At 43.8% G+C, this 142,551-nt stretch overlaps 5 protein-coding genes across 7 annotated transcripts; all 5 read left to right on the top strand.

Moving 5' to 3' along the window:
- Nucleotides 1-3,312: 3,312 nt before the first annotated feature.
- On the top strand, nucleotides 3,313-5,847 carry APOA4 (apolipoprotein A4). The gene is made up of 3 exons (XM_037065669.1): nucleotides 3,313-3,502; nucleotides 3,838-3,964; nucleotides 4,742-5,847. The coding sequence occupies exons 1-3, from the start codon at nucleotides 3,454-3,456 to the stop codon at nucleotides 5,700-5,702; spliced, it is 1,137 nt and encodes a 378-aa protein (XP_036921564.1). The 5' UTR covers nucleotides 3,313-3,453; the 3' UTR covers nucleotides 5,703-5,847.
- Nucleotides 5,848-27,926: 22,079 nt separating this feature from the next.
- On the top strand, nucleotides 27,927-31,563 carry EBPL (EBP like). Its single transcript, XM_037065682.1, is given in 6 exon segments — nucleotides 27,927-27,997; nucleotides 30,999-31,174; nucleotides 31,177-31,223; nucleotides 31,225-31,414; nucleotides 31,417-31,478; nucleotides 31,480-31,563. Coding segments are annotated over 6 exon segments (630 nt in total).
- Nucleotides 31,564-34,321: 2,758 nt separating this feature from the next.
- APOA5 (apolipoprotein A5) lies at nucleotides 34,322-36,792 on the top strand. Its single transcript, XM_037065681.1, has 3 exons — nucleotides 34,322-34,394; nucleotides 35,122-35,305; nucleotides 35,826-36,792. The coding sequence occupies exons 1-3, from the start codon at nucleotides 34,322-34,324 to the stop codon at nucleotides 36,790-36,792; spliced, it is 1,224 nt and encodes a 407-aa protein (XP_036921576.1).
- Nucleotides 36,793-38,698: 1,906 nt separating this feature from the next.
- ZPR1 (ZPR1 zinc finger) lies at nucleotides 38,699-48,137 on the top strand. Of its 3 annotated transcripts, none has more exons than XM_037065667.1 (14): nucleotides 38,699-38,921; nucleotides 39,139-39,259; nucleotides 39,659-39,766; nucleotides 40,465-40,535; nucleotides 41,589-41,675; nucleotides 41,821-41,943; nucleotides 42,265-42,312; nucleotides 42,495-42,561; nucleotides 42,966-43,036; nucleotides 43,739-43,828; nucleotides 44,294-44,404; nucleotides 45,063-45,149; nucleotides 46,745-46,810; nucleotides 47,526-48,137. In XM_037065667.1, the coding sequence occupies exons 1-14, from the start codon at nucleotides 38,751-38,753 to the stop codon at nucleotides 47,658-47,660; spliced, it is 1,356 nt and encodes a 451-aa protein (XP_036921562.1). In that variant the 5' UTR covers nucleotides 38,699-38,750; the 3' UTR covers nucleotides 47,661-48,137. The 3 variants fall into 3 exon arrangements, with proteins under 3 accessions (XP_036921562.1, XP_036921563.1, XP_036921561.1); XM_037065666.1 differs by having other exon boundaries at nucleotides 38,700-38,921; nucleotides 39,098-39,259; nucleotides 39,676-39,766; XM_037065668.1 differs by lacking the exon at nucleotides 44,294-44,404 and having other exon boundaries at nucleotides 39,098-39,259; nucleotides 39,676-39,766.
- A 13,360-nt stretch (nucleotides 48,138-61,497) lies between these two features.
- BUD13 (BUD13 spliceosome associated protein) lies at nucleotides 61,498-103,528 on the top strand. Its single transcript, XM_037065665.1, has 10 exons — nucleotides 61,498-61,680; nucleotides 63,599-63,692; nucleotides 73,630-73,714; nucleotides 79,597-80,202; nucleotides 81,629-81,933; nucleotides 85,589-85,694; nucleotides 86,051-86,189; nucleotides 86,503-86,687; nucleotides 86,917-86,998; nucleotides 103,118-103,528. The coding sequence occupies exons 1-10, from the start codon at nucleotides 61,538-61,540 to the stop codon at nucleotides 103,209-103,211; spliced, it is 1,839 nt and encodes a 612-aa protein (XP_036921560.1). The 5' UTR covers nucleotides 61,498-61,537; the 3' UTR covers nucleotides 103,212-103,528.
- The last annotated feature ends 39,023 nt before the right edge of the window (nucleotides 103,529-142,551 follow it).

Genomic DNA, 142,551 nt, shown 5'->3' with positions numbered 1-142,551 from the left:
GACCAGCTGGGACCATTAATGGTCCTCTGGTGTCAGGCTGACTCTCTCTGCTGCCACTTGTGTCTAACTGAGGCTTCGTACATGAGCCTCCGTGATCCTTGCCTCTGCCACTACACTGGACTGGGCAGCCTTGATTCAACGTACCAGCCAGAGGCCCTGGTTCACCAGGCCTCTCCACACTGGAAGTTCTTCCTAGTATCTTACCCAGATTCTTCCTATTACAACAGGAGCTAACCCCCTTGTGTCAACTCTGCCCTGAGACAAGGGCCAATGTGGAGCATATGTGGGGATTCATATTTATGTGACTCTCCTGTCCCTGGCTGGGCTTGGCCCTGGCTGGGCCTGTGTCTGACTGGGCCTGAGCCATCCCCTCCTGACACCTATGTCTGAGCTGACTCCTAGTTTGACCCCAGTGGGTGGACAGGAGGGTCCACCTGGTTAGTGTAGCTAACACGACACTATCAGCCTGATCACCTCCCAACCTGACTGTCTGTCCACTGTACAGACAGAGAGATTGAAGCTCAGAGAGTGTGGGGGTGACTTTCCTCGCAAGTCCCCCCATGTGCCATGGATGAGAGTAAACATGACAGAAACATAATGTGATCTGCTTGGGGAGGAAAAGTAGCCATTTTCCCAGAGGAAAAAGGTCGTGAGCAATGGCCAGTTTCTCAGGGGAAAAAGGCCTCGAGCCCCTTCCTCCAGGGCCTTTTATAGGGTTGTAATACACAGGAATACAGGGCAGCAAGGATCGAACAGTGGATAACATTTCAAAGAAATCTGAGGGCTTAGTATGAGTCAGAGTCTCTCAGGAACAGAGTTTTAGGGTTTCCTGCTCAACCCTTAACCTATGAATGAAAGCACTCTTAGCAGAGCAGATTTCACAGGTTTATCAGGAAGTCTTTGTGATGCCAGATTTTTCCCCAGGACACACTCTATCAAGGCAAAGAGCTGCACCCCTCCCCATCAGGTATTCAGGTTGAAGGGGATTAGAGCCAGGAAGTGCTTCTCCCAGAGGACATGGGGACTTGGACTTTGTCAAGGGGCGGGGGTGGGGGGGGGTGAAGGGGTGGAGTCGAGTTACAATTCCTAAAACAGGCAGAGTGGTCCCCAACAAGAGAGGAATGAGATTCACCTGACATCACACAGGCCCTCTGTGCCCAGCAGGGTGGCCATCCCCTGATTCGTGGGGCCGGGCCCAAAAGAGAACAAGAGGCCCAGCAGAGGCAGACTCTTTCCCCTCCACCAGCACTTGCACCCTCTAAAACTGGACATGGAGCTCTCATTCTGCCCACCCCCAGCACCACTCCAGCCACAGACTGATAAAACCTGCTGACAGACTGCGCAAGACACGTGCATCGCGAATGGCGTCCCAGGAACCCTCCACATGCTAGAGACAGCGCAGCCTGCCATGTCCGTGGGTGCACATGGCAGTCTGTGCCAGTCCCTCTGCTTCTGCCCACAGATAGCTGATCTGTCTGTACACTTACATAAATCTGCGCACGTCCTAGCAGACACTCCCAGGGGGCGTAAACCTGGGCGAGGGAGACAGGTAAACTTTGAACCTATTACAGGCTGATGGCGCCTGCTGCTTGAACTGTAAATCCAGAAGGTCAAACTTCAGCGGAGGTGTCCTGCATGACTCACTGCTGTCCTGGTCTCTGGCCTTGGGGGTGGCAGGGGAATGGGACGGGGACACTGAGCACCAACCCCAAGCTGGACCTTGCCTGACTCAGGAGCAGGACCAGGGCTGATGGTCAGCGTTGCAGGGAGTCAGCCTTTCAAGGCTGACATGTGGCTAATGCTTGATGGGCACTGACCATGCACCAGGCACTGTTCCCAGCATCACACAGATTATCTCATGGAATCCTCACAGCCTAAGAGGCAGCTGAGGCTCAAAGAGGCTAAAAGGCTTGCCGAGGGTCACACAGACAGTGAGTGAGTGGGGAGCCCAGAGGTGCAACCATGGAGTCTGATTCCGGAATCCGAACCCTTAACAACTACTACAAGACAGCATGGGCTGCTTCAGGGAGGAGAAGCTTCCTGACATTGGAGATGACCATGCAGGGACCCCACAGAGGGGGTGTAAGCAACAGAAGGCCTTTTTAGCTGCCTTCATCCCATGGGACATCAAGCCACTTCTAGAATGTGAAAAATGGAGACATGGTAAATCAGGATCAGCACAATGTGGTTTATTCTAATGGCAGGTAACCAGGAGCCACCTACATGCTGGGCCCTGTGCCCATGGAGAACAATACAATGGGTTTCATCTCCTAGTCACTCGAGGTGGCATGATCCCCCTTTTTGTGTTTGTGTACGTGATCTTATTTGGAGAGAATGTTACAAGTCCAAGTAGAAGAACTCCTGGGCACCCACACCATCTTGCTGCCCCCTGGTGGGAGACCCTCTGAGAACCCCAGGTCGCAAGATTCACCTTAAGCTGACCATTCCCATCCAGGGAGTATAGCAAAGGGAGGTGGACAGGAAACAGGCCTTGGGCCCTACCCATCACCCTGTGCCATAGCCCCCCGGCACGCTGCAGATGGCTGAGTCTGACTCTGTCACACTCACTAGAAGAGCGAGCGTTCTACCGTACTCCCTTCTTTGGTCCCAATCAGGAAAACAATGTTTTTAATGACAGCAACACTTTTTTAGTGCCTACTCTGTGTCAGGGACTATACTACTCACTGTACAAGAAACAACCCATTTAATATACCCAACAACCCCATTTTCTCGGGAGAAACAGCTCAGAGCTGGACCAAGCTGAATCACTGGGCCAAGGTGACGTGTTTGCAGCGGTGAGACATGAAGCAAATTTACACTTAATTCTTCAAAACAAAGTCCTGCCCAGAGCCTCACAAGGGCCCTTCCCCATGAGTGCACCTTGACCAGAGCCCTGGAACTTAGCTCACTGCCCCGATCTGTGTCCCTGGTCATTCCAGCCCAGTGTCTGGTGTTCTGAGATGGAGTCAGAATCGGGGGACTTGGGGATGGAGTGCTCTCTCCCCTGGGGTAGAGGTAGACAGAGGAGGTGTAAACTTTGTCCCAAGCCTGGCACAGACCCAGAGCTGCCAGCAGGGCCTCTGGGGTATCAGTTTTGGGCTCAGGCATGACCTGCACCACATTTCTTCTATAGCTCAAAGTTCACTGGACTTCTCTTCTGTACCGGGCAGGGCACAAGTCCCAGTCTACTGTCAGTTTCCACATCGTCATAGGGTCACAAAAGTCCAAGAGGCCTCCTGGGAGTGAATGTGTCACCTTCCAGCGTGGAGTCCCACTGGGAGGGAACATGGGGAGGGCCGCCTGGTGGGGGTTTAAATGTCCGGCTGGCTCTGAGCTTCAGTCAGTTCAAACAGCAGCACAGGTGAGCAGCCTGAGAATCCCCCTTCTGGCTCCCTGATTCCAGAAAGTGTCCTGTGTGTAGCAAGACTCCTCCAGCTCATCAGGGAGCCCAGGATGTCCCTGAAGGCTGTGGTCCTGACCCTGGCCCTGGTGGCTGTCACTGGTAAGTAGGAGCTGTCTTTGGACACTGCATCAAGTGGGGCAGGGGGAAGAGTCTGACGCCCAGGCAAGAGGACACGTAGTTCCAAGTGCCTGTTGGCCACCAGCAGGATGTGAGGGCTGCTCAGGTGCCACCTGGCTCACAGGAGAACTGGCCCATTCACAGCTGTGGGCCCACCAGCAGTGGTGGTATACCAATTCCACACGTCCCTGTAGCCTCCCACCACGCTGAGAGGGAACTTGGCTTCCCCGCCATCATCCAGTCTACAGCACAGGTCTAGTGTGTGAGGACAAGGAAGGAGACTGATTCTCATGACTTGCTCTCTGTTTCCTGCCCAGGTGCTCGGGCTGAGGTCAGTGCCGACCAGGTGGCCACTGTGGTGTGGAACTATTTCAGCCAGCTAAGCAGCAATGCCAAGGAGGCTATGGAACATCTCCAGAAGTCTGAGCTCACCCAGCAGCTCAAGTAAGAGGGGCACAGCTTTCAGGGCAGGGCTACTTAAAGGCCATACAATGTGTTGGTAAGGGCTGAGCTCAGAGGCAGAAGACCTGATGCCCACTGCCCTGTCACTAACTCATTGGGTGACCCTGAAGTCTCTGGAGCTGGTATCCACATATGGAATCAGGAAGGTTGAACTGGATAGTCCCTTAGTTGTCTTCCTGCTTGAACTTTCATAGTGTGACAAATGGCAGCATCTTTGCACAGAGGCTCATGGAAGAAAGGAAGGGGGACCTGTCATGTGGACTGGGTTCTAATGCATTCCAAAAGGACAGACCCCTGGGAAGTCATAGCAAGGGAGATCAGGATATTTGGGAAACTCTGTGGGTGGGCACATGCAAGGAAACCAGCACCCGTGTCACTAGAAGATGTCCAGAACACAGCGTTCTGTTAGAGAATTAAATCTACGGCACAGCACACCTCATCAGGAAAGGTCCTCAAAGTCCACACTTTACAAACAAGGAGAGGGAAGCAATTGGCTCAAGGTCACACTATTCTGTGGTTCAGACTCAGGGGAGATTCAGAGACACAAATGCAATGTAATAACTTGGTCTATCACACCCCGTCTCTCAAATCATGATCCACCATAGGGAAAGCCACAGGGAAAAGATGGGTGAACACGGGACTCCTGAACACCCACCTGACCTAGGCAGGTGTGTATAAGGTGAGTGCTGTATCAGGAAACAAGGTCCTGGTGTATAGTGACAAATGTAACCTTAGCGCACTTGCGCTCTTCTCTGGCAGCTCCCTCTTCCAGGACAAACTTGGGGAAGTGAATGACTACACGTCTGACCTGCAGAAGAAGCTGGTGCCCTTCGTCACAGATCTGCACGAACGCCTGACCGAGAACTCTGAGAAGCTGAAGGAGGAGATTCGGAAGGAGCTGGAGGAGCTGCGGACCCGGCTGCTGCCCCATGCCACCGAAGTGAGCCAGAAGATTGGGGACAACGTCCACGGACTGCAGCTGCGCCTGGGGCCCTATGCAGATGAGCTGCGCACTAAGGTCAACACACAGGCTGAGCACCTGCGGAGCCAGCTGACTCCTTACACGAAGCGAATGGAGATTGTGCTACGTGAGAATGTGGGCGACCTGCCAACCTCGATGATGCCCTTCGTTGATGAGCTCAAGGTCAAGATCGACCAGAACATGGAGGAGCTCAAGGGGCACCTCACGCCCTACGCAGACGAGCTCAAGGTCAAGATCGACCAGAACATGGAGGAGCTGCGCCTCAGCCTGGCTCCCTATGCGCAGGGCGTCCAGGAGAAGCTCAACCACCAGCTGGAGGGCCTGGCCTTTCAGATGAAGAAGAACGTAGAGGGGCTGAAGGCAAAGATGTCGGCGGACGTCGAGGAGCTGCGGCGGAGGCTGGCTCCCGCGGCCGAGGACCTGCGTGGCAAGCTGAGCGGCAACACCGACGGGGTGCATAAGTCACTGGCCCAGCTGAGGGGCAGCCTGGACCGGCAGGTGGAAGAGTTCCGCCGCGCTGTGGGGTCCTATGGGGAGAACTTCAACAAAGCCTTGGTGCAGCAGGTGCAGGAGCTCAAGCAGAAGCTTGGTCCCCAGTCGGGGGACGTGGAAGACCACTTGAGCTTTCTGGAGAAGGATCTGAGGGACAAGGTCAACTCCTTCTTCAGCACCCTCAAGGAGAGAGAGAGCCAGGACAAGCCCCTGGCACTCCCAGAGCAGGAGCCGTCAGAGAGCTGAGCTGCGCCTGGTGCTCACACCCCCCCACTGACACCTGCCCTTGTGTCTGTCTGTCCCAAAGCAATTCTTCTACCAGCTTGAGGATACATGCCCTGTGGCAACTGACCCTGTCTCTTGCTACTCAATAAAACTGCTAAGAAACTAACTCAGTCTGGTCACAGTGTAACTTCTTGGTATTCCTGGGCCTGAGGTGGGGGTGAGACCACTGCTTGGCATTGATCTCAGTTGGGCATACTTTGGAGGGCACCCGGGCTGGGGAGATGAGCCTGTGGAAGGGGGGAGGGCAGGGTGTGGGGAGTGTGCTAAGGGGAAAGTAGAACAAGATGTCCTGCGTTGTCTGAAGATAAAATAGGCAATCCACTTATATTCCCTTAGCCAACAAATATGTATTTAATGCCAGCAATGTGCCAGTCAGTGTTCTAGGCATCCAACAATGAGAAGAACAGCTTTTGTGGAGTGTGAGTCTGACACTGTGCTTCACTCGGAGGCATCCACCTGGGTAAGCAGGACACGGTCCCTGACTTTGGAGAGCTATTGGCACACTGGGTGAGACGGTCCCTCCTTGTATTAGTTCTTCTACGCTCTTAACTTGACTGATTTATGTGCTCTAACCCCACCCCCATTATAAAACAATTTGTGCTTACTTCAGAAATTTCTTTACTGATAAACCCATGGTCTCCAGAGTTGAGAAATGAGGTCTAGAGACATGGATGAATCCTGGGAGGAGGGATGAAGCAGGTGCCCGGGACCTGTGGGCCCTCCTCCCAGGTGCCTCCTGCAGGCTGGGCTGGGCGGGGCTTGCTGGCACTGAAGCAGAGAGCACGGGAAGAGAGGCCTGGTCTGGTCAGGCCCCAGGCAGTCTCCTCAGCACAGCTACTTGTGCGGCCTCTGGAGTGGGCTTTCCCTTGGAGCTTCAGAGAAGAACCAGTCCACACCCATGTCCCAGATGACTTACATCCTGGCTGTTACCTCTGACCCCAGGTCAGCAAGTCCATCCTGACACCCCTTTTCTTCCCAGAGTGGAGTACAGGCCTTTCAGAGCTGTTTCCAAAGACACCCAGAACACACCCTGGGGTCAGTGTCCTGGGGAGAGTTTTCTGGGATCTCCTCTCTCCCTCCTTCCCTCCCAAGGTTCTCTCAGGACAGTGGCCCTACAGTCATGGTCTGGTCCATGCCTATCCTGCTCCAGCCCTAGTGCAGCCTGACTATCTGCCTATTGGGAAACATCCCACTTGAGAACCAGGCAAACCTGATTTTGAATCCTAGCTTTCCCACTGACTGTTGCGTGATTTGAGGCAGATTATCTGGCCTCTTTTGGACAACAGGAATGGTAACGCTCAGCTCACAGTCTTGCTGTGAGGGTTTGATGGCATGGTGCGCATGAAGCCCTCAGTATGATATCAGGCAGAGTAAACATGCAATAATTGTTTCTATGTTGATGCTGTCACTGCTGTAGCACATAGATGTCCAATAAGTGTGATTTCCTCTCCCCACTCACTCCTTAGGCTCCACTGCTGCAGGTCACATGAGGCCACCAGAGCTGGCCAAGGGCAGACCCCAGGCCTTCCTAACTCTGGCTGCTGTCACTCCCACACTTTGGGCCAGTAAGGCTGCTGCTGCCACCTACACACCTGGCCCACTAGGCGGGCGGGAACGTACCTGTGAAAACAACTTGATAAATCACCAGGCACCTGGAAGTTTACTGGCTGGCTTGAGGACTGAACAGAACAAGGCACTGAAAGGAAGCAGGACAGAGGGAAAGCAGGGCTCTGAGTGGGTCTGGATGCTCCAGAGATGTTCTCAGACCTCACTTGGGGGCCATCAGGTTTAGCCCCTCAGTGCCTCCCAGAGCCCGGTCCTTAGTACGAATCTTTGATAGTTTCCCCCACAGTCCCCCAGAGCCCTCTTGCAGGTCTACAAGGGTCCTGCCATGGCCCCGGTCCCACTGGACGAGGACCACCTTCTCTTTCCTACACCAAGATTTTTTCCCTGGCTTCCAGTCTCCTGGGCTTTGACCTGGCAGGTATCCACTGGCAGCTGCATCACTTCTGGCTGTGCAGCCTCTGAGCCTTTCTTGGTTTATTTGTGGAATTTCCCACTTAGGATTCTTGGTGGGTGTCAAAGTCTGCCACCCATGAGAAACACAAAAGTGCCAGCCTCTTGCCTTCCAGCCTCCCTTCCTCTAGACGTGGAAATGGGCCTTCACTCAGCAGATCGGACAGAATGCCCCAGACTCTGCGTGAGGAGCTGGCACAAAGCAACAAAGGGCATGGAGAGTTCTATCTGGGTCGAGCAAAACCGTGGGGCCACAGCAGCTGGTTTGCAGAGGGCCAGAGGCTCAGAACAGGGCTCTCCCGACTCACGGGTGACAGCAGTGCTGTCCCCACAGGTCTAGTTTTGTGGAGTGATTGTGGCCATGCTTCTCCCTTAGCTTCCCCTATTCTTGTCTATTTTCCAAATCAAGTACTCCAAGTTTTCTCAAAATTTCCAAAAATATTTGAATAAATTTTTGGTTTTTTTTTTGTTTGTTTTTTGCTTACAACTTCCAGAATAGGTTTCTGTGACTAGCAGTTCAGAGCCTCAACACACCCTTTTACTCTTGTGGTGGTTTCTCCTGCTGTGGCCCCTGGAAGCTGCACCCCATCCCTGACCTGTTTCAATCAGTCCTGCTGACTGGTCTGATGTATACTAATTAGTCTTCATTGGGGCTGGTTCCGCCCTTCAGGGAAGTCAGTCTTCTCTTTTTTTCTAAGCTACTTGCTGGGCTGTGTCTCCTGTGCCTCAGTCAATGCAGGGGGACATCTCTAGCACCTAAGAAAAATGGGCAGCTGAGATCAGGAAATGGCCATGTCATGGTCAGCTTGGTCAGCCAGCTCTGTTCACCCTTCTCTGAGGTGCTCCAGCAACTGCGCTCAGGTCTCCCCTGAGGACCTGAGTTCAAGAAAAATGTTCTAGTTCCTGGCCTGGGAGCTCAGGTGGTTAGAGTGTCATTCTGATGCACCAAGGTCGGGGGTTCAATCACCAGTCAGGGCACATACAAAAATCAACCATTGAATGCATAGATAAGTGGAACAACAAATTGGTGGTGTCTTTTTTTCTCAATTAAAAAAAATGGGGAGGGGGAATTTTTTTATCGATAAAAAATTTTTTATCATTAAAAAAATAATTGGGGCCCTGGCTAGTATAGCTCAGTGGATTGAGTGCGGGCCTGTGAACCACACGATCTCGGTTAGATTCCCAGTCAGGGCACATGCCTGGGTTGTAGGCCGGTTCCCAGCAGGGGACACATGAGAGGCAACCATACATTGATATTTCTCACCTTCTCTCCCTCCCTTCCCCTCGAAAGATAAATAAATAAAATCTTTAAAAAAAGATTTCACTTCATCACCCTTTAAAAAAATAATTGGGGAATCTATGAGATGTCCAACATATTTCGAGCAATAAAGAAGCAAGGTCCTGAATATTATGCATTTATATAACCCAATTAAGAAACACTCATGCTTATTTGTATGTAAATATTTGGGAGGTGAAAAGTCGGTAGACCCAGAGTTCCACTTGGAGAGAGAAGTGTGCTGGCAGTCCATGCTGGCTACTGAAGTGGAGACCCTGAGGGACTGGCTGACGGAGCCCACGAGATAGAGATGATTGCCACTGCTCTGCGCTTCCCCTGAGTGATAATGCATAGTGGGCACTGAGGGGAGGTCACGGAAGGGCAAAGAAGAAATGAGGGAGGAGGCTTAAGTCCCCCGCCACCAGCCACCAGCCACCACCAAATGATGGCCAGTGAAAAATGTCTAGTAGCAGAGGTTTGCAGAACTTTTAAATGTAGGACAGGCAATAAAGCTGACACTTTATGTTAAGTGCTTTTAAAAACTATGGTATATATACCATATCCTATCATGTAGTCCTCACAACACACTGTGACCTCAAAGATGCAGTAAGTGAGAAAAAGGCAGCTCAGCATGGTGAGCTACATTGTTTAACAAGTAGTGGAACTGAGGTTGGAACCTGGGCCATCCAGTTCCAAATCTGCAACAACCAGGCTGTGGCGCCTCCAGGGTGAGCCCAACTTAATGAGTAGTGCAAGCGGCTTGTTAAGTAGTACCAAGACCCCCTGCAAGAAGGAGGAACACTCACCACAGAAGGGCAGGTGGGTTCTGCTCAATGACATTGGAATCCCAGTATCTTGATTAAATGGATACAGACTTTAAAATAATGTTTTAGTACTACTTTTTACTGTGGGAAAACATATATGACACAAAATTTGCCATTTAAAAATTTTAAAGTGTATTATACAGTGACATTAATTATATTCACAATGTTGTATAACCATTATTACTATCTCCAACATTTCTCACCCCACCAAATAGAAACTAGGTACCCATTGAGTGATATCCCATTACTACTGCTGACTCCAGCCCCCGTTAATCTCTAGTCTACTTTCTGCCTCCATGAGTTTGCCTCTTCTACACAGTTTGGGTAAGTGTCTTTTTGTGTCTGGTTTCTTTTACTCAGCATGTTATTAAGTTTTATGCATGTTTCAGAATTTCCTTCCTTTTAGCAGGGGTGTCTAACCTTTTGGGGTCTCTGTACCATATTGGAAGAAAAGTTGTCCTGGGGCATACATTAAATACACCGCAACACGTAGTCATAAAAAAAAATCTCATCATGTCTTAAGTAAATGTACAATTTTGTGTTGGGCCACATTCATAGCCATCCTGAGTTGCACGTGGCCTGTGGACTGCAGGTTGGACTCCCCCTGTTAAAGGATGAATAATATTCCATTTTGTGTATATACCATATCCTGTTTATTCATTCATCTATTCACAAGCACTTGGGTTGCTTCCACCTTTTGGCTATTATGAAGAATGCTGCTACACATACCAGTGTAGAAATATCTCCTCAGATCCTTGCTTTCCATTTTTTTGTGTAGATACTCAGAAGTGGGATTGCTGGATTGGATGGTGATTCTATGTTTAATTTTTTAAATTTTTTTAGATTTTATTCAGAGAGTTGGCTTACCAGCAGAAAGCTGAATATTATAGAATTTTAAAAAATATTTTATTTATTTATCTTTAGAGCGGAAGGGAAGGAGAGAAGGAGAGAAATATCAATGTACGGTTGCCTCTCATGAGTCCCCTGCTTGGAACTGGCCTGCAACTGAGGCATGTGCCCTGACTGGGAATCGAACCGCGATCGTGTGGTTCACAGGCCTGCGCTCTATGTTTAATTTTTTGAAAAATCACCATATTGTTTTTTACAGCAGCTGTACTATTTTACATTCCCACCAACAGTGCACAGGGCTTCATTTCTCCCCATCCTCTCCAACACCTGTTATTTTCTGGTTTTTTTTCCTCATAAATTTATTTTTTTAAGTGAAATACTTTTTTTTATTTAATTATTTTTCAAGTACAGTTTTCTGTCTATTACTCCCATCCCATCCCACCCCCTTTTCTGGTTTTTTTTTAAATCCTAGGCATTCTAACAGCATTCCTTTAAAAACTAGACATGAATGAATGAACAGCAAATATTCACCAGAGTTTCTCCAAGATCCAGCCCACACCCCTGGCAAGACTGAAGCACCTGCACCCAGGAGAACTGTGCAGTGAGAGTCCTTGGAGAGTGCAAAGGAAGGGCGCTCTCCTGGACTCTGGGGCAGCCCACGTCAGCATCTTCCAACAATTTCCCCAGAGCACAATTTCAGGCCTGAAGCTTCTTGGGTTACCTCTGGTTTCTCAGGTGACCTAGAGATAATGGTCTTCTTGTGGACGTGGGTTAGCGCCCTCAAGCAACTGTCAGCCATCATGGGTGTGGGCCATGCTGAAATGCTAACCACACCCAGCACCCATCCTCAAGGCTGAAGGTCAGAGGCTTCTGAGAACATCAGAAAGTTCATTACCTCTGATATCTGTGGTGTATGAAATGGCCCTGACTAGGGAGAGGAGAGAGCACAACAGGGCAAAAGAAGGATCTGGGGCCCAAGTTCCTCTTGCACCCATGGGGCCTTGCTGCTGTTGGTCCAAGCTGGGTCAAAAGCAGCTCCTGCGCTGGGGCGTTGTGTCCTCCAGATGTTATCACAGGACGCTCTGTGCTTCCAGGAGGTGGAGCCTGGGCAGTGGAATGTCCTGGAGCAAAAAACAAGGGTGGGGTTATCTAAGTACTTCTGTGGCTGAGAGCAGGAAGAGTGGGACCAAGGTCACCTCGCTGTGTGATGACAAGCAGGTAATTATGAAGGAACACAATTAGAGCCCCCAGAATTTCTCACGTCAGAGGAGTGACGATTTGAGCTGCTGATTCTGAGGTAGTAGCTTGGTGATACAGTGACTAATGAGCCAGGGCCTAGAAACACAAAAATCATAGGATATTGGTACTGGAAGGAATCATCTTGTCTCTCAGTCCAATTTTTTTGCCATCATCTCTAATAAATGATCGTAACAGCCTCTTGAGGTCAGGCACTCCATCTGTTCATTCATCATTGTATTTACAGAGTGTGGTAACCAGCATCTGAGACGGCTCTAAGATTGATCCTCACCTTTACTATTCGTACCCTTGTGTGGTCCCTCTCATATCAAAGAAGGCTGACTTACATAGTCAGTAGGCTAATGTGGAAGTCACGGAATGTGACTTACAAGAATGTGTCATAAAGGACATCTTGGCTTTCACTTTGCTTTCTCTTGGATCATTGATGCTGAGGAAAAAACAAGCACCCAGTTGTGAGGACATTCAAGCAGCTCTGTGGAGGGGTCCACACAGGGAGAAACCGCAGCCCCTCCCCCACAGCCAGCACCAAGTTGGCAGTCATGTGAGCGAGCCACCTTGGAAACAGATTCTCCAGCTTTGGCCAAGCTTTCAGATGACTATCTCCCTGGTCAATACTCTGTTTGCAACCTCATGACAGACCTAGAACCAGAATCACATAGCCAAGACACTGACCTATAGAAATTATGAGTGATCACTACATTTTGGGGTGGTTTGTCATGCAGCAATAGCTAACTAATATACAGCCTCTAACACAATGCCTGGCAAATGGTCACCACTCAATTGTTGAGTGAATGAATCTTCCTTAGTGTTGAACACTTCCACTGACAACTTACCATCTCTCCAAATAATTGAATCTATCTTTAGACAATTCTGTTAAAGATTATTAAAATTAAATGGATTCTTTCTCAATACAGCTTTGGTCTTATTTTTACTTCTCTTTTGAACCACAGCATAATTATAATTTCTTTTATATACATTTTGCCTAAAGGAAACATACCCAGAGGCTCCCTGCATGAAACCCCAAACCTCATGGACAAAACTGAGCCCAGGAGGCGTCATACTTGACAGCTGCCACAGATGCAGAATCTAGGTGGTTTGGGAGAGGGCAGAGACCTTTTATACCTTGGTTATTCTTATATCATCAGTACCTAGCATAATGCCTAGAACTTCTTCGGTGCTCAGTAAATATTTGTTTTAAAAAAATGAACCTGACTTTTTTTTTCTTGCTCGGTTGTACAGTAAATGTATGTTCATTCTTTTTCTAAAAATATATTTTATTGATTATGCCATTACAGTTGTTCTATTCCCCCCTTCATTCCCCTCCACCCTGCACACCCCCTCCCCCACCATTCTCCCCTTTAGTTTATGACCACGTGTCTCAAGTTCTTTAGATTCTTTATTTCCCCCACTATTCTTGCCCTCCCCCTATCTATTTTCTACCTACTGTCTATGCTACTTATTTTCTGTACCTTCTCCCCCCTTTTCCTCCTCTCACTCCCCTGTTGCTAACCCTCCATGTGATCTTCATTTCTATGGTTCTGCTCCTGATCTAGTTGTCCTCTTTGTTTGCTTTGGTTTTAGATGTGGTTGTTAATAACTGTTCATATTTTTTTACCTTTTTTCTTAGATAAGTCCCTTTAACATTTCATATAATAAAGGCTTAGTGATGATAACTCCTTGAATTTGATCTTATCTGAGAAGCACTTTATCTGTCCTTCCATTCTAAATGAAGGCTTTGCTTGACAGAGCAATCTGGGATGTAGGTCTTTGGATTTCATGACTTGGAATGACTTCATGAAGTCATTGATTTCATGACTTCTTTCCAGTCCTTTCTTGCCTGTAAGGTCTCTTTTGAGAAATCCGCTGACAGTCTGATGGAAACTCCTTTGTAGGTGACTGTCCCCTTATCTCTTGCTGCTTCTAGAATTCTCTCCTTCATTTTCATCTTGGCTAATGTAATTATGATGTGTCTTGGTGTGTTCCTTCTTGGGTCCACCTTCTTTGGGACTCTCTGAGCTTCCTGGATTTCCTGGAAGTCTATTTCCTTTGCCAGATTGGGGAGTTCTCCTGTATCAAATAAGTTTTCCACTCGTGGCTGTTCCTCTTCCTCTTCTGGCACCCCTATAATTTGGATGTTGGAACATTTAAAGATGTCCTGGAGATTCCTAAGCCTCTCATCATTTTTTTGAATTATTGTTTCTTTATATTTTTCTGTTTGGTCATTTTTTTCTTCCTTCTGGTCCACTCCCTTGATTCAAGTCCCAGTTTCCTTTCCATCACTATTGCTTTCTTGTCCATTTTCCTTTATTTCAATTAGTTTAGCCTTCATTTGTTCCTCTAATTTGTGACTAAAATCAACCAGTTCTGTGAGCATCCTGATCACCAGTGTTTTGAACTTTGCATCTGAGAGGTTGACTATTTCTTGGTTGCTTAGTGTTATCGGCTCTGGGGCTTTGAGTTCTTGAGCCATGTTTTGGTCTGTTCATACCTGTTACATGTGAGGAATGGAGTGCTCGGTGTTCACCAGAACAGGGCAGCTCAGTCTCTGGGTTGTGACGCTGTATGTGGGGGCGGGATCAAAGAGGAGCAATGGCGGTCCCCTCTACTGCTTCCTGCAAGCCGCTTGAGCCTGGGAGGTCTGTGTCACTGCTCGCTCCTTTGCTGGTTTATCTGCGCGTGAATGTGTGACCATGGTCAGCCTGCTGCCTTGCGCCCTCACTGGGTCTGCCCAGTGCTATCCCCAACCTGGGTTCTGTCCATGGCTGCCTGGGCACCTGGGTTGGGGGATCTTTCCTGCCTGATCCTGATCCACTGCTGGCTCCGCCCCTCTTACTAGTCTGGCTGAACTTCTGTATAGTTCATTATTTTGTGTTTTGGTTTCGTTTTTGTTACTAAAACTTTGTTGTCTTTAAACTTGGTTGTGGGAGAAGGCACAGTGTTTCCACCTACACCTCCATCTTGGCGGAAGTCTGTATGTTCATTCTTACCAGGCAATGCTGAATTGTTTCCCAAGATGATTACATAACTTTCTCTTTATCTGTTTCAATAATAGGACCTTCCTGGAAAGGTTTTCTAATTTTCTTATTCTTCTCTCTCATTTCTCTCACCTCTGCAGATGCCTTCACTCTCTATTCAGTATTGTTTTTCTTCCAAAACATGTTTTTAGTTTGCAAGAGCTTTTAACAAATTCTGTGAACATTCTTTTATTGTATCTTGTTCTTATTTCATCAGTGTTACATAGTCTTTTAGTTCTCTGATAATATTAATAGTATTTTTAAATGTTCTTCTATAAAGTCTCAGTTTTCTTTAAGTTCTTTTTAAATGTGTTTGTTGGTTTTGGTCTCTGTCTTGCATGTTAGTATCTTTTCACTAATGACTGGTAACTTTGCTTGTTTGCTTGAATTTCAGGGTGTGGATTTTAAAGCCTATCTTAAGCTCCCAGTACATGAGTAGTAGTTGCTGACTATGAGTTTCACTGTTGGGTGATCCACTGGAATGTTTAGCTGGGAAATGCCCAACTAAAATGTGAAAATATTTAGGTCTCCCCTTTTCAGCCAGTCATGTTTCCCTAGGAAGTTTCTCCCACCCTCCTTCCTGGAGGGTAAAGGCCTAGATACCAGTGTTCTTGGGGCCAAGTAGAAAAAGTAGAATGGGACCTGGCTGGTGTGCCTCAGTGGATTGAGTGCCTGCCTGTGAACCAAAAGGTCACTGGTTTGATTCCCAGTCAGGGCATATGCCTGAGTTGCTGGCCAGGGCATATGCCCTGGTTGGAGGTGTGTGAGAGCCAACTGATCTACGTTTCTCTCTTTTTCTTTCCCCCTTCCCCTCTCTAAAGATAAATAAATAAAATCTTTTTTAAAAAAGCAGGTGGGACTTAGAATTCAGAGGGCAGACTCTGATTTAATTCCACAGTATCTAGTACAGTACAACTGACCTCAACTAGCCTAGTATTTTCCTTTCACAGATCTTTGGTCTTTCCTTTTTCAGAGAATAAACCTCCAGTCTTCTGCCAAGGTGAGAAAGAGTAGCTAAAGGTTTGCCTGTTTTTAAAATAGTTTCAACCAACCATGGTTTTTAGCATCTTCCTCATTCACCTCCACCTTCAGGGGTGCCTGAAACTTCTGGTCAGGGCTCTTGTGTGTGGCTACACAGGCTGCGCAGTGCACAGTTCTGAGGGAATCTTTCTCACCCTGTAGACTTTATGGAATTGCACATTATTTACAACAAACTTCTGGCAGAGGGTTTTGAGGAAGGGGGTGCTAGTTTTTTTAAAAAGATTTAATTTATTTATCTGTAGAGGGGAAGAGAAGGAGAGGGAGAGAAATATCAATGTATGGTTGCCTCTTGTGCATTCCCTGCTGGGAACTGGCCTACAACCCAGGCATGTGCCCTGACTGGGAATTGAACCACGATCCTTTGGTTTGCAGGCCCACACTCAATCCACTGAGCTACACCAGCCAGGGCAAGAGCTAGTTCCAATTCACACACAGGCATGAATGGGCTAGCACCAGATTTACTGCAGTTATTAGCCTTTTGCAAGTTTAGTGCAATAAATCAGATTGGAGCTCATCTTTCCCCACTGCCAACTTGCAATTAGCTTTCTCAGGCCTGCTAAATTAATTGCAACTCATCTCTCTGCTTCCTAGTTTCCAAAATTTACCTGTGGTCTTTATTCCATTTTTCTTATCTCTATATGTCTACATCTATTCAACAAACATCTCTTCATTATAGTTTGAGAAAAGTTTCAGAAAAAAGTTAAATTAGATCTATGCACTCAATTTCTCATACGTACCTGGAAATCCACAAGAGTAGCATAGACTGAAGCCTTTGTGGTGCATTCAGTCCTCTAGGCAGGATGTCAAACTCATTTTCACCCAGGGCCACATCAGCCTCATGGCTGCCTTCCAAGGGCCGAATGTAATTTCAACTCCTTAACAGTTAAGGAGCTGTTACATTTATACAGCCCTAAAATTATTTTGGCCCTTTGAAGGCAACCACAAGGCTGACATGGCCCCCAGTGAAAATGAGTTTGACACCCCTGCAGAGCCTAAGCCACTGGTGCTGACATACCTAGGGGGTCTTCAGTGTAATTGTAAGGGGTTATGAATAGCAATGAACCGGTCTAGAAAATATTCTTTCATTTAAAATTATATGTTAAGTAAATAATTATGGAATGTATACATTTAGCTATAAAGATGTTCATTGCAGTTTTCTTGTAATTTTAAAAATGAAAAGCAAACCAATATTCCCTGACTAGGTAGAGTGTCATCCTGATGCACCAAGGTTGTGGGTTTGATCCCCAATTAGGGTGCATAAAAGAATCAACCAATTAATGCATAAATAAGTGGAGCAACAAATTGATGTTTCTCTCTCTCTCCCCCACTCTCCCTTCCTCTCTCTCTCTAATATCAATTAAAAAATCAAAACAAACGAAACAATGTACAATGAGAGGAGATTGTTAAATTATGGTATGTCCATCCTAGCTGGTGTGGACTGGTGCCAGAGTGCCAACCAAAGAGTTGCTGGTTCAATTCCCAGTCAAGGCACATGCCTGGGTTGTGGAACAGGTCCTCAGTAAGGGGCTCATGAGAGGCAACCACACATTGATGTTTCTCTCCTTCTCTTTCTTCCTCCCTTCCCCTCTCTCTAAAAACAAGTAAATAGACTTCCAGCCAAGATGGAGGCATAGGTAGACATACTGTGCCTCCTCACAGAACCAAAAGAAAAACAACAACAATTTGGAAACAAAATGACAACCAGAACTGACAGAAAATTGAAAAGTATAGAAGTCAGACAACCAAGGAGATAAGATAGACACATTCAAGCAGACCAGTAGGTGGGGCAGAGTCAGGCAGCCGGTTGGAGAGGGGTTGTGGTACAAAAAGCAGTGACACCAGGCATGCAAGGCACCCTAGGCCCGCAAGATGGTAGTGGGCGAAAACTGAGTGTGCAGGTGGCAGCTGGCAGACCCTGGGCACTGGATGGCAATGGGCAGACCCAGCAAGGCGGCGATTGTGAAGTCAGGCACTGTGTACAAGGCAGTTGGCTAACCAGGCAGTCTCACATTCATGCACAGATAAACTAGGCGAAATTGGAGAGAGAGACAGACTGCACAACCCAGGGTCCCAGCGCTGGGAAATAAAGCCTCAAAACACCAATTGAAAACATCTGTGGGGTTTGAGGTGCAGGGAAAGACTCCCAGCCTCACAAGAGAGTTTGTTGGAGAGACCCAAGGGTTTTAGAATGTCCACAAGTCCACTCGTATAAAAATCAGCACCAGAAAGGCCCAGTTTGTTTGGGGGAAGCTGCAGAAGGGACTGAAATCTGACAGAGAGTGGAGCAAGTGCCATTGTTCCCTCTTGGACCCCACCCCCACATACAGCATCACAACCCAGTGACTGATTGGTTGCCCCATCCTGGTGAACACCTAAGGCTCCGCCCCTCATATATAACAGGCGAGACAAGACAAAAAAATGGCCCAAATGGAAGAACAGATCAAAGCTCCACAGCAAATACAACTAAGTGATGAACAGATAGCCAACCTATCAGATGCACAGTTCAAAGCACTGGTGATCAGGATGCTCACAGAATTGGCTGAATTTGTTTACAAATTAGATGAAAAAAGGAAGGCTATGCTAAGTGAAATGAAGGAAAATGCACAGGGAACCAACAGTGATGGGAAGAAAACGGGGACTCAAATCAATGGAGTGGACCAGAAGGAAGAAAGAAACAACCAAACAGAAAAGAAGGAAGAAACAAGAATTCAAAAAAGTGAGGAGAGCCTTAGGAATCTCCAGGATATCTTTAAACATGCCAACATCTGAATTATAGGGGTACCAGAAGGGGAAGAGGGAGAGCAACAAGTGGAAAACTTATTTGAAAAATAATAAAAGAGAACTTCCCCAGTCTGGCAAAGGAAATAGACTTCCAGGAAGTCCAGGAAGCTCAGAGAGTCCCAAAGAAGGTGGACCCAAAGAGGAACACACCAAGGCACATTATAATTACATTAGCCAAGATAAAAATGAAGAAGACAATCCTAGAATAAGCAAGAGATAAAGAGACAGTCACCTACAAAGGACTTCCCATCAGACTGTCAGCTGATTTCTCAAAAGAGACCTTACAGGCAAGAAGGAGCTGGAAAGAAGTATTCCAAGTCATGAAAGCCAAAGACCTACATCCAAGATTGCTCTATCCAGCAAAGCTTTCATTTAGAATGGAAGGGCAGATAAAGTGCTTCTCAGATAAGGTCAAGTTCAAGGAGTTCATCATCACCAAGCCCTTATTATATGAAATGTTAAAGAAACTTAACTAAGAAAAAGAAGATTAAAAAATGTGAACAGTGAAAGGACAGCAAACTCACAGTTATTAACAACCACACCTAAAACAAAAGCAAACTAAGCAAACAAGTAGAACAGGAAGAGAACCACAGAAATAGAGATCACATGGAGGGTTAGCAACATGGGAGTAGGAGGAGGAGAGAGGGGGAAAAGGTACAGGGAATAAGTAGCATAAGTGGTAGGTAGAAAATAGACAGGGGGAGGGCAAGAATAGTATGGAAAATATAGAAGCTAAAGAATTTATGACACATGGACATGAACTAAAGGAGGGGTATGTGGGTGGGAGAAGGAGTGCAGGGTCGAGGGGAATGAAGGGGGGGAATGGGACAACTGTAATAGCATAATCAAGAAAATATATTAAAATAAAGAAATAAAATGTAAAAAAATAAAAAATAAGTATAATCGATAAAAAATAAAATAAATTATGGTATGCCTATATTAATCTCCATTAAAATCATATTGTGAATAAACATTTATTGACACAGATGTATACATATAATGTACTCTTTGAATGATAAATCAGGTTACTACACAAATAGCTTGATCACAATAAAAATAAATTTGTAATCAAATTATGTGAAATTATATAAATATATGCCTACACAAAAATAATGTGAAAGAATATATAAATGCTGCTGGTGGAAAAATTATAAACATATATTTTTTGCTTATCTATATTTTATACCTTTTGTGCATTGTACTCTTTTAAATATTAAGAAAATATAAAGCTGACAGAAAGCTGTTCTTGAACAAGAATTAAATAAAAAAATTATTTTAAAAAACGAAAATATAAAGCTATTTAGCAATGTTAGTTAATATTTTAATAAATAGGACTTCCTACTCAAAATTATTAAGCACTCTTAATTCTATCCACAAATCTTTGCTGGTCCACCAGAAGCTGAGTTATTTGGGCTACCTCACCTTGATCTTAAGCAAAATTGCCATCCTTCAAAGACTTTTAACACAATTTAAAGGCCCTTGTACATAAAGTCTCATAGAGATACTTATTTTGCAATTCAATTTTTGGAAAAGCTTTATTTTCCCTGTGAGTTTGGTGTACTTTTTCTTTCCAATTATGACAATTACATAACACTGAATTTATCTCTTCATGGGCTTCCAGGAAACCAAAGCCAATGTGAAAGTCAATTATTGCAAGTTTATCTTCTCTTATTGCCTCTGTGATTTGTCCTTCAGGTATTGTGCTTTGTCAGGTCATGATTTTCTGTTATTCCTTTAATTTTTGCTGGTCCTGAGGGTCTCTTCCTCTCTCATCATCATCATTATCATCATTATTATTTCAGTTTTCATTGATGGTAGCCTCAAATCTTTAATGATGAAGAATGGCACATGTAAATGAAATCCAAACAAACAAACAATGAAAATCCTTATCTTTGTTGGTACAACATCACTATGTTGACTCAGAATGCACTCTGCACATTTCACAGTATTAGAGTCCACGTCACCGGTCCCACCTAGCTGTTGCACCACCAGCAGATGTTTCTGACACAAACATCTAGCTGTGGGGCATTTCTAAGACACAGTGCATCATTGTGGAGGGTAAACAAGCCACAGTGACCAGGCTAAACACCTAAGGACATGGTGTTCTGGCCGTAGCTTGAGTTGGTTCTACTTCTAAAGGCAACAGGAGAGGAGAATTGAGGGGGTCACATTTAAGTGTGGCATGGAACCAGGAGGGAGTGGTGGACTCCATTCCCCCATATGACTTGGCAGCTGTTCCTGGTTTTGGCTGTTCTTTCCCTGTTTGGCCCCAAGCTACTGCTGTTCCTGTGCCCCGATGCACCCTGGCTTCCCTGCATTTCAACAGCCCCCTTTCTCCCAAATCATAAACTCTTTGGGGTGAGGGGAATAGGGCCTGGCTTTCTACTGAGCACGGTGGGTCCCTGGCTTCTCCCAGTAAGGAGTACAGAGGCTCTGCTTGGTTCTGTCTGATCCCAGGAGCAGGGTTGTCCTATCAGACAAACTCAGGACTAGCCCCAGGCAAGACCATGAGCAAATTACTGAACATCTCTGAGCCTCAGTTTCTCTGTTAGTAAAATGAGGATAACTACCTTGCAATATTAACTATAGCATCAGAAACAACAAAGATAAATACTGGGAACATGGTTGGAGCCCAATAGAGTGGTTATTGTTTTCAAGTCTTTTTAAATCCTTTTGGGTCAGACTCTGAGGGGCAGAGGGATTTGCAGGTAGGTATACCCAGGTACCTCCCCAGGCTGCCCCCTACCACCACACTCTAGCTATTCTCTGCCCCTCAGTGTTTCCCCAATGTGCTATGGATGCATAGCTTCCTGTCTCCACATCTTTTCTCAGGCTGTGCATATTGCTTTTTCCATTTGTCACCCAGAGAACTCTCCTTTTGCTATATAGCACTTGGAATATCCCTGACTCACAGTGTAATAATCTTGCTGGGCATTAAGTGTTGCTGAGTTCATGTCCAGGACCTGGTGGGGTGTCTGGTACACAGTAAGTGGTCACACCCTTCCAGGGCCCAATCATGTTGGTTTCAGCGTCAACTATTGTCTTCATCAAGGCTTTGGATATTTCTGATGCAATGCTAACTTCTCTTTTAAACCTACCATGCTTCACATCTCTGTCGTTCCTGCTCCTAGCCCAAAACATAATGCTCTTTGCCAAGGTGAAATCTCCCAATCAATTTCCTGCATTGTTTTTTTATTATTCTCCCTGACACCTCAAAATTCTATTTTTTACCAATTTTCCCACTGCTCTCTAGAACAGATGCCTCTGTGTCTTCTGCCTTGCCTAGAGCACTCCTTCCACTTCTGGACCTCACTGGAATCTGGCCCTCACTGGAACCTGACCTTGGCTCAGGACGCCTGCTGCCTTGTTTCTCCTGCAGCCCTCCTTTCACAGTGCTGATTAGTCTCAGGCAGGTTGCTCATCCAGACTACCTAGTTTATAAAATCTGGCTAACTCATTACCCTTGTAAGCCTCCTCCCACGGTTTCCACTAGTCAACACCTCTTAGGAATGTAAGAGCCAAGTTAATGAGTGAGGGGAGGAGGGAAAACTGGGAGACAAGTATGTGTGTTGCAAGGTCCAGCACCCCCTTCCTATATGGAGAGTCTCAATGCTGAGACTTAGGTTGATTTACTAAGAAAGATGTCAGCTTCTTAAAATGCCACAAACAGCATTTCAGATTTTTTATAAGACTTTTGGAGTTTATTTATTTACAAAAGGAAATGACATCTCTTTACAGAGAAGAGATCTGGTAGTCGCCACCTACAAAGAGATAAAATTTAGGATCACTAGTGGGGGACAATTGGACATTACATCTCCTAATGTGATGTAATAGGAAGTTCCTGCTTCACCTTTACTTTTGCCAGAAATACTTTAAACATATCCTGAACATAACTGAGCCTTTAGACCTAGATTCCAGTTTATGGGAAATACAGAAGACAAGAACAAAAAGGTAAATGACGTTACCAAGACAGAATCAGATGAATTATGGGACATTGTACAAGACAACTCATTTGACCTTTTTTTTTTTTAAAGATTTTATTTATTTATTTATCTTTAGAGGGGAAGGAGAGGGAGAGAAACATCAATGTATGGTTGCCTTTCCTGCATCCCCTGCTGGGAGTTGGCCTGCAGGGAACCAGCCTGCTACCCAGGCATGTGCCCTGACTGGGAATCAAACCTTGATACTCTGGTTCACAGGCCCGTGCTCAATCCACTGAGCTACACCAGCCAGGGCCCTCATTTGATCTTTTAAAAAAGTTAATGTCTTTTTTAAAAAATGTAAGAGCATTTCAGTAGAATTGAAAAAGTACTTAACAAACTAGGGCAATGCACAGACTTTTACTGGATCTTACAGAAAAAAATGAAACAATAATGAAAAGCTTTTTAAGGGATAAATGGAGAAATCTAAGCATGGACTGTATATATAATTATTGTTGGGACAATAATTCAATAACTTTCCTAGGTATGATAAGAATATTGTACTTTTGTACAAGAGTGTCCTTATTTTTTAGGATATAAAACAAGTTATATAGGGGAAAAGTGCATGCTATCTGCAACTTCCAAATACATAAAACACATATACAGAGAGAAAGGAAGCAAACATGGCAAAATATTAGCAATTACTGAACCTAGATGGTGAACACCAGAGTGATCATGGCACTGGTGTTTCAGCTTTTCTGTGTGTTTAAAAATTTTCAAAGTAAATTAGAAGAAAAAAAGAAGCTGGTGTGAAACCTTGAGTCCATGGGTGATATTAGGGTGGGCCATCTTGACCACAAAGAACCCCTAAACGTGTTTCTTTAGGTCTGCTTTCTTGGATTAGTCAGATTTCTCTGGGAGAATGCTCTAGTCACTTTCCTGAAGAGTAAAGTATAACTTGCCAACATTTTGGCCAAAGGGAAAGATGGTGTGTGGACAGAGGAGTCTTCTAACTTAGTACGTAAGGTTTTACTTAAATCCTCCTTTCCTAAGTACAAGAACCATGGCCCTCAGCAATACCTTGTTTACCCAAGCCCAAAGACCCATTTTTCGTTTGTTATCCTCCCCAGAAAATAAACTTCCATTTTTCTGCTGCTTTGGGGGAAGGACAGTAATCCAGTTGAGTGGAGCTGGAGAGGCCATATGCTTCTCAAACCAATGCTCAAACAATGGACATATTTTTAGCCTCACTGTCAACCACACTTCCAGAAGAATCTGTTGCTGCTGATGTCTGAGCTTTTGGAGACTTCAGGGAGTTCAGTAGTACAAATCAGAGGGTTTATTGCCTTTCTCCATTGTTGCTTCAAAATTCATCTTCTTGGGTGTGTCCAGTTGCTACTACAGAAATCTTTTCAGCTTCCAAAATGTCTCTTGTCTCCTATTCTGTTCTCTTTGTGGGTTTATATTTTTTTAAAATAAAGTGCACTTTAATGTCATTTTATTGGGATTTCAGAAGAGCAGAGGCTAATGCATGTGATCAATCCATCATCCTTTACTAAAAGCCAATCTGTTGTTTAATCTTTTTCTCTCTATTATTAGTTTGCAGGTTATTCATTCTTTGTATTCTTTTAATGGGTTGTCCTTAAAATTGTTAATATTCTTGCTTGGCTTAGCAAAGTCTAAAAATAATCAATATTCCCAGCTTCTTCCTAGATAATGAAAATTCAGTAGAATGCTTTAATTTTAACCTCTCATTTTCTATTTTCCATGCTACTTTGGTTTAATGTCTGAATTCCTCATTGTTTATAACAATTCCTCCAAAGTAGTCTTTTCATCAATATATATATTTTTGAGGCCCCTTACCATGTGACAAGCATTGGAAACAGAGCAGTGAATAAGACAGACTATGTGACATATAAAAATATTTTATGTTGCCCTGGCTGGTGCAGCTCAGTGGATTGAGCACAGGCTGTGAACCAAAGGGTCGTGGTTAGACTCCCAGTCAGGGCACATGCCTGGGTTGCAGGCCCAGTACCCAGTGCGAGCCATGTGAGAGGCAACCACACATTGATGTTTCTCTCCCTCTCTTTCTCCTCCCCTGTCCCTCTCTCTAAAAATAAAAAAAGGAAATAAAATTTAAAAATATATATTTTATGTTAGGTTGACATGTTTGAAATTTAAAGAAGTTTTTAGTTATGAAAATCCAATCTCATATGGTTTAAATATGTATAGGCATATTTTTATAAATACATATAGCATTACCAATGCATTTTCAATTCACCTAAACATTTACTAATTTTATTGTCTGCTGCTTCCAAGTCTATTTGCAACTCACTCCTCTCTGGGTTCTGTTCCCTTTTCAGACCCCTGACAGTCCTTTCAGTGAGTATCTGTTAAAGATACACTCTCTCAGTCTTTCTTTAAAATTAGCTTGTTACTATTGAATAATAGTTTATCCGAATATAATTCTTGGCTTGCCATTAATTTACCTTCAGGCTTTTGAAGATGATATATTGCTGGTAAGTCAGCTATCATTGTAATTATTTTCATTTGTAGATGATTAGCCTTTTCAGTTAAGAACTCTGTCTTGGATGTTCTGCAGATTCATGATGGTGCATCTTCATTTGGATTTGTTTTAACATAGCCTACTCAACCCTCAGGATGCTTCCTGCAACTGAGGATTCAGATCATATCTTTCTTCAGTTTTCAAAATTTCTCAGGCATCATCTTTTGAATATTGCTGTTGCAACATCTCTCTATTCTCTGCTGAAATCTTAGTAGGCATATATTAGACCTTCCCATTCTGTCCTCCATGTCTCTTACCTTTCATTTCATATTTGCCCTCTCTTTATTTCTATGATTCTTTCTGGGTAATTTTTCTAAGATAGACCTTCTAGTTTACTAATTCCCTCTCCAACTATAGCTAAATTAGTTTTTATTTTATTTTAATTATTATACTTTTCACTTCTAGATTTTGATTTAATTATCTTTTTGGACAACTAATGTAAACAGTCTTTCAACATAAACAAAAATTATTACACAGGTTACTACTTAACTTGCTTCACTATTTTAATGCAGTTAAAATAGTGACAGTTACCTACAAAGCAGTTCCTATCAGACTGTCAGCTGATTTCTCAAAAGAGACCTTACAGGCAAGAGGGGGCTGGAAAGAAGTATTCCAGGTCATGAAATCCAAAGACCTACGTCCAAGATTGCTCTATCCAGCAAAGCTTTCATTTAGAATGGAAGGGCAGATAAAGCGCTTCCCTGATAAGGTCAAGTTAAAGGAGTTCATCATCACCAAGCCCTTATTATATGAAACATATAATATATGAAATGTTAAAGGGATTTATACAAGAAAAAGAGGATAAAAATATGAACAGTAAAATGACAGCAAACTTACAGTTATTAACAACCACACCTAAAACAAAAGCAAACAACTAGAACAGGAACAGAAACACAGAAATGGAGATCACATGGAGGATTATCAATAGAGGAGTAGGAGGGGGAGAGAGGAGGAAAAGGTACAGAGAATAAGTAGCATAAATGGTAGGTAGAAAATAGACAGGTGAGGTTAAGAATAGTATAGGAAATGTAGAAGCCAAAAAACTTATATGTATGACCCATGGACATGAACTAAAGGGGGGGAATGTGGGTGGGAGGGGGTGCGCAGGGCAGAGGGGAATAAAGGAGGGGAAATGGGACAACTGTAATAGCATAATCAATAAAATATATTTTATTTTTTATTTTATTTTATTTTTATTTTACTTATTTATCTTTAGAGGGGAAGGAAAGGAGAGAGGGAGAGAAACATCAATGTATGGCTGTCTCTCATGTGTCCTCCGCCGGGGACCGGCCCGCAGCCCAGGCATGTGCCCTGACTGGGAATCGAACTTGTGATCGTGTGGTTTGCAGGCCTGTGCTCAATCCACCAAGCCAAACCAGCCAGGGCAATAAGATATATTTTAAAAAGAAGCATAAACCATCTAGAATAGGTCTGTAATAACCAGTGACTACATTCTACCGATGTTGCTGGTATGTCCTGAGATGGAAGCCGAAACTGCTGCCACACTGAGGGAAGACGGCTGCATCACCATTTACACCAGAGTTATTGGCATGTTAGCCTGAAGGAGAACAATCTGTAAGAAATTGTACTTACTATTTAGAATGAGGAGTCACTAATGTTCCTTTAAAAAAATATTCGCAACAAGAGAAAGACTGCCTGTGAGCCCTTCTCATTTGGTGCATATTGAGTTCTTATTTGAGATCTGTGCACCTGTTTATGTGTTTAAAGCAAAACTACCACTACCCTTTCAATAGAGAGTAAGATACCTTTTATTTTAAAGATTTTATTTATTTATTTTTAGAGGGGAAGGGAAGGAGAGAAGGAGAGAAATATCAATGTATGGTTGCCTCTCGTGAGTCCCCTGCCGGGAACTGGTCTACAACCCAGGCATGTGCCCTGACTGGGAATCGAACCGTGATCGTGTGGTTCACAGGCCCGCACTTAATCCACTGAGCTACACCAGCCAGGGCAGTAAGATACCTTTTAATCTTTACAAATACACATTTTCAAATTCTTTTTACTCTACATCCAGGTTATGTTAGTGATTCTTGGATTTTAAAAAAAAGCCTAAATGGGTAACACTCTTTTAAGCATGCAGCTGTCTGTGAATACTATGATACTAAGCAACAGAGACATAGTGAAGAAAAGGGAAGCGCCAAGAAGTTCATGTGGAAATAATCTGGTCAAAACACTTCACAGATGCTATTGGCCCTTCATATTGCATCCCATCTGGAGGTACAAAATTCAGGTTGCTCCTCTATTTGGTGATTCTAAGTTTTATTTTATTTTTTAAAGATTGTATTTATTTACTTTTAGAGAGAGGAAGGCAGGGAGAGAAACATCTATTGGTTGCCTCTTGCACACCCCAACCAGGAACATGGCCTGCAACCCAGGCATGTGCCCTGATGGGGAATTGAACCAGTGACCCCTCAGTTCACAGGCCAGCACTCAATCCACTGAGCTGCACCAGCCAGGGCTAAGTTTTATTTATGTTTTATTCTCACCTGAGGACATTGCTTTTTTTCATTGCTTTCAGAGAGAGAGGAAGGGAGAGAAACATTGATAAGAGAGAAATGTGGTTTGATTGCCTCCTGTACACGCCCAGACCTTTGTACCTGGACTGAGGATCACCTGCACCCAGATGGGGATCAAACCCGAAACAGGTTTCATCCTGCAACCCTTCAGTTACTGGACAATGCGCCACCAGCGCCAGTGCGCCCCTCCAACCAATTGAACCGCACCAGCCAGGGATGGTCATGCTAAGTGTGATCATTTTAACAACTGATCCACCAGGTTTCTCTGTTGCTTTTTACTCTTGCACAGTTTAGTAACTGGTAAGTATTCTGAAGGGTGATAGTTTGAGGCATCCTTTCCCGATAATTATTCACCTACTGGTTTTAGCATTCATTTGTGATCCTAGAGTAAATCAAATATGACCTGAGGATTGCAAAATAGTGATTTAAAAAAATGTCACTCCATCTACAAGTATATTTCTTCTGTAAATACAAACCTTTACAGATTTTGTTTTCCAGTCCAAATACTTGAGTCAAAAATGTTTATCCTGAATCTAACGATGACAAAACAGTCAAATCCAGAACATTTTATGAGACATTTCCCCTGGACTCTTCAAAAAAAGTCAGTGTCAAGGGTTGGTGAGTACTGTTCTAACTGAAAAGAGAAACAGAGGCATAGCAACCTGATGAAAAATACTGGATACTTAATTTAAGAAGAAAAAACATCTATAAAAGGCATTTGGGGAACACTGGGGCAATTTGAATATGTAATACCCATTAGATAATATTAAAGAATTATCTTGATTTTCATAGGTGTGATAATGGTATTGTGTTTATGTAGAAGTGTCCTTATTCTTAGGAGATACGTGTTGGAGTATTTAGGATGAAATGTCATGCTGTACACAGTTATTTCTAATGGTGCCACACACAAAGCCTGTAACATATACACATATACAAATATTGCCAACCAACTCAAACATTTAAAAAACTAAAACTAGACTGTAGAGTGGGCTTCTGGTCAAGATTGTGGCATAGGTAAATGTGGTATTTGCATCCTCCCACAAACAAAAAATACAACTAAACTACAGAACCCCCATCATTCATAACTGACTGAAATCTGGCTGAAAGAAGTCCTACAACTAAGGATATACAGAAGAAGCCACATTCACACTGTTAGAAGGAGCAGAGACTTGGACAGGCTGGTCCCACATCCAAGTATGACAGATAAAAACCAGGAGGGATATCTTAACTGTGGAGGTTTCCTCTGAGGAACAAGGGGCTCCAATCCCATATCAGGCCACCCAGCCCAGGGTTCCAGTGCTGGGAAGAGAAGTCCCCATAACTTCTGGCTGTAAAAACCAGCAGGGATTGTGGCTGAGGGAGACAGAGGGCTTCTGGAGTCCCAGGCAATTTCTCTTAAAGGGCCTGCACACAGACTTACTCAGACTCATTCCCTCTAAGTTCCAGTGGTGGGGCAGCAGCTCAAAAGTTTCAGGAACATATAGGGAGAAACTGACGTGTCTGGCATCAGGGTGAGAGCTGGAGGGGCAGCTTTCTGCCAGACAAAAATGTAGGTAGAGGCCATTGTTACTTTTCTGAACCCTCCACCCACAGAGCTACAGAACCAGCAGGTGGGAGCCATATCTGAGTCTCCGTCAACCTGGCTTACACTGTTCTCCAGCCCTGGCGACTCCCTGAAACCCCACCCCATCCAACTTGTGAGCCCACCCAAGCTACTTCCAGTGTCTTTCCATAAGAATGGCCTGTTTTGGCCATGCTTCAGGCGTTCCTAAAATCTTTCAAATAAGCAACATCTAACCTCAGCATGCCCCATATCTCTTGCTAAGTGGCCCCAGTGGCCCCAGACCTAATACTAGCAGCAGCCAGCCTTGGTTCACAGCTTGGCCTCTCCTGGGCACTTCCAAGCCCAGAACAAGCAGCAGCCATTTGCAGATCACTCTGTATCTCTGGCTGGGTAGCCCCAGGGAGAACACAAGCAGTGGCTGACCTTGGCCTGCACCTCTCACAAGGCCTCAGAGCTAGCACATCCAGTGGACAGCTTTACATCATATCTAAGGACCACCCAAACACCTCTACAAGCAACACACTCAAGGAGCAGACTCAGCAGCACCAAGCCCCACTGAAGTGAGTCCTGACCCATGGGGTGGGCCCCTGCACAGCTGATGCTCCACCATGGATGTAGCCAGTCCTTGCAGCTGATAGCCCTTGGGGTAAATCCACCCATTGATGTGCCAACAGCAATCAAGGCTCAACTACAATAGGAGAGTGTACACAGTCCATGGTGGTGGGGATTGCAGTGCACCTGGAATGTCTAGCTCAGGTGAATGGAGAGACTGTGTTACTGAACCCTACAGGACACCGACCACATTAAATCACTCTACCAAGCTTGGGAGACATAGTATCTCTGCCTAATACATAGAAACAAACACAGGGAGGCTTTCAAAATGAGGAGATGAAGAAATATGTCCCAAATGAAAGAACGGAACAAATCTCCAGAAAATGAACTAAACAAAATGGAGACAAACAACCTACCAGATGCAGAGTTTAAAACAGTGGTTATAAGGATGCTTAATGAACTTAGGAGAGATAGGTGAACTTAGAGAGAACATCAGCAGCATAAAAAAAGGACATGGGAATCATAAAAAAGAACCAGTCAGAAATGAAGGATACACTAACTGAAATGAAAAATTATTTACAGGGAATCAATAGTAGAGTAAAAAAAGCTCAGAATCAAAACATCAACTTGGAATATAAGAAAGCAAAAAATACCCAATCAGAACAGCAAAAGAAGAAAGAATTAATTTTTTTTAAATGAGAATAGTAGGCCCTGGCTGGTGTAGCTCAGTGGATTGAGCCCGGGCCTGCGAACCACATGATCGCGGTTCGATTCCCAGTCAGGGCACATGCCTGGGTTGCAGGCCAGTTCCCAGCAGGGGACTCATGAGAGGCAATCATACATTGATATTTCTCTCCTTTTCTCCTTCCCTTCCTCTCTAAAGATAAATAAATAAAATCTTTAAAAAATGAGAATAGTATAAGGAACCTCTGGAACAATGTCAAATGTATGAACATTCACATCATGGTGGTGCCGAAAGGAGAAGAGGAAGAGCAAGAACTTAAAAGGCTATTTTTTAAAAAATGATGATGGAGGCAGTATGAGCCTCTGGCATTGGGACAAGGAAGCATAAGTGCAAGGGTGGAGCTGGGGGGACCACAGCAGGTGGCTTGCTGCCACTGTGCACTGCTCAGCTGGGTGTGGGCTGTGGGCTGGGTCTCTGCCAGGGACAGGGATGGGTGGCAGCAGACTGCGGGTTGCTCACCTGGCTCTGCCATGATGCCTTGGTGCACTTCACACTGGGAAAGAATATGGCAAAGCTGATGCAAGATGGCTTAATTTTGACACAATCAATCATTGTGTCTTTGGAAATTCCCACTGTTATCCTAGATGGGTCTCTAGCATTGGTCCTCATTCACACCATAGTCAAAGACAAATATTACTGGTATTTCACACAGATTATTCTCTCGGTATGTGAATTGTATGGTGGGTGGATGACCTCCTTTCTGGACTGGTTTAAGTGAAGCCCCAACTTCAACACTGAAATTGGCTGTACGTTTGGGTCTATTTGGTATTTTTTGATAGTACACAAGCTCTGATACCATGGGGCTGTTAGTGTGCAGTTAAGGGTAGGACTCAAGAAAATGTATCACAAAGGAACCAACTTAGGGAAAAAGTTCCAGCTTTAGGAAAAATATTTTCAAAATCATAAACATTATTTTCTTGCTTTATGAGCCAAAATGGGTCGAACCTTTTTGTTTGGAATATACATTCCATTCTATACTTTCTTGTATATTGTTATTCCTAAACAACCTACTTCAAATTGATTGTAAGGTGGCAAGGTTTTTTTAAAATTTATTTTTCTATATTGCCAGCAATATAGGGAACAGAGAATAAATTTTAACTTGTAACAATCAAATAGCTAATTATAAATTTTTATGGCTAAGATTAATTGTTCTATATTAATATAGTAAATGATCACAATTAATTAATTAAAATAAAACAATAATGACAGAAAACCTCCCTAGCCTGGTAAATAGACATGTGAGTCCAGGAAGTGCAGAGAATCCCAAACAAGATGAACAAGAAAAGGCCCACACCAAGACACAGCATAATTAAAATGCCAAAGGTTAAAATAAAGACAAAGTGAATCTTAAAAGCAACAAGAGAAAAGTAGTTGGGGCTTCCATAAGATTGTCAGCTGATTTCTCAACAGAAACTTTGCAGGCAAGAAGGGATTGGCAAGAAATATTCCAAGTGATGAAAAGCAGGGACCTACAAATAAAATTGCTTTACCCAGCAAAGCTATAATTTAGAATTGAAAGACATATTAAGAGCTTCCCAGACGAGAAAAAAAATTCAAGTTTATCACCGCCAGACCAGGATTACATAAAATGTTAAAGGGTCCTTTTTAAGATGAAGAAGATTAAAAAATATGAACAATAAAGTGGCAAGAAATACATATCTATCAACAATTGAATCTAAAAATGAAAATGAAAAAACAGAACAGAAACAGACTCATAGATACAGAGAACATCTTGACATTTGCCAGGTGGAAAGGGAGTTGGGATGAGTGATAAAGCCGAAGGGATGAAGAAGTACAAATGGGTGGCTACAGACCAGTCATGATGATGTAAAGTACAGCATAGGAAATAGAGTCATATAACTATGTATGGTGTCAGATGAGTATGAGATTTATTGGGATGATCACTTACTAAGTTATATAATGTCTAATCACTGGGGTGTACCCTTGAAACTAACATAATATTGTATGTCAACTAATTGAAAATAAAAATTGATTTAAAAACAAAGAACCCTAAAACTATAAGATGTCATCAGCTATGGAAGCATGAGTGCATATTGCATCTACTTATTGTATTAATCCTGATTCTGTCAGAAAACCAGAAGCTGCTCTATGAACTTCAAGTGTGAAAGGCTTCAAAAGAAAATTAAAGGGTTTCTAAAAAAAACTGTTGGAAGGGCCAGAGGTGTGGCATCTCACCTTGTACTAGAAGGAGTCATTCAAAAGCTCACCTGTAAGCGAATACAAATGGGAAGCTCACATAATTACTGTAGCCCTAGCCTAACCGTAAAGAAGACTGATTAATATGGAATCAGTCTGTGTCCAGAGCAGAGAAGGGTGAAGGCAGTAGAAGGCATTCGGAGGAATATTGGAGATGTGCAGAACAGCCTACTATTGTTCGCCCCATATCCTCTCTCTTCTTCTGGAGTAACACAGCTCTCTTCAAGCTGGGAATATAGTCATCCAGAATAAAGACTACATTTCCCAGCCTCCTTTCCAGCTAAGTGTCGCCATGTGACTACTACATTCTGGACTACGGGATGCCAGTAAAAGTGTTACGAGAAATTTCTGGGATATGCTGTTAAAGGGAGTAAATATGCCCTTCTTTTCCTTCTTTAGGAGTTGATGGCTGGAGCTGGAAAAGCTGAAACTTAGACATGAGCTCTTGTTATAGATGATAGTGCAATAAGACAGAAGGAGCCCTGCTGGCTGGCTCATGTTTACATGAGAAATACAATTCCATTTTGTTTAGGCTATTCTCTCGCACTTACCTCCCCCTTTTTTGTCACTTGTAGCTGAGCCTAATGCTAAGCAATACAAACTAAATCTAAAAAAATTAATAGAAGTTCACCAAGGAATAGAACATTTCACAGAGGAACAGCATGTACAAAGGCTTAGAGTTCTGAAAGAGATGATGTGCTCAAAGAATGTCAAGGGTTTTGTGTGGCGGGACATCAGACGGGAAGTGGGTTGGGATGAGCCACAGCAGAGTCTAGACTCAATAGGCAGGACTGTGAGAGACAGACCCCTCGGAGGCTATGAATGCGATCACAGTGAGAGATTAGTAGGGCTGTAATGTGACTGGTGGTAGAAAGAGGGATAGGGGAGCGACCGAAGATACATTTAGGAGCAAAAATCAGTAGTCTTTCAATGTGTGTGTTTTAGTATATGGAGTGGGCACGTCATCAGAGAAAGATCTGGGCTTTTTGGCTTCCCCTCCTCAGAGGTCCTGTTCAGCCTTTCTCCGTGAGGACGATCCTACTCTTACCCTAATTCTTTGGTCTGGAGACCCTGGTCCAGATTCCTCTCAGCACCTTGTCTTTACCCCATCTGACTTCCTGCTTGTTCTAGGATTAGTTCATAAGGGGATGTGGGAGAGTCTTTTACCCTGTAAATGCTGACTCTCCCATTTTGCCTGAGTAGCCTCTAGTGGAGCTGTCAAGGGCTGCTCAGGGTCAGGCAGGCAGCTGGACACTGTCCCTGACTGGTTGGGGCACAGTGTCTCTGGGCAGTTGAGTAAGAGTGGGGCCCTCAGCAGACAAACAGGCTTGTATCTACTGGTGGGCCAGCTATCAGGTGAGTGTGAAAGTTGAAGGTCATAGGGTTTGGGGTGAACTGGGTGAGGAGTTTAGCCCCACCCCCTAATGGGAAGCCCCTTTCTGCTGAAACAGCCCCCTGATAGGAGGGCACTCATTAACCCCGTGGGTGCCAGGAAAGGTCAGGAGTTGAGCACTAGGAAGCAGCTGAGGTCATTCTTCTTTGAAGCACCATGTGGTATTTACTCAAAGCACTTGTTGCCAGAGGCCCAGGCCCCTGGAGTATAAAGTGGAATGCCTGCTCTCTGTGCCCAGACTGAGCAGGTGAGCTGCTGGGACAGAGGGAGTCATAAGAGCAAGAATGGCAGGGGTCTCAACAGGGAGCTCAGAGCATCCTCATGGAGCATTTTGGCAGAGTTGCTTCTTCCCCCTTGGGGGAACCTCAGTTTTCCCAGCCATGACATGGGAGGCAGGAAGATAGAGGAACAAGGGTTTGCGGGTAGATGAGGCCCAGGGAGCTTTATTGCGGTCTGGGGAGGGTGATGGTGGGGGAACCTTTACAAAGTAGTTTGAGCTCCACACTCCATGTAATGCGACTGAGGTGAAAAAGGAGCCCTCCCCATCCCAGAAAGATGCCGTTTTCTTCACAGCCACACTCACCCAGGTCAGTCCTCTTGAGCCCCAAGAGTGCTGTGCTCCCTATACCCCAATGAAGTGTTCACAGATTCTGAGTAGGTTGTCCCTGGAGCAGAGTCCCCTGGGTCAAGTCTCTCCTTTGCTTCTTCATCTGACCCAGGCCTCCATCCGCCTTCCTTCTCAGAGCAGATGATAGCAGCCATGGCTGCGGTTCTGACCTGGGGTCTGGTGCTCCTCTCAGGTGGGTCTCCAACTCTGACTTCAATGTGGAGGTGAGGGTGGTGGCCGGACTGAGGGGCGGTCTACCGGACCCCAGCCCCTAATCACCCGGTCCCTTTCCACAGCATTCTCGTTGGCCCAGGCACGGAAAGGCTTCTGGGATGCCTACAGCCAGAGCAGTGGGGACAAAGGCAGGGTGGAGCAGGCCCAGCTGCAGAAGCTGGCCTGGGAGCACGTGTGAGTGGCCAGGGCGAGGGGTGTGGGTGAAAAAAGGAGGCACACGTGCTGTGGGGTGTTGCACTGCCTCTGACTCCTCACTCCCCACTGTCTGCACCGGGGCAGAGGAACAAATCTGTGCCGTTTCTGCCGCTTTCCTGGCCTTCCAGGGCCGTGCCGCGCCCTCTGCCGGCAGTATCCCCACAACCTGCTTTGACCTAGCTTCAGCTGTTGGTCCTGAGGAGTGGGATCTGGGAGCAGTGGAGAAGACCCTAAACCCTGTCCCCTAGAATAAAAAGATTGTAGGACACTCCAGGTGCATGTGTCCTTCCTTGGACTGTGTTGGTCTGGACTTGCATGTGCCATGTTTTCCTTACTGTGTGAGGATGTGCAGTTGGGCTGAGGCTAGGACTAGTACCCTCTGGTGTCACCTCCCTACATCTCTGGTTTCCCCAGATAATCAGTGAGTGATATCTTTGGGGGCAAAGCAGATGATGGGGGCTAGCAGTCTGATGGCCTGGATTTCTGACCTCTTCCTCAGAAGTCCGAAAGACAGTCTTGAGCGAGACCTCAACAATACGGACAGGTTCCGGGAAAAGCTAGGTCCTCTGAGTGCGCAGGGGAAGGAGCCTCCCACGGTTCCATCCAACCTGGAGGGAATGCCGCAGCAGCTGCAGGAGGAGCTGGAGAAGGTGAGAGCACGCCTGGAGCCCTACATGGCTGAGGTGCACCAGAGTGTGGGCTGGAATCTAGAGGCTCTTCGGCAGAAGCTGAAGCCCTACACCACAGACCTAATGGAGCAGGTGGCTCTGCGGGTACAGGAGCTGCAGGAGCAGTTGCACACGGTCAGAGAGGATACCAAGGCCCAACTGCTGGGGTGTGTGGATGAGGTGCAGGGCCTGCTTTGGGAACTGCAGAATCGCATAGTGCACCACACTGGCCGCACCAAGGCATTGTTCCACCCATATGCTGAGCGCCTGGTGCCTGGCATCCAGCACCATGTGCAAGAGCTGCAACGCAGCATGGCCCCGCACGCCGCTGGCAGCCCGGCCGCCTCAGCCACTGCGTGCCCCAGCCACTGCGTGCCCATGCTTTCACGCAAGCTCACGCTCAAGGCCAAGGCCCTGCACGCACGTATTCAACATAACTTGGACCATCTGCGTGAAGAGCTCAGCGCCTTTGCTGGTGCTGGAGTGAGCAGCGAGGAGGAAGGGACCAACCTGGATGCCCAGGTGCTGTCCCAGGAGGTGTGCCTGCGACTCCACGCTTTCCGCCACGACACCTTCCACCAGATCGCTGCCTTCACCCGCTCCATTGACCAGGAGACTGAGGAGGTCCAGCAGCAGTTGGCGCCACCCCCACCTGGTCACAGCGCCTTCGCCCCCGAGTTCCTCGAAGTTGACAGCAGCAAGGCCCGGAGCAAGCTGCAGGCCCATCTAGACGACCTATGGGAAGACATAAACTACAGTCTTTGTGACCATGATCTTGGTCATCTAGGGGAACCATGAGGGTCATACAGACCCTCATGGTTCATACAGCCCAGGCCCACTTCCCAGCTCCTTATTTGGAGAGTCCAGGACCTGAGCCCCAAGCATGGTTCAGTTCTTGCTAGTGGCCTATTGGGCAGAGGGTAGAGGGCCCTGCACAGGGTAGGTGAGGCCACTGAAGGGGTTGCTGTCCTGGCATATCTAGCCTCCTGCGACTCCCCAATCTGGGTGCATTACACTCACCAGGATTTGCAAGGCGACTTCCCGTGCTCATTTGGAAATCTTCATGAATTACTCCATTCTGTGAAGGTGGGATTGGGAAGGGAGAAAGGCACACCATGAGTGGGTAATTATGTGCAACCCTGTGCCTCTTCATACCAGGGCTTGACGGTGATCACTTCTGGCCCCCTGGTGGCCACTACTAGAAGGTCCACAGAAAGCTGCTCTCTCTCCAGGGCTGCTGTGACAGCTTCTGTTGGGGGAGAGCAGGGAGAAAGGAAGAAAATGTGATGAGGAGAGCATGTAATTATGTGTATGTATAATCCTGCGGGCCTGAAGCTGAAGGGTACAAATGGTGGGAGTTTTAATGGGAGGGAGCAGAGCCCATATTTCTTACACAGCTCTACATTTAAACGGCCTACCAAGCCCTCCAAACTGTGGAGGCTTCTTAAACCCTCCGGGGAGCATACTATGTGCCCTTCCCATCTCTGGCCCCTTCCTCCTGACTCTCAGACTGAAGTCCAGACTTCTGACTGAAATGAAATAGATGCCTGTAATGGAAGCTTATTTGCCTGGTGTGACACTCATTTGAACCATATCTGAAAGCAGTGCCCTCACCACTATCCCCATATCATGATCATCAGACACCCCAGTCCCTCACTGTAATGCCTGCTCACCACTGGATGGTGTGCATGAGGTGCTGGCTCCAGAGGTGGCCTCTCCCTTTTGCTCTTGCTGTTCCAGATTTTGAATGGTCCCTTTGAATGACACTGACCCTCTTTTTAGTACTTCCAAACTCTTAAACTCTGCAGTCCCTACATACAGATTCACTTAGGAGCAATGAAGCTCCTTATGGATCATCTGGGAACTCTGAAACTGGGGGGTGAGAGAGTAGGAAGGGAAAGCACATCCTCTCCATCACTCTTCTAATGTCTTGTCAGCGCCCTTTCCTCCAAGCTCAGTCCACCCTGCACAGGGTTCTTAGCACCTCCACACTCCCTCATAACACAGAACCCACATGAATCTGGCTTTATCATACCTGAAGGCTGAATATCTACCCTGACACTCTAGATTTTTAGCAACAGAACTGGGAGAAAAAGTACCCAGGGAGAGAAGGTGCTGGAAAGGACCCCCCCCCCCAAAAAAGGTGTTTTTATTATTAGGAAACTGAGAGGTGTGGGTCAGCTGGGGTTAGAGGTCGTGGGGATGAAGGGTTGGGAGTAAAACTGAGGGTTGTGTACTTGAGGTTGGAATTTGGGCAGGTGTTTATGAGGACAGAAATAGGGAGTGGGAAAAACAAAATGGGAGAACATGATTGAGGGACTGAAAGAATAGAGTAGAAGCAGAATCTGGTCCAAAAGTGGAACAAAGGAAGCCCAGGTGAGAGCGCACCTCCCCAGAGATACCGATGGGCAAACCTGGCCTCTTGATGTCAAGGTCAAGGGTCTTGTAATCAGACTTATGGCCAATAGTTGGAACCCTTTGCTTCGGAGAGATTGCGAAAGAGCAGATCACCGCCCTGGGTTTGGGAGGACGTCCTGGGGGGTGGGGGGGGAGTGACGCCTGAACTGAGGTGGAGGCAAAGACCGAATTCGGCTGTGGGCCTTCGGATCTCCTGAACTTTTGCTGTTAAGGGCCCAGAGTCCGCGGCCTCTTTAAGAAAGGGCGGGAGTGGCAGCGGGCGGAAGTGCTAGGGGAAGAGGTGTGGCCACGAGAGGAGAGGAAGCCGGAACTGGCGGATTAAACGCCGCGTGGTGGCCATGTCAACCAGTGGGGCTGTGGAGACCGGTCTCCCGGGGGTTGCTGCCACCCCTTCGCCCACCCCGGCCCGGGCTCCGGTCCTGGGACGCCTGTTCCGGCCTATCAGCGCCGAGGACGAGGAGCAGCAGCCCACCGAGATTGAGTCACTGTGCATGAACTGTTACCGCAATGTGAGACGGGGGCGCGGCCGCGCGATGGGGTGGGCTTGGGTTGAAGAGGCGAGAAGTGGGGGCTGGCGACCTCCCTCAGTGGGTCTGGTTGGGGATCCGGAGTTGAGGCACCCTGAGGGTCCTTAGGCAGAGAACTTGGCTTCATTGGTACTTTACTTAGCTTTCTGCTTCCCCAGGGCATGACGCGCCTCCTGCTCACCAAGATTCCCTTCTTCAGAGAAATAATCGTCAGCTCCTTTTCCTGCGAGCACTGTGGCTGGAACAACACGGAGATCCAGTCGGCAGGCAGGATCCAGGACCAGGGAGTACGCTACACTTTGACTGTCAGGGCCCCGGAGGTGAGAGGAGCCCAGAACAGGTACCTTACTGTCCTAGAGAAGGCTTGGGGGTTGGAGCCAGAGCTCCGGTTCAGGTGGTTGGACTTGGGATAAATACCTCCAAGTGTCCAGGCCTCATTTACTCCTTTATAAAATGGTTTTGGTGCTGTCAACTGATCAGGTGAGACTTGTGGGAAAGCTTTTTAAATTTTGTGAGAGGATATCAAATTAGTGGTAGCTGTTAGGAATTTCGAGTACTCTTAACCGCTTGGGCAGCTTGGCTCACATCACATGCACTGTTCTGCAGGGGTAGCCTGGGCCCCTAAGAGAGGAAGAAAGAGCTGGGCTGGGGTGTGATGGAGGGGGCAGTCTGGTATTTCCTGAGGAGAAGCTGTACTGCTAACTTCTCTGGACTGCAAGTTTTTCTTTCTGCCCAGGACATGAACAGAGAAGTGGTAAAGACTGACTCTGCTACCACAAGGATCCCAGAGTTAGATTTTGAAATTCCTGCCTTCAGCCAGAAGGGAGGTAAGTTTAAGATCAGGGTATTTGGGCTTCTTATGCCTCACTGTAGTCTTGCTCACTCTCTTGTAAAATCCTTGGGGCCAGGTCTAGTGCCTGTGTATGGGTTTGGCCATGTAATCATTGTGATTTTCATTGTTTTAACAAAAGCAGAAAACTTAGATAAATCAGCTTGGGAGAGTGGATAGTGATAGTAACACTCTTTGTGCTTAATCGTAGTTTTATCATCACTGTTAGAGCTGAATGGAACCTTATGCGCAGCCTCATTTTACAGATGAATACAAAGCCCAAATACCGTATTTTGCTGTGTACAATGTGCACCCTTTTTGCCCACAATTTTGAGGGAAAATAAGGATATGCATTATACATGGATGGCATGAATTCCATATCTATATAAATGTTTTAAGTCCTTTTATTTATATTTAGGTGTTAGGTGTTAACTCTAGAAACCAGTAATGATACCCATAATGCAAGACAGTACCCTGGGATACAATAATTGATCTTGTTTCTAAATATAAATAAATAAAAAGTTGAATTTAGAAATTAAAAGATTTTTTCCCTGAAAGTTTGGACCAAAAACATAGGTATGCATTTTACATGGGAGCACATGGCAAAATAGTGGTGGTTCCGGTGAATTGCTGAGGGTCATACAGGCACCTGATAGCAGAACCTAGATTTACCTGTCTCTTGTTCTTATTCACCAGCTCTGACCACTGTTGAGGGACTGATCAGCCGTGCTATCTCTGGTCTGGAGCAGGATCAGCCTACTCGAAGGGTAAGCTGGGATATTCTCATTGCAGCAGCTCAAGGAATAATTACTTATATGTGTCTGAATAGACACATTAGTAAGTTCAGCTTTCCATGTAAAACTGTCTCTGACTGAATATTGGAGGACTTTTAGGGGAAGCATATGGTGATATTATAACTTCCAGGATGTTGCATATGGAACAGCCTGTGTTCTTGCTAGTTCTCTTTCACCAATGTATTATCAGACCTCATTTCCGACATGCAATGTAACATTACTTCTGAAGAGCCTTTCCTAATCCCCTTGGGTTTGTCTGCTTTCTGAGTGTTCCAATGTCTCCAGGGTCCAGCAGAAGGAAGGCTTCCTTGTGTGTGTGGTTGGTGGGGTGCGTGAATGTCTTGCATGATATGGATAGCAATTTGAACATTTCACCTAAAAAGTCATAGTGTGCTTGAGGGTGATATTGTTATGTTACAGAATTACTTGCTTACGATTTTGTATTTAAAAGGGGGGGGTTATTTGTACCAGACCCTGTATTGTACTTAAGACAGAAATAATGTAATTGCGCCCTGGCTGGTGTAGCTCAGTGGATTGAGCGCGGGCCTGCGAACCAGAGGATCGAGGTTCGATTCCCAGTCAGGGCACATGCCTGGGTTGCAGGCCAGTTCCCTGCAGGCCAACTCCCAGCAGGGGACGCACGAAAGGCAACCATACATTGATGTTTCTCTTCCTCTCTCCTTCCCTTCTAAAGATAAATAAAATCTTAAAAAAAAAAGAAATAATGTAATTGCATATTTAGTCATCTGTCTTCATAAGTGGCTGGGGAGCCCCATGAGGGGATGCTGATATTTAACCTGGCATGAGTACCTGGGCTAAATGGTGAATGAGTGGGAAAGTGAGGCTCACCTGGCACCACCCATAAACTTCAAACTATATGCCACATTTTATTGTGAAGTCTGAGTCTCTCTGTTCCCACTCATGCCACGGTGATGACTTCCTGATAGAAGTGACTTGGGCCTGACAGGGAGTGGAGGCATATGGTCTATCACAAGGACTGATGCTTTTACTCTCTGTTTATGTCAGACAAACAAAGAAGCCATAGCTGAAAGAATTGATGAGTTCATTGTCAAACTGAAAGAGCTAAAGCATGTGGCCTCTCCTTTCACGTTGGTAAGTATTGAGGGAGTCTAGGTGCCGTAGATTTAGGGGAGGAGAAACCATTAAGACTAGGATTTTTCCACTGTGGTGTCTGAGTGGTCTGATGGTAGGTGGAGGACTATACATAACTTGTGATTACTCTTCATCTATCTGTTAGATCATTGATGATCCCTCAGGGAACAGCTTTGTAGAAAACCCACAGGCTCCCCAGAAAGATGATGCCCTGGTGATCACACATTATAACCGGACTCCACAGCAGGAAGAGATGCTGGGGCTCCAGGTGAGTGGACTGAAAAAGCCAGAAGAGGAGCAAGGGGAAACTCATTTTGCTGCTACTGTGCTGTGTACAGTGTCAGCATGTTGTGTTTCTCGTGCAGCTCATATCAAGGATTTAGGATAAACTTTACAATAAAGGATGGCATTGGCTGTGATCTTATCTTAAGCTCTGTTCTTCCCTTGATTGGGGTTTTCTGGCCTTTCTGTTAAACTCATGAGGTGGCAGCTGACAAAAGCAAGTCACAGCATTTTCCGTCACTCCAGGGCAGGGTGTTGGGAGGCTGAGATATATGTGCCAAAATGTGATTTGCATGTCCTACTTCAGGCAGAGACACCAGAAGAGAAGCCAGAAGAGGAAGATCTCAGAAATGAAGTGAGTCACATTGGCTACCGTGGAGGAAGGAGCAGAGTTGTGGGCTGAAACTGATGCGGTTCATTGGCTCTCTTCCTCTCCATCACACTGGCAGCCACCAGTGTACCAACTGAATGTCTTTAGACTGGCAGGGCTCACCTGCCTGGGAGGGCTCACTCCCTCATCCCCATGTTATGTTCCAGGTGCTGCAGTTCAACACAAACTGCCCAGAATGCAATGCTCCAGCTCAGACCAACATGAAGCTAGTTCGTATCTTTTGTCAGGCAGTTGGGTTGCTCCTCATCTGACTCAGGTGTGAAGATTATCTTCGGGCTGGAGAGCACTAGGGCCTTCGTGGAAAACACAGCTTTTCTTAGTGATCAGCCTTTGATGAGACTGCACCTTGGCTTTGGGTTTATGGGGAGAAATAGACTGTAGTCTCTAGGCTCCTGTGTGTGGACTGGGCCACGTCTGTCAACACTTAGGAACAGGGATCACTATGGGTTGCAACTTTGCCCTCTTCTGGAGGATTAAGTTAGGTGGCTTCTTGTGATTTATTTCCTACAGTCCTGGAACCAGCAGTTGTGTTAGGGTTTTGGATTTGTTCTTCCCCAGAGGATTGTCCTGCTATCATGGCTATCATGGAAGCAGATTCCCTTAACTCCATCCTCTAGAAATCCCCCACTTTAAGGAGGTTATCATCATGGCTACCAACTGTGAGTACTGTGGCCATCGGACCAATGAGGTGAGTGGGCTCCATTGTTTGGGAAGACTAGCTTGAGGGTATCCTCCGTGCCTCTCATCCTCCCTAAATCTGCTTTGGGATGAGGGGGCCACGTGGGGGTTGGGTCTTTCTCTTAGGTGTAGTGTAGGTAAGGAGCCATTGAAGGAACAGGGAATTGACTTAAGAGAAGGAAAGTTGGATGTCCTAACTTATTTAACACATTTTAAAGTTTGGTTTTAAGGAACAGGGAGACCCACTTTTTGATTTACCCCTCAAAGGGATTGAAGTGTGGCAGGCAGATTTTGACTCAGTAATATTTTTAAGTCTTTCAAAATAAAGTGGGCCACCTTGGAGGGTTGTAAATTCCCTTTCCCTGAGTGTATTCAAGCATAAACTGTTAAATTCTTAAACCAGAATATTATAAAGGGGAACCATATGTTGGATGCAGTTGAAAATCCCTTTTAGTCCCAAGAATCATTTTTTTAAAAGGTAAATTCAGAGTTTCTTGCCAACTTGGGGTAAGTTTGGGCAGGCTATTGGCGCTGGGCCCTTTGATGTGTTTTTGATTTGGGTGACTGCTGCTACCATTGATTTAGCAGGCTCAGTGCCTGGTAGTCATTCGTGGGCCTGATGGGAGGTTGGGGCCTACCCTCTGAGATCTCCTGGGCACCTAGTGAGGATTGGGGTCGTCTGTGCAACTCCTGATGACTGTTGTTTGTGCAGGTGAAGTCTGGAGGGGCAGTAGAGCCCTTGGGCACCAGGATCAATCTTCATATCACAGACCCCTCAGATATGACCAGAGACCTGCTCAAGGTAACAACTTTCTTGGGAATGTGACTGTATTCCTCATGTGACTCGTCTGTAGGGGAAATTATCTTTTTAAATTATGTCCTGGGACTGTGCAGTACTTCCCGTGGGTTTGAGGCTTCTTAAGCAGGGGTCATCCATGGCAGGAAGTACAGAGTCAGAAGGCAACCCGTAAACTCTTTCTGATGAACTTGGTAGCTTTTTACCTGTAGTGTCTGTAAGGGCTCTTGGCTCTGGCCTCTGATGTTAGTCTACCTGATAGCTTGGAGCCATGACTCAGGGTCTCTTTATTAGCTTGGTTCTATTCCTGTGGTTCTTATGGATAGGAGTGAGTCTTGCTTTAACTAGCAACTTAGAAAATTGCGGTGGTTGACTTTGCCCCCAAATTGTCACTGGTAGTACTAATTAGGCAGGAGGACTCTTGTTAGCTTTCTATAGTGGCTCCTGATTTAAAGCTTAATCATCTCACAGTCCGAGACATGTAGTGTGGAAATCCCAGAACTGGAATTTGAACTGGGAATGGCTGTTCTCGGAGGCAAGTTCACCACACTGGAAGGGCTGCTGAAAGACGTCCGGGAACTGGTGAGCATAGCGCGTGGCTGCTTTGGCAGCGCGGTTAATGGGGAAGGGGCAAGCGGGCCTCACCCTAGCTTTGGGGGCTGTTAGTGGGGGTTCTTTGCCTTAAAACTGATTTAAGAGACTTAAATATTATTTTGGATTATGAAGATAATTTTATGGGAAATTCGGAGTAGAAATTCCCAGGCCTTAACTCTGACACAATGTAGAGATATTGTGTGGTTTTCATTTTCACTATAAAATGAGGGAGGAGGATCCTTTCAGTGCTTAAAACTCCCCAATATACATTTATGTGTGTTGACTTAGCCCATACATTTATTCTCCTGATGAATCATTTCACTCAAGTCTCAATCATTAGGCATTATGTCTTTGTAAATTGTACTCCACACTTCTTCAAATTGGGACTAGTGCTCATATTGTAAGAGCATTTTTATAGTTTGTTTCATATTGCCAGTTGTCTTGGCAGATTAATCCATATTCCCTTAGGAGTGGCTGCCTAGGTCAGAAAGGTTGTATGGGATAAATGAAGATTAAGCTTCCCCAAGTGGAGAAACTGCAGAAGTTTGGCCAGAAGTTGGCTTAACTTCCACCCCCGTCAGGTTTATGATCAAACCTATCAAGCATAGAGCCAGCAGACTAGCAGTTTGGATGACATTTGTTCCAGGTGACCAAGAACCCTTTCACACTGGGTGACAGCTCCAATCCTGGCCAGATGAACAAACTACAGGAGTTTAGCCAGAGGGTCGACCAGGTAAGAGGACTTTGGCTGGTCAGTGCCTGGGTGGTCCTGGGGCTCCAGTGAACAAGAGCTACGTGCCCTTTCTTGTTCCTTTTAAACATTGAACTGTCTTGTTGGGATTCTCCTGGTTTTCTATATCCTGTGTCACCTTCCTTCTCGGTTTCTTCCCTTATATTGTTGGAGCATCTTCTCCAGTAGCTTCCCGAGTCAACTCATGGGAAGTAAGATTTCTGAGGCCTTAGATGTCTGGAATTTTCTTTATTCTACCCTCGTAAGAGATTAAGTAATGGCTAAGAATAGAATTCTAGGATGAAAATAATTTTTCAACAGAATCAAAGACGTTGTTTGCACTAATGTCTTTCATGTTCCAGTTTGGCTATCCTGAAGTCTTAAGGCATTTTGATTCCTGATCTTTTGTATGTGACCTATTCTTGTGATACCTCTTTGTCCACTGTGATGTGAAATTTCAGGATGTGCTTTGGTGTGAGGTCAGTTTTCAACAACTGTGCTAGGTACTTTGTGGGACTTTTGAATCTGGGAACTCATGTGGCTCAGTTGGCAGGAAGCTTTTAAAAATTATTCTATTGAGAATTGCTTCCTTTCTGTTCTCTCTGAAAACCCTGGGTTTTGGAATATTAGAGTAACTTTCTGGTCTTCTGTAATTGACTTATTATTCGTCTGGTTTAGTTTCTTTGTGTTTGTTCTACTTTAGGAGATTACCTCAGCTTTATTTTCCAACTTTACAATTGAAGTTTTCATTTCCAATAACGTACTTTTATTTTCCAAGAGGTTTTTTGGTCTTTGAATACTCTCCCTCTGCCTTTTTAAAAAAATAGCATCCTGTTGTCATAAAGATGTAGTATTTCTTCTTCTTGAGAATATTAATGTTTTGGTTTTTTGGCACTTTATTTTCCTTCCAGTTTCCATTCCCTCTAAGTTGTTCTTTTTTTTTTCCTGTGTGATTTTCTGTATTTCTGTGTTAGGGGCTTTGCTCAGATTTCTGATAATCATTGATCATTTGTTTAAAAGTAGGCAGCTAAAAAACCTGAGTGGGTATGAATCTTGCTGGCATTGGGCTCATTGCAGGGAGACTTAGCTTGGCCATTTTGTTGAGGTGGCCCCAGTGCAAGAGTCGTTAGGTCTGTCTTCTTAGGCTGGTCAGGTTCCCATCTGTGCTGCTCCATTTCCTGGTCTGAAGAAGAAGGCTTATCCAACAGTATCCTAAGAACTGAGTGTGGGAAGAGGACTGGGGCGTGTGTGTGTGTGTCCAATAGGATACATTCATTTCCTCTCCTGTCTTGATTCCTTCCCCTCTATCCTCAACTGGGGCCAGTGGCCCTGATCCATAGTGTGTTGTGGTAATGTCACAGAATCCTTCAGTCTCCTGCTGGGATAGAGGAACGGTAATTGATTGCCTGTTTGGAGCAGGAGATGAAATTAGAGATGTAAAATTGTTTCTTAAATAATTTCAAAAAGTTCTTATTTTAGATTCTTCTCACCAGTTCATGAAACTTGGGCACACTGTAATGTAAACTGGCTTGATTTCTCATCTGGCAGACATAGCGTCTTCCTACTATGTAAAATTTACATACTGTATTCTCTTTCAGATCATTGAGGGTAAAATGAAGGCCCACTTTATTATGAATGATCCAGCAGGAAACAGCTACTTGCAGGTACAGTGGACCTTCCCTGATTATTTCATGGAAATATATTTTCTTACTTTTCTTCAATATGTATCATTTCTTTAGAAACAGACTTGGTTCCAAATGTACTGCTCTTTATGAAAGAACTTAGCAGAAGTAGAACATAAGGGAGAAAGGAGGGAAAGTGGGAGGGACTGTAAGTGTGTATCAAGAGAGAAAAAGGATACTCCTAGGCTCCTTCTTCCTGTTGTGTGGTCCCTGTCCCCAGCTATAAGTTCAGCAATGGAGTTTTTATTCTGCAAATCTGATTGCGAAGTGAGGAGAAATGATGCCTTGTCCAAAGTCCAAGATAGGAAAACTAAAAGGCTTTAAGCTAACTGGGGAGATATTCTGGTGATTGATAATAAAACATTATAACATTTATTGAGCAATTATTTGGGATCAGGCAAAACTGTTCTGTCCATGACTGAGACTGTTACTGTACTCTTTATAAGAAGGCGCAGATAGAAAGTTTAGGCAGACCAGTTCCTAATTCTGCTTGGGGTTGGTTGGTTCAACTTCTGACCCATGTGTGCTCTGTGCTTCCCACTAGTTGAGCCTAGTCAAAGGGAATGGTGGTGCTTAGAGTAAAAAACATTGAGTTCTTGAGAAAGTGGGAATTGGAAGTTGCTTGGGCGGCAGGGCGGGTGCGGGAAGATAGTAGGATGGTGAAATAGACACTGATCATCTCTCCTTTGCCTTACAGAATGTATATGCACCTGAAGATGATCCGGAGATGAAGGTGGAATATTATGAGCGCACGTTTGAACAAAATGAGGAGCTAGGGCTCAATGACATGAGGACTGAGGGCTATGAGACAAGCCTGGCCCCACAGCGGTAGCAGTGGATGGTTTCTTGGCCAACCTCCTGCACTGCTCAGACCTCGGGGTTATTTGTTACTGTTTGAGAAGGCTGTGAGTGTCCTCCCCACCAGGCCTTGCTCCTGTGGGGAGGGCACTTACTCTGAATCAGAGATGTTGGCACACTCTTGAAACAGTTTGTGATGCAAGTACAAGCCTATTGGGTTATTTGACCTTATTGTGGAGGTTGTAAGTCAGCTTGGGAAGAGATCCAGAAGCAGACCATGAGGAATGTCACTACCACTTTTTTCTAACAAGTCTTTACTCTCTGTCCATGCAATGCTTTGTCCTCTAGAGTTGGAACTCTGAGGTTGAGGAAGGAGGAGGACAGCTACAGCTGGAGTGTAGGTATCGATTTTGGGGTATTAAAAAATACTTTCAAAATGAAAGGAGTCTTGTGAGGGGAAGGAGTCCTGCAGAGGTGAAATTCTCATTAAAATGGTGGCTTTTAAATAGCATTGGCCTCAATTCGCTGTCCTTGTTTGATATGCTAGTAGAATTCAACCTCCTGGAGAAGTTTTTTTTCAATGTGGCCCTTGTTCTTTGGAGATTGGAGCTGGCATTTCTTTCATTCCTGCGTAGATGTGTGAGTGTTCACTTTGTGCCAGGCACACTACCGAACAGTGGACAAAACAAAGCTCTGCTTTTGTGGAGCTTAAAGTCTATGGGGAAAATTGGTGGTGGGGGTGAGGGTGGGATTGATAATAAACCGATATGTAAAACAGTGGTTAGTGTTATGGAGAGATGTAAAAGCAGGAAAGGTGAGGGGCAGGTATTCAAATAGATTAGTCAGGGAAGGTCTTAACAAGAAGGTGATAATTTGACATTTTGGCAAAAAGCTGTGAAGGAGGTAAGGGAGTAAGCCATGCCAGTAGCTGAGAGAAGAGATTTCTAGGCACAGGAAACTGCAAATGCAAAAGCTTGAGACTAGAAAATGTTAGAGCCAGTTGGGGGTGTATGAGGTCCTTTAGTCTCACTCCCACTTACATATGGAGAAACAGGTTCAGCCAGAGAGGGAAGGGGCTGCCTACAGTTGTATGACTCAGCACTCTGCAGCCTGGGGCCCTGGACTCCCCCACTGCTGCTCTTTGCACTGCATTAACCCCTGATGACTTCTGCCGTGCCTTCTGCGAGGTATTTGTTCAATAAAGAACTGTTGATTGAGGTACTGTGGCAAACATCAGTGTTTTGTGCTACGAACTTAACTCCGAAGAATTGCCTGGTTAGAGATAACTTACTAGTCACACACATGTATTTTCACTGCTTTGTTAAACTGTTCTCAGAGGTCACACAAGTGGGATTTCCCACTTGGAAAATGTTCTAATTTTCTAGTCTTTATTTCTGTCACATTTGATAATGGACCATTTCTCTCTGTCCTTTTCTTGGCCTCTGTGATACTGCACCCTGTCTTTCCCCTTCAGTTAGAACATTCTTTATGTGGAATCTCTGCTTCCTCCCTCTTTCTTAAATGTATTTATTTCCAGAGGTTCTATTTACAGACATCTCTCCAGATTGAATTCTTTGGCATCTTACTACCTCGATGTAGGACTGATTCCCATACCTGTATCTCAAATTTCTGTGAGAGCAACAGTAAAGTGTTTTAAGAATTTGGAGACTAAAGGTAGCAATGACTCACAAACTATAAAGCTACAACATTGAATAGTCTTTCTAAGCAAGTGTTCTACTCTAATAGTTTGCCCACATACGTATTTCCCAATGAGTTGGGGATCAGAGTTCACTAGGCCACCTGGTTGATTGGTCTCTTGAATGACTTGCCCTATGGGATGGTTGTGCTTGGAAGATGGATCCTGATGTCAGCTTCATTTCCAATTGTGAAGGGCAAGAAAATGGCATTCCAGTTTATTACTGAGTCTTGTAAGTTTGCTTTGAGGCAGTCTCCCAGGTTCCAATCAGTTACTGGGAAAAGATAGCCTGAGTTTCTGAACTTGGACAGACTGAGAAGGAAGTGCCAGAGTGGGATAACCCAGCCAAGGTACATTCTGTTTTGACAGGGCTGAGGTGTGACAGTCTTCAGTTTGCAGCAGGATAGGGACAAGGAAATATCATTTTAAAGTTGTTTTTTGCAACATTTTAGTAAGACAGAGTGTGCTTGCCCCACCCCAAGCTGCGTGCACCCTAGATAAGCAGCTGTCTAACGGCATTCTGCTTCTGTAACCCGCTTTGCGCCCTTTAAGAGTAAGACCAACCCACAGAACAGGGCTCAGAATTTGGAGACTGCCTCCTCTGAGCCCGCACGTAATAAAGAGTGCTCCACCATCCTAACTGAGTGTGAGTGACTCTTTCCGTAACAAGTTTTGTACTCCAGTCTCACTTCATACAGCCTGTTGGGAATGGGTGCTTACATCTAACAGTGCTCTATCCTACAGCCTCTAGCTTATGGCATATGGTTAATAAAATCCTCAGCAGGTGCCCACAAATATTCCATCCTGGATTGAGCCTTGTGAGGATGCTGGAGGTAGCACAGAGGTAACAGGTATGGGAAGGTGTCGTCCTGCTCTAAGGCCAGGGAAGGTGAAGCAGTCAAACCACCAGCCTAAGAACATGTAGATTCAGTTTCACAGCCATCAGGATAACTTGAATTTTGTGATTATATTAAAAGTGGAAAGAAGTTCATTTGTGAGGGTAATTCTACTTCATATTTCAAGCATATTAAATACAGCCATATTTAGCCACTAAAGCTGTGAACACAAGTATTGAGTGTACATCTGTGTCATGATAAGGTGAACATGGGATAAATATAAAGGATAATTGACTGCTAGGTGAAAGTTGATGGTGGGTATTGTAAGACTTACCACTTTGTTAGTATGTTTCCTCCTTTGTATGTCTGTGGCATGTCAGTTGTCATGCAGCACATTCAGGGAATGGCCACTTTAAATTTAGGGCAGTGGTGTTCAAGACACTTGGCTTTATTCTTATTTTCTTTAATGTTTGCATACTTCTCTACAGAAAAATGGAAGTGTTCTCAACTGTGAAGAGAAAAGAGCTAGTGTTGGTTCTGTGTGCTCAGGTTAGGATTCAGGAAGCCCTCTTTAGTGCTGCACCTCTAATATTCAACTCCTGCTCTGTAAAATGGGGGTAATAAAGCAACCACTTCATAGGGTTTTTGTGAGGACTAGTGAGTTAGTAACTGTGAACTACTCTTAGGTGTATTTTCTCATATCACAATTTTTAAGTGTCTTTCTGCTTTAAACCCTTTCTGGGAAAAAGCAGCTATAAATAAAATTATCCCCATTTTACAGATGAAGAAACAGCCTCAGAGAGGTTAGGTACCCTGTAGAAAAAAAGTACAGCTTCTGATAGGCAGGTTTCAAAACCCAGGCCAATCAGAAACCTGAGCTCTTGAGCATTTGGGGGTGAAGTCCACAATTACTGCATTTGCTTTACTAGATGGTGTGGCATGATATGCCACATAAATTCATTTGATCTTGCTTAATTGCCCTGTGAGGTAGACGGGGGTGGGACATGAGCTTGGGTCTTGTCTAGCAAAGGTTGGGTACTGGGTAGCAGTGGAACTGAACATAGAAAAGGGCTGATAGGGCTGAGGACTGCACTGCTAATGTCCACTGGAGCAGAAATATGAAGCTTTCCAAACTGAAATTCGAGATGGACCAAAGTGGACTAGCAGCAAAGGCAGGGTTGTGTATGGGGTACCCTTGGTGACCTCCAGCTAGTGAAGCCCTGTGTTGGTGCAGTGTGCCCTTCTCATAAGCCTTTCCTCCCTGGGCCTATGGTATGACCACTCAGTATACCCTGTGGTTAAAGGTTCATGCTTCAAGTCCAGAAGGTGGTGGCGAGGTTGGTGGGACCTGAACCCACTTGGTGCACCCAACGGGGACAGCTAGCCGATCTTCTGAAATACAGAGTGAACAGCCAACAGAATCCAAACTAATAGGAAGTTTAAAAGCCAGAGGTGACAGAGAATGTTTAAAAACAGACAGTAAGGAGATTTTGTAGGCCAAGGGGCCACAAAAAGCCCTGCTCCAGAGACTGTAGCTGCTGCAGGAGCATTGGAGGCAAGCTGGATCAGGGACTGTAACTTAGCAGCTCCCTCCCCTACCATACAGGAGGTCGCAGAACCGCACCAGGAGAGACCTGGATGCTTAGTCACTGGGAGGATAAAGATGCAGTAAGAGACACACTGTTGTGGTGTACCTGGCTGGGACTGTGGCTGTTGGTTGGGACAGTACTAGAGAAACTCGGGAGCCAGATGACTCATGGAGATAGGAGAAGAGATGGACCACAACTGGCCTTGACCCAGATAGAGAGTTGGTCTGAGTGGAAAGCTGGGTGTTTGTTAGGAATGGCCAGCCGCAACCAAGAGGAATTCACTCAGAAAAGGCTCTCAGCCACTGTGCAAGGAGGGAGGAGGTGGGGAGCGATTTGCTTCCACCCAGGGTGCCTCACAACTGATCAAAGGGGGCCAGCAGGGACTCAGAGGTAGCAGCACCCAGAGAAACTTAGTTCAATAGGGGAACTACACTGCCTTGAAGGGACTTTAGGTGCATGGCCTAGGCCAACAAAGAGGAAGGAGGAAGGGTATGATTTGCTCCCACTCAGTGCACCTCATGGAATAATCAAAGGGTTGCAAAATGATGTATATTATTGGTGCTGGCCTTGCATAAATGTGCAGAGTGGACAGTGGGCCACACAGCACTCTGAAGACATGGGCTGGAAACTGGACACCTGTGAATATGGTAGCCCATACTGAGACCCATCCTCGCGGAACCACAGGAAGGGAGAAAAACGGAGACTGGCCTCCGCTCTGCTGGCAGCGGCCAGAAGACCAGCAAAACTGCTGGGTAGATTTAAAGTCAGCAGGAGGCTTTTTTTCCCTTTTTATTTCAAGAGTAAGAAAATGAGACCTGGAGCTGCGAGAAGACCAAAGACAGATCCAGAAAGAAGTCAGAAGGCTAACACTAATGGCTGAAGCAAATTTCACTTTACTATCCTTCAGAACTTGCATTTTATTTTTTGTTATTTTTATTTTTTATTTCTCTTCCTTATGCTTGGTATTTTTGTTTTATTTGATTGGTTTTCTTTTTTCTCCTTTCATATTGGATTTTAGTTTTTCTTCTTTCACTTCACTCATCCTAATAAGACACTACTCTTGGTCTTTTACTTTTTATTCTTTTTATTCAGAGTCTATATTTCTTATTATATTATTGTTATTCCAAAGCTAACACAACACCCTTCCCTGGTCTTAATCCAATTTGCCACCTTCCTGAGCTTTATTACTGTTGTGGTTAACTTCATTCTCTCACACACTATGCCAAGTTTCTATCCCTTCCTCACTATATCACACAATCTAACGTCACATAAGTGCTTTCTTTGCTTTTCTAAAGTCAGCTTACATTCTTTTCCCTTTCTAATAAGAGTCTTCTCTCTTTTTCACCTTTTATAAAAAGTTGTTAGATGGGTGAAATATCACAGTTATTACTGTACTTCTCCAGAGGATCTCCGGTCTGTTCTCTACTTGTTAGTACTTTAAATCCCATAGACTACTCTCCCTCTGTCATCCATTTTGCCTTTGCCCTGCCCTGATCACACACAAGACAAGGTGGGAGTTGTGAATACAAGTACACCCACTGGAGGGAGGGGAGAACCCTCTGACAAGGGAACTATAAACAAGTAAAGGTTAAGTACAACCAGAAAGCACACACAAACAGAAGAAAGGGCAAACTTAGAGCATCCAGACAAGGAGATCAAAGAGACCACACCACTGAGTCCTACAGAACTCTTAACCATAAAGGTCCACCCTACAAAGACAGCTAGCAAAGCAGAGCATCAGGAAGCACAGAAACAAAAAGTCACCTAAAACGGGGAGACAAAAAAATAACAATCAGAAGGAATGGAAGACTCCAGTAAAAAAGCTAAATGCCAGGAGGAGAAAAAAAACAAGGGATAGAAACCCTGTTTGAAAAAAATAGTGATAGAAAACTTTCCAAACCTGGAGATGGAAAAAACCACTCAAGTTCAGGAAGTTCAGAGGGTCCCAATCAAGATGAACCCAAAGAGGCCCACTCCAAGACACACCATAACTAAAATGACAAAACTTAAAGACAAAGAAAATCTTTTAAAGCAGCAAGGAAGAAACAAGAAATTACATACAAGGGAGCCCCAGTGAGGCTAGCAGCCAACTTCTCAATAGAAAGGATCCATGCCAGAAGAAAATGGCAAGAAATACTCCAAGTGATGAAAACCAAAGGCATGCAACCAAGACTACTCTATCCAGCAAGGCTCTCAATTAGACTAGAAGGCCAACTAAGGAGCTTCCCAGATAAAAGAAGCCTCAAAGAATATACCTCCTCCAAACCAGCTCTGCAAGAGATGCTAAAGGGACTGCTTTAAGAAGAGGAAGAAAGAGAGAAACACAGGTACAAAGCAGGGACAATGAGTAAGTATACCTATCAATAACAACCTTAAATGTTAATGGATTAAATGCTCCAATCAAAAGACATACAGTAGCTGAATGGATAAGAAAATGTGACCTGCACATACGCTGCCTACAAGAGACACACCTCAGAACAAAAGACTACACAGACTGAAAGTGAAGGGTTGGAAAAAAATATTCCAAGCAAATGTGCAGCAAAGAAAAGCTGGTGTACCAATACTTAGACAAAACAGACTTCAAAACAAAGGCCATAAAAAGACACAGAAGGTCACTACATAATACTCAAGAGAAGAACTTATCAAGAAGACAAACATTATTAACATATATGCACCCAACATAGGAGCACTCAGATATATAAGGAAAATTTTGGAGCACTTCAAGAAAGATATGGATAGCAACACACTTATACTAGAGGATTTTTAACATCCCACAGTCAGAAATAGGTAGATCTTCCAAACAAAGTATCAACAAGGATATTGCAGCATTGAACAATACCCTAGATCAAATGGACTTAACTGATGTGTATATAGATCCCTTCATCCCAAAGACGGTAAATAAACATTCTTTTCAAGTGCATATGGAGCATTTTCAAAGGTAGACCACATGATAGGACACAAAACAAGACTCAACAAATTCAAGAAAATTGAAATCATATCAAGCATTTTCTCCAACCACAAGGGACTGAAACTAGAAACCAACTTCAAAAAAAAAAACTCCCCAAACACTCAAATTCATGGAGATTGAATAGCATGCCATTAAACAATGAATGGGTTAAGAATAATATTAAGGAAGAATAAAAAAGTTTCTGGAAACAAATGAAAATGAACTAACAATAGTCCAAAACCTATGGGACACAGCAAGAGCAGTCCTGAGAGGGAAGTTCATAGTGATACAGGCCTACCTAAAAAAGATGTAAACATTTCAAATAAACCTAACCCTATGCCTACAAGAACTTGAGGAATAACAACAAAGACAGCCCAGAGCAAGTAGAAGGAAGGAAATAACCAAGATCAGAGCAGAATTAAGTGACACAGAGACTAAAAGAACAATTCAAAGGATCAGTAAATCCAGGAGCTGGGTCTTTGAAAAGATAAATAAAATAGACAAGCCTTTAAGCAGACTCATCGAGAAAAAAAAGAAAGGACCCAAATGAATAAAGTGAGAAATGAAAGAGAAGAGATTACAACCAATACCTCAGAAATACAAAGGATTGTTAGAAATCACTATGAAGAACCGTATGCCAAGAAATTTGAAAACCTGGGTGAGATAGACAAATTTCTAGGAAAATATAAACTTCCAAAACTGAATGAAGAAGAAGCAGAAAGTCTGAACAGACCAGTCATAGTTGGTGAAATTGAAGCAGTAATAAAAAAAACCTCCCAGCACACAAAAGCCCGGGACCAGATGGTTTCACAGCAGAATTTTACAAAATATTTAAGGAAGAGCTAACCCCTATCCTTCACAGACTACTCCAAAAAATTGAAGAAGAGGGAGACTCGTAAACTCTTTTTATGAAGCTAGGATCATCCTAATTCCCAAAACAGATAAAGGAACAACAAAGAAAGAAAACTACAGACCAACATTGCTGATGAACATAGATGCTAAAATCCTCCACAAAAATATTGGCAAAGCACATCTGGCAATACATTAAAAAGATCATATACCATGATCAAGTGGGATTCATCCCAGGGACTCAAGAATGATACAATATTCTCAAGTCAATAAATACATCATATAAACAAAAGCAAAGACAAAAATCACATGATCATATCCATAGGTGCAGAAAAATCTTTTGATAAGGTACAGCACCCATTTCTGAAGAAAAAACTCAGCAAAGTGAGTGTAGAGGGAGCATTCTTTACATAATAAAAGCTATATATGAGAGACCTACAACCAATAGGCACAACCTAAACCTTTCCCACTAAGATCAGGAATAAGACAGGATGTCTGATTTCACCACTTTTATTCAACATAGTATTGGAAGTTCTAGTGACAGAGATCAGACAAGAAAAAGAAATAAAAGGCATTCAAACTGGAAAGGAGGAATTAAAACTATTACTGTTTACAGATGACATGATAGTGCACATAGAAAACCCTGTAGACTCCACCAAAAAACTGCTCAATCTAATAAGTGAATTTCATGAAACAGTGGGATACAAAATCAATCTTCAGAAATTGAAGGCATTTTTGTATACCAGCAATGAAATATCAGAAACAGAAATCAGGAAAAGAAATCCTGATTTTTAATAGCAACGAGAAAAATAAAGTACCTAGGAATAAACCTAACCAAGGAGCTGAAATATCTGTACTCAGAAAACTACACAATACTGAAGAAAGAAATTGAGGAAGACACAAATCAATGGAGGCATATACTGGGTTCATGGATTGAAAGAATTAACATCATTAAAATGTCCATACTACCCAAAGCAATTTATAGATTCAAAACAATCCCTATTAAAATACCAGAGGCATATTTCACAGATATAGAACATTTCAAAAATTTATATGGAAATTTCCGGCCAAGATAGAGGTGTAAGTAGACACACTGTAACTCCTTGCACAACCAAAATAAGGACAACAAAAATTTAGAAACAAAATAACAACCAGAACTGACAGAAAATGGAACTTTATGGAAGTCAGACAGCCAAAGAGCTGAAATAGACACATTCATCCAGACTGGTAGGTGTGGCGGAGTCAAGCAACTGAGCAGAGAGGGGTCATGGCACAGGAAGCGGTGACACGGGGCATGCAAGGTACCCTGGGCATGCAAGGTGGCACTGGGCAGACCCTGGGCATGGGGTGGCAACAGGCAGGCTCAGCAAGGCGGCGACTGTGAAGTGGGGCACCACATGCAAGGCAGCTGGCTGACTGGTGGTGGTCCCACATTTGAGCACAGATAACTGGGGAGCGAGACAGACCTCGAAACCCAGGGTTCTAGTGCTGGGAAATAAAGCCTTGAAACACCAATTGAAAACATCTGTGGGAGCTGAGGTGCAGGGAGAGACTCCCAGCCTCACAGGAGAGTTCATTGGAGAGACCTAAAACATATACAAGCCCGTCCACCTGGGAATCAGCCCAGAAAGTCCCAGTTTGCTTGGGGAAAGCAGTGGAAGAGACTGAAATCTGACAGAGTGGAGCAAGTGCCATTGTACCCTCTCTGACCCCGCCCCCACATACAGCATCACAACCCAGTGACTGGGTTGCCCCACCCTGGTTCTGCCCCACCCTGGTTCTGCCCCACCCTAAGGCTCTGCCTCTCATATGTAACAGGCATGACAAGACAAAAAAAATGGCCAAAATGAAAGAACAGATCAAAGCTCCAGAAATAATTCAACTAAGCGACCAAAAGATAGCGAACCTGTCAGATGCGCAGTTCAAAGCACTGCTCAGGATGCTCACAGAATTTGTTGAATTTGGTTGCAAATTAGATGAAAAAATGAAGGCCTCGCTAAGAGAAATGAAGGAAAATGCACAGAGAACCAATAGTGATGAGAAGAAAACTGGGACTCAAATCAATGGAGTGGACAAGAAGGAAGAAAGAAACATTCAACCAGAACAGAATGAAGAAACAAAAATTCAAAAAAAAAATGAGGACAGGCTTAGGAACCTCCAGGACATCTTTAAACGTTCCAACATCTGAATTATAGGGGTACCAGAAAGGGAAGAGGAAGAGCAACAAGTGGAAAACTTATTTGAACAAATAATAAAGGAGAACTTCCCCAATCTGGCAAAAGAAATGGACTTCCAGGAAGTCCAGGAATCTCAGAGAGTCCCAAAGAAGGTGGACCCAAGGAGGAACACACCAAGCCACATCATAATTACATTAACCAAGATTGAAATGAAAGAGAGAATTCTTGAAGCAGAAAGAGATAAGGGGACACTCACCTTCAAAGGAGTTCCCATCAGACTGTCAGCTGATTTCTCAAAAAAGACCTTATAGGCAAGAAGGGTCTGGAAAGAAGTATTTCAAGTCATGAAAGGCAAGGACCTACATCCAAGATTGCTCCATCTGGCAAAGCTTTCATTTAGAATGGGAGGGCAGATAAAATGCTTCCCAGATAAAGTCAATTTAGAGGAGTTCATCATCAGCAAGCCCTTATTATATGAAATGTTAAAGAAACTTATCTAAGAAAAAGAAGATAAAAGCATTATATAAAATGATAGCAGACTCACAATTATTAACAACCACTCCTAAAACAAAAACAAAAACAAACTAAGCAAACAAGTAGAACAGGAACAGAACCACAGAAATGGAGATCACATGGAGGGTTAGCAACAGGGGAGTGGGAGGAGGAGAGAGGGGGAAAATGTACAGAGAATAAGTAGCATAGATGGTAGGTAGAAAATAGACAGGGGGAGGGCAAGAATAGTATGGGAAATGTAGAAGCTAGAAAACTTGTGACACATAGACATGAAGTAAAGCGGGGGAATGTGGGTGGGAGAGGGTGTGCAGGGTGGAGGGGAATGAAGCGGGGGATGGGCAACTATAATAGCATAATCAATAAAGTATATTTTTAAAATTTAAAAAATAAACAAATACAGTAAAAAAATTATATGGAACCCATAAATGACCCCAAGTAGCTGTAACGATATTGAAAAAGAAGAACAAAGTATGAGGGACCACAATACCTGATGGAAAACTATATTACAAAGCCACTATGATCAAAACAGTCTGGTACTGGCATAAAAACATGACATATAGATCAACGGAACAGAATAGAAAGCCCAGAAATAAACCCAAGTCTACTGATATTCAACAAAGGGGGAAGAAAGCACAAAATGTAGTAAAAATAGCCTCTTGAACAAATGGTGTTAGGAAACCTGGACAGCTACATGCTAAAAAATGAAACTTGACCACCAACTTTTATCATACACAAAAATAAACTCAAGGTGGATGAAGGACTTAAATATAAGTCGCAATACCATAAAAGTCCTAGAAGAGAACATAGGGAGGAAAATCTCAGATATTCTACACAGCAATATTTTCACTGATATGTCCCCTAGAGCAAAGGACATAAAGGAAAGATTAAAAAAATGGCACTTCATAAAAAACAAAAGCAGCTTCTGCACAGCTAAAGGAAACATCAGCAAAATGAAAGGGGAACAAACATATGGGAAAATACATTTGCAAATAATACCTCAGACAGAGGTTTGATCTCCAAAATATATAAAGAACTCACATGACTCCACTCCAGGAAGACAAAAAACCCAATTATAAAATGGGCAAAGAATCTGAACAGACAGTTCTCCAAAGAGGACATAAAGAGGGCCCAGAGACATGTGAAAGGATGCTCATTTGCATCACTAGCATCACTAGCCATCAGAGAGATGGAAATTAAAACCATGGTCAAATGGTTTTAATTGAGATACCACAATGAGATACAACCTCACACCAGTCAGAATGGCCATCATAACCAAATCAACAAACAACAAATGCTGGTAAGGTTGTCGAGACAAGGGAACCCTAGTGCACTGTCAGTGGGAATGCAGACTGGTGCAGCCACTGTGGAAAACAGTACGGAATTTCCTTAGAAAACTAAAAATGGCACTGTGTTTTCACATGGCAATTCCACTGCTGGGATTATACCCTAAGAATCTTGAAACATCAGTTCAAAAGAACCTATGCACCCCAATGTTCATAGCAGCACAATTTATAATAGCTCAGCGCTGAGGCCAACCTAATTGCCCATCAGTAAATGAGTCGATCAAAAACTGTGGTACATTTACACAGTGGAATACTACATAGCAGGAAGAAAGGAGGAGCTCCTACCCTTTGCAACAGCATGGGTGGAACTGGAGAACATTATGCTAGGTGGTGAAATAAGCCAAGTGGTGAAAGACAAATACTGTATGTATTCACCTATAAGTGGAACCTAATCAACAAAATATATCCAGAGACATTGAAATAAAGGACAAACTGATAGTAGCCAGAGGTGTGGGGAGAGAGGGGTACTGGAGGAAATTAGGGGAAGGGTCGTCAAGGAACATGTATAAAGGACACATGGACAAAGCTGAAGAGGGTAGGTTCAAGGGTGGGAGGTGTGCAGGATGCTAGGGATGAGAGTGCTGGGTAGAAAATAAAGACAACAGTACTTGAACAATAGAAAAAAGTACAGCAGAGGGAACATCGTCAATCATATTCTAATAACTATGTATGGCATCACATGGGTGCAAGATTTATTGGGGGGATCACTTTATCATATTAATATAAATGTCTAACCACTATGCCTAAAACTAATGTAATATTGCATGTAATTGAAAAAATAAAATTTAAAAACTAAAAAAAAATTTAAGCTTCAATGCAGTGATCTCCAAACCTGTTTTGTATACTTTTGAACATATATCTCAAGATGTGTATTTATAAAGCATAACAATGCCTTTTTGACTAATATACTTTAAAACAGTGACAATTATACATGAGATAAAAATATATCTAATATTTCATTTTAAAAATATTGGGTTATCTCTCGCACCCCACTTTGCTCATTTCTGCTCCCAAGGACCAGCTGTATGAAGTTGGACAACTTCATTAACCCCTCCAAGCTTCAATTTTCTCATTTGTTAAAAAAAGGCTATTAAATTATATGAGGATTGTGAGGGTTAAACAATTCAGGTAAAGCTTTTAATGCCCCAAAGAAGGAAAGTCTTTCCTTTCTCACCAAGCTTGAGTATTAGAATTCAATCTCTGTAGCTTCACCTATTTTGCTATGCTGAAAATAGACGCAGGTCCTTTTCATCGGGAAAGGTTCTCTAAAAGAGCTAGCTGGGGACTATCGATATCAATTGTGGGGTAGTTACTCATGTTTCCACATTCTTCATAGTAGTTATACTTAGTTTGGAATTCCTGATTTCCTGCCTTAAGTGGTACATGGAAGCCTGTCAGAGCAGATTCCTCATCACCTAAACATACTTACACTAATAAAAATAATACTATGTGCAGGACACTATTTCAAGCACATTACCCAGTAATATTATGTCAGTCCTCATAAGCATTGAATTTGGTGTCTTTGTTATCTCCAATTTGTAAATGATTTGCCCAAGGTCGTAGAGCTAGGTAGTTATGGAACCAGAACTCAAACTTAAATACATTGAAACTTCAGAGTCTGTTTTTAACGACTATACTGGGGTCCTCCTGAAGGTACTGGGGGCAGAGATCTTGTTTGGGCTGTGGCTGTAGCTTCACGGTTACAACAGCGCTTGCTGCCTAGCGTATTGAATTAGCGGATAGATGGACAACGGAAGAAACGTGGTTGCACCCTCATAAGGTTGTAGAGTAGGCCCCGGAAGCACGCTGGTTCCCAGGTAAGCCTGGGAGTGCTCCCCCCAGTCAGCCCCAGCAGTGGCAAACACTCTCGGCCACTTCCGGTTCTAGCCCCACCTCCGCACCGCCGTCAGTTCAGCAGTTTGTCCCCAGCCCCGAACCGTTTCTCCGGCCCCGCCTCTGCCATGGCGGCAGCTCCGCCACTTTCCAAGGCCGAGTATCTGAAGCGATACTTGTCCAGGGCAGATGCCGGCGTCGGTGGGGGCTCCGAGTCCATTCTCAAGCGTCGCAAAAAGCGGCCTAAGCCTGGCGGTGCCGGCGGCAAGGGGTGAGTTGGGCCTGGCGGGGGCTCGGCGCCCCTCACCTCTCCAACCCTCCCCTCGGCCCCCGGCTCTTCCTCTTATGCACGGTTCGGCCTCCCTCTGCTGCGGGCTCGTCGGAGCCAGCCCCAGCCCGGAGCTCGTGCAGACCTCGCTCGCGCCTCTTGGCACTCTTGGCATTCTCTTCGGTTCAAGCCAGGCTGTGACCTGCATTATTCGTTTCTCGCCTTTACAGTCTTTAGTTCGCTCCCGTAGAGAATGAGTATTGAGCCCCGAGAATAATGGTGGAGCTAATTCAAAGCCTCTGTATCCGGGTATTTAGGATCCAGAACCTGCCCGGACCCTCCAGTCCCAAGGACTCTGGTCCTGAGTCAGAAGCCTATACTCACTTGCTGTTAACTCAGTACTGCTACTTCTGACAGTAACATTTATACAGTTCTTGTCATATGCCAGGCACTATTCCAGGTATTTTAGACATGAATTGTTTAAACTTTACACTACTACCATGGAGTAAGTGTTAGGGCATAGTGGATTAGAATGGACACCGAATCCAATATGACTGGCATCCTTCTAAGAAGAGGGAAATTTGGATACAGAAACTGGCAGAGGGAAAACAACCATGTGAAGGTGGAGGCTGGGATAGACTGACTGTAGTTAGCCAAGGTATGCCTGGGGCTGACAGACGGAAGAATTAAGGAAATATTCTACTTTACAGCCCAGTGGACAGTTGCCTTGCAGATACCTTGTGATTTCAGACTTCAAGCCTCCAGAACTGTGAGAGACATTTCTGTTGTTTTAAGCCACTCTGTTTGCCCTCAGAAATTGATAAACTCAGTAAAGTCAAATATGTCCACAGAGGTGATCCATTTTCTTTCCTGGTTTGGTTCTTGCCTTATCCTTGCCCTCTGTCTTCCTGCATCTCTGACTTGTTTAGATTGGGAATCAGGGCCATGTAGTGAAAATATCTTGAGCTTTGGAGCAGGACTGATCAGAGTTTGAGTCATAGCTGTGCCACTTTGTGATCCGTGTGGGCAAGATATTTTATCTGTCTAAACTTTTGTTTTCTTTAAAAAGAGAGTAATAGTGATGTCATTTATATCAAATGGTGGTGGTTGTGATTAGAGATGTATAAAGTGATCTTCATTTTTCAGATAATGACTTCACATCATGGCAGTTATCGTTATTTGCAATCATTCATAGTTTATCTATGTAACAAACATTTATTCAATACTTATGCTAGTTACTGCAGGGTGTGGAGAATACCATTCTGCATGAGAAAGTCATATTCCCTATTCTTATGGAGCGTATAGTTTAATGAAGAGACAAGCTTTAAACAACTAATTAGGCAACTAATTGATTTATGTCCTTTGTGGTATATGCAACTAAAGTATTCCAAGAATGTGCAACAGGGGTTCTTAGATGGGGGAGTTAAGGAAGAGTAGTTAGGAAGATAAGCTCATGAAAGTTAAATATAAGTAAGTACATGCTAGGATATTAAGAATGAGTAAGAGTTTCCCAGTAGAAAATGAGAAGTTAGTTTAAGCAGGGGGAAGGAACTGAGTATGTGAAAACAGATGTGATCGAACATGCAGGATCTTGTAGGATTTTGAGCTTTATCCTAAAGCCAGTAGATAAATGTTCATAGGCTATTAATTAAGAATGGTGCCCTGGCTGGTGTGGCTCAGTGGATTGAGCACCACGCTGTGAACTGAAAGGTCACAGGTTCAATTCCCAGTTAGGGCACATGCTTGAGTTGTGGGCTAGCTCCCCAGTCAGCATTGTATGAGAGATAGCTGATTGATGTCTCTGTCACACATCAATGTTTCTCTCCCTCTCTTTCTGCCTGCATTCTCCCTCTCTAAAAATAAATAAAATCTTAAAAATAATAAGAATGTTAATCCTTTTTATCTTTTTTTTCACATTTAGAATGCGCATTGTGGATGATGATGTGAGCTGGACATCTATCTCCACCAGTAAGCCAGAAAAAGAGGAAGAGGAAGATGATGGAGATTTGCCTGTGGTATGTATCTTTGAGTCTGTGAGGACTTTGAAATTCAAATCTTTCAATCTCGACTCTAAGTGCAAGGTAGATTTGTAAGAGGGTGAGTTCAGGGCACAGAATACTATTAAAGAGTTCTTTTAAAATAGTCTTCTTTGATGATGCCTATACACTATCTTCTTTGTTTATGGAGGGGCCCATCAAAATAGAAAAGGGAACTAATAGAGAGAGGCTCAACATCAGTGATAGAACTGTGATTAGAATTAGATAGGTTCAGTTTGTTGGAAGCTATCTTAAAAATAAGGATCAGGTTCGATGATAAGAAACTTTTTCAGAAAATTGTACTTGAACAATAATTAAATGAAAAAAATAAAATAAAATTTAGTTCATTATTAAAGAAAAAGAAATTTTTCTTTGTTTCTTTTATTCATTGATTCAACTAAACTTTAAAATTTATATACTCTTGTCTAAGTGATGGAGGTATGTAGATTAATAGAACATAGTATCTGTACTCTAGAGGTATCACCTAAAATGGCAGACTGAGTTTCAAACTATTTCAGCAATATGATAAATATTGGAGTTATATTATGTACCAAGTGTTTTTAGAGCATAGGGAAAGTAGCATACCTTTTATTTCATTGGTAAATTCTGTGAAGAATGTCAATATCTGACATGAGTTTTGAAGGATAAGAGCCAAGTAGGCAAAAGTGTAGGCAAATAATCTAGCATTGATATAGTGATGGAACTTTTGCTGAGAATAACTGAGAAACAAGTGAAAAGGAGGGCTGTTAATAGAATATGTTGTGGTAAAGTTGTAAAGATGAATTCCAGATGAGTATATGTTTGTCCCCAGCATATTCTACACTTCATTATTTAAAAGATAGTTTGTTAGTAATTAGACAGGAAATAGCGATCATAAGGAATCGGTTAGTTTCAGTCAGAATCACTTAAACCTAATTAATGTTAACATTTGTTTTAATTATTTTATGAAAGCAACATATTTATTATAGAGTATTTGGGAATTTTAAGAAACTTTAAAGTTTAAAAAGAGTATAAAAATCACTTATACTGTGACTATCCAGAGGTAATAACTCCTAACGTTGGGATAGATATGTCTTTAATGCATAGATTATGCATGCTTTTATCTTATTTATTTTTTTTCAAATATAATTGGGATCATATTGTATACATAGTTTTTGAACCCGTTCTTTCACTTAGTAATATATTGTGAATACTTTTGTAAGACTAAAATATTCTTTTTGCGAATGTGATTTTTCATGGTTGTGTAGTAGCTCAGTATACATATTAATTTAAAATGTTTTGTCCCTGGAATGTTTCCTGTCTAGAAACATGAAAATGTGATTAACGGCCAAGGTGGAGGTGTAAGTAGGTATACTTTGCCTCCTTGCACAACCAAAACAAGGGCAACAACAAATTAAAAGTATATATATATAACCAGAACTGCCAGAAAATTGAACTGTATGGAAGTCCGACAATGAAGGAGTTAAAGAAGAAACATTCATCCAGACTGGTAGGAAGGGTGAAGACAGGCAGCCGGTGCAGAGAGAACATGTGGCATGGCAGTAGGTAGAGGACTGGGTGGACTGTTGAGGTGGTGGCTGGGAGTCCCACATTTGTGTGCAGATACACTGGGAGGAACTACTGGGAAGCGAGATAGACCATGAAACCTAGGGTTCCAGTGTGGGAAAAGAAAGCATCAAAACCTCTGGCTGTAAGAACCTGTGGAGGTTGTGGTGGCTGGAGAAATTCCTGGCCTTACAGAAGAGTTTGTTGGAGAGATCCATAGGGTCCTAGAATGTATATAAATGCACCACCCCAGGAATCAGCACCAGAGGGTCCAATTTGCTGTGGGTGGTCTGGGAAGTGATTGGGAGTGGGGCAAGAGCTGAGCAAGTAGCATTGTTCCCTCTCTGACCCCTCCCCTACACACAGAACCACAGTGTGGTGATGTGGATTGCCCCACCCTGGTGAATACTTAAGGCTCTGCCCCTTACAATGTAACAGGTATGCCAAAAAATATGGCCCAAATGAAAGAACAGATCAAAACTTCAGTAAAACAACTAAGCAATGAAGGAGGAGCTAACCTATCAGATGCAGAGTTTAAAACACTGGTAATTGGGATTATCACAGAAATGGTTGAGTATGGTCACAAAATAGAGGAAGAAGTAAAGGCTATGCAAAGTGAAATAAAGGAAAATGTACAAGGAACCAACAGGGAAGGTAAGGAGACCAGGACTAAAATCAACGATCTGGAGCAGAAGGAAGAAATAAACATTCAATCAGAACAGAATGAAGAAACAAGAATTCAAAACAAGAGGACAGGCTTAGGAATCTCTGGGACAACTTTAAACATTCCAATATCTGAATCACAGGGGTGCCAGAAGGAGAAGAGGAAGAGCAAGAAAATGAGAATTTATTTGAACAAATAACGAAGTAGAACTTTGCCCAATCTGTCAAAGGAAATAGACTTCCAAGAAGTCCAGGAAGCTCAGAGAGTCTCAAAGATGTTGGATCCAAGGAAGCACAGACCAAGGCACATCATCATTATATTACCCAAAATTGAAGATAAGGAGAGAATCTTAAAAGCAGCAAGAGAACAGGAGACAAGTTACCTACAAAGGAGTTCCCATAAGACTTATCAGTTGATTTCTCAAAAGAAACCTTATAGGCAAGAAGGGTCTGGAAAGAAGTATTCCAAATCATGAAAGGCAAGGACCTACATCCAAGATTATTCTAACCAGCAAAGCTTTCATTTAGAATGGAAGGGCAGATAAAGTGCTTCCCAGAGAAGGTCAAATTAAAGGAGTTCATCATCACCAAGCCCTTTTTATATGAAGTGTTAAAGGGACTTATTTAAGAAATTGAAGATCAAAACTATGAATAGTAAAATGGCAACTAGCTTACAACTATCAACAACTGATAAAAGCAAAAACAAACCAAGCAAACAACTAGAACAGGAACAGAATCAGAGAAATGGACATCATGTGGAAGGTTATCAGTGGGGAGAGAATGGGGAAAAGGTACATGGGATAAGAAGCCTAAGTGGAAGTTTGAAAATAGGGGGAGGTTAAATGGAGAATGGAGAATCCAAAGGAAATGGAGAATCCAAAGGATTTATATGTGCGACCCATGGACATGTACTAAGGGGTGGAGGCATGCTGGTGGGAGGGGGGATGCAGGGTGAAGGGGAATAAAGGAGAAAAAAATGGGGCAACTATAATAGCATAGTCAGTAAAATATACTTAAAAAAGAAAAACCAAAATGCTTTGATAAACACATAAACCATTGTAGGAATCCATTATTTATTCCCGTGAAGTTAAGTTATGGTCTTTTTGAACTACAATCCTGATGTGGACTCCTGCCCATAGTGTCTGAGGTGTTATGAATGAGAAATGATACAAATTCACACAGATTACCGAGTCCTGTGGAGGAAAAGGGGACTGCACGGCTACTCTCAAGGGGAGAGCGCCTCAGAGTGGCCTGGCTACTCTGAGAGGAGAGTGCGCCGACCCTTGCCTTGACAGGCTTTTATTGGCTTTCAGTTTGCACAGGAATACAGGTAAAGTTTATTAATCATTTTCAGGCAGTAAGGATCAAACAACAGATAGCATAGAAAGAACTATGAGGGCTTTTTCTGAGTCAGGGTCTGTTAGCTAAAGGGCTACAAAACTGGGAAACAAACTCATTTCCTTCTTGGACCCTTATCACTTAATTGAGAGCATTCTTAGCAAAGCAGGTTTCACAGGATTTTATGTATTCTTTCTTAGGCCTGATCACCTGGGGAACCAGCCCTTTCCAGCACAGAGCTATACCGCCCTCTGTTATTGTTTCAGGCTTAAGTCAGGCAGGGGAAGTAAGGCAGCCAAGAGATTAGAAGACTTCTTGCAGACAGAATGAGGACTCAGGCTATGTCAAAGCTGAGGGGTGAGGGTCCATCACTCCCTTTTGCTATAGCCCTCTAAATTCTTCCTTGGGGGTTCCCCATCATCGTGTCTGTCTTAGGTCGTCCCTCCCTTGAGGAATCTTACCCATCATTGGCTAACCGATCAAGCATTGGGGGCCAGGCAGGGTGAAGTAAAAGAGGCAGAGGCAGTGCCTCTGCCAAGGAAATAAGCTTTGTCTCCTTAGTGGCTTATGGTCCGAAGGTCGCTCACTCAGCCTTAGCCATATGGGGGGCCGGGTTACAGCTTCTGAAACCAGGCAGGGTGGTTCCTGACACAGTCCCATATTGCTCTCCAAAAGGTGCTACCAATTTATGCCTCTGGTACCACCTGAGTGTAAAAGTGGTATGAGAATGCCAGTTATTCCATTTCTTCATCAATACTTGTACATTATTAACAACAATAAAACCCATGGCAAACCTGTGCTAGCTTGGCAGGTGAACAATGGTATCCAGTTTCATTGAAAAATAATGAAGTGCATAATTTTTCATATGTTTATTGGGCATTTCTATTTTATGAATTTCTTGGTATTTTGTCCATTTTTAGAAAATTGGGGTTTTAATTTTTTCATTGATTTATTTGATATTTATGTAAGTATATATTATCTGTTTTATGTTTCATAGGTGTATTTTATCATTATCTTTTCATTTATAATAGTCTTTTTAAATTTTTTAATATATTTTATTGAATATGCCATTACAGTGGTCCTTTTTCCCCCCTTCATTCCCCTCAACCCTGCACACCCTCTCGCCCACCATTCCCCCCCTTTAGTTTATGTCCATGTGTCAAAAGTTCGTTAGATTCTTTATTTCCCATAGTATTCTTGCCCTCCCCCCCGTCTATTTTCTGCCTACTGTCTATGCTACTTACTCTCTGTACCTTCTCCCCCCTTCTCCTCCTCAAACTCCCCTGGTGCTAACCCTCCATGTGTTCTTCATTTCTATGGTTCTGCTCCTGATGTAGCTATCCTCTTAGTTTGCTTTTGTTTTAGGTGTGGTTGTTAATAACTGTGAGTTTGCTGTCCTTTCACTGTTAATATTTATCTTCTTTTTCTTAGATAAGTCCCTTTAGCATTTCATATAATAAGGGCTTGGTGATGATGAACTCCTTGAATTTGATCTTATCTGAGAAGCACTTTATCTGCCCTTCCATCCTAAATGAAAGCTTTGCTGGATAGAGCAATCTTGGCTGTAGGTCTTGGATTTCATGACTTGGAATATTTCTTTCCAGCCCCTTCTTGCCTGTAAGGTCTCTTTTGAGAAATCTGCTGACAGTCTGATGGGTACTCCTTTGTAGGTGAGTGTTCCCTTATCTCTTGCTGCTTCTAGGATTCTTTCCTTCATTTTAATCTTGGCTAATGTAATTATGATGTGCCTTGGTGTGTTCCTTCTTGGGTCCAACTTCTTTGGGACTCTCTGAGCTTTCTGGATTTCCTGGAAGTCTATTTCCTTTTCCAGACTGGGGAAGTTCTCCTTTATTATCTGTTCAAATAAGTTTTCCACTCGTGGCTGTTTCTCTTCCCCTTCTGGTACTCCTATAATTCAGATGTTGGAATGTTTAAAGATGTCCTGGAGGTTCCTAAGCCTCTCCTCATTTTTTTGAATTCTCATTTCTTCATTCCTTTCTGGTTGGATGTTTCTTTCTTCCTTCTGGTCCACTCCCTTGATTTGAGTCCCAGTTTCCTTTCCATCAGTATTGGTTTCCTGTGCATTTCCCTTCATTTCAATTAGTTTAGCCTTCATTTGTTCCTCTAATTTTTGACTAAAATCAAGCAGTTCTGTGAGCATTCTGATCCACCAGTATTTTGAACTGTGCATCTGATAGTTTGACTATCTCTTTGTTGCTTAGAATTATTGGCTCTGGGGGTTTGAGTTGTTCTTGAGTCATAATGTTTGGTCTGTTCCCACCTGTTATGTTTGAGGGATGGAGCCTTAGGTGTTCACCAGGGCGGGGTGACCCAGTCTCTGGGTTGTGGCGCTGTATGTGGGGGGCGGGGTCAGAGAGGGGCACTGGCGTTCCCTTCTGCTTCCCGCAAGCCGCTGGGGCCTGTGAGGTCTGTCTCACTGCTCGCTCCTTCGCCTGGTTTATCTACGTGTGAATGTGTGACCACGGTCAGCCAGCTGCCTTGTGCCCTCACTAGGTCTATTCATTGCCACCCCACGCCTGGGATCTGCCAACCGTGGCCTGGGCACCTGGGTCAGTCTGGCCAATTTTTCCTGTGTGACCCTGCTCAGCCAGTTGCTGGCTCCTCCCCTCTTACCAGTATGGCTGAACAGTTTGTTTCTCTTGGACTTCCATACAGTTCAATTTTCTGTGTTTTCGTTGCATTTTTGTTACTAAAACTTTGTTGTCTTTAAACTTGGTTGTGTGAGGAGGCACAGTGTTTTTCCACCTACGCCTTCGTCCTGGCTGGAAGTCGCTCTTCATTTATAATAGTCTTGACATTTAAAAATTATAATTTCTGAAGGACTTCCGCCAAGATGGAGGCATAGGTGGAAACACTGCCTTCTCCCACAACCAAATTTGAATACAACAAAGATTTAGTAAACAAAGACACAGGCAAAGAACAGAAAATTGAACTATACAGAAGTCCGACGACAACGAACCCTTCAACCAGGACGGTAAGAGGGGCGGAGCCAGCAGTGGAGCAGGGTCGGGCAGGAAAGATCCCTTGACCCAAGCATGCAGGCAGCCCGGACCCAGTCGGGTGCAGGGCAGACTGACCGCTGTCGCACATTCACGCACAGTGAGATGGACCATGCAGGCCCCAGCGGGTGAACCCAGTGGTGGAGGGCTGACGGCGGTGGCACACTCATGTGCAGTGGGATGAAATGCATGGGCCCCGGTGACGGTGGCAGCTGCGGCACCTGTGGGGGCCACGGCGGGAGGTGGCAGACGGGATGCCACTGCTCCTCTTTGACTCTGCCCCTGCATACAGCATCACAACCCAGCGACTGAGTTGCCCCACTCTGGTGAACACCTAGGGCTCCGATCCTGATATGTAACAGGCATGAACAGCCCAAAAGATGGCACAAGAAGAACTCAAAGTCCCAGAGCCAATAACTCTAAGCAACCAAGAGATTGCCAGCCTCTCAGAAGCACAGTTCAAGGCACTGTTTATCAGGATGCTCACAGAACTGGTTGATTATAGTCACAAATTAGAGGAACAAATGAAGGCTAAACTAATTGAAATGAAGGGAGATGCACAGGAAACCAACAGTGATGGAAAGGAAACCGGGACTCAAATCAATGGAATGGACCAGAAGGAAGAAAGAAACATCCAACCAGAAAGGAATGAAGAAATGAGAATTCAGAACAATGAGGAGAGGCTTAGGAACCTCCAGGACATCTTTAAACCTTCCAACGTCCGGATTATATGGGTACCAGAAGGGGGAAAGAAACAGCCATGAGTGGAAAACTTTTTTGAACAAATAATAAAGGAGAACTTCCCCAGTCTGGAAAAGAAAATAGACTTTCAGGAAATCCAGGAAGCTCAGAGAGTGCCAAAGAAGTTGGGCCCAAGAAGGAACACACCAAGGCTCATCATAATTACACTAGCCAAGATTAAAATGAAGGAGAGAATCCTAGAAGCAGCAAGAGGTAAGGGGACACTCACCTACAAAGGAGTACCCATCAGACTGTCAGCAGATTTCTCAAAAGAGACCTTACAGGCAAGAAGGGGCTGGAAAGAAGTATTCCAAGCCATGATATCCAAAGACCTACAGCCAAGATTGCTTTATCCAGCAAAGCTTTCATTTAGAATGGAAGGACAGATAAAGTGCTTCTCAGATAAGGCCAAGTTCAAGGAGTTCATCATCACCAAGCCCTTATTAAATGAAATGCTAAAGGGACTTATATAAGAAAAAGAAGATGAAAAATATTAACAGTGAAAGGACAGCAAACTCACAGTTATTAACAACCACACCTAAAACAAAAGCAAACCAAGAGGACAGCTAGATCAGGAGTGGTACCATAGAAATGAAGAACACATGGAGGGTCAGCAACAGGGGAGTGGGAGGAGAAGAATGGGGAAGAAGGTACAGAAAATAGCACAGACAGTAGGTAGAAAATAGATTGGGGGGGAGGTCAAGAATAGTGGGGGAAATATAGAATCTAAAGAACTTGAGTTACATGGTTATAAACTAAGGGGGGGAGAATGGTGGGGGAGGGAGTGTGCGGGTGGAGGGCAATGAAGGGGGGGAATAGAACAAATGTAATGGTATAACCAATAAAATATATTAAAAAATAAACAAAAATTATAATTTCTATGTGGTCCTCTATTAATTTTCTTTTATACTATCTTTTGCTCCTGTGATTGCTCCAAAACCAAAATTGGGAGGCTTTAGCCCTGCTGCCCTCTAAACTGGTTAAAACAGATCTTGGTCATTGAATGCATTTTTGTTACTGCAAAACCGTCACTACCAGTTGTAATAATGGCAAAATAATTGGGACAACCACAGTAGCAGTAGCAGCAAAGAATAATAGGTATAATTTTGAGCATTCACCATGCACAACTGCTAAGCTCACGTGAACTATCTCATGGAGTCCTGCTAGCAGTTCTTTGAAACCTACTTTTACAAATGAGGAAATTGAAGCTTAGAGAAAATAACTTGCCAAAGGTTACACAGATACTAAACTGACAGCTGGGGATTTGGATCTCATTTCATCTTGCTTGAAAGCCTGTGCTTTTAAATGCATGTGGAGAGCTGTGAAAACTGGGTTATGTGAGGAATGATGGTAGGCTCTTGGGAGAAGAGAAGTAGAGAGATTTTATGTCTTGGGTTCGAATTCCAGTTCTGCCACTTGCTACTTTGTGACATTGAGAAAGTTACTTAATTTATCTGAGTCATAGTTGTCCTTTAGTAGTGTGGGACCTTTCTTTGCAGGGCTATTGTGAGGATTAAGTGAGATAGTAAAGTACAGAACATTGCCTTGCATATAGTTGCTACTCTGTAACTAGAATTTATTGTGCCAGCCCGGCCCTGGCTGGTATAGCTCAGTGGATTGAGCACGGGCCTGCAAACCACACGATCTCGGTTCGATTCCTAGTCAGGGCACATGCCTGGGTTGCAGGCCAGTTCCCAGCAGGGGACTCACAAGAAGCAACCATACGTTGATATTTCTCTCCTTCTCTCCTTCCTTTCCTCTCTAAAAATAAATTAATAAAATCTTTTAAAAAAAGAATTTATTATGCCAGCCCTTTTTGAAAGTCTGTTATAGGAGGATCAGTAGTCAGAGGTCAGAACTATAGTCAATGGAAAGAAGTTGTAGGAAGATAGATACTTGTCCAATAAAACTAAGGATTTCCTAGCACTTTCCATAAAATGCAGTGGACTGCTTTTTAACATAATGAGTTCCCTGTTAGTGAATTGATTCCTTAACAGGGAGGGACTGGGTGACTAATCATTAATCAAGGAAACTATAAAGAAGATTCCACATTTGTTTGGGAGTTTGGATGATATGAAGCATAGTTTTCTCTCTTGAATCGAAGATTCTGTGATTCTTTGTATGTTTTCATGACTTCTTTTGGTTGGGTTCAAGAATAGCTATCATTGTGACTAACTATAACAAGAAAGGTTTTATAAGGAATCCAAAGCCCTTGATGAGTGATAGGCATGACAAGGAGCCTGCTTGTGTTTTCACTTTGAATGCAATACAATAAAAATAAAACAGTAAAGGGAATTTAGCTTTTATCTTACAGGTGGCAGTTATGTCTCTGGTAAGTTGATAAAAAGGCTTGTAATGAATGAAAATAAGCTTTGAAGGGGAATTGATTAGTCAGAGAAAGATCTAGAATTAAACCATCCTGTGACAATCAGATGTTTTTGGAGCAAACATAACTGAGAACCACTGAATCTCTCTTCATGGCTGTTCCAGGTCTGTATGTGCCATGTGTATTAGGAATGGGAGTGGTTATAACTTAAGGTTGTCAAGACAGCAAAACTCCTTGGCTGTATCCTGTGGGTTTCCTCAACATAGTGTCTTCACTGCCACAGGTGGCTGAATTTGTGGATGAGAGACCAGAAGAGGTAAAGCAGATGGAAACCTTTCGTTCCAGTGCCAAATGGAAGCTTCTGGGAGGTGAGTTCCAACAGTAGATAAATCTAAATTTCCCATTTATAGGGGAAGCCTTTTTTTTCTTTTCTACTTTTTTTTTTTTTTGAGGAATGCATAGTTTGTTTTAGTTTGTCATTGATCCTGAAAAATATAGCATGAAATAGAATTCAGAACTTACTACTTTCAGAGGTAGTAAGACATGGGAACTGAAAGACCAGGTATCCCACTTTTTCTTATATTTTGGTATTAGGGTTACTTAGGTCAGAAAGTGAATCATTTGGGGACTTTTCAGCACCCATTTTTCTCTGGCCCAGAATAGGTGAGTACTTAGTATACTGGCAAGACTTTGGAGGAGTCTACAAGCATCTGAAGAGCAGAGTTTGAAGACTTGAATAACTTCTGTCCTCTCTCTGAATGAAGCAACTTGTGTGGGTCAAGGAGCAATGTTTTCTGTCCTTTGTGTCAATAAATCTTTATTTGTTTTTCCCTTAAATATTGGTATTTTACAGGGCATTATCCTTCATGTGCCCATTCTACATCATCTCTGTGGGCCAATATTTCAGTTTAATTTCATATTTAACAAAATGTTTGAGTTCTTGAGTTGGACAAAGGGCATTTGTCTGTCATGACTGAGCAGAGATGAGACCAAGTCTTATTTACCTTGCTATTTCTCCAGCCTAGCATAGGGAGGTGCACTGATAAGTGTTTGTTGAATTGCTAAAAGGTATTTGATTCTTGTAGCCTTCTGCTCCTTGGTAAATCATCAATTGAGACTTGGAAGTCATTTCCCCTTTTTCAGTAACTTGGTAGGTAGTCCTGTTTACTGCAGGACACAGACTTATAAATAGTCCCAGTGAGTCACAGCCCTGGATGTGGCAGTTATTGGAGCTCTCTGTGGCCAGTGGAAGTGTGCTGATTTTTTGCTCCTTGTGTTCATACCTTCATAAACGAGGATATTGTTACTTGATTGTTGTTTAACTCCAGTTCGCCCTTGATGCTAATTTGTTTTTCACACTGTCTTATACTCTGTGCCTTCTGGTTAATTATCATGCAACTCTGATTTGAAAAATGCACAGCAAAAGTGACAGTTAAGTTAGATTCGTGATCACCGTTTTCTCAGTTAATGTTCAGTGCATGATTTTGTTTTATGAATGAAAACTTTATTATTCTTTCATTTGAATCCTGTTTTACTCTTTGTAGTTTTAAAAACTTTTCAACTACAGTTGACATTCAATGTTATATGAGTTTTAGGTGTACAACATAGTGATTTGACTGTTTTAATCATTATTTCCTGCCTTATCCTGTAGTAGTGTTTCAGTTTTTTCCACAGTCCTTTTTTCAGAGACAGTCTTTTGGTCTCCATCTCTGTAGGTCTAGGAAGTGACATACACATAAACACACACACACAAATAATTCTTTTTGTTTTGCCTCATTCTCACTGCCTCATCCTCATTTGTTGCTGGAAATATCCTTACTGATCTTTGGCCCTTACTTGCTTTTTAATAAATGACGTGGAATTTATCAACCTCATGGATTAGATTTATTGTCAGGTCTCCTACAGGTATCAGTACTTTTCTCTGAGGGGTGGATTCTGATTATTTTATGCCTATTCTCCAAAATGAAGGAATTGAATAGGCTTAATTCATCCATTTAACAAGTATTCATTGGGTCCTATCTAGCTTTTATTTGAATTTAGTCCATAGCTCTCAATCATAAGTAACAGACGGAGAGGAGGAACTAGATTCTGGAAATGTTCTGAGTTGCTATAAACAATCTTTCTCCTTATGCTTTTGAAAATTGAAAGTTTCAGATTGTTTGCTCAACTACATTTTTTTTGACAATGATAGAAATTTATTAAGTTGCATACCTTTTTTTTAAGTTGCATACTTTAAATGAGTGAATTGTATGGTATTTGAATTATAATATCCCCAAAAATCTGGTAGCAGAAATAAGTGAGACAATTAGGGAAATCTGAAGGTTGACAGGATAGGAGAGATGATGATTTATTGTTAGTTTTTTAGAATTATTGTTAATTTTTTAGGTGAGATAGTGGTATTGAGGTTATATTTATAAAAAAGAATGTTAACTTATAGAAATACTATATTTATGGATGAAATAATTTAAAAATTACACTCATGACCCTGAAGTATCCTTTCACTTTAATGCTACCCTACTCTTAATACCAAATTCCTTCTCCAAATTACCTATCCTCCCTCTCTCCATTTCTGATCTTACCATTCTTTTTTGAACCCAGTCAGGCTTTTATTCTCACTACTCCAGTGTTTTAGCCAGTGGTCACTTGTAGTTCCTTGTCAATTGACTTGGTTGCTCTTCCTGGTTTTCTTTCATGGTTTCCTCTTATTTCAGTGGCTGCTCTTTCTGTTTCTGGTTTCATTACCATTTCAATTCCTAAATGCTCATGTGTTCCAGGGATTCTTATGTAACTTTTTAAAATTTCTGTATACCCTGAGTATCTAGATGATCTCATGGCATTAAATACTCTTTACATGTTGGTGTCTCCTAAATTTACATATCCAGCCTGGGATTTTATTCTGAATTCCAGACTCATATACCATATGTTAATTTAATAGGCATTTCAAACTTGACATCTCCAAAATTAAATTTATCTCTTCCCATTCCTTACAGTCTTTTTCATTTTAGTAAATGGCAACTCCATTCTTTAAATGGCTCAGGCCAAAATCTTGGAATCTCCCTAACTCTCTTCTTGTTTTAACACCCTACATCAATTACTTCATCAAAACCTGTGTACCACCTCATGTGAATGTATTTGCGTACCCCATTCCCTGCTTGCACTTCCCCCTTGCTGCCCCCACTGTCTCTCACTTGGAGGACTGCAGCAGCCTCCTAAGTCACCCTTCTCTTGCTCCTCTATCATCTGTTGTCAAAATAGAAGCTAAAGTAATTCTTTTTTTATAGGTATATTTTATTGGGCCCTGGCTGGTGTAGTTCAGTAGATTGAGCACTGGCCTGTGAACCAAAGGGTCACTGGTTCCATTCCCAATCAGGGCACATGTCTGGGTTTCGGGCTAGGCCCCCAGTGGGCAGAGCTCGAGAAGCAGTCACACACTGATGTTTCTCTCCCTCCCTTTCTCTTTCCCTTCCCCCTTGGTCTAAAAATAAGTAAAGTCTTTAAAAAAAGTATATTTTATTGATTATGCTATAACAGTTTTCCCTGTTTTTCCCCACTCTGCCCTGCACCCCCCAACCCTCCAGCATTCCCTACACCCTTATTTCATGTCCATGGGTTGTACATATAAGTTCTTTGAATTCTCTGTTTCCTGTAACATTCTTAACCTCTCCCCATCTATTTTATGCCTACCAATTATGCATCTTATTCCCTGTACCTTCCTCCCCACCATTCTTCTTCTCCCATTCCCCACTGAAAACCCTCCATGTGATGTCCATTTCTCTGATTCTGTTCCTGTTCTAGTTGTTTGCTTAGTTTTTGTTTTCATTGTTTTTTTTTTAGGTTCACTTGTTGATAGTTGTGAATTAGTTGTCATTTTACTGTTCTTAGTTTTGATCTTCAATTTCTTAGATAAGTCCCTTTAACATTTCATAGTAAGGGCTTGGTGATGATGAACTCCTTGAACTTGACCTTATCTAGGAAACACTTGATCTGCCCTTCCATTCTAAATGATAGCTTTGCTGGGTAGAATAATCTTGGATGTAGGTCCTTGCCTTTCATGATTTGGAATACTTCTTTCTAGCCCCTTCTTGCCTGTAAGGTCTCTTTTGAGAAATCAGCTGACAGTCTGATGGGAACTCCTTTGTAGGTGAGTGTCCCCTTATCTCTTGCTGCTTTTAAGATTCTCTGTTTATCTTTGATCTTGGGTAACTTAAAGATGATGTGCCTTGGTGTGTTCCTCCTTGGGTCCAATTTCTTTGGGACTCTTTGAGCTTCCTGGACTTCCTGGAAGTCTATTTCCTTTGCCAGATTGGGGAAGTGTTCCATCATTATTTGTTTAAATAAGTTTTCAACGTCTTTTTCTTGTTCTTCTCCTGGCACCCCTATAATTTGTATATTAGAACCTTTAAAGTTGTCCCAGAGGTTCCTAAGTCTCTTCTCATTTCTTTGAATTCTTGTTTCTTCATTCTGTTCTGGTTGGGATGTTTATTTCTTCTTTTTGTTCAAAAATGTTGATTGAGTTCTGGTTTCGTTCTGGTTGATTTGAGTTTGTTCCCTGAATATTTTGCTTTATTTCACTTTGGGTAGCCTTAATTTCTTCCTTCATTGCGGTTGAGCTCAGTCAGTTCTGTGAGCATCCTGATTACCAGTGTTTAGAACTCTGCATCAGGTAGGTTGGCTATTTCCTTGTTGCTTAGTTGTTTTTCTGGAGTTTTGATCTCTTCTTTCATTTGGGCCGTATTTCTTTCTTTGTCTTGGTGCACCTGTTATGTTATAAGGGGGCAGGGCCTTAGGTATTCACCAGGGTGGGGCAACCCTCTTTGCTGCTTGGTGGTGCTGTCTGTGGAGGAGTGGTCAGAGAGAGAACAATGCAGCTCACTTACTCAGCTCTAGATCCACTTTCCAATGAACTCTTGTGTGAGACTGGGAGTTTCTCCCGTCATGGCATTCCTTGCCATAGTTTATAGCTAGCTTTGAATCTTAGTTTCCTGTTCACCCAGCCCTGCCTTGCTCACACAGTCCATTGTGGGACCTTTCAACCAGCTCTGCTTGTGCAGTCTGATGCTGCCTGGATGCCTGCCTCTCTCCTACTGGTCTGGTTGAATGTTTCTTTAATTCCTTGGTTGTTGGAGTTCCATGCAGTTTGATTTTCTGGTTGTTTATTGTTTTTAGTTTGGTTGTTATCCTTCTTTTGGTTGTTAAGGAAGTGAAGGGTTTCTACTTATGCCTCCATCTTGGCTGGAACTCAAAGTAATTCTTTAAAAGTCACATCATCTCACTTTTTTGCTCAAAACCTTCCAATGGCTTCCCCTCTCACTAAGTCCTTCCAGTGCCTTAAGTTCCTACACAATTTGGCATCCTATTGCCTATGACCTAAATTTCTGACTTTTCCCCTCTTATACTCTGCTTCTGCCATCCTGAACGCTCTTCTTAGAATGTTCAACTACATATTTTTAAAGAATACACATGGACTAGAGTCCAATGCATCTGGATTTGGATATTTACTCCACCACTTAGTAGTAGTATGACTGGCAAATTACTTAATTTTTCTGTGTGTCAACTTTATTATCTATAAAGTGGAATAGTATTTATCTCCTAGGCTTGTGAGAATGGAATGAGGTAATCTGTATAAAACATTAGCATGTAGTAGGGGACCAGTAAATGCTGGTCCTTTTTTTCTGATGATCTCTCCCCCTTTAATGAGGAGTACATTGGCATGGATTAAATAGTTGACAGCATTCATTTTGATGTGTCACAGGTTTAGTTAACATGTCTTTTTAAAGAAGAGTGAGTATAAACTATAAGCTATCTAGGCTAAATTTCAGTAGGAACTTCTGACTGGAAACTCTGCACAAATAAGATTTTGAGAAGAACATTGTGTTGAGAGTTAGAGACTGGGGTTCTAGTCTGTCTCTTCATCCTGGAGCTGTGATCTTGGGTGAGAACCACTCGGCTCCTTGGAGCCGCTATTTTCACGATTGTAAACCAAGATGCCTGCCCTGATTGCCTTACAGGATATAATATGAGAAATATATTTAAAATGCTTTGCAAATTTAAGACTTGTTAGGCAAATAAATGAGATTATTTTTAAGATGTTCCTGGGTGCTGGTTTGCTGCCCCTAAGCAAAGGAGCTGTGCAGAGTAGTTTTGGGCTTTCTGAGTAATTTTGAGATGTATGCTGCTGGGCATCTTTTGAAACTTTGGATACTGATGGTGATAGCATCTATAGGAATCTGACTCTGCTGTTTGTGTTTAGACCACAGTGAGGATCTACCTTCACACAGACATTTCCGTCATGACTGTCTGGATTCATCTCCTCCTAGAAGGGCCCGCCACGACACCCCGGACCCTTCTCCTCCTAGGAGGGTCCATCATGGCACCCCAGACCCTTCTCCTCCTAGGAGGGTTCGTCATGACACCCCGGATCCTTCTTCTCCTGGGAGGCCCCAGCATGATTCACCGGATCCCTCTCCTCTCAGGAAACATTATCCTTCAGGTATATCTCCTAAGAGGGCCCATCACAGTTCCTCAGACATCTGTCCCCAGAGAAGGGCCCGTAACAGCTCCCCTGACACTTCTCAACCAAAAAGAACTCTTGGTTCCTTGGATTCATCGCAGCTCAAGAGGCCCCATCATGAATCCCCTGATTTGGCACCTGGTGTTGCTCGTTCACTGCCTAGAACCAAAAGCAGTGAAGTCCCAGAAGAAGCCTCTAGCAAAAGTTCTCCACATTGGAAAGGGCCAGGACTCTCTCATCTCTCAGCCTCGAAGAACAGCAAATATGAATATGATTCGGACCTCTCTCCTCCACGAAAAAAGCAAGCAAAATTCCATTTCAGAAATAAAGAGCATGATTCTAAAGGTGAGCATTGATTGTCCATGTGGGAAACTTATTCTTTAGGTGCTTTGTTTTGGATCTTTTGCTTCCTTTGTTACGTACTTATGTGTTTAGAAATGAAAATGGAATTTCTTTGGGGAAGCTTTAAAAGCTGTAGGGAGATGGTGAGGATTCGACTGAAGAGAGTTAAATCATTACAGTAGGAGGGAAGGAGTTAATTTTTGTAAAAATCCTCGCCTAAGGATGTATTTATTGGTTTTTAGAGAGAGAGGAAGGTAGAGGGAGACAGACAGGTATCAGTTGGTTGCCTCCCATACAGGCCCTAACTGGGGCTCAAACCCACAACCTGGGTATGTTCCCTGACCTGGGATTAAATCCTCAGCCTTTTGGTGTATGGCCTTTCTGGCCAGGGCAGAAAGAAATTTTTATATATCCTTTTGTTTATTCTCCTTACCCCACGTAAAAGTATTATATTTGTTGTAGAAGCGTCAGAATGTCTAGAAATATATAAAGAAGCAGGAAAAAGGTCATACAAAATTCTGTCATTCAGAGGCAATCACTGTTAGTGTTTGTGGCCAGTGTTCTTTGAGTCTTTTCTCTATTCATTTTGATGTAGTCGAGCCCTCTTTCTGTGCATTAGATACATATTACATGTATTATCTTGCTTTTTTCTACTTCTCCATGTCATAAAAAACATGATTGTTAATATAATTTATATTGGTGTTATATTACATATATTTACTTAACCATTTTCCTAATACTGCATATTTTAGGTTATTTCTAAATTTTGCTTTAGTAATTCTATATGAACATCTGTGTACATAAACTGTTGCCCATTGTGGGTTATTTCCTTCTTTACTTCTAGATAGATTTCTTGGAAATTAAGTACTTTTAGATGTGTTTCCTAGGAAACTAAATAGAAATTGATTTACTGGATTAGAGGGTTGTGTTTAAAGATCATTGATACATATTGCTAATTGTGTTTTGGGGAGGTAATTTGTGATGCTTATTATGTCTACATTTTGGGCCTATGTGGTGAAATTTTTTAATCTTTATCCCTAGTTACTGTTTTAATTTTTAAGTTCAAGTATATTCTTATCCTTTAGTCTGAGGACTTCAGAATATATCCTGGGTAGTTTTAATTTTCACCACACCACTGATATTTGAGTGCAGGATATTTTGCCTATTCTATGTGTAGATAAATATGACATAGAAGAATATGTTGTGATCTCCCATACTAATCACATCACTAGTAACTTGGGAATGGAACCCCATATCCTGTCTGGTGGTTTTAAAAACTGTATCTGACTTTACTCTCATCTGATGTTATCTGTACTTGTGTTTAGGTTAGGGATACAGGAGGACTCAAATGAATGTTGAACGTTAACCTAGTAAGTTCTTTTTTAAAAATCTGATGAGCGGATTACAGTATTTGTTCTTTAATTCCTAGGCTCTTCACCGAGCCATAGAAAATTTCATTCAAGCTCTTCACCTAGAAGACATCAGAGTCACATGTTGGACTCTTCTTCCTACCCAAGTGACAGTCGGAAAGCCTCTGATTCAGATCTTTCTCCTCCACGGAATAAACAAAGGTCGGGGCACCAGGATTCCGATTCAGATCTGTCACTTCCACGGAATAGACCTAGACACCAGACCTCTGATTCTGACCTCTCTCCACCACGGAGGAAACAGAGGGCCACATCTTCTGATTCCGATCTGTCTCCACCTCGAAGAACTCAGACTTTGGGAACAAAGGTGGGAATTTTCAGGACCCATATTTTCCTCTTGGAGTGACTCCTATCTTCTAGGTCTGTGCAAGCCCCAGAGTTCCAAGCCAGAGGAGGAGGAGGAGGAGGTATAGCTTGATGGTATAGTAAACCTAGTTCAAAGGACCTCTAGGGGTCTTTCCTTTTCTTTGAAGGCAGGACTACCTCTAACTTAGCCCAGATGAACTTGCAAACATCACAGTTCCTAAGTAGCTTCTGGCTTCGCATCATCTTGTTTCCATAAATCTCATTTTAATAGGTCTAGAAAACTTCCTATTTTCTTAGGCATAAACTAAGAACTATAGTTCACAGAGTGGAGTTAGGAGCACAAAGCTTGCATCAAATGTAGCAAATATTCGAATTCTTTTCCACTTTCTATCTGTGAAATTTGAGCAGGATACATACTCTAAGCCTCAGCTTCTTTATTGGTAAAATGTGGATAACAGTATGTACTTCATAAGGTTATTGTGACAACTAAATCAGCTGGTGTAAGTAAAACTTTTAGCACAGTGCCTGGGACAAAGTAAGCATTTAGTGCAAGATGATGATGGTGGTGATGATGGTGATGATGATGATTATTAATTATTATTAATTTGAGTGTAGGTCACTGTATTCAGATTTAAAGAGTGACTCTTAAAATATAAAGCTACTTTTAGAAATCATGTCACTTGGAAAGTCAGTGTTTTATTTTATTTGAAATCTATAATGTAGTCTTGAGTTATGTAAAAAGATCCATATGAACCCTGAGTAATTGTGTTGTACCGAACACCAGTACTAGTAAAGGAGTCTTATTCCAGTGAGTTGGTTAAGGAACAGAATGGTAGAACCTGTAGTGTGCACATCTTACTCCAACACAGACTTTTTAATGTAAGTCTGCTCTGTAGCCCATGCGGTCCTGCCTGGCAGGGTAGATTAGCCTGTCCCTAACTCAGGAAGCAGGCCTCTTCTCTTTTGGGTTGTAAAGTAAGAGCTTTGTTTCAGCTGGACCCCTTGACATTTTATGTATCTGTTTAGTCCATGGAAAATTTAATATTGATCAAATTTAGCACATGGCTCAAGGATATCTGGATATACGCCTATGTTCCATTTGTGGATTGGTTTGTTATCTTGACACACAGTGGAGTTCAGTAAAAAGTTTTGATTTGGTCATATCTTTTCATTATCCTGAAATATATCCACAATTTAAGTATGTTAGATTTGAGTTTATATTTTAAATGGAATATTTTATCTGAGCGGATCTTCACTGGAGGGCTTGCTAACTAACAGGTATATAATGTTTGGTGTCTCTGGGCCACCCTGAAAGAAAAGTTGTCTTGGGCCACACATTAAATACACAAACACTAATGAAAACTGATGAGCAAAAAAAGATTTTAAGTAAATTTATTATTTTGTGTTGGGCTGCATTCATAGCCATCTTGGGCCACACATGGCCTGCGGTCTGTGGGTTGGACACCCCTTGGGTTTGAATTTGTATTTTATTTTATTTTTTAAATATATTTTATTGATTATACCATTACAGTTGTTCTGTTCCCCCCCTTCATTCCCCTCTACCCGCACACTCCCTCCCCCACCATTCTCCCCCCCTTAGTTTATAACCATGTGTCTCAAGTTCTTTAGATTCTGTATTTCCCCTACTATTCTTGCCCTCCCCCTATTTTCTACCTACCATCTATGCTATTTTCTGTACCTTCTCCCCCCTTCTCCTCCTCCCACTCCCCTGTTGCTAACCCTCCATGTGTTCTTAATTTCTGTGGTTCCACTCCTGATCTAGCTGTCCTCTTGGTTTGCTTTTGTTTTAGGCGTGGTTGTTAATAACTGTGAGTTTGCTGTCCTTTCACTGTTCATATTTTTCATCTTCTTTTTCTTATATAAGTCCCTTTAGCATTTCATATAATAAGGGCTTGGTGATGATGAACTCCTTGAACTTGGCCTTATCTGAGAAGCACTTTATCTGTCCTTCCATTCTAAATGAAAGCTTTGCTGGATAAAGCAATCTTGGCTGTAGGTCTTTGACTTGGAATACTTCTTTCCAGCCCCTTCTTGCCTGTAAGGTCTCTTTTGAGAAATCCGCTGACAGTCTGATGGGTACTCCTTTGTAGGTGACTGTCCCCTTATCCCTTGCTGCTTCTAGGATTCTCTCCTTCATTTTAGTCTTGGCTAATGTAATTATGATGTGCCTTGGTGTGTTCCTTCTTGGGTCCAACTTCTTTGGGACTCTCTGAGCTTCCTGGATTTCCTGGAAGTCTATTTCCTTTGCCAGACTGGGGAAGTTCTCCTTTATTATTTGTTCAAATAAGTTTTCCACTCGTGGCTGTTTCTTTCCCCCTTCTGGTACCCCTATAATCCGGATGTTGGAACGTTTAAAGATGTCCTGGAGGTTCCTAAGCCTCTCCTCATTTTTTTGAATTCTCATTTCTTCATTCCTTTCTGGTGGGATGTTTTGTTCTTCCTTCTGGTCCATTCCATTGATTTGAGTCCCAGTTTCCTTTCCATCACTATTGGTTTCCTGTGCATCTCCCTTCATTTCAATTAGTTTAGCCTTCATTTGTTCCTCTAATTTGTGACTATAATCAACCAGTTCTGTGAGCATCCTGATAAACAGTGTCTTGAACTGTGGTTCTGAGAGGCTGGCAATCTCTTGGTTGCTTAGAGTTATGGGCTCTGGGACTTTGAGTTCTTCTTGTGCCATCTTTTGGGCTGTTCATGCCTGTTATGTAACAGGATCGGAGCCCTAGGTGTTCACCAGAGCAGGGCAACTCAGTCGCTGGGTTGTGACGCTGTGTAGGGGTGGGGTCAAAGAGGAGCAGTGGCATCCCGTCTGCCACCTCCCGCCGTGGCCCCCACAGGTGCCGCAGCTGCCACCGTCACCGGGGCCCATGCGTTTCATCCCACTGCACGTGAGTGTGCCACCGCCGTCAGCCCTCCACCACTGGGTTTGCCCGCTGGGGCCTGCATGGTCCATCTCACTGTGCGTGAATGTGCGACAGCGGTCAGTCTGCCCTGCACCCGACTGGGTCCGGGCTGCCTGCATGCTTGGGTCAAGGGATCTTTCCTGCCCGACCCTGCTCCGCTGCTGGCTCCGCCCCTCTTACCGTCCTGGTTGAAGGGTTCGTTGTCGTCGGACTTCTGTATAGTTCAATTTTCTGTTCTTTGCCTGTGTCTTTGTTTACTAAACCTTTGTTGTATTCAGACTTGGTTGTGGGAGAAGGCACAGTGTTTCCACCTATGCCTCCATCTTGGCGGACTGAATTTGTATTTTAAATGGAATATTTTATAGTGTGAGTCTGTACTGGAGAGCCTAGAGCTTGATACAGGCTCTGGTCAAGTGGTCTGAGAGTGAGCCTTCATGTATGCAGTTTATGTGCTGAAAAATCAGAAATACAGATGCTTAGCCTACTCTTTCATATCTTCTTGGTTTATGTTTTTGTTTACTCTTAAACTTGATAGTACTATTGATTTTCCATCAAATTTAATTTTCTTTTCTATTTTTTGAATCCTGTGGCTAATAATGAGGTTACAAAGTTAGAGTTTTTAATTTGGTTATTGCCAATCTTTAGACAAAAATGCACTTCATTGTGTATACCCATAGAGCCTACTGCTGCTTTGTCTCATTAATGTTGGATACTCCCTTTTCCATTGCATAGGCTGCACGCATGTATTCTGGAGCTAAAACTGGGTTGGTGTTAACTGACATACAGCAAGAACAGCAGGAACTCAAGAAACGGGACCAAGAAACCATGGCATTTGAAGGTAAAAATGTGGAAGTGCAGAGATCAGTTGAGGTTCATGTAGCTTTGCTTTTCTTTTTTAAATGTAGTTTATTGTACCTGATATTTTAAACTTTTAATTGCTTTCAAATTTCAACTCTGGTATTAATAATTATTTTAACTTCTCAGTGGGCCCAAGTGGTTCTTTTCCTTGAAACATAATAGTTTTCAAGGTCATCACTAATATGCACTTAGGTATTACTAGGAACTACTTATAGTCTGGCTGCAGAAGTTCTTATTTAGTATCAGAATCCTAAGTGGTTGATTCCAGCTATTAAAATATTATGTCTGATTTTGATACCTGCTGTTTATCTTTAAAGGCATAATTTTTCTTTGCAGGTGAATTCCAATATGCTGAAACCATATTTCGAGATAAGTCTGGTCGTAAGAGAAATTTGAAACTGGAACATTTACAGCAAAGGAGAAAAGCAGAGAAGGACTCAGAGAGAGATGAGCTGTATGCCCAGTGGGGAAAAGGGTAAGGAAGCCACTGAAAGGTAAAACAAGACTGCAGTGACTGGAGGGAGTTATTTCCCTATTCTTCTGAGCAGTTGATTTATGTTCTGTCTTTAATGCTGTTTTCAGGAATTGGAAACTCATTGTGTTCAGTCTCCTTTCTAAATTGATGTATTTTCCACTGCCAGTGATATTCTAGGAATTGTATCCTTTTCATTATTTGGCCTAGGCTACTAGAAAGAGGAAGTTCTTCGAATGTAGTGGTGTGATTCATGTGAGTATAAGAGTAAAATTGCAAAACGGTATAGCAGATACTCTTGGTTCTTTTTGCCCAGGCTTGTCCAGAGCCGGCAGCAGCAACAAAATGTGGAGGATGCAATAAAGGAAATGCAAAAGCCTCTGGCCCGCTATATTGATGATGAAGATCTGGATCGGATGCTGAGAGAACAAGAAAGAGAGGGGGATCCTATGGCCAACTTCATCAAGAAGAATAAGGCTAAGGAGAACAAGAATAAGAAAGGTGAGCCATCTGGGAATCATCAGAGATGGAGATGACTTATGTGAAGAGAGGATCATTAGGGTGATGATACAAAGCTATGTGCAAAGAAGGCTTTCCCATAGAATCCTAGATTTCTTGTCTTTGGGAGTTGAGGTTCAACTTAATATTGAGATTTCTGTATAGTATTTCCCCCCCACACTGAATTGAATTGTATAGATAACTGATGTGTTTTCTCTTTTTTTCTCATTAGTGAGACCTCGTTATAGTGGCCCAGCACCTCCTCCCAACAGATTCAATATCTGGCCTGGGTATCGCTGGGATGGAGTGGACAGGTACACCTGAATATTTCTTATACTTTTGTTTTTTCTTCCATCTGACCCTGACCTTCTCTAACTGTAAATCAGTCTACACTCTGCTTCATTCTCTGCTCTAATGACAAGGTGGTGTACTTCCTTCTATTTGTGGTGTACTTGCTTCTATTCCCGAGGTCCTCAAATCCCATTTCCCATGCTTAGAACACTCCTCTTCCTTTTTTCCTTTTCAAAGCTTAAAAACTTCTGGAGAAAGAACTCAGGTGGTCCAGATGGGATACCCTATGTTTTTGAAATTATTACTTCAGTAATGTTTTCTAAGGTTTAGGGGATGAATAATGGGTGGCAGTGTAGAGCCTTCTATATGTTGTGTCTAAAATGTAGCCCTTGAACCATCTCTTCACTGTCTTAGGATTGATTACTTGTAATACCTCACTGACCTCTACCACCTTATCTTTTCACCTGCCTGTGTGTGAACTTACATGCTCTAACTTCTGGTCTGTTACCATCGGTGAACTGTATATGCACTTATCTAAAGTCAGTCCCTCTACTTACATGTTGGATCCCACCTCCTTTTGCCTACTGAAAGACATTGTTGTTCAAGCATCTAATACAGTGATTCTCAAATTTTTTTTATCTCAAGACCCTTTTACATTCTTAAAAATTATTGAAGACCTTGAAAAACTTTTATTTGTGTTGGTTGTATCTATTAATATTTTTAATATTTACCACATTTAAAATTAAACTGAGAAGTTTAAAAAGCATTTATTCATTAAAAAACAATAAGCCATTATATTAGCATAATTACCATATTTTAAAAGAAAAATGCTTAACATTTTTCAAACAAAAAATAGAAGAATTAGTTTACATTTTTAAAAAAGATTTTATTTATTTTATTTCTAGAGAGAAGAGAAGGTAAGGGAGGGAGAAAGAGAGGAGAGAAACGTCAGGGAGAGGGAGAATGTGAGAGAGAAACATTGATTGGTTGCCTCTCACATGTGCCCTGACCTAGGGCCACACCCTGAATGCAGTCATGTACCCTGACTGGGAATTGAAGCAGCAACCCCTCACTTCACAGGATGATGCCCAACTAACTGAGCTGCACTGATCGGTTTACATTTTGAAAATCTCATTCATGTCTTAATAGTAGACAGGATTCTGCATTTAGTCTGTTGTAATATATTTAGTTGAAGTATAGGAAGAAAATTCAGCCTTATATAGAGTTGATTAGAAAACAAGAATGCATTATATTTTTTGATACTGCACAAAAACCCTAGTTATTTATAATGTGGAATCTAAAACTATACCAAGCCCTGACTGGTATGGCTCAGTTGGTTCGGCGTCGCCCCACAGAGTGAAAGGCCATCTGTTCAGTTCCCCGGGGAGCACATGCCGGGGTCTTGGGCCGGGTCCCTGACTGGGGAGTGTGCAAGAGGCAACAGATCGATGTTTCTCTCACACGTTGATGTTTCTTTCCCTCTCTTTCTCCCTCCTTCCCCCTTTCTTTAAAAATAAATAAGTAAATTAAAAAAAATTAAAACTGTATCACAAACTTTTAATACTGTAACATTAAAATCCATTAGGGCCCCCCTCCATGATTTTATAACATTGTGCTCTACTCATTTGGAAAATACTATTTTGCTGGTTTTTCAGACCTTCCAAATATTGATATATTTCATTATACAATATCAAATAATCATTTGTTAACATTGCCTCTCATCTCATCACAAAAAATCTTTAAATAATAGGACACTAAAGAGTTTGTGGTGATGGATACAAATTTTTCAAAATTCTAATTTATACTTGAGAGTTCAAATTTGGCAACAAATATTATCAAGCCGTTTTCTTTGAAGTAAAGCACAATAGCTTTTTTGTAGATTCTGTAAGATTTTGTATTTAGAGGATTATGCCCTGTATGGATAGTTTTACATCTTCCTTCCCAACCCATATGCCTTTTGTTTCTCTTTCTTGTCTTACTGCACTAGCTAGAACTTCCGATGCAGATTTAGAATAAAAATATTAAGAGCCTTGTTCCTAATCATAGAGAAGAAGAAAACTCTGCATTATTTCTAATCTTAGAAGGACAACATTCAGTGTTTTACCATTACATATGTTTTAAGCTATAGCTTTTTTATAGATTCCCTTTATTGAGTTAAGAAAGTTCCTTTCTATTCCTAGTTTGCTGAGACACTTTTTTCAGGCATGTAGGTTGGATTTTGTTCAAAATAACCTCTAATTTTTCTTTTGGTTCATTCTTTGATTCATGACTTACTTAGGGGGGCATTGTTTAATTACAAATATTCAGACTTTTCTAGATATCTTACTGTTACAGATTTCCAATTTCCACTGAGGTCAGAGAATATGCTGTGTAGTATTTTGATTTTTTGAAATTTGTTAAGACATGTTTTATGGCCCAATATATAGTTTACCTTGGTGAATAGTCCATTTGCGCTTGAAGGAAATATGTATCTGCAGTTTATTGGTGCAGTGTTTTGAAAAAAATTTAAATAAACTTTTTGTTTTGGAATAATTTTAGATTTATGGAAAATTTGCAAAGATAATATAAAGGATTCCCATACACTCATTTAATTTCACTACCATTCATTACATTACCACATTTCTCAAAACTAAGAAACCAACTTTGGTATGTTAATAATGTACCAGATTTATTTGACTTTCACCAGCTTTTCCATAAATGTCCTTTTTCTGCCTAAGGGTCCAGTCCGGGATACCCCATTGCACTTAGTTGTGATGTCTCTTTAGTCTCCTCTGGTCTGTCTGCTCAGTCTTTGCTTTTTGTAACCTTCATAGTTTTTTGGAGTATAGTCAGGTATTTCATAGAATGTCTCTCAAATTGGGTTTCTCTGATGTTTTTCACGTAGTTAGAGTAAGGTTGTGGGGTTTTGGAAAGAATGCCACAGTTGTGGAGTGCTCTTTTCATTGCATCATTTCAGTGGGTTAGTCACATGACATCAGTAGTAATATTGATCTCAGTCACGTGGTTAAGGTAGTGTTTGATGGGTTTCTCCACTTTAAAGTTACCATTTCTTCCCCTTATGTACTCTGTTCTGTGGAGGTGAGTTACTGAGTTCAGCTTACATTCAAAAGGGGACCAATGGGCTGACAGCCACTTATATTTGGATTTTTCCTGTAGGGAAGATTTTTTTCATTTCCCTATTTACTCAGTCATTTATTTATATTGTTAGGGACTCATGTATATTTTATATTTTGGATTGTAATCCAGTAGCATGTTATTTATTTATCTTTTTAAATTGTTCCATTCTTTAGCCATTGGGAATTGTGAATTCTTTCAGGTGTCCCTTTCTCATGCCCCCATTTTATTTTTGAGTCCCTTGTTTTTGATACTGTAAGACACTCCAGGCTCATCTTCTATTTTCCTGTCCCAACCCTAGAATCAGCCATTTCTTTAAGAAGCCCTGGCTGCTTTTTGTGGAGATTGGTGTAAAACCAAGATCTGACTGCTATAAGTAATTAATGTTACTGGGTGTCCTTGCTTCTAAGCCCTCTTAGCAGACAGTGCTAGTTAATGCATGTATAGTAATTCTCATATACCCACATATCTCTGATTATTTCTGTATTTATTTATCTGTATGTATCTGTGAATATACATACATATTTTTATATATGTATATATAATATGAGTTCGTGCTGATGTAACTAACTCTAATCCACTAGTACCTTTCCTTGCTTATTTATAATAAACACCCTCTCCAACATTCAGAAATCTGGCACTCACCCTCTACTCTCCATTTTGCTTATCCAAAAATACATGTAAACAGTTCCAGAATTTAAAAATTCAGAAATGAGAAACAAATTTACCAACCGGAGTATAGCATTTATGTGCATTTTCTTTTGTTATTTCCCTTATCGTTTAGTCAGAATACCATTTGCAGCATAAAGGGACAGCTCCTTGTTCCCCACTTCCCCCACTGCTGTTATGTCATACATTTGTAATATAGGTAGATCTCATTTGTCATAGTCTTCATTTTATCCTGGGATCTCCTGACATTCTGGGTGATTTTTTTTCTTTTGTCATTTCCTCATATTGATGTTCTTTATGAAGGGGTATAGTTCTTTGAGGTTTGGCAAATGCAGAGCCATTCATCCACCACCCTAGTACTATATAGCACAGATCCATCATCTTAAAATTTTTCATGTAAGTCCCTTTTAGTCTCTTCCACCAGTCCCTTGTAATTATTGCTCTCTTATTGTATCTGTAGTTTTATCTTTTCCAGAATGTTGTGTGAATGGAATCATACACTATGTAGCCTTTTGGGTCTGACTTTTTGTAAAAATGTGTTTAAATTTATTAATGTTCTTCCATGGATCAGTACTTTATTCCTTTTTATCACTAAGTAATATTCCATTGTATGGATGTATTATGGATATCTTGGTTGCCCCTAGTTTTTAGTGATTATGAATAAAGTTTCAATAAACATTTGTGTATAGTTTTTTTGTGTGTGTGTGGACATAGTTTTCAATTTATTTGTGTAAATACTCAGCAGTTGCAGGGTTGTATGGTGAGGCTATGTTTAACTTTATAAGAAACTGCCACATGTCATCCAAAGTGGCTGTAATATTTTACATTACAGCAAAGAATGGGGATTCCTGTTGCTCCATATCCTTGCCAGCATGGTATTGTTAGTGTTTTGGATTTTAGGGCGTAAGTTAGTATTCAATGTTTAACTCACTGGGTTTTTTAAAAAAGATTTTATTTATTTTTAGACAAAGGGGAAGGGAGGGAGAAAGAGAGAGAGGGAAACATCAGTGTTGTTTGTCTCTCGTGCACCTGGTACTGGAGATCTGGCCTGCAACCCAGGCATGTGCCCTGACTGGGAATTGAACCAGGGACCCTTTGGTTCAGGCTGGGGTTCAGTCCACTGAGCCACACTAGCCAGGGCTAGTATTCGATTTTAATTGCCCTATTATCTTTTTAGTTTTACCTTTTTGCGTTTTGTTTTGGTGTTTGCTGTAAGGATCACAATATGTATCCTTAATTATCATAGCCTACTGAGGGTTATAATTGTACTATTTCATGTAAAATATAGGAACCTTAAAACACTGTAGTTCCACTTACCTTCTGTTTTTTGTGCTACTGTTGTCATACATATTACATTAAAAAATTGTATAAGTCCCACAATACAGCCTCACGATTTTTACTTTACAGTTACATTTTTAAAAGAAGCTAAGAAAACAGCCCTGGCTGGTGTAGCTCAGTGGATTGAGCCCGGGCCTGCAAACCACACGATCGTGGTTCAATTCCCACTCAGGGTGCATGCCTGGGTTGCAGGCCAGTTCCCAGCAGGGGATTCACAAGAGGCAACCATACATTGATATTTCTCTCCTTCTCTCCTTCCCTTCCTCTCTAAAGATAAATAAATAAAATCTTGAAAAAAAAGAAGCTAAGAAAACAAAAGGAAAAATATATAGTTGTTAATATTTTACTCACATATTTTTACCATTTCTGTTGTTCTTCCTTCTTTCCTGAAGAACTTCTTTCAACATTTCTTCAATGCAGGTTTAGTGAAAAGAGAGTTTCTCAGTTTTTCTTGATATGTAAATGTCTGTGTCACCTTTATATTTTTATTTATTTATTTATTTATTTATTTATTTATTTTTCATCAATGTATGGTTGCCTTTGGTGTGTCCCCTGCTGGGAGTTGGCCTGCAGGGAACCGGCCTGCAACCCAGGCATGTGCCCTGACTGGGAACCGAACCGCGATCCTCTGGTTCGCAGGCCTGTGCTCAATCCACTGAGCTACACCAGCCAGGGCTATAAATGTCTGTGTCACCTTTATATTTTTAAAGTGTGACTTAGGAAATAATTGTAGACTCACAAGAACTTAAGAAAATACTATAGCTTGTCACAGTGTATCCCTTTACCCAACTTCCCCCAATGATAATATCTTTTTTTAAAATATATTTTATTGATTATGTTATTACAGTTGTCCCATTTCTCCCTTCATTCCCCTCCACCCTGCACACCCTCTCCCACCCACATTCCCCCCTTTAGTTCATGTCCATGTGTCATAAGTTCTTTAGCTTCTACATTTCCCACACTATTCTTGCCCTCCTCCTGTCTATTTTCTCCCTACTGTCTATGCTACTTATTCTCTGTACCTTCTCCCCCTTTTCCTCCTCCCACTCCCGTGTTGCTAACCCTCCATGTGATCTCCATTTTTATGGTTCTGCTCCTGATCTAGCTGTCCACTTAGTTTGCTTTTGTTTTAGGTGTGGTTGTTAATAACTGTGGGTTTGCTGTCCTTTCACTGTTCACATTTTTTCTCTTCTTTTTCTTATATAAGTCCCTTTAACATTTCATATAATAAGGGCTTGATGATGATGAACTCCTTTAACTTGACCTTATCTGAGAAGCACTTTATCTGCCCTTCCATTTTATTTATTTTATTTATTTATTTTTTAAAGGGTACGGTTTTTTTTTAAATTTTATTTTTATTTATATTCAGCGGGGAAGGGAAGGAGAGAGGGAGAGAAACATCAATGTACGGTTGCCTCTGGTGTTTCCCCTGCTAGGAACTGGCCTGCAACCCAGGCATGTACCCTGACTGGGAATCGAACCGCGACCATGTGGTTCCCAGGCCCGCGCTCAATCCACTGAGCTATGCCAGCCAGGGCGCCCTTCCATTTTAAATGAAAACTTTGCTGGATAGAGCAATTTGGGTGTAGGTCTTTGGATTTCATGGCTTGGAATACCTCTTTCCAGCCCCTTCTTGCCTGTAATGTCTTTTTTGAGAAATCAGCTGACAGTCTGATGGGTACTCCTTTGTAGGTAACTGTCTCCTTTTCTCTTGCTGCTTCTAGGATTCTCTCCATTTTAATGTTGGCTAATGTAATTATGATGTGCCTTGGTGTATTCCTCTTTGGGTCCAACTTCTTTGAGACTCTCTGAGCTTCCTGGACTTCCTGGACTTCCTGGAAGTCTATTTCCTTTGCCAGACTGGGGAAGTTCTCCTTTATTATTTGGTCAAATAAGTTTTCCACTTGTTGCTCTCCCTCTTCCCTTTCTGATACCCTTGTAATTCAGATGTTGGAATGTTTAAAGATGTCCTGGAGGTTCCTAAGCCTCTCCTCATTTTTTTGAGTTCTTGTTTCTTCATTCTGTTCTGGTTGAATGTTTCTTTCTTCCTTCTGGTCCACTTCTTTGATTTGAGTCCCAGTTTTTTCCCCATCACTGTTGATTCCCTGTGCATTTCCCTTCATTTCACTTAGTTTAGCCTTCATTTGTTCCTCTAATTTGTGACTAAAATCAACCAGTTCTGTGAGCATCCTGATCACCAGTGTTTTGAACTGTGCATCTGATAGGTTCGCTATCTCTTTGTCTCTTAGAAGTATTGGCTCTCGGGCTTTGAGCTGTTTTTCTGCTTGAGCCATAATGTTTTGGTCTGTTTGCACATATTACATATGAGGGGCGGAGCCTTAAGTGTTCATCAGGGCGGGGCAACCCTAGTTGCTGGGTTGTGACGCTGTATATGGGGGCGGGGTCTGAGAGAGAAAAAATGGCGCCTTGATTCCCTCTCTGTTGCACCTCAGTCCCTTCTGCCACTTCCCCCAAGCAAACTGGGCCTTTCTGGTGCTGATTCCCATGTGCGTGGGCTTGTGAGTGTTCTAGGATCCTGTGGGTCTCTCCACCGAACTTTCCTGTGAGGGTGGGAGTCTCTCACCGTGCCTCAACCCCACGTGTTTTCAGTTGGTGTTTTGAAGTTTTATTTCCCGGCACTAGGAAATAAAACCTGGGTTGCGAGATCTGTCTCGCTCCCCAGTTATCTGTGCGCGCAAATGTGGAACCGCTGTCCGGTCAGACAGCCGTCTTGTGCACGGTGCCCCACTTTTCAATCACAGCCTCGCTGGGTCTGCCCATTGTCACCCCACACCCGGGGTCTGCTAGCCGTTGCCTGGGTGCCCAGGGTGTGTCCAGTGCCGCCTTGAGTGCCCAGGGTGCCTTGTGTGCCCAGTATTACCGCTTCCTGTGCCGAAATCCCTCTCTGCTTGTCCCCTGGACTCTGCCCTGCCTACTGGTCTGAATGAATGTGTCTGTTTTAACTCCTTGGTTGTCGGACTTCTATACAGTTCAGTTTTCTTTTAGTTTTGGTTATTACTTTGTTTCTGAATTGTTGTCCTTATTTTGGTTGTTTGAGGAGGCACAGTCTGTCTACCTACGTCTCCATCTTGGCCCGGGAGTCCCAATGATAATATCTTATGTAACCATAGTTAATTATCAAAATCAGGATATTGACAGTGGAGCAATTCTATTCATTAAATTAGAAACCTTTTTCTTGCCTTCATTTCTGAAGGATAGTTTCACCGACATGACTGTCTGTTGATTCACAAGCTCTGCCCAGTCTATCAGAAGCTCCTTATCCCCTCCCCTGTCCTTGGAATATATGTCCCACATACTATTCTCATACTGGCAGACAGTTAAAGCATGTAGCCTTGAGAGAGTAAGATGTCGAGATCGTCTGGACTAAACATATGACTGAAAGTTAAAGCCTCTATATAAATTTCTAGGGTTCTGGTGGGCAGGTGCCTGAGACAAGCCTTACAATATAACTTTCCTTGTTTATTAAAACTCCAATCTGGAGTGGTCCGCCTCTTTCTTTGGTCTCTGCTTGCCTTCTACATACAGGGACCAATTTCATATTTCATCTAGGGAACTTCTTAAGTTGCAATCTCAGACATAGACCTTGGTCAACAGTACCAGAGTTCTGACAATTTTTTCAGCCCTTTAAAGATGTTTTATCATTTTCTGGCCTCCATTTCTTCTGATTAGAAGTCAATCTTTGGTCCTCATTTCTTTTATTATTAACACACACACACATTGTAATGTTTTTTGGCATCTTGCAAGATTTTCTTGTCTTTGAGTTTCAGCAATTTGACTATGAGGTATCTAGGTGTAGTTTTCTTTGTGTTTATCCTGCATTGGGTTTGTTAAGCTTTGTAGATCTGAGTTTTATGTTTTTCACATTTAGGAATATTTGACTATTTTTTCTTTAGTTACTATGTTTTTTAACCACCGTTTTTTTCTCCTCCAATTACACTGTTTTTTACCACTTAATATTCTTCAACAGATGTCTGAAGTCTTGTTCATTTTTTAAATTATTTTTCTCTATTATTAATATGGGATAATTTCTACTGATCCATTTTCAATTTCATTGACTCATCTGCCATCTCTAATCTATTAGGCCTATACAATGAATTTTTCATTTAAGCTAGTTCATTGTATTTTCAACTCTAGAATTTCCATTTGACAGTTTATATTTCTCCGCTGAGCTTTCCCATCTGTTCATTCATTATGTGACATTTTTCTCTTCCTTGAGAGTATTTATAATTAGTGCTCTAAAGTCCTGTCTGCTTATTGAAAATTTGGGTCACCTATTAATAGCTTTTTCTTGAGTTTGAGCACATTTTCTATTTCTTTGGGTAGTTGGTAATTTTATTTTTTATTTTTTATTTTTCTGCATTTTAATCATTTTTATTTTCAGTTACAATTGACATACATTGTTATATTAGTTTCAGGTGTATATCCCAGTGATTAGACATTACATAACTTACTAAGTGATCATCCTGATAAATCTTCCACTCATCAAACACTATACATAGTTATTAGAATATGTGACATTATTCCCTTCCTACACTGTACTTTACATCCCCATGACTGTTCTGTAACTACCAATTTGTACCTCTTAATCCCTTCAACTTTTTCTCCATGTCCCGAATCCCCATGCCATCTGGCAGTCATCAAAATGTTCTCTGTATATGTGAGTATGTTTTTGTTCAGCATGTTTATTTATTTTGTTTTTTAGATTCTATTGATAGATATATATTTATTACTATTTTATTCTTATTTTTTCATCCTTTTTTCTTCTTCTTAAAGAAGATCCTTTAATATTTCATGTGATCCTGGTTTAGTGGTGATGAACTCCTTTAGCTTTTTTTATTCTGGGAAACTCTTTGTATGTCCTTTGATTCTAAATGATAGCATTGGTGGGTAGAGTCATCCTGGTTGTAGATCTTTGCTTTTCATCACTTTGAATATTTCTTGTATTTGTTTTCTGTACTGTAAGGTTTCTGTTGAGAAATTAGCTGACAGTCTTATGGGAACTCCCATGTAGGTAACTAACTGCTTTTCTCCTGCTGCTTTAAGATTCTTTGTCTTTATCCTATGATATTGTAATTGTGATGTTTCTTAGTGTGGCCTCTTTGGGTTTGTCTGGTTGGGGACTCTGCACTTTCTGGACTTGTGTGTCTGTTTCCTTCACCAAGTTAGGCAAGTTTTGTCATTATTTTTTCAAATAGGTTTTCAATTTTCTTGCTCTTCTCTTTTCTTTCTGGCACCCCAATGGTGTGAATGTTGGTATGGTTGAAGTCCCAGAGGTTCCTTACACCATCTTCATTTTGGGGGATTCTTTTTTTTTGTTTGTTTTTGCTGTTCTGATTGGGTGTTTTTTGCTTTCTTATAGTCCAGATTGCTGTTCTGATTCTCAGCTTCATCTATTCTACTGTCAATTGCCTGTAAATTATTCATTTCAGTTATTGGATTCTTCATTTCTGACTAGTCCTTTTTTATGCCGTTGAGCTTCTCACTAAGTTCATTGAGCATTCTTATAACCAGTGTTTTGAATTATGCATCTAGTAGATTGCTTGTCTCCATTTTGTTTAGTACTTATTCTGGAGTTTTGTTCTGTTCTTTCATTTGGGACATGTTCGTATCTTCATTTTGGCTTCCTTCCTGTGTTTCTTTCTATGTATTAGATAGAGCTGCTATGTCTTCTGGGCTTATGTAGAGTGGCCTTATGTAGTAGGTGTCCTGTGGGATTCAGTGGCATAGCCTCTCCAATCACCCAAGTTGGGCCCCACAGGTGAGCACCCTCTGTGGGCAATGTATACCCTCCTATTACAGTTGAGCCTTGATTGCTGTTGGCACATTAATGGGAGGGATTTACCTCTAGGCTAATCAGCTGCCAGGACTGCATGTGACCACCAACCTCTAATCTTTATGGAGAATCAGCTGTTCAGGCGCCCCCCTCCCCCCCCCCCAATGGAGCAGGGCTTACTTCAGTGGGATTCTGGTGCCTGCTCAGCCTGCCCCTTGAGTGTATTGCTTAGAGTGGTGGTTGGGTGATGTCAACAGGTTCTGAAGCTGTTCAGTGGCAGTGCTGGCTCTGGGGTCTCCTGGAGAAGTCAGGTGCTGTCTGTGTCCTACCTGGGACCACCTGGCATGAGCTACAGATCAATCTGCAGATGGCTGCTACTTGTGCTAGGCTCAGAGGTGTCTACTTGAGGCCAAGCTGTGAACCAAGGCTGGCTGCTGCTAGTGCCAAGCTTGTGGATACTTAGTGAGAGGTATGGGGCATGCTGAGGCCAGATGCTGCTTGTTGGAAAGATTTTGGGAAAATCTGAAGGAAGATCTAAGACAGGCCTTTTGTATGGAAAAGCCACTGGAAATGGCTTGGGTGGGTCTCAAATTTGGGTGTGGTAGGTTGGGACAAATAGTGTGTGCCAGGTTGATGAAGTAAGTCTCTCTCATATATGGTACTTGCCTGCTGGCTCTGTGTGGGGAGGGTTCAGAGAAGGAATAGTGGCCTCTGCTATCACTTTTGTCTAGGAGAAGGCTATTCTCCTGACACCGGACAATTCAGTTTCTCCTCATATGTCTCTGGTGCCTTTCAAACTTTTTCCCCAGTGCTGGAGCTTAGGCAGCGAGTTTGAGTAGGTTGGTGCATTGGTCCCTTTAAGAAGAACTGTCTGGGACTCTAGTAGCCCTCTGTCTCCCTCAATCTCAATCCCTGCTGTTTTTACAGCCAGAAGTTATGGGGACTTCTCTTCCTGATGTTGCAACCTTGGGCTTAGGAGCATGGTGTAGAGCTGGGAACCCTCACTCCTCAGGGAAGACCTCCAAAGTTAAGATACTCCTTCTGATTTTTTTATTCTTACCCAAGGACATACTTATTGATTTAAGAGAGGGGAAGGGAAGGAGAGAGAAGGGAGAGAAAGGAGAGAAACACTGATGTGAGAGAGAGACATTGATTGGTTGCCTCCCAACTGAAGATGGATTCTGTGACTTAGGTATGTACTCTGATCTGGAATTGAACGTGTGACCTTCTGGTTTATAGGATGACACTCCAACCAACTGAGCCCTACCAGCCACGGCCCTTCCCAATTTTTATCCACCATACATGGATGTGAGACCAGTCTATTCCATGTCTTTGCCCCTCCTACCAGTCTGAATATGGCTGCTGCTTTAATTCCCCAGTTGTAGGACTTCCATTTAGCCAGATTTTAGGTGGTTCTAAATGATGGTTGTTCTATAGTTTAGCTGTAATTTGGATGTGGTTGTGGGAGGATTCAAGTATAACATTAACCTATTCTGCCATCTTGTTCAGAAGTCACTCTTTAATGTATTCTGGATATTATGAATGATACATTGTAGAGACTTTCAGTTCTGTTTTATTCCCCTGATGTGTGTTGATTTTTATTTTAACAGTTAACTTGACCATTTTTGAACTACAAACTCTGTCTCCTTTGCACCTTGCAGCAGCTAAAATTTCTGCTCAGTTCTTTTAATTTCTAGCTGCTGCTTTTTCACTGGATCTAATGGGGTTTCCCCTGCATAAGCACAGTTTAGCTGTTAGCCAAGGATTTGAGAACAGCTTATATGTAGATTTGGGGTTTTATCTCTTTTGTAGCTCATCTCTTTCAGGATTTTTCAGCTGCTCTTCACACTTTGTACTGACACCTCAAGCCAATGAGCTTGTAGTTTTTTCTGCCTCCATGAGCTGTGCAGATTGGGTAGTACCATCTGGAAAGAGCTTCACAAATCTCTTTTCATTCTTAGACTCCTGTCCTGATTCTGCCTGCTTTTGGTCACTCTCATGCTTTTAAATATGTTTGAATACTTGTATTTTTATATTTTGCCTATATTTAATAGTTACTTCTCAGGGAAGGTTAGTCTGCCCAAGTTCCTCTGCTATAACTGGAAAGTAGCACATTCTACCTTATATGGGCCTAAGTCATTGTCTTCTGTCCCCCCAGTTGCCATCAAAGTTCAAGACTCGAGTTCCTTATATTCATAGGTATCCTTAGGGTAGCTGTGGTTTCAGGCTAGTTTACTACTTTGGTTTGAAGCTCACTGCATACTGGCCCTTTGATAGTAGGAGGATTTTCCCAAATGCTAATTTGCCATATAGCCAGAAGTAGAATTTTTGTAGTCACAACCCTAAAGATGTTTCCTGCTATACTGAGTTTATTGTTTTTTCTCTCTTCTAAATTTGTGGACCCCAAAATTCAAACTCTTCCTTACTTAGTTTTTTACTGCTGTCTAATTTGTCTACATCTCTCCCAGAAATTTTTTTCCACTCCTCATTCTTGTTTTCTCTTAGGTGGTTTTTTAGTTCCCTTTCTCAAACTTTCTTTCTTATTATTTATTCTTTCATCATCATTTCAAGTTTTTTTGTTTTTGGCCCACTGAAAATGAATATTTCTAGAACAGATCTGTAGTATGTTACAGGTTGAAAAACCCATAAAGTTAATTAGTCTTAACTCCTATTCTTTAAAAGAGAAACTGATACCCACATGATTTAACAGCTGACCTAGAATCATTCAGCTCACCTGATAAAGCTAGAACTAGAACCCTGGGCTCCGTATTCTCTAGTCCAAAGCTCTTTCTATTTTGAGTTTTCTTGCATTTTGTTTTTTTAATTTTATTTAGGGCTTTGTTTATTATTCATATGTCCTTTGTGTATATGATCATATTAGTGTTGATGCTCTATAAGTATTTATTACCCAAGGCAAGAAGCAGTAGTTTCCTTGGTGCTCCAGAATACGAGAAGGGAAGGGAGAGAGAGAGAGGGAGAGAAACATCGATGTGTGAGAGATATATTAATCTTTTGTCTCTTGCACGTCCCCAGCTGGGGACTTGGCCCACAACCCAGTCATGTGCCCTGATATGGAATCAAACCAGCAGCCTTTTGGTTTGAAGGCTGGCATTCAGTCCACTGAGCCACACCAGCCAGGGCCATTTCTCTATTTTAAATGAAGGAGTCCTTATGGCGGTAATTTGAAACATTTGAAAGGCACAGTTGGAAGTAGAAAGACAAGATACAAGGTTGTTGCAGTAGATCAAGCTACAGGGATGAAGCTCTGTACTGTGGTAGTGATACTAAGAATGGAGAAGAGGAAGATGTGGAGAAGTATTTAGGGAATAAGGTGGCAGGACTTGGTGACTGCTTTGTGGAGAGGGAGAAATCACTGGATTTGGCAATAGGAAAAGTCACTGATGACCTTAAAGTGAGAGTGCTCTGTGACATAGTGAAACCAAAGCTAGGTTCTAATGTGTTAAGGAGTGAATGAAAAATGAGGAAGTACAGACAGTGAATATAGGTCCTTTTAAGAAGTTTATATACAACAGAAAGATGCATAGTATTAGAAGGGAGTTGACATCCATTCCTTGAAACTCCTGAATTGGCTTTTATAACACCTTACTCCTCATTCTTTTCTCCTGTTATTTCTTCTTGGCCACCTTTAAAAGCTTCTTTTCCTCTGTACATCCCTTAAATGTTTCTCAGGGCTCCATCCATAACCCTTAGCTGTTCTCACTGTATGTGCCTTCTCTGGCAGAATCTCACCTTCATTATGTACATGATTTCCTTCACCTACATCATGTACATGATTTTCAAATCTGTATTTGCAGCTCATTGTGGTATATCTAGCTGCATATTATATTTCTCTATCGATATGTACTTAAGGCACATTAAATACAAAGTATTCATACAACTCATCAGCTTCCAGTACTCTAAAACTTCTCCTACTTTTGTATTCTATTCTGGTAAGTAGTAGCCTCATTCATCTAGTCACTGAAATTACTAACCTGGGAGTCATACTTAACTCTTTCTCCTTTGTTTTTATATACCTGGTTAGTCACTAAGTCCTATTATGTCTTCTCTCTTTCTCTCCCTCTTCTTTGTCATTGCTCTCATCATCTGTTGTCTGTACCATGGCAGTCACTTTTCTGTGTGGTCTCTTCCAGAGTTTTCTCTTTGAAGTGCAGCCTATACCCCTGCTTTAAATCTCTCCCTACTGGATGAAATCTAAGCTTTTTACTCTGGTCTACAAAGCTCATTATGATTTTGCTTCTACCTACCTTTCTGACTTTGTCTTGTGTTACTCCCTTTGTCATGCTTTAGACTCCAGCCATACCAGTTTGCTTTTGAATCCCTGCATATAGTAGGCTATTTCATATTTTTTGTGCCTTTGCTGTTGTTGCTCATGCTTTACTGTGTCTGGAAATGCTCTTTCGATACTTCTGTTCCTCCCCACCTCCAATCCTGTTAATTCCTGTTAGATTTAGCTTAGGGTCTACCTCCAAGAAGCCTTTCCTGGCTGTACTTGTCCATTTCTTTCCCAAGCGGGGTAAGATCTCCATTCTGTTTCTGTGATACCCAATATATGCTTCTACCATAGTTTATGCTTTTTATTTTAATTATTTGTTTAAATGTCAGTCTCCTCTACTAGTCTGTGAGTTCGTCAGGACACGTGCTGTATCATACACATTTTCTTTCTTTTTTTAAAAAATTTTATTTATTTATCTTTAAGGGGGAAGGGAAGGAGAGAGGGAGAGAAATATCAATGTATGGCTGCCTCTCGTGTGTCCCCTGCTGGGAACTGGCCTGCAACCCAGGCATGTTCCCTGACTGGGAATCGAACCACAATCCTCTGGTTCCCAGGCTCGCGCTCAATCCACTGAGCTGCACCAGCCAGGGCCATACTCATTTGCATGATACAGTGCCTACCTAGTATATAAAGAATTCACTGAGTGTTTAGATAATAAATGGATAAGGTATAAGATGTAGACATCAGCTGAGAGTGAGTTGGGCCTTTAGAGAGTGTTAAATATTTGAAACAGTTGTCAAATAGGAGAAAATGATCCAAACAAGTACTAATAAAAGGATGAGTTATATGTTTTGCCCTTCTGATTATATTGTATATGCCTTAAATATTTTCACATGCCTTATTTTCTAATTCATTAGATTGTGAACCTTTTTCTTTAAAAAAAAAAAAATGTCCAATTCAGAATTCCGGCTGATTAGTGTCTTTTGATTGCAGATCCAATGGATTTGAACAGAAGCGCTTTGCCAGGCTTGCCAGCAAGAAGGCGGTGGAGGAACTTGCCTACAAGTGGAGTGTTGAGGACATGTAACTTTTCTGGGGCTGTGGGGGTAGTTGGGTTGTGGTAGTAGATACAGGACAGCTAGGTATCCAGCTGTAACAGTTGTCTATGCTAATAATCAGGCCCACACAGACCAGCAACTCTTTGAATGCTAGTTTTGACCACTAGCATTTGAGAGAAATAATATTTGAGAACTCATGTTTGGACTGAGACACCTGTTAATTTCTCAGGTGTGCTGACACTGGTTGTTGTTGCTGGCTTTCAGAAGAAACACTGATTTCTGAGTGTCCTAGGGTTTGTTCTTGGTTAGGTTTTTTAATAAACATGCATTTATTTTTTTAAAATCACAGTCTTAACTGGGTTTTCTGTTTTTGTGACAAATATAAGGTAATAATGTGTAACCCCCAGGGATCATGGAGAATAATGGTTGGATTTGTATTTTTCATTAATGTAGAAAGCAGTATAGTAGTCTCCCCTCTTATCTGGGGTTTTGTTTTTTGTGGTTTCAGTTACATGTAGTCAACATGTTTGAAAATACTAAATGGAAAATTCCAGAAATAATAACTTCTAAATTGTCCATCAGTTTGAGTAACATAATGAAATCTTGCTCTTTCCCACTCCATCTTGCCCATGATGTGAATCATCCCTTTGTCCAGCATCTCTGTGCTGTAAATGTTACCCACCCGTGTCACCTTGTATCATCCTGGTTGTCAGTTCAACTGTTGTGGTATTGCAGTGATTATGTTCAGCCATTACTAGTGGCCCCAAAGCACAGGAGTAGTGATGCTGGCAGTTTGGTCATGTTCAAGAGAAGTTGTAAAGTGCTTTTTTTAAGTGAAAGGTGTGTATGTATAGGAAAAAACATAATAGGTACAGAATTAGTACTATCTGTGATATCGGGTGTCCACTGGGGATGCTCAAATGCATTCTTGGCAGATGGCGGGGGGGCACTGTGTCAGTATGAATGTTCACAATGGTAGAACTTTTCACTTAAAAAACAAGAGTTAGTGCTAAACCGGGCTTAGGAATGGACCTGGCTATTTGGAGATCTGATAGAAGTAGTATCACAAATTCGTGGGGAAGTAATGGGTAATGGTGCTCAGAAAATTGGCTTATTATATGGACAAAGTCAAATCCCTACCTCAAACCATATAAAACAAAGACAGATTCTACAGTGATGAAAGACCTAAATGAAAGGTAAAATGCTAAAGCCAATAAGAAAAAACAGAGAATGTCTTTGTGACCTTGTGTTAAGGATAGATTTGTGAATATTTCTCAAAGCACAGTTCATAAGATTTGGTAGCTTTGACTACTTCATAATGAAAGATTTCTAGTCAACAAAACATCCTGTAGTTTAGGCTACAGATGGGTATAATTTAGAAGAAAATACTTGTAGTGTCTAAAACTGACAGGAGATTGCATTATATAGGGATTGAATATAGAAATAACTACTGCAAATGGGGAAGAAAAAACATAAAAATGCGTAAAGAATATGAATAAGTAAAATTTAAAGGGATAAACAGAATGGCTAATAAATATGTTGCCTAATCAATAACTAGAGAACTGCAAATGAAAACATTAATGAGTTTATATTTTACTTGTTTGGCAAAAATAAATGAGACCGAACTGTCACAGTTGAAAATTCATGGGACTTTCGACTGGTTCATCCATTCTGGAGAACAAATGGGCAACATTTAATTGAAATAAGTAATATTTGTGATGCCATATTGCATAGTTTTTAAGAGGATGCTTTGGCACTATACTGCCTGAGTTTGAATCCCAGCTATGCTGTTTCTAAGTGCATGACTATGATGAGCCACTTAGTTTCTTTGTGCCCTAGTTTCTTCATCTGTGAGATGGAAGTAATAGTACTTACGTCATAAGTCTGTTGTGAGCTTAAAAACAGTGGCTGGCACATAGTATGTGTCACAGAATTGTTAGTGGTTATTATCATGTCTTCCTTTTTAAGTGTCCATAGCTGGCTTCCAAGGTGGCCCCCAATGACTTCTGACTCCTGGTATTCAAGCCCTCTGTAGTCCCCTTCCACTATAGAGGTGTGTAACTGATAGGATGTATGAGAAATGTGTGACTTCTGAGACTAGGTCATAAAGGACGTTGAAGCATTTGCCTTTAGGACATTCAAGCCAGCCCTCTGGAGAGGCCTGTGTGGAGAAGAACTGAAGCCTCTCAGCAATAGAAAGTACCACATTACCTACCGTGTAAGTGAACTAGCTTGGAACTGGGTCTTCTACTTCCATTCAAGCCTTAAGATGCATCCACACGAATCCGTAGTGTGACCACAGCCTTGTGAGAGATCCTGAGTCAGAGTTACCCAGCTCCAAATTCTTAACCCAAAGAAACTGAGATTATAGATGTTTATTATTTTGTTAAAAATAGCTTTCTTGAGGTATAATTCATATATTACAGATTTTACCCATTTAAAACATACAGTCCAGTGACTTTGAGGTCTCAGTGAATTGTGCAACCATCACCAAAATTAATCTTGAATCATTTTGATTACCCTGTGGATAGCAGACACTTTGTATCCTTTAACAGTCACTCTCCACCTGTCCCTTAGTTTCCCAGTCCTAGGCAATCACTGATTTACTCTGTCTGTGTGGACTTACCTATTCTAGACATTTCATATAATATGTGAATGGGACTGTCACATAATATGTAGACTTTTGTGTATGGCGCCTTTCACTTAGTATAATATTTTCATGGTTCATCCATGTTGTAGTATGTATCAGTGCTTCATTCCTTTTTGTGGCTGAATAATACTCCCTTATATGGGTATACCACATTTTATTATTGCATGAAGTGATGGATATTTGAGTTGGTTCCACTTTTTGACTATTGTGAATACTGCTGCTATGAACATTTATGGACCAGGTTTTGTATGGACATATGTTTTCATTTTTCTTGGAGTAGAATTGTTGCTGGATCATATGGTAACTCCATATTTAACTTTTTGAGGAACTACCAAACTTCCACACCAATGTATGAGAGTTCCAATTTCTTCACATCCTTACTAACACTTTCTATTATCTCTTATTGATAATGGTCATCCTAGTGGGTATGAAATGGTGTCTCATTGTGGCTTTGATTTACATTTCCCTAACGACTAATGATATTCACTATTTTTATGTATTTTCTTTAGAGAAATGTTTATTCAAATACCTTCTTTTTTCATTGGGTTAATTGACATATGCACACTTATGTAGAATTATTTATGTAATCTAGGTTATAAGTCTAATCAGATCTTTGATTTGTAAATATTTTCTCTCATTCTGTGGGTGTTACTGTTTAAGCTTCTAATTTGAAGTAATTTGTTATACAACAATAGATAGCTAATGCATTAAGTGTGTACGTACCTTACCTCAAACCAGTTCCATCCTGGCTGGATCCTTCAGAGAATTTGCACAAATCAACAAGGAGTTACATATAAGGGTGTTTATCTATGTATAATTTGGGTATGTAGGCTCAGAATTGCTCTGAGTTGAAAAAGCCAGGATTTAAACATCTGACTTCCTGCAGTTCTTTCCCATCTCACCCTGGTGGCAAGATGAGAAGTAAAGCAAGGGTCCAGGGGACTGCCCCCCAGCCACAGTGGGAGTTCTTATCAGGGCTCCTCATAGCTTTTGTAACTCGAGTCTCCATAGTGTACTTGATGCTGAGTTCTGCAGTTCTGAAGAATTGCTTGCTGGGAGTTTCAGTTTGGAATTTGGCTATCAAGATCCTGAATGTGCTAGAGAAGCACTTACCTTTCACTTTTTACCAGGGATTTGGGAGGAGGTAGAATCTGTGAAGAGAGGAATGCATGTCAGGGAAAATGATAGGAATGATTTTTAATTGCTATTTTTTATTATGTGTTTACTATGTGTCAAACATATGTTAAGTGCTTATGTACCTCACCTCTGTGGTCAGGGAGACATCAGAGTCTGTAAGTGGCTGCAGATTCAGGAAAGCCAAATTTCTAGATTTCCCAAGAAGAGTGGAGTAAGAGTGTCCTGTTAGGGTAAACTCTTTCTCTTGTTCCCTGCTTCCATTATTGGGTTGGAGGGAGTAGTTAGGACCCTCATACTGATTACCTCTAGACAGAGAGCTTGGGCACTTTACCCTGGTCACTCTGTCTCCATCAGACTTGGCAGTGCTCTTCCTACCCAGGGTGGTCATCTACTTTGGCCAGCTTGGCTTCTGATGCTGATGGGTAATGGGTTGCTGGCCCGGGGAGGTGTCCTGCACCATCTGGATATATTTGCCGCATGAGGTAAAAATATTTCTACAAATCAGAATCTATACCTGTGAACCAACTAAAACATGCCAAATAGAAGGGTGCTGTGCCATCTGCATGCTTGCTTTGCCTTTCATTTGTGTATCTGCCTAAACTAGTATATTTTTAGGTAATTTAAAATGAAAAATTTTCTCTGAAAATGGAATTTTAATTTATTTTATCTTTGTTTCTTTTCACACTCCTCAGTTATCATGCTAAGACCCTGCAGAGAAGGTGCAACACTTGTATCCAAAGGCTAGGGCAATGGAGAGCATTGCTCAGACACCCTGTTAGGCAGCTTGAGGCTAATGCCCAAGGAATATGGTCTTAGAAAACAGGAGCTTGGACATATGTTTGCTGGGGGGAGAAGAGCTGTTCTTGTTCTTCTAAATGACCTTGGGCTGTTATCCCTGGTCATTTAGGGGTAAAGGTATTCTTTTTTTTTGGTGGGGGGCTTTATGACATTTTTGTATCTTTGTGTTTGTGTGTGTGGGTTCTTTCATCTACCACTTGGGAATAGGATGGTGGTTTCTTTAATACTGTGGACATGTGACTGGCTTTGGGTTTGATCTGGGTCTTCTAACTTTTCAGGGATGAGTAGTCAGAGGTATATAGAGGGATGTAGAGGGGCTCTTCTGAGCCCCAAGGGAAGCAGGCTTTAAAAGGGGAGAAGCCAGGAAGGATAAGGACAGGTAAGTGGAATGCCTGGTTCTAGAGAAACCTGGTTCCTTTACCTCCTGGCTTGCAATTAGGGTTCATGTCTCCCAGAGATGCACAGGAAAAGAGGCTGATGGAACAACTGTAGTCTGGTGGTTGTTTTTTTTTAATATATTTTATTGATTATACCATTACAGTTGTTCTATTCCCCCCCTTCATTCCCCTCCACCCGCACACTCCCTCCCCCACCATTCTCCCCCACTTAGTTTATAACCACGTGTCTCAAGTTCTTTAGATTCTATATTTTCCCCACTATTCTCGCCTTCCCCCCTATCTATTTTCTACCTACCATCTATGCTATTTTCTGTACCTTCTCCCCCCTTCTCCTCCTCCCACTCCCCTGTTGCTAACCCTCCATGTGATCTTCATTTCTATGGTTCTGCTCCTGATCTAGCTGTCCTCTTGGTTTGCTTTTGTTTTAGGTGTGGTTGTTAATAACTGTGTGTTTGCTGTCCTTTCACTGTTAATATTTTTCATCTTCTTTTTCTTATATAAGTCCCTTTAGCATTTCATATAATAAGGGCTTGGTGATGATGAACTCCTTGAACTTGACCTTATCTGAGAAGCACTTTATCTGTCCTTCCATTCTAAATGAAAGTTTTGCTGGATAAAGCAATCTTGGCTGTAGGTCTTTGGATTTCATGACTTGGAATACTTCTTTCCAGCCCCTTCTTGCCTGTAAGGTCTCTTTTGAGAAATCCGCTGACAGTCTGATGGGTACTCCTTTGTAGGTGACTGTCCCCTTATCCCTTGCTGCTTCTAGGATTCTCTCCTTCATTTTAGTCTTGGCTAATGTAATTATGATGTGCCTTGGTGTGTTCCTTCTTGGGTCCAACTTCTTTGGCACTCTCTGAGCTTCCTGGATTTCCTGGAAGTCTATTTCCTTTGCCAGACTGGGGAAGTTCTCCTTTATTATTTGTTCAAATAAGTTTTCCACTCGTGGCTGTTTCTTTCCCCCTTCTGGTACCCCTATAATCCGGATGTTGGAACGTTTAAAGATGTCCTGGAGGTTCCTAAGCCTCTCCTCATTTTTTTGAATTCTCATTTCTTCATTCCTTTCTGGTGGGATGTTTTGTTCTTCCTTCTGGTCCATTCCATTGATTTGAGTCCCAGTTTCCTTTCCATCACTATTGGTTTCCTGTGCATCTCCCTTCATTTCAATTAGTTTAGCCTTCATATGTTCCTCTAATTTGTGACTATAATCTACCAGTTCTGTGAGCATCCTGATAAATAGTGTCTTGAATTGTGCTTCTGAGAGGCTGGCAATTTCTCGGTCGCTTAGAGTTATTGGCTCTGGGACTTTGAGTTCTTCTTGCGCCATCTTTTGGGCTGTTCGTGCCTGTTCCATAGCAGGATCAGAGCCCTAAAGTGTTCACTAGAACAGGGCAACTAAGTCGCTGGGTTGTGACGTTGTATGTGGGGGCGGGGTCAAAGAGGGACAATGGCTTCCCGTCTGCCGCCTGCCGCCGCGGCCCCCACCGGCGCCGCAGCCACCACCGTCACCAGGCCCACGCGTTTCGTTCCACTGCACGCGAGTGTGCCACCGCCGTCAGCCCTCCGCCGCTGGGTTCGCCCCGCTGGGGCCTGCGTGGTCCGTCTCACTGTGCGCCAATGTGCGACCGCGGTCAGTCCGCCCCGCACCCCGACTGGTTCCGGGCTGCCTGCGCACCTAGGTCGGGGGATCTGTCCTGCCCGACCCAGCTCCGCTGCTGGCTCCGCCTCTCTTACCGTCCCCATTGAACGGTTCTTAGTTGTCCGACTTCCGTATAATTCCGCTTTCTGGTCTTTGGGTGTGTCCTAGTTCTCCAAACCTTTATTGTGTTCAAACTTGGTTGTGGGAGAAGGCACAGTGTTTCCACCTATGCCTCCATCTTGGCAGAAGTCTGTTTTTTTAAAAGATTTATTTATTTATTTTTAGAGGAAAGAGAGGGAGAGAAACATCAGTTGGTTGCCTCTCGAATGCCCCCAACTGAGTACCTGGCCTACAACCCAGGCATGTGCCCTGACTGGGAATCAGACTGGTTTGCAAACTGGTGCTCAATCCACTGAGCCACACCAGTCAGGATTAATATAGTCTGTCTTTTATTAAACCTTAGGTGAGATGAGAGGACTAGGTAAATCTGAACTAGATGAAGGTCCAAGATTCTAAAACAGTTAGTCCTTTGCTCTGTTACCTTCTATAATATGACTCTGAAATAAATGGAAGAATGAGTTCTGAAGTTATTACTGTGGGAAATAGGGCCCTCCTCTGGCCCCTTTCCCCATGGCTACCCAGCAGTGTGCCAACAGTTCTGCTTACTCACTTGATCTCCTGGCTGCTCTTGTCCTGGTCAGGTTGAGGACTTGAGTTCATCTTGGTGCTTGGAAGTCACTCTGATACTGCCTCATCTACTCCATTTAGCCCAGATACACTATTGGTGCTGTTTTTCTGCCCTAAATGTGAACTAGGAACATCGATTGACCAAGAGGAGGGTTCTGGAAGAAAATCTGAAGAATAGTGGTCATGTAGTGGTCACCTAAGGGGAGCAAGGAAGGGTACAGAGAGGCACCTTTTTGTGGTAAAGTCAGGAAATGAAAGGTGTACATTAGGACCATGGCCTGGGCTCCTGTGTGGCTAGCTCTACTCGACCGAGCCTTTTATCATGGGGACAGCACACCCAAAGTATATCAGCATTGCCTCTTCTACCACTCTGACCTTAAGAGTTGCCTCCCCAAGACCAGAACTAAAGGGTCCTTAGTGTGGAATCCCCATATGTCCTCCCAGCCCCTTTTGGATCACCCGATCTCTGACAACCTGGACTACAGGGCTGATGGCTGACTTAGCCCAATCAGGAAGGCGGGCAAGCTGGAATGGGGTGCTTGGTATGGTGCCCTACCAGAGGGCTTCTGGATTACCACATGGCCAAATGTTGCCTGAAGGGCTCTTGGATAGAGAGAGCCAGGGCTTTGCTGCTTATTGTTTTCTTTTGGGTCCATGGTTCCCACCCCTGGGATCTTCCTGGGGGACAGGAGTGCCCCTGGGTAGGGTGAAGTGGGTGGGTTGGGAAGGTTCAGTTCCTGCTTTATGCAAAGTGCTACTCTTCTATCCCATTACCCTGTACCCCACTATGCTAAGTCTTACTTGAATGGGAGGGTCTCTCCTCATGGTAAGTCACAGGCTCTATCTTCCAGGGCTTGTAACATTCTCCCCGTGTTGTACTGAGGGGAGCTGTTGAGCTCTGTAATGCCGGCTGAAGCAGCTAGGAAGTTGTGTAGAGAGAGGAGCTTGGGAAGAGGCTCCAGGCTGCTGCAAAGCAACCCTGTCTTGCTTCCCCATAGTGGGAAGTTCACTTTTGCCCCTTTGTTCAGAGGGGTCCTTCTTGTCTTCCCCTACTTAATGGGGAAAGTGAGTGGGGGGTCAGTCTCCTAGAGTAAGAGGGCATCAGAAATTAGGCAGGTGCTACCTTCTAGCAAATTACTTAAGTTCTCTGAGCCACCATTTATTTATTTACAGATTCAGGATAATACATCTCTTCCTGGGTTATTGAGAGGCTTTGAAATAAAGTATGTAGCCTAGTGTCTGGCAGGTAGTAGGTGCTTAATAAGTAGTATCTTCTCTTAAAATGTTAAGATGTTTCAAGAGCTTATCCGCGGCGTCAGTGGCACATGTCTGTTTATTCTACACTAGTCTCACTCTGGATGTTACCTGAACCGCTAGGATGGCTGTTCTCTGACTGTTTGGAGAGCCAGTGTCTAATGCTGGGTGGCACTGAGTGCTGTGCTATCTGAAGAAGGGCAGTCTCCTGTCCCCAGGAGAGGGGGTGTCTGGAGCAGTGGGAGTAGTAGTGAATGGCCTGTTCAGTGATTCTTCCCATCCACCTCATGGCAGCCCCATTCCCTCAGCCCCTATGAGGAGATGTGGGGTGGCAGTGGTGGTGGTGGATTTCAGGTAGAACCCAAATCGAGTTTATTTGGATCAGTAAGAACTAGCTGGGGGTGAAGTGGGGGGGGGGGGCGGCTTTCTCTGAATTTAAAGGCGTTTTGAAAGCAGGTATTTGTGACTAATTAAGGGTTTTGTTTTTGCCTTAAAAATAGTACCAGTTGAGGGAGTGGCTTACAGTGAGGATGGTTAGTTGTATATTCACTGATGGAAAGGCCAAGAATTTGGGGCAGTTGCTCTGGGGTCTGTGTTTCCTAAGGGGCAGAAGAAAGAGTTGACTCCAGGAGCAGAAAAGGGTTAGAGCACAGCCAGGGGTTATGTTTCTTCCCTGTTTCAGAAGTTGCCAGGAAACACCCACGGGACCTGTAGAAGCCCCTCCAGTGCCTCTGGGAGAGGGAGGAGGGATGGCCTTCTGCACTGGCCAAGCTTAGATTCAGCATTTGAGGTTCAAGGGTGAGAGACTAGAAGAGGATGAGCTGCTGCCCTTTAAGAAGCAGCTTTCTGGCTGGTGAAGAAAGGACATTTTTGACTGGCCAATATAAAGTGGAGGAGTCAGGGTAGGATGTGTGGTGTCCTGCAGGGCAGGGAAAGGAGCTGTCAAGGGCTGTTGTACCTACAGTTGATTTTGGGAGGCTGCAGATGTAGTGGGGAGGGGTGATGACAACTTTACAGGGAGAACTGCCCTTGAACTAACTGAGGGCCGAGCATACCCTGATCTGGAGCAGTACCCAGGACAGGAAGTTTCTTGTGTCCTCTGCCTGTCAACATGCAGTAGAGGGGCAGAAACAGAGAACAGGGCCTTTGGAGTCAGGTAAGAAGGGGGATGCCACATAGTGAGGTGAGAAGAGAACACTCACCCACAGTCACAGAGCCCACAGAGATGACTGAAGGGGGGCACTGTGGCCCGCTGGCTATCAGGGTCATGTTGGCAGTAACTGCTCCGCCCTGTCCTCTGTCCCCCAGCTCCTGACTTGAGTCCCTGTGCTTTGGCATACTGGCATTGGTTCTGAGATCTGGTGACTTAGGTTACCATGGTCTCTTCCTCACTGAATGTCAAAGCTACTTCCTGGCTTTGGGAGAGGAGGTGGAGGCAGCTGTGTCCCTAACAGCAGACCTCTGTGACCAGCTAAACTAGGTGAGGGTGATTGTGGAATTGCTCAGCCTCAAGTTCAACTCTGGACTTTCACTGTGTCTGTGAGAAATGTGCATGCATGTGTGTGTGTGTCCAAGCTCTGGCCCTTCAGATATTTGTCTTTTCCTGCCCTTATCTCCACCCAACACACACACACACACACACACACACACACACACACACACACACACACACCCCAGGTTCTGTGCTGAGACACAGGGTTGGGCCACATCTTGTCAGCTGTATAGATCTGCCAGTAGCTGACACACTTTCAGAACCTAGAATCACAAACGGGAATCTCAGAGTTGGAAGATACCTTGAAGGACTTCAATTCACTACACTTTTCCCGCACCAATGAATTCTGAAGTATTTTCCATTGGTTTACTAGCTGAACTGCTATCCTAACCTGCAGTGCCAATTATATTAATCTTGGAATCAGAGTTGGACAGAGCCTTCGAGAGATCTAATCCTCATACCCTTACCCATACTGGAATCCCCTGGCAAGTCACGTTTCCGGGAAGTGCCGCTTCCATTTATGCTTGAATACTTTCTGCCCTCTCACTGCCTCCTGGGACATACATACTCCATTTTTGGACAACTGTAGCTATTTTCGGTTGTGTTTTCCCGTGGCTTCACCATTTGTCTGAATTATTCATCTTGAAACTTACAAAAACAGACTAGTAACCCCTCTTTTACCTGACAACATTTTGAATGTGTTGGGATAATTTTTTTCCCCATGCCCTACTTTCTTCCCTTCCTGGAGCCACAAGGTTAAGGCAGTAGGTGGAGAGTTTTGTATTGAAACTTTAGAACTGAAGTAGACAGGTTTTGCATAATGTAGTAACAAACTAATCTTCTGACAAAGAAGATTTAATTATGTTTAGAGACAATTCACATGGGCTCTCATTCTACCCTTCCAGCCCCAATGCAGTGAGAGAACCAAGCATGCCCAGCTGGAGGCTGACGTGAGAGGAAGAAGTGACGGAAAGGGAGAAGGACCATAGGAAAGGACCGAGGTGGTCAATGGAGTGGGTCTCGAGGCATTCCTATAGTGAACCTTGGGGGGTGGTCTGAAGTGTGGTCTCCGAGTCATAAAGCTCAAGAACAATGAATAGGCTACAGGAACTGTTCCTGAACTTTACCATTCTGCGAGTGCTGTATGGGTTGGGATATATCACATGGACCTGAAAGCAGGAACCAAGGGAATGATCTCTGGGATTCATTGTGCTTGAATAGGGGTCAGTAAGACATTTCTTTCCGTAATTGTGGCACCTCCTTTATGATGAGGAAGTATTGCCACAGTTATCTTGACGTTAGAAGAAAGCTGTTGGGCCGGACATTTTTCCAGTTCCTTCAACCATCTTTTGAATGCATGATTTTGAGACCCATACTATCTTATTTGAACTGATTCCAGTTTGCTGCTGCCAGTTTTTAAAAAAATATATTTTATTTATTTATTTTCAGAGAGAGGGGAAGGGAAGGAGAGAGGGAGAAAAATATCAGTGTGTGGTTGCCTCTCATGTGTCCCCCACTTGGAACTGGCCTGCAACCCAGGCATGTGCCCTGACTGGGAATCGAACCGCGATCCTTTGCTTCACAGGCCCGTGCTCAATCCACTGAGCTACACCAGCCAGGGCACTGCTGCCAGTTTTAAAGTATAGCAGCTGATGTGGGTCCTTAACACTCAGGGTATTCTGATTAGAGTACAATAGGACTGTCACTTCCCTCCATCAAGACATTATATTATAATAAAAATATTTGAGATTGGATTACCTTGCGTGGTGACCACACCCCATCATTGGTTCCCACTGAACTGACTATTTTCGGAAGTTTCCATGCCTCCTTGACACATACTGTGGGAGGGGATGGAGTGGATGGAGCCCGGTTACCTCCATTGCCTACCCAATATAATTACCTTCAGCCTCTAGAAACCTCATTCTCTTGTTCTATGTTTTCTCAACATGCAGGATGGTGGGAGGTGTGGTTTTTGTTGGTGCAGGAGAGGAGGGGGCTTGAGTGGGGATTCTCTGGCTCATCCCTGCTCCTAAAGTTCGTATTTGTGGTCTCATGCTGGAGAAGACTTCACTTCTGAGTCACAATTTGAAAAGTTTTTATATTGACTAAGCAGAAAGTCTTGGCAAAAACAAACTTGAGCAGCTCCCTGAGGTTCTGGGAGGCCCTGGATTGTGTGGCATGGGCTAGAAGGGCCTGTGTGCCCTTCAGGAATTCAAGAGCTCAAAATGTACACCTGTGCTACTTAATGCTCTCTGTGTTGGTTCTGCTTTCAGTTCACCTTTCCTGAGTTTTCATGGCACTGTGCACCCTACATTCATCATGCTGTATTGTGGATTGTGACCTGTTTTTTGAGATGCCCCCAAAAGCACCTTCATTGAAATCTCTAGTCAGCTGGGCCGATTGTCATGGCCACAACACCACAGTGAGGTGAATGCTTAATCAACACATGGACTGCCTCTCAGGTACTCATGGGGTGGCCCTGCCAGCCAACCTAGTCCCAGGGAGGTTGTGGCTTTCGTGGGAAGAAGGTGGGGAAGCATGTTTATTTCAGTATTGACAGAGAAGACTGAGGACAGGACTGTCCTCCACAGTCAGGTAGGAGGTAGATGGAGGACAAAGCCCTGTCTACAGCATGTGTTAGATCTCAGCATTCTGTCCGGGTCCATATCGACTTGACCAACCTGCCCTTTCCCAGCACTCTTAAGACTTCTCAGTTCCCTTGGTCAGATGCCACTGGTTTAGGCCTCTGGTTTTCCAAACTGCTGCTTCTGCCCTATTCTTTCTCTTACTAGCAGAACCATACTCATCCTTCAGGGCCCTGCTCAAATGTTGTTTCCTTTGTGGAGTTTTCTCTGGCTCCCTTGCTACCAGTAGAATGGCAGAATTAAATGCTTCCTCTTCGAGCTTGCTCCCGTAATACTTCTTGTACATAACTGTAGTATAAATTTCTTTGTATTATAGTCAGTTGTGGTGTGTACACTTCTTCTGCCCAACTCTGAACTTAATAAAGGCAGAGACCACAATCTCCAGCATCTGACACAAAGCTTGGACTATAAGAGACACTCAATAAATATTTGTTGAATTCACCAAAATGCTAGGTTGAGATTCCATTGCAGCTAAAAACCAGGCACATGTGAACTTTCAGGACTCAGCAAGTGATGTGCAGGTGTAGGTAGGACATCTTTGAAATTTTTCTAAGGATTTTGTGATATTTTTACTTTTTACAAGAATCCTCTCCTGCATGGGCAAAAAGGGGCATAAAAATCCCATTTGGCCCCAGCCACATGCCTGGGAAGTCCTGATATTAAGCTGGAGGGAAATGGTGGAGGCATGGGACTAAGGCCCAGGAGATGACCACCCAGATCCCAAGTTTTTTCTGTGTGGGGCATGACTTCCTCTGACTCCAACAGGGCCTGGCTGCAGGCTTCACCTGGGAGGGGCACTTGGGAGCTGGTAGGCTGTGCAGGAAAACCTGTATGCACCAGCTTGGTTTCTCTCTTCCCAATCATCTGACAAGCTTTGTGGAGTGGGACTGTTACTGCTGTCTGAGTCCCCAAAATACCACAGTTGTTGGTATCTGATGTAGATAGTATGTATTTGTATATTACTTGACAGCTAATTTACATAAACTTCTCTGAGTGACAGAATATATAGATATTCCCTGATTTCTATGACTCCATTTCCATCACACAAAGAAACACAGTGGCCCCTATACCTTTGTATTCAGGGATTCCAACCCAGATGAGTGGAGATAAAGGGATCCCCTAAGAGCCTTGCATCAACCAAGCTACAGCATGAGAGGAAGGGATACAGTAGTCCCACTACCCTGGGTCTGATTGTTCTGACTTCTTTCTTCTGCCTTCAGGTAGGATGGGAGTTGGGGAGGAAGGGGGGTGGCTTTTGAAATGTCTTTTCAAGAAAAGTTTTTACTATATATATATTTTAAGGGGACAAAATGATAACTAAATGTCTTTATTGATTTTGTGATTCAGGCTAGGAAGCCAACTGGGAGAAGGTGGGTGAAGGGTTGGGTAAAAGGGGGAGAGAGGCTTTGTAGCCTAGGTGGATTTTGTGGAAGGGCCGAGATCACACCCAGAGCCATACTAGCCAACCACTGGTATGGGGCTGCCCTCCCACAATGGCCTTGAACCTGTAAGGAATATTCTGTTTTGCCATCTGCTGGACATGTGTAGAATTAGCACTTTATGCCCTTCCTACCCTTTTACTGGGTCTGCTCTTCTATCTTCTTTCTGTTCCTTCTGTCAAGTATTTTCCCCTGTGAGAGACCTGCTTTACCTCTCTCCCCAGGGCTGGGGGTTCTGAATTTCCTCCTGCGATGTCTAAAAGGGAGTAACTTTCCCTCTGGTTGGGTGGAGAGAAGGTTACTTGTCACCATGCTTAGAGTTTTTCCCCCTTCTCCCTACTCTCTCTGGGACCATAAAGAGACTATTTAATTCATTACCCCAGTCGAGGACACTGTTGAGAATGAATGGTGTGTGCGAGCAACTGTGTGTGCTATTTATTAATAATCATGCTGAGACAATAGGTATAAACCAGGACTGACTCAGGTCAGTTACTGAAACGCCTGGTGATTGTAATTCTGAGGATGTGCTGGCCTTCCTTTTGTTCCAAGGTGAGGCGTGGAAAGCTCAGGTGGCCAGCAGAGGCTGCTGTGACACTAGCTATGTATGCAGGTCTCACAGTCAGAAGAGCTCCCTTAGCCATTAGCAGAGAGCTGGCTGTGGTAGGTGAAGCTGAATGTGGTAAGGACTGGGGTCTCCTGAGTGAGGAGGTAAGAGAAATCAGGTCGGTTCATCTGGGCCTGGTTTACAATGAGAGAAGAAGGCTGTGTGCTCCCTCTCATTTGGGACGTGTTTGGGACACATCCTTTGCTTGACCTGTTCCTTTCCTGAATCCTGGCAATTTTTGTCCTGCCCTGTCAGGCAGAGACTGGCAGGTGGGTTCCTGGGCCTATCAGTTCCTGTGACCAGTGCCTTCCTAGCCGGATTAGCACTTGCCTGAAGGCTCATGGGTCAGCCCAGGGACACCCTGGGGCCAGAATGGACACCAGGAATGCCTGGAACCATCTCTGCCTGACCTTGCTGACTGACTTGCAGGTAGGGAATGCAGAGCAGGCATGGAGTCCTGTGAAGGAGAAGGGCTCTTCTCTCACGTACTTTAACTCTGGGAGCAAGACCTCATTTTCTTCTTTCCCATCCAGCAGACTTCCTTCCTGGACCCCTAAGTGCACAGCTGGGAGATCTTGCTCTCTTGGGAGGGTGGGGTCCTTCCCCGGGGAGAACCTGTGTTGCCGAGTGGAGTTTGGGTCCTCTGCCCCCAGCTGTGATGGCCTGGCCTAGGGCTGTTGGCTGTCATCAGTCTCCCTCCCACCTCTTCTCTCCCTACTCATGTAAAGGGAGAGGCCAGTATCTGGCTTTGTAGAGCACGGGTTGGTTATCATACCTTTTGTCTTCAGTGATGATAAAAGGAGATGTGTTTTAAGCAGGCTGCAGGAAGAGGTGCCCTGCCTAAGCAGAGAATTCTGGAGCAGCAATGAGTATCCAGGGCAGTCCCTGGGATTACCATGGCAACACAGAGGCAACTGATAGTGGTGAAAAGGTGGGGCTGCAGCAGCACCTCTTCCAGGCTAGAGCTGATTCCTGTACTGGTCTGAGAGGGGATTGGAGGTAGGGAAGGGAGGCAGAAGCCTGCTGCTATTCTGTTAGAGGACAACATGTCCTGTATCCTGTCAAGGTCTGTGAGTACCCCAGCCTGGACAGAGGGTCTGTTGGTAGGTGGAGAGGTGGTATCTCTGGAGGGGGGCAGATTTGTTTTCTTGGTCTGAGGAATGGCCATGGGTCTTAGACTATGCCAGCCTGCTTCTCTACCTGGGGCCACTGAGCCATTGAAGTTAAGCTAGACTGGTAACAAGGGATCAATTACTGGCCTGCAATGTGCTTTCCAGTTTCCCCTTGCAAAAATCAGCCTGTTTGGGAAAAAAAATGAAAGTGCTTTCCATGATCTCTGGCCCCCTGAGCCAGTGTGGTTTCCCTTTTCCCAGTTCTTTGCCCCCTCCTCATTCATCTCTACTCATTATGCAAGTCTGGGTAACCCCTTGAATGCCAGGTTTAGGGAGTTGGTGGGGGGTTGCTCTTCCCTCCTGCAGACAGGCCCTCTTCCTAGCACAGTTCTTAGGAGCACAGAGCAGGCCAAATCCAGTGCCTGCCAGCCTCCTCTGCACCTCCCTCTGGCTGGCAAATCTGACTTTGATTAGCATGTAGAAGGGGAAGAAAGTAGGAAGATAGAATATTAAAATCTTAATTCAATTTAAAACACTGTCATTCACAGGCATGCCAAACAGGGAGATGACTAATTATTATGCAAATGAGGCAGATAGAAAAGTGATTAATAATTGCACAAATTAAAAATTATTGTAAACATCCTGTGACGAGTGATAAGTCCAATGGAGAGATGAGGGCGGTGGGCTGGGGAGGCCATGGTGGAGCCGCTCCTACATCCTTATTTCCTCATTAAGGGATTTAATTAGCACCTGATGATGGGGCTCAATGCTACCAGGGGGTGGGGTGTGAGTGGCCCAGACTGGGCTGACTGAGCAGGATTTTTGGGGGAACTGCAGGCCAGGCTCCTTGAAGGGATTTGGTGACACGCAGAGCTTCTCTGTTGCTTTCCACTGGGCCAAGGGTGATGATGATATAGAGGTCTCTGGGTGGGGGATGGTGGGCATGTCCTAGTTCAGCCACTTCTTCAGATCTAGTGAAGGGACACACGGAGCATACTACAGTGCTGGAAGTTCACATGAGGGTGGACACGTGTTGGCCTCATGGTTACCCTCGGTCCAAGTTTTTCCCTGTCTTTGGGTGGGGCTGGGGGCACAGAAGAACTAAGTCAGAGTCTTCAGCTGAGTAACTTGCCTTCTCCATGACCAACCTGAGTCCAAGCTTCCTTTTGAGAGGGCATACATAGGAGCTGCCTTGCCTTGAGTTGGCTTAGTTGCTGATGCAGACGGGGTCTGTGGCATTGTGGGTCGCGGAGAGACATTCACATGAACTACCAAATCCTATGGAGGAAAAGATCAGGTAGCTTCATTCTCAAGGGGAGCAAAAGCCATGGCCTCTGTCATTATAGACCTTTATTTCTTTTCTCAGCACATTACATGATGTTCCTCATTTACTATGCACTGATTCACTTTAGGTGGTTACCTTTTACAGAAAACGAAGGAGCCGATGCCGCTAAACACCTCACAGAAGGATATTTGCAAATGAAAAGGAAAAAGTGGTTGAACTGGCTACACTCCATCCATACTGGGGAGTTTTAGCATGGATTTTAGGAAGTTACAGTAAGCACTGTAACAGTAAGCACTCCCTCAGGGGTGAGGGAGTTTTAGCAAAAGCAAGTCTCAAAGCAGTCTACAATGTAGGCCCGATTCCCCACAGGAGAACCTATCCATGGGCGTGGGTCCTGTGCATTTCCGAGTGGGAGCTGGGCCCACGCCATGCAGAACAGTCCCCTACAGTTGCTCTAGGCTGGGGCAGAGGTGGCTGAGCTACTTTGGCCCAGCAGCACCATTGGTGCTTCCCAGGGCATGCAGCCATTCTGGGTCCCATCTGCTGGACAAGGGCACAACTGCTTCCCCCAGGCCTGGAGACCTGACCAGGTACAGGTAGGGCAGGGCCAGGCCTAGGCTGAGGTGGCTCTTCTCCAGTCACCATGGGTCTTAGGGAGATGGTCTTCCATAGCTAGAGACAACGGAAGAAGCTGCCATTCAAAGGAGCAGTGGTGCTGGAAATGGGGAAGGCTTCTGGGAAGGGCTGGGGTAGAGAGACTCAAAAGAGGATAGGAGTGGAGAATAAGGACAGTAGGGATATTCAAGCCTTTGTCTTTTCCTCCAGGAACCTGGATTTCCTAATAGCATTACTGTTACAGAACAGAGGCCAGTTATTGGCCCACCCAGGGATGCCAAAAACTGTTATAGAACAGACACACACACACACACACACACACACACACACGCACGCACGCGGCCAAGGTGGGTAATTATACTATTACCGAAAGGACCTCCCCACCCCCGCTAAGTTTGTTATGTCCACTGCCAGATAGGAAAGACGTCTCTCAATGCCAGAGATTTGTGAAAAGGAAAGGAAATGTTTATTTTATGCTATACAGACTTAAAGTAGTGACCCAATGTCCCCATTAAAATATCAAAGTCCTTTTGGACAACCACATACGCCCACAGTGTTTCCTCCCCCCCCCCCCCCGCCCCAATTCAGGATACTGTATCTCAGGAAAAGAAGCAAACGTCCGTGTTTCAGGCCACTGGCATCGTCAGCTGTGTCGCTGTCCAGGGAGGATCTCTAATTAATCCAAAGCCATGTGGCACCTTCTCATGGCCTACTGGCTAGAGTTCTTCTACCCTTCTTCCAGGCAAAGTCTCTCCTGCTTCCCGGGCCATGTGGCCAAAGGGAGCACCCCAAAGCTGCGTGAGCTTCTTTTACCAAAGTTGCAGGGGTCTGCACTCTGGCTAAGCCTCGTGGTTCTTCCTTCTTCCACCAGAGCTAAGAGGGGGTCCTCTGCAAAAAGCGAGTGTCTCTCTCCTTCACATGGCTGCAGGAGTCCCCACTCTGGCAAAACCATGTGCTTCCTCCTCAATGGCTGCCCTGTCTGGGTTTTAAATCCTCATGCCAATCTTCCTCTGTACCCCCATTTCTGACTCCTCCCACAATCAGTTACACCTGCCCTGTATTTCTGTATTATTCCAAGTTTACTTACTGGGCTGCCACCGTGAGTCTGGGCAGGTATGGCCCCATATCCTGGAGCCAATCTTCTCCAAGCTCCCACGCAGGTGCTGTAACTTGGGGGACCTGCCCCCCAGTTACATCTTGTGGGGAAGGGACTTCCATCCCCCTGGCTCCAAGCCTGGCCACAGCCATTTACCATATTCAGGTGACCCGCCAAAGGCTATAGATATGTTAAATGACCATGCCATGGATTAGCTGCAAGGCTGTGGCTGTGCAAAACAGCCCTGCATGTTCCTGGTCCATGTGGCCCTTCCCCCAACTCACACCTGTGGGGGAAGGGGTGAGGACATCTTATATGTCTCTCCAATATTCCCTAGACACCTTGAGTTCTGGACCCCATTCCAAATCCCTTTTTAGGGCCCCCCTCTTGGCTGTACCCTGTATCACTGAGACTGGAACAAAATTATATTTGTCCCCTGATAGGGGTTTAGGAATGAGGAGGAGTTACTTCTGTGTCAGAGCTGACCTCATTAGTCCAGTCTTAATGACCTGCACACAGCCTGGCCGTCATACCTAGCACAGCTTAGTATATCCCCATTGTGGTGTCCTGTCTTCTCTCTGGCCCTGGCGTTTTCTCTAGTCCCATTCTGATTTCTAGAGGAGGAAGATTTTCTTCCTGCTGGTTTCTCAGTGATACCTGCCTGAAACCTCCCAGTCTCTGAAGCCCCTTCCTTCTGTGAGCTATTTAACCATAGGCACTGACATTCCAGTCCTCATTCTTCACTTCCACTCCTTGACCACTACTGACCCCTGCCCTGTGCTTCCCTGAACTCATCTTGTTCCATTTTCTCTCCTGTCTTGGGTCTTTCAGGGCTCTTCTGAGGCAGCAGAGTATGATAGGATGAGCACTGATTCACTGTGACCTTGACAAGAGGCTTCACATCTCTGAATCTGTTTCCTTGGTACAATGGGGAAAAATACCATAGCCTCGTGAGATTTTTTACTTATCCTTTCCTATAGTCCTCCATCTATTCATTCAAATGAGATGACACCTTTTTGTATCAAGTGCTAGGGATGCTAAGCTGCAGTCTCAAAGTCTCATGGGAGATAGGCAAGGGGACAACCAGTGCAGAGGCCCAGAGGATGGAGAGGAATAGTTTAGAGACTCGAAAAGAGAGTGGGATGACTGGAAGATTGAGTGTGTTGGGGAGCCATATAGTCTACAGGCCTTTTATTCCATGAAATTTTGATACCATTTTTTATGGGCTCTGAGGAGATGAGAAGGGGTTGTAAACAGGATACAGGCTTAAATTACTATAATTATGTTTAAGAAAGACCATTTTGACAGCAGTGTGGACATGGGTAAGGCAGGAGGAACGGTCTCAGCGCAGGCACCGTTGCAGCAATCTGCATGAAAGGTGTTGAACTGTGGTTGTGGTGTTTGGCCCAAGAGCCACAATAGGAGGAGAGAGATCTGTCATGAGGAAGAAAAGGCAGGATCTGGCCTGTGAGTGTCTGTGAGGGGTGAGGGAGAGGGGGCCGTCTAGGATGACACCCAGGTTTCTGGCACAAAACACTGCTATTCCCTGAGAAGAGGTATGAGGGCGAGGAGGAGAAATGACAGTGTTGCCTAGGGACACATTGGGGATGAGGGCTTAATTGGGTGGAGTCACTTGGCATGTAATAGGTATTGAATACCTGCTAGTTGATACTGAACATTCTCAAGTTCGGACCTTCATGTGTCTTGCCTTTTTTCCTTCTCCCTCTGACCATTTCCAGATCTCTTTTAAAAATATATTTTATTGATTATACCATTACAGTTGTTCTATTCCCCCCCTGATTCCCCTCCACCTGCACACCCCCTCTCCCACCATTCTCCCCCCCTTAGTTTATAACCACGTGTCTCAAGTTCTTTAGATTCTATATTTCCCCCACTATTCTCGCCCTCCCCCCTATCTATTTTCTACCTACCGTCTATGCTATTTTCTGTGCCTTCTCCCCCCTTCTCCCCCTCCCACTCCCCTGTTGCTAACCCTCCATGCGTTCTTCATTTCTGTGGTTCCACTCCTGATCTAGCTGTCCTCTAGATTTGCTTTTGTTTTAGGCGTGGTTGTTAATAACTGTGAGTTTGCTGTCCTTTCACTGTTCATATTTTTCATCTTCTTTTTCTTATATAAGTCCCTTTAGCATTTCATATAATAAGGGCTTGGTGGTGATGAACTCCTTGAACTTGACCTTATCTGAGAAGCACTTTATCTGTCCTTCCATTCTAAATGAAAGTTTTGCTGGATAAAGCAATCTTGGCTGTAGGTCTTTGGATTTCATGACTTGGAATACTTCTTTCCAGCCCCTTCTTGCCTGTAAGGTCTCTTTTGAGAAATCCGCTGACAGTCTGATGGGTACTCCTTTGTAGGTGACTGTCCCCTTATCCCTTGCTGCTTCTAGGATTCTCTCCTTCATTTTGGTCTTGGCTAATGTAATTATGATGTGCCTTGGTGTGTTCCTTCTTGGGTCCAACTTCTTTGGCACTCTCTGAGCTTCCTGGATTTCCTGGAAGTCTATTTCCTTTGCCAGACTGGGGAAGTTCTCCTTTATTATTTGTTCAAATAAGTTTTCCACTCGTGGCTGTTTCTTTCCCCCTTCTGGTACCCCTATAATCCGGATGTTGGAACGTTTAAAGATGTCCTGGAGGTTCCTAAGCCTCTCCTCATTTTTTTGAATTCTCATTTCTTCATTCCTTTCTGGTGGGATGTTTTGTTCTTCCTTCTGGTCCATTCCATTGATTTGAGTCCCAGTTTCCTTTCCATCACTATTGGTTTCCTGTGCATCTCCCTTCATTTCAATTAGTTTAGCCTTCATATGTTCCTCTAATTTGTGACTATAATCAACCAGTTCTGTGAGCATCCTGATAAACAGTGTCTTGAACTGTGCTTCTGAGAGGCTGGCAATCTGTTGGTCGCTTGGAGTTATTGGCTCTGGGACTTTGAGTTCTTCTTGTGCCATCTTTTGTGCTGTTCGTGCCTGTTACGTATCAGCATCAGAGCCCTAGGTTTTCACCAGAGCAGGGCAACTCAGTCATTGGGTTGTGACGTTGTATGTGGGGGCGAGGTCAAAGAGGAGCAATGGGGTCCCATCCTCTGCCTCCCGCCGCTGCCGCCGCAGGGCCTGCGCGTTTTGTCCCACTGCATGGGAGTGCACCACTGCCGTTAACCCTCCACTGGGTTCGCCCCCTGGGGCCTGCGTGGTCCGTCTCACTGTGCGCAAATGTGTGACTGCAGTCAGTCTGCCCCACATCCTGACTGAGTCCGGGCCACTTGCGCGCCTAGGTCTGGGGATCTTTTCTGCCCGACTCTGCTCCAGTGCTGACTCCGCCCCTCTTACTGTCCAGGTCGAAGGGTTCGTTGTTGTCGGACTTCTGTATAATTCAATTTTCTGTTCTTTGGCTGTGTCTTTGTTCTCCAAACCTTTGTTGTATTCAGACTTGGTTGTGGGAGAAGGCATTACAGGTGGAAACAGTGTTTCCACCTATGCCTCCATCTTGGTGGAAGTCCCATTTCCAGATCTTGAAAAAGGTACTGGCCCTTTCTTGGAGCTTGACCTCAACTTTCCACCTTTTGACCTTTTGGTTGGTGGATATCTACACTTGCCTGCCTGCTTGTAGCAGGACTTTATGAGATTTATGCTTCTACCACTCAGTTGTGTCTTTTTTCCCATCACCTTCCCCGCAGGATCCTGTGAAGTACAGAGTACCCATACATGACCCAAGTATGGGCTTGGTTGTTTTCACTTGTCTTCTGTGCTACAACCATGGGGAAGTACTCTGCTGAGTACTCCTGGGCATGCGTTTCCTGGCTCTAGGTCCTTTTTTAGATCTCGATATCCTGGACCACAGGAGAGGCTTTCTTTGTGTTGTTGACTAGAAACCATCCCAGGCATACCAGGTCTTACTGCCTGAGCCCTGAGAGGGCCCTTCCTGCCAATAGTCCTGCCTACATGATGCTCCAGGCTATTCCCTCACCCTGGGGCCTGACTTTGGGGGGACTGACACCAGGTAGGGCTTCTAGCAGTCAGGCAGAGTTGTTACCCTCTTCAGGGGTGATTTTCCAAACCGTGCTGCACATTCCCTTCAAGCTGCCACCACAGCTGGGAATCACAGATAGGTGACTGCTGCCCAGTCTGCCAGTTGCGTATTCCTTCTTCCAAGGTGGCCCTGCTCTGGTTCCCCTGGCAGGCTGCTTTCCTGCTGAGTGTCCAATGTTCTTTGTTAAGAGAAGAGCAGCCTTGAGTGCCCCACAGGGAGACCCTAATAATCCTCAAAAGGTCCCAGTTGACAGTGTGCCCTCTGTAATCCCAAAGTGCCCTAAGAATGCCCAGACTCGTGTTTTTGCTCCCAGTGACACCCCAGAGAGTTTCCCAGTGACCTTCCAGTATGTCCCCAGCATTCTCGTTTTGCCTCACCAGTAGAATTCTGGTGAGGCCCTGGCACTGGCAGTGACTTTCATGGAATCACAGGAACACTCTAGTAACTGCCAGTGAGCTCCCAGTATTGCCCAGGTTGTTTTAAATATACAACAGTGGACTTCTAGTGGTATCTCAGTTTGTGCGCAGGAACTCCTGGTGGTCCCTGAAGGATGTTCCAGCGTGTCTGTGCCAGCACACGGTACCAGGGTCTCACTGGTCTTACAGGATTTCCAATAGATTCCATCAGTTCCCAAATGTCCCCCTGCTGCCCCATCCACCACCAGTGCCTTCTAAGGATGGTGACTAGAGGAGGATCTGCTACCCTCCACTCCCTGGGTCCTGCCCCCAGGAAGGGAGAGAGGTTCTCCACTAGGAAGGGAAAGAAAGGGGAGTGGTAACTACATTTGATGATGGCAACTATGTCCTCAGCATTTTGTTTGTGTGATAAACAGCAAGGAGGGTAGTAGCCCCATGTTTTGAAAACTCTTGGAGAGGTGAAGTGATTTTTCCCAGAGTAAAGAGCAGGAAGGGGCTATATGAAGGCGGCTCTGTTGGCTCCCACTACACCCTCCGTGTCCAGAGCCTACAGAGGACCAGGAAGGCAGGTGCTAGCTGTCATAGCTGCCAGAGATCCACAGGGTGGGGAGGGGACAGTGGGCTCTGGGTGCCTTTCTTTCCTCCCTACCTTGTCAGTTTCCAGGAAAGACAGGGAAGGGGTTAAGACTGGTTAAGCTTTCTTTGGAGTGAGTCTGTGGTTTTTGGGAATGTTGTGACTCTCAGGTAACTGCAGCTGTAAAATCTGCCTCCTCCAGTTTTACACATTCATTCACTTTACAGATTTTATATCCAGTAGTCCACCAGACCTGCAGACTGATCCAGATGAATCCAGTTGCAGGGTCAGGCCAGGATTCTGGGCTTACCCTTTGCTTGGCCTGCCCTCAGCCCTGGTCACAGCCCCAAATGCCAGATTCCAGCCTGTGCATCAGCCTTCTTGCTCCCACCCTGAGTGAGATGTAGATGCTCCCTCCATGCTGCCTGTGTCAGCTGCTGATCTGCTTCTCTCCTACTGGTTGCTGTCCCTGGCACTTGAGACACTGGCAAGGTGACTTTGATAGTGCAGACTCAGCAGCAGGGAAGGTGGGAGTAGCTGTGCAGGTGGTGGTGGTAGGGAACAGGGACCAGCCTGGGCCTTTCCATCCCTGATGCAGCTGGGTCCCTTTGACCTTGGGAGAGTGGATGGATGGGCGAAGAGGACAGGGAGGTTGAGGGCACCAGGTGGGAGGAGTGTGTTCCCCACCAAGGGATCTGACCCCATTTCTGCCTGGTGGGTGGGGAAAAGAGGAGGACTCTGGTTGCATCTTGGGCAGCTTGGCTGTCCAACTGTCTCCTCCCCACCCCACCCTAACCATGGCAGACATCATTGAAAGGCATGTAATGGAGAGCTTAGGGTTTCAGCAGTTTAGAGACATATGGTCTGGGTCCAAATTCCTCCATTTCACAGACTTGCTGTGTGACCTTGGACATACTACTTAGAATCTCTTAACCCCAATTTTTTTATTCATAAAATGTGCCTGATAATGTTACCTGTCACATAGTAAATGCTCAATTAATAATAATCCTAATAATATACACACTTTTCCATATGTGTGTTATACTGCACAATCATACTTGCGCACATCTGTGGTTCTGTATGGATTTTCTATGTGCTCTACCTTCCCCCTCTTTGCTCTTTGTTGTTGTTGCCTCCAGAAGGTTGGGTGGGAGGGGAGGCGAGGCGTCTGCTCCTGACCACTCTGGCTACTCAGGAACTGACTGAGTACTGCTCTGGAGAGTCAGGTACAGAGGGGAGAAGGCTTCACCCGGGGCAGGGTCGCCAAAGCCTGGCTGAGAGGAAGGATAGGAGGGTGGCCCCGGTGTGGTAGGAATCCCAGGGTTTCTCAGGGCAGCAGAGGCTGGAAGTAGTGGAGAGGCTGCCCTCCTGCTCAGGCTCACCTCTACATTCTGCCAGTGTCCACACCCTGCTCACCCCACTGGAGCCCCAGCAGGGTCTTTGTTAAGGCCTTGGCCAGGTAGTGCCGGCCATTTGTACTCCCACCGTTCTAGGGAGATTTTGGTGGGGGATTCTTAGCTCTCTCAGGTTATATTCCTCCAACTGGTTTACCCAAAGCAGGGAACAATTTGGTGAGAATAGGAGACTCCCATAGGGTGGGCTGCTTCATGGAGTCTATGGGTCTGCTGCTGCTTCTGTTGGGTATCAGGGACAGGATGGCCTCTGGTGAGTTTTCTGCAGGAGATAGCTCTCCCTAAGAACCTTTGGGCTATGATATCTTTGCCTTAGGGTCTACTGTGTGGGTGTTGAGGTTAGCATGGCTAGCCTGAGGGAGGGAGTTTCTCCTATGCCCTTCCTATGCCCCTACCCTCCCTGCAATCTTTAGCCCTGGCAGGGGCTGGGGAGGTGAAAGGGAGGGGAAGAGAGATGATCCCTGACCACAGTGGTCAGTATCTATAATGGCAGTGAATTTCGGATTAAAAATCAATAATGCTGACATATGCCAGCCATATAAGTTTTAGGATAACTGAGGACAATCCAAGCTAAAAATCACTAAAAACATTGACTTGAGGCCTCAGATTTGTACCTCGTTTCTGCATACTTCCAATAGGAAATAAACCTCTTGCATCTTTCTGCTGAGCATTTCTCAGTAACTTTGAAGTGTCTGTGAGGTAGGCAGCTTACTCCCTTTGGGCCTGGTTTCCCTACAACTATCCCTGTGAAAGTGGGTGGAACATGTGGAGGAATACTGAGGAAACAAAGCCAGTGAGCTGAGCAGGCCCCGTGTAAGGGAGGGGCCCTGCTTCTCCCTCTCCCCCCCTCACTGTTCACCTCCCTCCTGTGATGGAAAGGGCTGGGAGTGTTTGTGAGCCTCTTTTTTCTCTTTTTCTTTTTCTTTTCAATTACAGTGGTACAACGATAGCAGTTAATTAACCGCTAATAATCTCGTTAATTTAAAGTGAATCCTCTCCCTTCTGGCCATCTCAGGGAAGACTTAAGCCACAGGAAATCAATAGGTTTTTGGAGGAAAGGGAACAGGGAATGGGCAGAAGAGAAGGTAAGAGGACCTGAGTCGGGCCAGAGCTGCAGTGCTTTGGTCCTGCCTGGTTTCCTGCCGGAGCTCCAGGCCTGTAGAAGTTCCCAAAAGTGGAAGGCTCTCCCCTGTGCCTTGCGAGTTCAGAAGCACTGGAATCCCTTCAGCCCCATCACATTCCCAGGCAACGTCCTGTGTCACAGAGAGAGGGCACTGTGGGCTCTGGCCCAGGACACTAGGCTTTTACTGTGGTCCTGTGCTCAGCCTAAGGCATCTACCTATTAGGAACTGTCCCTTGTCCTTGGGCTTATGATCCTGGAAAGCCAACTTCCTGAGTGTTGGTCATTTCTCCCACTCCCAACCCTTCCAATCTCAGGGATTTGACATATATTCAGGAAGGAAATAAACTTGTCCTGGATGGTTTGGACATTTTCAAGAGTCAGGTGTCTGGATGAGGTGAGTATCAATGATCTTTTTTTAGTTCAAAAGATTTATTCAATTGACAAACTTTTAAAATGTAGTCCAGGTCCTAGTGATATGAAGATGAAGAAAGATTTGGTCCTTCAGAGAGTTTGTTGTTTCATGGCCTCAGTCTGTCAAGTAAACAGTAATTACAACATAAATTATGCAGAGCCCAGGGAAGGAAGTACCTAACCTTCCTTTGTAGGGTCTGGGAGTCAGAGAAGGCCTTCAGAGGACGGATATTTGGACTGGGGCATTGAGAGACAAGGAGGAGTTCTCTGGTCAGGTGACACAAAGGCTGTCCCAGCAGAGAAATGGCTGCTGGGGAAGTGGAAAGTGATTTGATAAGAATGGGACACTGTGAATGTTGGGACAAGCAGGTGGCTGGAAAGAGAAGCAGAGTCAGATTTCAAAGAGTTGGTAGCATTTCTTCTGACAGGTGACCTCCCTGGCCCATGGGGACTTAACCAGGGCATCTAGGGGGTCACACTTCATGGCTAGGTGCCTGGGGAGGCTCCAGCCCTGTAGTGTTAGCTCCCAGAAGGTTTGGTAAAGGAGCTTCCCATTCCCCTGCTCTTCTCTTCCCATTTTAGAGTAAATGAAGGGTATGGGGGCAAGGGGTGAGAGTATTTAAGGGTAGAGATTTAGGATAAACAGGCCCCCTGGTTTGGTTTCTCCAGGTGGCTTCTCTGTATCCCACATGCTTTGAGGCTATTTTGGAGACTTTGATCATTGAGTCCCCGGGTGTGTATAGGGTATCCATGCCAGGAGTCTGTTTCCAGGAAGCACCATACCTTGCTGCTCTGGGGTGGGTTACCTTCCTTCTCCAAACCTCGGTTCCTGGAAGGAAGTGGAGGTGGCTGGTGTGATTCTTGTTGAGGAGACAGCTGAGGGGCCCTATCGCTGTCCAGGAGAGGTGACTTCCAGGAAACCCGAGTCTAATATTTGGGGCTAAAGCCTTCCTGTAGTCATCAGCCTTCTCTCCCAGTAGGTCGTGTCACCACTTTCAGATCCTTGGCCTCCCCCAGCAGGCAGAATGTTTAACCTACTGAGTTGGACTTGAACAGTCTGAGCCTCCACTCTCTTGTTCCCTTCCTGCTGTTTCAGTTTTTTTTCAAGACAGCCACAAAGCTCCATCTCTTAATGAAACTGTTTGATGGTGATTAATTATGCAGCTGCGTCATTTGCATGCACAGGCTGTGGTTTCCCAGCTTCTCTCCTGCCCTCTTCTGCCAGGAGTGCTCTGTATGCCTGAGGTGCAACAGAGACCTGCTCACCCTCCCAGTCACTCCCCACATCTAGAGCAGGATGGGCCACTGGGCTGTGGACAGACCTGTGTCATGAACTCTTGAACCAACCTAAGGGGGTAGGGCACTTGGGTGTTTTAACCTAGTTCCTCTTTGTTACTCAGCAACCATTTGACCCTAGACAAGACATTAAGCCCTCTGGTATCAGCTGTCTCTTCTGTAAGTTGTCTGTCTGTCTGTCTCTGGTGTTGGACACAGTGAAGGTACTACTGAAGTGTTTTTTGTTTTTTTTGTTTTTTGAATGATAGGCTAAGTATAATGGCTTCTTAGGATCTCTTTAGGATGTTAACTCCAGGATTTGATGGATTCCCCACTTTTACCAGGGGTCTCAGTTCCAGCTGCTGTAACCAAAGGCCCTCCTCCAACCTCTAACGCACAGCATCGATGCAGCATCTACCATGTATGGAATCCTGTCCTCATCAAGGGACCCCCAGAACCTCTTGGGCCATACCCCAGAAGGCCCTGTTTTAGAAAAATATGGTGGGAAGGTTGGTGACTGCTCTTGGCTTGCACTGTAAGCCCCTCATGGAGTGATGAGGCCACACCTAATGCTGAGGCCAGGGCTAGGGGGAGGGGACCAAAAGTCTGACATTGAGGTGATTTCAGTGGCAAAGCCCCGAGACCCTGAAATTCCTGTAGGTGTCAGGATTGGGCAGGAGAAATCTTACCAAGTGGGCTTTGAAAGGGCAAAATTCACACTGAGTTACAAAGCACTGAACTTGAGCTGTCTGTCATTGATGGGCAGAAGGTGAAATCTGGCCTCCAGGTAGTGAATCTCAAGCTTTGTGGTTGCAGGGGACCCTCTGGCTGGGAACCTTCTTCCTATAAAATGTGCATGTGTTTCCATAAACCCAAAAGTGTATTGAGGGCCTTCTTAGGTATCCTGGACCTGAGGTAAAGGACGCCTGGCCAGGGGATTTTAGAAAACCACGGGAGGAACAACTATAAAGGACATACAGACAAAACCAAGAGTGGAGTGGAAACAAGGGAGGTGGGTTTGGCTGGGGTTGGGGGTAAATGCAGACAACTGTAATTGAACAACAATAAAATAATTTTTTAAAAAAGATTACCAGGAAAGAAAGAAAACCAGGGGGAAGAAGGGACAACAGGTACAGTGATAGCCAGGCGGCCTGCCCGGGGCCTGTGTGGGAAGGCTGAGGCTATCCTTTTGGAAAGGAACAGAACTTGCCTTGAGGACAGACACTGCCTGTAGACTAACCAGTGACCCTGGGACTAGAAGGCAAGTAGGCTCTGAAGCTGAAACACAGGAGCTGAAGAGGAAAGGGCCCTGACTTGGCTTGGGGCAGAGGTAGGGATGGAGTCAGGCGTGAGAGGAAGAATGTCTGGGCCTTACAATGGTGGGCAAGTCTGAGGTGGGAGCAGTGGGGCTGCAGTGAGAAGCTCTCCAGCCTGGGATTTGGAAGGCCCAGAAAGGCGGCTGTGTTGATGCTGTGGCTTCTGGGGTTCTGGGCAGAGAGTCTAGGCAAAGCCAGGGAACTGAGATAGGGCCTGGAGTTGATCTCATCATCGATTTGAGCATCAGAGGAACATGTACTAGGTACTGACAGGGAGACAGATTTGGAGAGGTTAGGAGCCAGCTTCACTGGGATGGAGAGGAGGGATGGCATTGCCGGGGAGGGCTGCTGCCTGGTGGGGAGGCATTAACAGATGTTTGTGGAAGGGAAGCAGCTGGGATTTTAACCAAAGTCTATTTGATTCCAAGTCCTGTGCTGTTTATGCTCTGGAAGGCAGTGTCTACCTGTCTCCCACCAGTGGGCAGTCAGGTGTTTCCAGAATGGTAATCAGAGGTCACCCCTGTCTTTAGTCCATGGTCACTGGACTTTGGGGATCCTGCTGTTACTTGTGGAAGTTGAGTTGGCAGTAGCTTGGTTTCTAACTGCCAGAGGAAGGATTGGAATCAGAGCTTTAGGAGGCTGGCCTTTCTTGGCTGAGCATGTTAAAGAAACCAAAGAAGAGAGATAGTTTTGGGTGTTGGGAAGCGTGCCAGATGAGTAGGGCAAGTAAATGGAGCTTGATGCTGCTCCTGCTGCTAGCTGTCTATTTCATCCTCAAGAAAAGTTGCCTTTTCTCTCTAGTACTCAGTTTATTAATCTATAAAATGGGACAATTCATCACCCATCCATCTGTCTGCTTTGTTCTTCCTTCCTTTTCCCCTCCCTCCCTTCCTTCCTCCCTCCTCTCTCCTCCCTCCTCCCTCCTCCTATCTATGCATTCAGCCAGCCAGCCAGCCAGCCAGCCAGCAGCTATTTACTGGATGTCATCACTGTGCTGGCTGCTGTATGTAGCACTGAGGTTACACAGTAGTGACAAGGCTTACATTGTCTCTTCCCTTGTGGATCTTAGAGTGGCCCAAGGAAGAAATGTGTTAAGAAGATAATAATACCTGTCTCCCATGGTTGTTTGGAGACTAGACTAGTGAGACACTGGAAAGGGGCTTTGCACTTTAAAGTACATTCTTGCTTGGTGTTTTTGTTGTCACAGAGCCTCAGTCCAAGCTGGAGCCTGAGAGGCCTTCAGCTCATTGAGCCTATGAGTCAATGTTTAGTCCCCCAAACCCCTCCATTCTTTTCCCTCTTACTCACCTCAGCCACCCACTCCTCCACCAGCTGCTCTTCCCTCCCTCTTTCACCCTTCTCTGAGGCTCACACTGTGCCTTCTGTGCAGGAGGGAAAGGAAGCCTCATCCTAGCCCCAGCAGGGGGTTTGGGAGAACTGTCCTGATTGCTACTAATTAGTAGCACTGAACCTTGGTCAAGCTGGAAAGGAAGATAAAGGGAGATGGCGGGGGGGCACTGCATGGATGGTCCTGCTGAGGGTGTTACAGATTCTCCAGGGAGTAGCCTGTCCTCCATGCGACCCCTGGCTGTGTCTAGCTAATGTCACCATGAATGCACAGTGGAGAGGGTAGCGCTCTGGTAGAAGAGTAAGTAGATGGTTCAGAAGGAAGGACTCTTCTAACTGTGGCTTCCTCCAGATTCAGGGGAGGGAGCCTACCTACTCTTAGTATTCTTGTCTCCAAACCTCTGCTTGGGCTATCCCCTCTGCAGAGAATGCCCTACCTTCCTCATTACCGCATTTCATTGACTTTCCAGACCAGAGTAGATGTCATCTTCTCCACCAAATTGTCCTCCCCTCAGCTGGAAGCAGTGCCTTTTTTCTCTTAAATGCCCATAGCACTTGGTTTGTACCTCTCTTATGACATGTGTCTCATTCTCCTTTGACTCACACATGTTGGGTGTGTGTCTTTTCCCAGCATTAGTAGGGAGACCTACATATAAATCCTCTCTTCATCCACGGCACCTTGCACAGTGACTAACACTTAGTAAGTGCTCAATACAGTTCACCAAAAGATGCAAGAATATGTCTGAGCCAGTTAGGTGCTTAAAAATCATTTCTGAAAGTGCATTTTACAGAAGAAGAAACTGAGGATCCAAGAAGCCAAAATGTTTGCTCGAAGCCAAATAGCTAGTAAGAAATAGAGATAGACTTCAAAGTCAGGCCTGTTGGGAGCAGTTATTATTTTGGGGGACTTTTATAGACAGTGGGTTTGAACAGCTAAATAATAAGTGATAAAAATAACCAAACCAGCATCCCTTAAGGGAAAGATACCCTGACCACCCTTTCGATACATTAATTGGGCCAGTCATAGGCATACTGACCCTGTGGGGCTAAGGGGAGGCCAATTTCCCTGGGGCCTGGCATTCTTGAGATGTGTTTAAGCTGATCTGATGGGGCTTCCACAAGGTCTCTGGGCTCCCGGGGAGATCCTTCTGTAGAAAAATTGCTGCCCGCTGACCTTACTCTCTTAGCACTATGGCTATGAGAACTGTCTAGACTTATACCTTGGTTTTCAGTGCAGAATATATGGAATGGGTTGTAGGAGGCCACACTGTGTTTTGATGTCACAAGGAGATCCTTTGTGTTCTGATATTTCTGAAACAGCTCTCTTTACCAGTGAGGTTCCTAAGAGCCCACACTAGCACCTCACTGCTGTGGTTAGTAAAGCCTGAGTGACTGACACGGCAAAGTGGTCTTTGACATTTTTTGGTGGCTTAGTGTTTGACTTAGTAGTTTCCAAGACTTGGAAAGGAATTTTGGGGTGGGGGTGAAGGACACATCTTTTTAAAATAATTTTTTTACTTCCCCAGGTGTAGTGGATGTCTGCTTTCTTTGTCTCTGTGGAGCCCATTGCCCCTCTTTTTTTGGTTATCATATGCCCTACTTCCTTTAGGGCATTGACCTATTCTGGTGGGGCAGCAGGACAGTACGTTAGTTGGGTGACCTCAGGAATAATCCCATGACTCAGGCCTGGTGAGTATGGTGTCCTTGGCCAGAATGATTGGCCTTAGAATAATATATATATATGAATGAAATATCCAAGGTGAAACCATTAGAGTTGTGCCTTAGATTTCATACGTGGGTGCTGAGAGAGAATGAAGATCTCTTTCCTCTGAGATCCTAAGCAAGGATAAGGTAAGACCTGAGCAGCCTTTGACCATGCCAACCTAGAGGTCATTCCTCCCATGTCCCACAACCAGGGAGGAAGCTCAAATTTAGTGAGAGAGAGCAAGGGCAGTGCAAAGAGAGTTGGAGAAAGGGAGAGAGATCTGACAGTACCATCTAATTTCCTGGTTTCAACCCTGTGCTTCCTAGTTATGTCACCCAATATGCCTCCAATGTTGTATTATCAATTTAAATCCATCCCTTGGAGTGGAAATAATTAATTTTTTGCCTTTTTAAAATTTAATATATTTGATTGATTATGCTATTACCGTTGTCCCATTTTTTCCCCTTCAATTCCCTCTGCCCTGCAAAGCCCGTCCCACCCACATTCCCCCCGCCATATTCCCCCACTTGAGTTGATGTCTGTGGGTCATACATGTAAGTTCTTTGGCTTCTACATTTCCTGTATTATTCTTACCCTCCCCCTTTCTATTTTCTACCTAACATCTATGTTACTTATTCTCTGTACCTTTTCCCGCTCTCTCCCCCTCCCACTCTCCTGTTATTAACCCTCCATGTGATCTCTATTTCTGTGTTTCTGTTCCTGTTCTAGTTGTTTGCTTAGTTTTTTTTTGTTTGTTTGTTTTAGGTGTGGTTGTTAATAATTGTGAGTTTGTTGTCATTTTACTGTTCATATTTTTGATCTTCTTTTTCTTAGATAAATCCCTTTAACATTTCATATAATAAGGGCTTGGTGATGATGAACTCCTTTAACTTGAGCTTACCTGAGGCGCACTATATCTGCCCTTCCATTCTAAATGGATAGAGCAATGGATTGCTGGATAGAGCAATCTTGGATATAGGTCCTTGCCTTTCGTGATTGGAATACTTCTTTCCAGCCCATTCTTGCCTATAAGGTCTCTTTTGAGAAATCAGCTGACACTCTGATGGGAACTCCTTTTTAGGTAACTGTCTTTTTTTCTTGTTGCTTCTAGGGTTCTCTCCTTATTTTTAGTCTTGGGTAATGTAATGATGATGTGCCTTGGTGTGTTTCTCCCTGGGTTCAACTTCTTTGGGACTCTCTGAGCTTCCTGGACTTCCTGGAAGTCTATTTCCTTTGCCAGACTGGGGAAGTCTTCCTTTATTGGTTTTTTTCAAATAACTTTTCCACTTGTTGCTCTTCCTCTTCTCCTTCTGGTACCCCTATAATTTGGATGTTGGAATGTTTAAAGATCCTGGAGATTCCTAAGCCTCTCCTCATTTTTTTTTTTGAATTCTTGTTTCTTCATTCTTTTCTGGTTGGATGTTTCTTTCTTCCTTCTGGCCCACATTGTTGATTTGAGTCCCAGTTTTCTTTTTTTTTTAAATATATTTTATTGATTATACCATTACAGTTGTTCTATTCCCCCCTCTTCATTCCTCTCCACCCGCACACTCCCTCCCCCACCATTCTCCCCCCCTTAGTTTATAACCATGTGTCTCAAGTTCTTTAGATTCTATATTTCCCCCACTATTCTTGCCCCCCATCTATTTTCTACCTACTGTCTGTGCTATTTTCTGTACCTTCTTCCCCACTTCTCCTCCTCCCACTCCCCTGTTGCTAACCCTCCATGCGTTCTTCATTTCTGTGGTTCCACTCCTGATCTACCTGTCCTCTAGATTTGCTTTTGTTTTAGGCATGGTTGTTAATAACTGTGAGTTTGCTGTCCTTTCACTGTTCATATTTTTCATCTTCTTTTTCTTATATAAGTCCCTTTAGCATTTCATATAATAAGGGCTTGGTGGTGATGAACTCCTTGAATTTGACCTTATCTGAGAAGCACTTTATCTGTCCTTCCATTCTAAATGAAAGTTTTGCCGGATAGAGCAATCTTGGCTGTAGGTCTTTGGGTTTCATGACTTGGAATACTTCTTTCCAGCCCCTTCTTGCCTGTAAGGTCTCTTTTGAGAAATCCGCTGACAGTCTGATGGGTACTCCTTTGTAGGTGACTATCTGTCCCCTTATCTCTTGCTGCTTCTAGAATTCTCTCCTTCATTTTAGTCTTGGCTAATGTGATTATGATGTGCCTTGGTGTGTTCCTTCTTGGGTCCAACTTCTTTGGGACTCTCTGAGCTTCTTGGATTTCCTGGAAGTCTATTTCCTTTTCCAGACTGGGGAAGTTCTCCTTTATTATTTGTTCAAAAAAGTTTTCCACTCGTGGCTGTTTCTTTTCCCCTTCTGGTACCCCTATAATCCGGATGTTGGAAGGTTTAAAGATGTCCTGGAGGTTCCTAAGCCTCTCCTCATTGTTTTGAATTCTCATTTCTTCATTCCTTTCTGGTTGGATGTTTCGTTCTTCCTTCTGGTCCATTCCATTGATTTGAGTCCCAGTTTCCTTTCTATTGCTATTGGTTTCCTGTGCATCTCCCTTCATTTCAATTAGTTTAGCCTTCATATGTTCCTCTAATTTGTGACTATAATCAACCAGTTCTGTGAGCATCCTGATAAACAGTGTCTTGAACTGTGCTTCTGAGAGGCTGGCAATCTGTTGGTCGCTTAGAGTTGTTGGCTCTGGGACTTTGAGTTCTTCTTGCGCCATCTTTTGTGCTGTTCGTGCCTGTTACGTATCAGGATCGGAGCCCTAGGTTTTCACCAGAGCAGGGCAACTCAGTCGTTGGGTTGTGACGTTGTATGTGGGGGTGGGGTCAAAGAGGAGCAATGGTGGTCCTGTCTGCGGTGTCCTCCCGCGGCCCCCACAGGTGCGGCAGCTGCCACCGTCACCGGGCCCACGAGTTTTGTCCCACTGCATGTGAGGGTGCCACCACATCAGCCCTCGCCCCCTGGGGCCTGCGTGGTCCGTCTCACTGTGCGCAAATGTATGACCGCGGCCAGTCTGCCCCACACCCTGACTGGGTCCAGGCCACTTGGGCGCCTAGGTCTGAGGATCTTTCCTGCCCGACCTTGCTCCACTGCTGGCTCTGCCCCTCTTACCGTCCCCGTTGAACGGTTAGATGTAGTCGGACTTCTGTATAATTCAATTTTCTGGTTTTTGGCTGTGTCTTTGTTCTCCAAACCTTTGTTGTATTCAAACTTGGTTGTGGGAGAAGGCACAGTGTTTCCACCTATGCCTCCATCTTGGCGGAAGTCCCCCTGAGTCCCAGTTTTCTTGCCATCACTATTGGTTCCCTGTACTTTTTCCTTCATTTCACTTAGCATAGCTTTCATTTTTTTCAGCTAATTTGCAACTAAATTCAACCAATTCTGTGAGCATCCTGATCTCCAGTGTTTTGAACTCTGCATCTGATAGTTTGCTATCTCTGCATTGCTTAGTTGTATTTTTTCTGGAGTTTTGATCTGTTCATTTGTTTGGGCCAATTTTTTTTGTCTTGCTGTGCCTGTTACGTAGTGAGGGGCAGAGCCTTAGGTGTTTATCAGGGTAGGGTAACCCACGTTGCTGGGTTGTGATGCTGTATGTGGGGGAGGAGTTCCAGAGGGAACAGTGGTGCTTGCTCCGCTCTCTGCTGGATTTCAATCACTTCCCCGCCTTCCCATCAGTAAATTGGCCCTTCTGGTGCTGATTCCCCAGGTGGGTGGGTTTGTGTACATTCTTAGGACCCTGTGCGTCTCTCCAATGAAGAGCTGGTCTCTCCAATTCTGGTGTGAGGTTGGGAGTTTCTCCCATTGCCTCAACCCCCACAGGTGTTTTCAGTCAGTGGTTTGAGGCTTTATTTCCCCTCACAGGAGCCCTGGGTTGCGCAGTCTGTTTCGCTCCGCAGTTGTTTCTCCTAGTTTATCTGCACGTGAATGTGGGACTGCCCAGTTTGCAATCTGCCACCTGGCTGGGTCCACCAGCTGCCGCCTTGCTTTGAGTCCTCTCTGCCTAGCTGGTTGTCTCCACCCCTCCTACAGGTCTGGATGAATGTTTGTTCTTTAACTTCTTGGTTGTTGGACTTCCATACAGTTCAGTTTTTTGTCAGTTCTGGTTGTTTTTTGTTTTTAAATTGTTGTTGTCCTTCTTTTGGTTATGCGAGGAGGCACAGTGTGTCTACCTATGCCTGCATCTTGGCCGGAAGTCCCAACTGAAATAATTATGAGTAATTACCAAGTAAGGTTATATACATAACACATACACACATGTATGTAAAATCACAAACAAAATAGGGAAGACTTTTTCAGAATTTAAAACATCTTTAAAATTGAGTATATTTAGCTTCATGAAAAACTTACTAATTCCACCCCCTGCCCTTTTTTTTTATTAGTAGAAACTTCATCAAGAGTAAATATCTGATTTCATCCTGTGTTTGAGAACCATAGCCAACCCTTTCAAGAGAAAAGGATCTGAGGGTGAAGGGCTCAAGAGAAAATTCAGATAACTTGGACCCCAGAGCAGACTCAGCATTAGGATTTGTTTCATGAGGGTGGTCCCTACCCTTACAATTACACTGGAGTGTGTGTTTGTGAAATTCAAGGTCTCCCACCCAGGCCCAGCACCCCTCCCACCCTACCAATACTTGGCTCCTTCTGGTCGGTTGTCAGACTTCCAAATTCCTGGGCTGCTCTGGAAAGCACCCTCTCTGGACACTGGGTATGTGGCAATGGGAGCAGGGCAGCAGCAGCAGGTTCTTCCAGGTTGGCCTGGTGTGAGCCATGGGGGCTTTATCGTGCCATGAATGGTTTTCTAAATTGGTGGCAGTGGAGCAAAAAACCCAATTTGTGCCTGGAGTATGCATGATTACTATTGTAATAACCTCAGCTAATAAGAATATGATGTGGGGCTAGGCTGGGAGAGAAAACACATTTCTCATTAGCTTTTGATTAATTACTCTACATAACTTCCTAGTTGTGGTGGCCATGGAGGAGGGTAGGTATTGCCATCTCCTTACCTCACCTTAACCCTGGCAGGCCAGGATATTCTAGGGATTGTGGTATTTCCACAGAAGCCAGAGAAGGAGAAACCCCTACTCTCCTCCCACTTCCCTTCTGTCCTTCTCACTCCCTTTCCCTGTCTTCTCTCCCCAACCCATCTCCAGCCCTCCCTTTCTGTGCCATCTTACTTTCTTCTTTTCTCTTTCCCCTCTCTCTTCAGCCTCTCCTGAGTCTTCATGGGTCTCTGACTGACATTGGTGACGCCCAGATAGCCTCCTCTCACTGCTGGGTAGGTAGGTAGCAGCTAGTTTGCACGTCCTGGCTCATCTGCCCTGATCCTGAGCCCAACTTCCCTTTAGTTTCTGCTGTGTATCTGTCCGGCTCTTTTTGGCTCACCTGCACCTGATGCAGGTTGTTTCTGACCTGGCTGAGTGGTACCCACTCCAGGCCTTCTCAGAGGCTTTATGTGTTTTGGAATTGTTCTTGTCACCTTACTACCTTACTGCATGCAGAGGAGCCTCCTGGCCTGAGGGTTTCTGCCTGTCTCATAGTCCCTGGCAGCTAGGACCAGCTGGATGGTTCCTCGGTCACAGGTGGGAGCTAGTGCTCCACAGGTCAGTGGCTGGAAACATCTTCACTTTATTTGTTGGCTGGAAATATTGTCATTTTATTTGTAACTCAACAGGTTTCTGTTGATGCCTACTCTGTACCCAGAGCTGTGTTAGGCACCATGGGGGGCAGAAGACAAATGACAAGTGTGGGTCTTACCATCAGGTTGGGAAGGGTGTTGTGGAGGGACAGAATCTTAACACAAGGCATTATGTCTTGAGAGCCCAGTGTGGGAGGCAGAGAGAGCAGGGAGGCTTCGTGGAGGAGGGGGTCTCAGGTTTGGATCAACAGAGAGGAAGGGATAGGAGAGGGAATTCCAGATGAGGGAGTATTGTGAATAAAGACCTGGAGATAGTAATACTTGAGGCAATTTTGGAGTTGTGAAGGTGGCTAATATATTTTAAGTGGGGTTTCTGTGGAAGATGAATTACAGAGGCAAATTGGAGGTCAACCCTCTCAAATGACAGGCTGAGGATTTGGAGCATCTGGAATATGTGGTTGGGAATCTTGAAAGGTGTTAGGGTAGGACGGTGATCTAACAGAAGTGGTTTTCTAAAGGGATAACGGGGTGGGGGTGTATTAGTTTTCTATCGCTGTTGTTAACAAGTTACCACAAAATTAGTGGCTTAAAATAATACAAATTTATTATCTCATAGTTCTGCAGGCCAGAAATCTTGGTTGGCTTGACAAGCTCTGCCCTATGTTATACAAGGGTGAAATCAATGAAATTAAGATGTCAGCTGGTTAGGCTCCTATGGGAGGCTCTGAGAAGAATCCACCTCCAGCCTCAGTCAGGTTGGCAAAGTCCTGTTTCTAGTGGTTGTCGTATTGAGGCTTCCATCCCCTTGTTGGCTATAATCTGGAGCTACTTGTATCTTCTACAAGCCCCTCCTCAGTTCTTGCATGTGGATCCCTACACCTTAGAGCCAGCAACAGGGTATGGGGTCATGCTCATGAGAAAGGAGAACTTCACTTTAGATCCAGACTGGAAGACAAGAGACAGGTGGTAACTCACTGGTCACTGTAGGAGGAGGTGCTGGTCATGCAGGGCAGATGATGCGCTTGTTTCAGGCAGGATGACTTAGGGGTGACAGCAGAGTTTCTACCAACCTGGAACTGTCTTATGAACAGTTGGTGACGCCAGAACTGTCAGACTTGGTGATACTATTCTGTGAGCTGTTTACATGGAAGTAATACCCAAAGGCTTGGGAGGTCATTAGATCACTGTGTCTAAGGGACACATGGTAAACAGAAAATAGGCTAGATTTTTGGGTGATGACCAAAGAAGAGATGGGAGGAGGAAGAAGAGCTAGAGAGAGACAGAGCA

Source organism: Sturnira hondurensis, unplaced genomic scaffold, assembly GCF_014824575.4.
Source record: "Sturnira hondurensis isolate 20B ecotype Veracruz unplaced genomic scaffold, ASM1482457v3 Scaffold0015793, whole genome shotgun sequence".
Taxonomy (NCBI): Eukaryota; Metazoa; Chordata; class Mammalia; order Chiroptera; family Phyllostomidae; genus Sturnira; species Sturnira hondurensis.
This window is presented reverse-complemented; position numbering and strand designations above follow the sequence as displayed.

Bases quoted from the DNA above. Each gene is read 5' to 3' on its own strand.
- APOA4 (XM_037065669.1), top strand. From the start codon at position 3,454: ATGTCCCTGAAGGCTGTGGTCCTGACCCTGGCCCTGGTGGCTGTCACT. The intron at 3,503-3,837 runs GTAAGTAGGAGC...TTTCCTGCCCAG, and splicing joins GGCCCTGGTGGCTGTCACTG to GTGCTCGGGCTGAGGTCAGT. The intron at 3,965-4,741 runs GTAAGAGGGGCA...CTTCTCTGGCAG, and splicing joins GAGCTCACCCAGCAGCTCAA to CTCCCTCTTCCAGGACAAAC.
- APOA5 (XM_037065681.1), top strand. From the start codon at position 34,322: ATGGGAAGCCCCTTTCTGCTGAAACAGCCCCCTGATAGGAGGGCACTC. The intron at 34,395-35,121 runs GTCAGGAGTTGA...TTCAATGTGGAG, and splicing joins CCCCGTGGGTGCCAGGAAAG to GTGAGGGTGGTGGCCGGACT. The intron at 35,306-35,825 runs GTGAGTGGCCAG...CCTCTTCCTCAG, and splicing joins AAGCTGGCCTGGGAGCACGT to AAGTCCGAAAGACAGTCTTG.
- ZPR1 (XM_037065666.1), top strand. From the start codon at position 38,751: ATGTCAACCAGTGGGGCTGTGGAGACCGGTCTCCCGGGGGTTGCTGCC. The intron at 45,150-46,744 runs GTAAGAGGACTT...ATTCTCTTTCAG, and splicing joins TTAGCCAGAGGGTCGACCAG to ATCATTGAGGGTAAAATGAA. The intron at 46,811-47,525 runs GTACAGTGGACC...TTTGCCTTACAG, and splicing joins CAGGAAACAGCTACTTGCAG to AATGTATATGCACCTGAAGA.
- BUD13 (XM_037065665.1), top strand. From the start codon at position 61,538: ATGGCGGCAGCTCCGCCACTTTCCAAGGCCGAGTATCTGAAGCGATAC. The intron at 80,203-81,628 runs GTGAGCATTGAT...TTTAATTCCTAG, and splicing joins TAAAGAGCATGATTCTAAAG to GCTCTTCACCGAGCCATAGA. The intron at 86,999-103,117 runs GTACACCTGAAT...TTTTGATTGCAG, and splicing joins CGCTGGGATGGAGTGGACAG to ATCCAATGGATTTGAACAGA.